The sequence below is a fragment of the Schistocerca cancellata genome, chromosome 1, assembly GCF_023864275.1.
Source record: "Schistocerca cancellata isolate TAMUIC-IGC-003103 chromosome 1, iqSchCanc2.1, whole genome shotgun sequence".
NCBI classification, from domain to species: Eukaryota; Metazoa; Arthropoda; class Insecta; order Orthoptera; family Acrididae; genus Schistocerca; species Schistocerca cancellata.
Window position 1 is genome coordinate 557,489,058 of NC_064626.1, and position 143,809 is coordinate 557,632,866.

General features: G+C 40.7%; 1 long non-coding RNA gene across 1 annotated transcript; it reads right to left on the reverse strand.

The window, feature by feature from the left end:
* Window positions 1-53,008: 53,008 nt before the first annotated feature.
* On the reverse strand, window positions 53,009-119,697 carry LOC126161800 (uncharacterized). Its single transcript, XR_007534960.1, has 3 exons — window positions 119,547-119,697; window positions 74,615-74,727; window positions 53,009-55,086 (listed from the first exon to the last, which is right to left on the reverse strand). It is a non-coding gene; the product is annotated as an uncharacterized LOC126161800 (long non-coding RNA).
* Between the last annotated feature and the right edge of the window lie 24,112 nt (window positions 119,698-143,809).

Consider the following 143,809-nt stretch of genomic DNA (forward strand, 5'->3'; position numbering starts at 1 on the left):
ACAATCCAAAAGATTTACCAGTTACTAAGACAACCAGTAATGAAAGCCTTCATTGTTTAACTCTATTTATTTAGTGTTGGAATATGCCTCAAAGAAAATATTCTTTCCCTTTATATTCATCCTTATACAATTATTAGTGTCACAAAGCACTTACCATCAAGTTTTCCATCATTAATATGTTATGCATGTTCCCTACATTGCCCCATAAATGTAGCCCATGAGATGAAACAATACAAATTTTTTGAACAAATTGTTCGTGTAATGATTCTGGTTTTGTTTGCTATCCATCTAAACACAAAAAACTATTACAGAAGCATCAAAAGATAACACAAAAACAGTGGCCCATGCTTGGAAAACTATAAGTTGATGGACAAAGAACACAGCAGCACTTTATTTGGCATGATTCAATTGGAGGTAGCATGCTTTGCCTTTCTCTGACATTTGAATGGACTTGCCCATCATATATAAGGCTACCAACAGGTTAAAATTGACTCCATACTATGACATAATTTGACATTTTTCACATGTAAAAATCATTGCCAGGGCAAAGACAGTGATAAGTGACAAAAAATACTAGAACTGACTAAGGTTAGAATAGGATCCTGTGTAGTACCAGCCTATGCACTGTTTGTGGTGTGTTATGTGTTTTTTTCCTCTTTTCTTATCAGATATAAGCCCAGCAGTGTTAGCCAAGCAGCATCCAACTGTGCAGACAATGTGGCTAAATACTTCCACCAGGGTGGTGGGGTAGACATGCACATGTGGAACCATCTGGTAAGCAAGCAGCTGCAAACTCTTTAAGCAGATTCTGGGGCAAATGTTTCAGTACAAGAAAAAACAACGTGGTTTCCCCAAAATAAATATGTAGCTTTAAATTGAGCAGTGATGATTGATTGTGAGAATTGCACTGAGAAAGTAAATGAAGTATTTACAGTATTCTTGACTGGCATCAATTAAATTTGTGTACAGCATCTTTTTATGAATGTAATTATATGAAAGAATATAAAAAACACTTTTTCACTAACATGCTTCATGCTGTTACAATTTTTTTGGCTTACTCTCTCTTCTTTTCTATGACAGTATCATAAACATTTAAAACCAAGTCCATAGACTTTCATATGTCATATTTCACTTAGTTATTTATATTTTTAATCAGTATATAAGCACAAGTTTATATCTTTTCTGCCATGGACTTCCATACCTCAGACTGTGGGGGACACTGGGAGAAAATCCTGGACCTTTGGATATGTGGTCTTACACTTATCCATTTAGCCACTAAGTCACACAGCATTTACAAATAGCCCCTAATGTAACCTGTAAAGTATTCTGAGGTATAGAAGCCATTATCCTAAAATAAATGGGCAAAGATGGCATGTAACTAGTGGTAATCAACATCTGACTTAGTTTTTTGTTGGCAACAGAACTTAGCCAATGTAGTGTGCACACTGAAATGCATTAATTATTTTCATTTTTTATAACAAAGAAGGAAATGAGTGCCATAAACTATTTTTCAGTTTTTGTAAAACCACTTGTCAGATATTGTGACCAGCAACCTGATATTTATAGTTTTTTGAAAGAACACTGAAATCCAAATGTGATGCTTTGGCTCCAGAACCCACACCGAATCTTCTTTGAACACACTCAGTGTTACGGAAAATACACATATCACAAACTGCACTCTCATCTTGTGGTAATAACTGAAATTCATTATCTGCTTGATTCTCATTATTTCATGACTGCTTATTTTCACTCAGAAACTACTCTCTTTTCCTGAAACAGCTGGTGACAGGTTACAGGCAAGAACACCGGCTGTACTATCAATCTCTTACTAATCAAAAACTGGTGATCATTTTAGTAGTAATTATATTCAAAACATTAGTGTGAGCTATGTTATTTATAATTTATTTATTTTTATCCATCTTTAAGCATTTTTATGCAATCAATATCATCATAAGGAGTTTGCATATATTGTAAAAATACATTTTGTTGACATTAGAGTACACATACTAATAATAATACAAGATACATAAAATACACACTAGAGAACAATTTCTTAATTTTACAGTACATTGAAAATAATATACAGAAGTATCAAATAAACTATTGAGATACTAAGGTATATACAAAATAGTTTACAGTTAGGAATAATCTCAGGTCATCCTTGGAACAGTTCTGAAAATCCAAAATATTGTAGAAAGTGAACATGATGCACCAGTATAAGTAAAATATTATTTTTTTTATTTTATTTATTTATTTATTTATTTCTTACTCTGTCAATCCAGCTGTGATAAGCTCACAAGGATATAGAGTGTGTCAGTGAATAATTTTATGTCTAGGTATTCATAACTAGATTTTGTTTTCTTTAATCTAGCTGTGGACTTATCTGTCTCATTTCATTTGCCTAGTTTTATGTTGGTGTACAGCTTCCCTTAAGATGTAATTGTTTAAGTTTTTTTTAATCTTTAGTAGGTAACAGCATATACAAAGTGAAGAACTTTCAACACTTTTAAGTCTTTACAAAGGGTCTGCAGGACATTTTAGAATTTATAGCTCCAGAAATACATTTAATAGTTTTTTTCCCCTCTGCAGAATTTCCCCATAAAAGGATACCATATTTCAAGTGGCAGTGAAAGGAGGCATAGTAGGAATTAAATAACAAAGTGTTGTTACATGTTCAATAAAATACTTCTGGGTTTGAGGCTTCATTGTCAACTATAAAATTCCAACATTTCGGCACCTATTGCAGATGCCTTCCTTAGCAGTACACCCTAAGGAAGGCATTCTGCAACAGTCACCAAAACATCAGAATTTTATAGTTTACAATGTGGTCTCAAACCCAGAAGAATTTTAAATTGGCTGTGACAATGTTTGTGGAAGCCTACATTTACATGTTGTCACACATGTCTGTACTGCAGTCAATACAAAGATAGTACATGAAATCTTTCTGCATACGTGGCCTGTTTTCTTGTCACAAGTTAATTTGAAATCAAGCTATGTACCAAGTAGCTTAATAATTGAGAACTCAGTCTCACTGCTTGATAAACTGAAAGTGATGTTCACTGTCTTTTCATAGGTGATGGGTAGCGCATTAGCTTTGAACCATGTACCAGTTTTTGAAAAATGTCTGCTTCTTTTTGTTTAATAACATCTGACAGTCCTGCAGCATATTTTTGTAGTTCAAACAATGCTTCCAATTTTAGTACATGGTTTCTCCACTACTGAATTAGAATTTTCCCTGTGAGTCATCACTTTCTGTACAGTAATATGTCAGTTTCATGTGCAGTTAATTTACACATCCACCGGTTTTAAAATAAAACCAGGTGGCAATTTACTTTCAATGGTGTCATGCAAGTAATATCCAAATAAATTATTTTCCATTAACAAACTGAAGGTAAAGGCACTGCCGTTTCTATGAGAACTACTTCCCCTTGAAAGCGAAAGACTTCTGGGACAGTCTGGATAGGGTCAAAGGAGGGAATTGCTTGGCTCACTCTGCCTCCAGTCTTAGGGTCACTGATCCATCACATGAGTCAAACACTGTGATCTCTAGAATGAGAACACATACAGATAAGGACACTGAAGAAAATAACATGCCTACTTATGTTGATGAATGCAGACGTAGTATATTGTGAAGATTTTTTTTTTTTTTTTTTTTTTTTTTTTTTTTTTTTTTTTTTTTTTGCCTAATTCTGAAGGGCCAGGGACACCCCATCCTCTTATCCTACTAATCCCAAATTTTACACAGTTCATTTCAGAAGGAGTCAAATAAGGTGGAGGGAAACTAGGTTTTAAAAGTGTCACATAAAAACCGCATCAACACATATAGGTGGTGCACATTTTCCAATATGGGCTGATTGCCACATTTCAGGAGATTAATAAATGCAGTAATTTTGTTCAATGACTGAGGCATTGTTGAGCAAAAAGTTATTGAAAACAGCATTATTCATCTATGCATCTATGCAGGAAGGTTCCATATTTTGTATGGTGCAGTATATCATACTGTACTTGCATAGTCACACTTTGGAAACATCAATGCCACCTGGGTGCCAAAGAATCAAATAAAATGCCATAGGATTGTGGCATAACTTGACCATTTAATATTACATGACAGCCAATCATAACTTTCTGGATGCATCACCATTGCATTTCAATAAGTGTTGAGGATTTCAGTTGTTTTATTTATTGTACTTTTAGTTCACTGTAATATGAGGTGAAATCCAAAATTTTCAGAACTGGTGCTGTGATCTGGAAAGTAGGAGTAGTATATCTTTGCACCGCTAGGTGGCAAGAGCTGCATATCTGATGAGTCAGTGTGTGGAGTGCCATTCAGCTGGGAGGACGTGTTGTGTGTCCACAGTGATTTCCATAATACTCTGTATTTGGTGTTCGGCGATTTTACAATGGATCTGCAAACAGAACAGTGGATCTTCGTCAGATCACATCTGATGATCCAACCTTCTTGTCACGGGTTATCACCAGCAAAGAGAGCTGGATTTATGGTTATGACCCAGAGACAAAGCAACAATTGTCCCAGTGGAAGAGCACGGGCTCTCCAAGGCCCAAAAACATGAGACAGGTGAAGAGCAAAGTGAACAGCATGACTGCCATTTTCTTTGATACCAAGGGAATCATGCACAAAGAATTCATCTCACTGATCCAAACAGTGAATTCCATGTACTACTGTGATGTTTTGTGATGGCTCCGTGAAAACGTGGCGATGACGGCCCGAACTTTGGCGTCAAGGGAACTGGCTGCTGCATCACAACAATGTGCCCTGTCACATGTCCTTGCTCACCAGGACCTTTTTGGCAAAAACCAACATGGTGGTTGTATCCAACCCACCGTACTCACCAGATGTGGCACCTTGTGACTTTGCGCTATTCCCAGAACTGAAACTCAAATTGAAAGGCCGTCAGTTCAACACTCTAAAGAGGATTCAAGAAGCATCTCTGGCAGTGATAAACACCCTCAAAGAACAAGACTTCCAGAAAACTTTTGACCAGTGGCAGAAGCACCAGGACCAGTTTGTATGTGTGGATGGGAACTACTTTGAGGGTGATGGTTTTCAATAGATGGCAGCACCAGTCCAAAAAAATTTGGATAGCACCTCATATTTGACTTGTTTTGTTATTTCAAACAGTGTGTGTGTAATCTGCTTTTACCTCTTCATAACTGATCTAGAAACAAGATTTCAAAAGCTGTCACATTACATATCTCTGCCCTCTGTGGAAATGTTGCCATGTCATAATAAATCAAAGTTAGACATCAGCTACTTTTGAAGCCCAAACTTAGCACTACATGTCACGAAAGCAGTACTTAAATTCCCACATACCATAACTGTGAATTATTTCTATAACATTTTATTCATACTCTGTCTACTTTTCTAATGTTTTTTTTCTTTTTCTTTTTTTTCTTTTTTTACTGCACAATCTCTTTTTTCAGTTACACTAATTCAGTACCGTTATCTTAAAAGCTAACAGTATTGATTAAGGTTAATGGCACAGACTTCAGTCTTTTTCATGAGTATATAACCTGTTTTTAGCTCCTTTCACATTTGTATCTACCACATGGCTTTTGAATTCTCTCTAGTTTTTGTTTACAGTCTCCAAACCCTTGCAATTATTAGAGATGAAACAATGGAAAATCTAGGATGGAATATAACAATATTATGAAAAGTAAAGTTGGTACTCACCATATAGTAAAGATATCTGATTCACAGTCTTTTTGTTGTGCCTATCTGCAACTCAGCATCTCCACTGTATGGTGAATAGCAACTTTCCTTTTCATAGTATTGTTGAATTATTAGCTCCTTAATCTTTCATTTAATTTGTCACATTTGAGCTTCATCCAAAACCTAACCATGGAAACCTACTGAACTTAGCTGCTCTAATTTATATTTTTCTATGCTTATGATCTTGAAGTTATACACTCAGTTATTATTTAAATAGTTTGATAGTGGAAGGAGTAAATGCTGCATTACTAGAGAAACCCACTCAATTTTCTTATTGCAGTGTGTTACAGAATTCTCCATGAAAATGACATAAACTATATTTGTACAGCATAACATTCTTAAAGCCTCCTGTAATGGGCACTTGACAGTTATGACTACAACTATAATTCAGTTAATACATAATTATTTGGCTAAAGATATTATTTACATTATATTTGTCAGTTGTTGTGGACACTAGTGCTACATTTTTTACATTCATAACAGACAGATACGACCTCAGGTAAATTTAACCCATTGTCTTCTATCATAAAATAAGAAATTTACTGTTAAATTAAATTATTACTTTTCTTTTATTGACAAAAGTTGTGATATGATAGTAAGTATATTGACTGTGTTGAATATGTCAAAGCAGAGCTTCTGGAAATTTTCAACAGAGAGGGTGTGACTGTCGTGACCTCTTGCACAGTCACGCCACATGCATCATGGTCAACATCTGAATGTTTCTGGTAAGAGGTTACTTGTGCATCTAATTTCCAAATGAATTCAGTGTTACCTGAGAACTGTCTCTCACATGTACAAAACATTCTTGGTTATTTGTTGCATCAAATCTGAGTAAAATCTTGAGGTATTGATGAAATCTGCCATTGCTCTTGTCAGGAGCAAATGACTGTGGTGTTATGGTGGTCATTTATAGCCCACAGACAGCTTGTTATTGGTCAGCATACATCATCATTATGTCATGCCGCCAAGTCTTTCATTGAAACATAAATTTCTTTGAACCTGATGTTTTTTGAGACCTCAGGGTCTGCAGAATTTATAAAATTTCTTGTAACTATGGAAGCTACTAAAATAGTCAGTCCAGCCTCACCTTTACCAGCTGGTGTGCATGGCACCAATGGCACATTAAGAACTGAGGGCCAGAGAAAACAGTACTTGCTAATGCCCCCACAGATAAAAATAGAACTATGTTTGATGAATTAAAATCTTGTCCCTCACTTCTATGTTCTGAGACTCTTTTATTAAAGAAGCAGTAGAAATTAGAAAGTGTGAGAACAGTTCCAACCAGGAGAATGGCTATAATATTAGGGGTGCATGGAAGAGAGCTCCTGACACAGAAGTTACAAAGAGATGCACGGAATTGTCTGCATTCCCACAAGAGCTTTGACACCACCAGAGCAGATACTGACACAATCACTGACAGAATGACATATTTCAACCTATAAAGCTGTATGTGGGCTATAAATTGTCAACACAACAAAAGCATGACAGTCAGTTGCTCCTGATGATGATAATGAGGATGGAGCATTTTATAAAAAGCTCAAGGTTTTACTCAGATTTAATGAGGCAAGAAAACCAAGAATGTTTAACACAAGGATGATGTTGCAAGAAACTTTACTCTCTTATAACTACAAGCGTAGCTAAATGATCAGTGCAGAAACAAAAAACAGCAGCTTAGACAAAACAGAGACTAGCAACCATAATAAATTTGGACTTTCCTGTCAAAACATAAGAAACTATTAAATATGGAAGATGAGCTGCTCACATCACTATGGAAACTGAAAAGTATAAAAGCATTTCTATTAATGTCCCGTGCATAACATAACTATTTTGAGTCTGCCATATATCACTGGTTCACTCACTGAAACCACAACTGTCATTTGAGTGGGGAGTTAAGACAGTACTGAATTAGGTAAACAGACAAGCCCATGTGCTAGCCAGATATTGACAATAAGTAACAAATGGCTCTGAGCACTATGGGACTTAACATCTAAGGTCATCAGACCCCCAGAACTTAAAACTACTTAAACCTAACTAACCTAAGGACATCACACAAATCCATGCCCGAGGCAGGATTCGAACCTGCGACCGTAGCGGTCACGCGGTTCCAGACTGTAGCGCCTAGAACCGCTGGGCCACATCGGCCGGCTGAGATGTTTCAATGACATAGTAAGTGTATTCTGTGCAACGGCCACTATGGCCGGCGAATAAGTAACAATGAAGTCCAAATTACAGTCCAGGAGAAAATCACTCAGTGAAATGTCATCAACAGATACACTAGAGAGCTTCTTGCAAACAAGGGCTGGTTGACAAATGTGACAATTGCTGTCCGTGGCAGCTCTTAAATCTGCTACATGTGTTTTCCACGTGACCTGGTGCCAGCAGATATATCCTAAGCATAGTGACATTGTTAGATGCATGCATAATTACATCAACTGATTCATTAATACATCCCGTAGGATTACAAGATCCCTCCCTCCTTTACAAGGCCCTCCTTCCCTTGTTCTCAAAAATTTTTGTTATGTTAGATTACAATGGAACACTGAACCAGCTTTCTGAGCTTTTAATAAAAACTCAATTTGGTATCTATAAGACTCCTCAACTGAGAAAGCAATGCATGATCTGACAATCTCAGTTTTGATAGAACTAAATTGAACCACCCAGGATGCCCCCATTCATTTACTGTGCTTCAACTGAGAGAATTTCTGTTCTCATAGACTAACACCTTCAGCCTATTACCCACAACCTACCCTCGCATACAAAAGATACCAACCATTTCCTCTGCCACAGCTCCTGCTCCTTTACCACATGGCACCCTGTTCATCACTATTGATGCCACTTTCCTTTGCACTAACATCCCTAATGCCCAAGGCCTTACTGCTGTTGATTACTACCTTTCCCAATGCCCAATGGATTCCAAACCAACAACCTCCTTTCTGTCTGCCATGACCAACTACATCAACACCCACAGTTACTTCTCCTTTGAAGGCATCACCTACAAACAATCCAGGGTATGGCTATGGGCACTCACATGGTACCATCATATGCCAACCTATTCATGGACCATCTGGAGGAATCCTTCCTAAACATTCAGAATCCCAAACCCCTCACCTTGTTCAGATTCACGGATGACATCTACATGATCTGTATCAAATGAGAGGATATCCTATCCACATTCCTCCAGAACCTCAATACCTTCTCCCTCATTCACTTCATATGGTCATACTCACCCCAACAACCACTTTCACAATGTTGACCTCGACCTCAAAGATGCCTTAATCAGTATCTCTGTCCATACCAAACCTGCCAACCACCAGCAGTACCTCCACTTCAACAGCTGCCACCTATTCCATACAGCCTAGCCACCCATGGCCGTCAATCTGCACTGATGAGCAGTCCCTCTTGAAATATACTGATGGGGTCACTGAGGCCTTTACTGACCATAATAGCCCTCCCAAACTTGTACAAAAACAGATCTCCCAAGCCTTATCATTCCCATCAACCCAAAGTCATCACCATCTGGCCACAGAGGAGCATTACCCTCATGACTCAGTACCAATTGGAGCAATTGAATTACATTCTCCAGCAGGGTTTTGACTGTCACTCATCATGCCCTGAAATGAGAAATGTCCTACCCACTATCATTTACACTCCCCCTCCCACAGTGGTATTCTGCTGCCCACTGAACCTACATAATATCCTCATCCATTCCTACACAACCTCTGCTCCAAACCCCTTGCCTCATGGCTCACATCCCTGTAATAGATATAGATCCAAGACCTATCTCATACATCCTCCCACCACCACCTGCTCCAGTCCAGTCACAAACAACACCTATCCCATCAAAGGCAGGGCTAGCTGTAAAACCAGTCATGTGATCTACAAGCTACGTTGCAACCACTATGCTGCATTCTACATGGGCATGACAACCAACAAGCGGTCTATCTGCATGAATGGCCACCAACAAATTGTGGCCAAGAAACAACTGGACCACCCTGTTGCTGAGCACACTGCCTGGCATGATGTTCATTTCAATGAATGCTTCACAACCTGAATGATCTGGATCCTTCGTACTGACACTGGCTTTTCTGAATTGTGCAGGTGGGAACTCTACCTGCAATACATCCTATGTTCCCCTAACCCTCCTGGCCTCAACCTTCATTAGTCATTGTCCTTACCCATCTAGAGCCTTCCCTGTTCCCATTCTAGCACTACATAGCCCTCTATTCCACCAGCGTACCCAATCTTTTCACTCCTTTCCTGTCCCGCTACCCCCACTCTTTCCCCCACCCTCTGTCTAACCTCCTGACTGCACCTAGCTGCCCTGCACCTCTCCATACACACTCCCACTAGCAGCACTTTACTGTCCCCCACCCTGACCCTGCTATCCCTCCCCCTCCCCACACCAGCCTCCTATGTGTGTGTGTGTATGTGTGTGTGTGTGTGTGTGTGTGTGAGAGAGAGAGAGCGAGAGAGAGAGAGAGAGAGAGAGAGAGAGAGAGAGCGAGAGTAGCATTTTGGCAGATTTCTGTTCTTGACCTACATCATACACAATTTACCTGAGATGTTGGGGCTATTCTCAAAAATTGATATTTGCTGATGACACAATTGTACCAATAAAATGCCTGTATACCCCAAACCAGAAACAGCCAAGTGAATAATGGAATAGATTTACTACTAGTTCAAAGCAAATGCCTTAATCCTTCATCTTACAAAGACTCATATGATAAATTCCAAACAAATTAAAGAGAGATACAGGTATCAGGAGCAGAGATCAATGGGTACACAATGGATGGGGCTCCATGAGTCAGGTTCCAATGCATATCTTTCTTTCTCTTTTGGTCATCAGTCTTCTGACTGGTGCGATGCAGCCCACCACGAACTCCTCTCCTGTGCTAACCTCTTCATCTCAGAGTAGCGCTTGCAACATACTTCTTCAATTATTTGCTGAATGTATCCCAATCTCTGTCATCCTCTACAGTTTTTGCCCTCTGCAGCTCCCTCTGGTACCATGGAAGTCATTACCTGATGTCTTAACAGATGTCCTATCATCCTGTCCCTTCTCCATATCAGCGTTATCAACATATTCCTTTCCTCTACAATTCTGCGCAGAACCTCCTCATTCCTTACCTTATCAGTCCACCTAATTCACAACATTTATCTGCAGCATCACATCTCAAATGCTTCAATTCTCTTCTGTTCTGGTTTTCCCACAGCCCATGTTTCACTACCATACAATGCTGTACTCCAGATGAACATTTCAGAAATTTCTTCCTCAAATTAAGGCCAATATTTGATATCAGTAGACTTCTCGTGGCCAGGAATGCCCTTTTTGCCATTTCTGGTCTGCTTTTGATGTCCTGTTTGCTCTGTCTGTCATTGGTTATTTTACTGCCTAGGTAGCAGAATTGCTTAACTTCATCTACTTCGTGACCATCAGTCCAAATAGGTACATAATAAACTGAGATGTCACCAGCATGTGAATAGCATAGATTCACTCAATATTGTTAAAATAATCTCAGACAAAGCTGAAAGCATTTATTCCATACAAGTGTGCTGTAAGAATATCATGTAAAGTTCCGATTCATTTACTCTCTAATGGTAGTTACAATTAATAATAAGAATGAATGGACTGCACATTTCACAGCTGCAATACTAGGAATAAAAATAATTTCCATACAGACCATGCAACCCTATCTAACAAATGATAACAATGTGAAAAAGACTGATTGCTACTCACCTCATAATGGAGGTGTTGAGTGGAAGACAATGAAAAAGATTGCTAGATGTTATTCAGCTTTACTACCCACTATTATAACTATGCCACTCCCATCATGCACTGGTGCTGCTGCTCGCAGTGTGGTTTCAGTTCTCTGAGACTGCAGACGTGTGTGCAAGTTGTGTTTGCATGAGTGTGTGTGTGCGTGTGTATATGTGTGTCTACTGCTGACAAAGGCCTTAATGGCCGAAAGCTATAATTGTGTGAATCTTTTTGTTGAGCCTATCGCGACTCAGCATCTCCGCTATATGGTGAGTAGCAACCTTCCTTCTCTGGTAATGTTACATTCCATCCTGGATTTTCCATTGTTTGATTTCTGTTTCAGTCCATTTTATTTTCAAGTCAGTCAACACCCAGCACCATCAGGTGAATTTCTGTGTCAGTCAGTGTTATGAATAATCTATTGTTAAGTTCTCTCTGTCAGTCAGTTCTCTCTGTCAGTCAGCAGCAAGCTTTCATAGATCACAATTACTGTGTTACTTGTAAGTCCTTGTTTGGCCTCCATTGTGTAAATTACCATGTTAACAGTGTATAAATGAACTACAAAGGACACCCTGAAATTAGTGCCCCTAATTTTTTTTTTTTCCGTGGCCACAATATAATTTGAGTTTATCTCATGTTGTGCATATTATTTAGTCAAGCTCTTAAATAACTCTGATTTGTAGTGTGTAACATGACAATGTGTAATATAACTATGTGAATGCATGGGAAACAGCATGCTCTAAACGAGTTTCATGAATTTGAGGAATTTGTCCAAGCACTGAGTACTCTCTCCTTCTGCTTGACAGTGCCAGACCACACAAAAAGACAGTGACATCTGCAACAGTCTGACACTCTGGGTTCACTATCATCAAACACCCTCCATACAGTCCTTACTTGGCCCCACCTAATTTGCATTTGTTTCCATAACTTAAAGAGCACCCTTGAGGGCTTCACTTTGATAGTGATGACCGCTTTGATAGTGATGAAGCAATGCAAGAAGAGGAGAGGTTGTGGATCCATCAACAAAATCAGACATTCTACACAGTGGTATCAACAAACTGGTCTCTCTTTGGAAGAAATGTTATCATCGACAAGGTGACCATTTTGAGAAATAAATGTGCAGATGTGAAGAATATAGATGAAGAATGTTAATAAAACACATTTTATTTAAAGCCCTTCAAAGAGTTTATCACATTAAAAATTCAGAGGCATTATTTTTCAGTATGCCCTTCTATTTACTGTGTTTACAGTCCTTTGAATGGAACAATCATTTTGTGGAAGCACGTATCTACTGTCACTCATACTTAAGATAACTGATCTGTTGGGTGAATACTAAAACAAGTAATAGTACACTGATCATCATGATGACAGAAAAGTTAAGGAAATAAATATGTGAAAAACATTGACAAGAAGAAGTATCAGGATGATATGCCATGCTTTAAGGCACTAGGGAATAACTTCCATGGAACTTAAGGGAGCTGCAGAGGACAAAAAGTGCAGGAGAAGACAGGCATTGAAATATATCCAACAAACAATTGAGGACATTTGGTGCAAGTACTACTCTAAGATGATGTGGATGGCACAGCAAAGGAATTTTTGGTGGGCTGGCTTGAACAGTAAGAATAAATATGACTTTAAAAAAATCGAAATCCATACATTGTAAAACATTTCGGAATGCATGGTAGAGGGTAGTTCCCATTGTACCCCACATAGTTTTTTTCATTCCATTCACATGTGAAATTTGGGTGAAATAACTTCTTAAATGCCTCTGTTCACACTGCAGTCTTGTCTTTGGTGCACCTATATGATGATACACATGGTGCTATAGTATATTCCTTGCTCCTCACTTAATACTGGTTCTTGAAAATGTGTAAGCAAGGTTTTGTGAGATAGTTGAACCTAATTCCAGGTGCCTGCAGTTCAGTTTTTCAGTACTTATTTAGTCAGTTTCTTGTTCTGTATAATTTATTGTAACAAAGTGGAATGAGACATTTTATATTCACATTACATATTCACATGTAAATATGGCTACATGTTGATCATCTACAGTTTTTTTTATGTGGGGCTCTGCCATACATCAAACAGACTTACAGATTGTGCTTCTCTTGTTTATATACATTCAACATTCCCTGCTAGTCCTATTTGGTATGGGTCCCACACATTTCTGCAGTTGCCACAGACTGCATGAGCATTTTGTAAGAAATCATCTTCTTAGCCTGATAGCATTTTCACAGTCGCCTACCAATGAACTACCCAATGACTGGGCCTACAAAATCCTTCCATTTCATATTCCTATAAATTGTTGTGTATGGGTATTAGTACAAGTTGTCTGAATTCAATTGTGAGTCACTGATACTGTAGTCATAAGCTATTTCATAAAGTTACAATATTACATTTCTGAAAATTTAAAACAAGTTCCCAGTCTTTGCATGACTTTGAAATGTTATCAAGATCTGATTGGATATTGGTGCAGATAACTGCATTATCAGGAAAGAAGTCTGAGGTTGGTGCTATTATTGTCTACAAAGTCATTAAAGTAGAATAATAACAGCAAGAATCCCAACACACCCCCCTGGGGTAGACCTGAAGTTACTTATGCTTGTGCCTGTGACTCTTCATCCATCATTGTCTTCATTCTCATACCAAAAAATACTTTGCATTTCCCTTCCAACAAATCCTCAAAATAGTCACAAATTTCATTTGATACCCCACATGATCATACTGCAGTAATACATACTGGTGAGATAAAGAATAAAATGCTTTTCTGAAGTCAAGAAATATTGCAAATTATCTTGGATGGTGAGTCATTGATAGATGCAGAAGTAATTAGCAAGTGTGACCCAGGGAAGTGTATTGTATCCCCTGTTGTATTTTAATGAGTTGAGGACAATATTAATAGTAACTTCAGCCTTTTGTACATTCTGCAGTTATCTAGAATAAAGTACTATCTGAAAGAAAGTGCACAAATATTCAGTCAGGCCTTACATAAGATTTCAAAGTGGTGCAAAGATTAGCAACTTGCTTTACATATTCAGAAATTTAAAACTGTGCTGTTCAAAAAACAAAAGACCACAACATCCTATGACTACATTATCAGTGAGTCACAGCTAGAATTGCAGCCATTCCCAACTATTGTGCTGTTTTGCAGAGCTGTATTATTTTCAGTCATTATCATGTATACATGTTATTATGAGTACTGATTTTGCTGTTAGCCCCCTTCAGATCTATTATAGCAAATACAAAAAATCTACAATTAACAACTTTATTACAACAAACACAAAAACTTACAATTCACATTTATATAGCCTACATGCAGGTACAGAGTGAAGTTTTTCCCACTGCGCAATACAAAATGTGTCCTTTTGTAAGGTTTCTGTGCAGCACGTACATGTCACAATTCACAAATGCTTCAGATGAGTGTTACTGGCACTTTATATTGTTATAAAGAACTATGTCTAACAATTTTTATGGATATGAAATGGAATGATTAATAATCTCAGGCGTAGGTAAAAATGTGGCACACTGCAGTTCATCGGTAGGATACTAGAGAAACGTAATCAGTCTACAAAGGAGACTGCATACAAAACACTTGTGTGACCCATCCTAGAATATTGCTCAAGTATGTGGGATTCATACCAAATAGGACTACAGGGCATATTGAACAGATGCAAAGACACAGAATTCGAATGGTCAGAACTGAATGGGCAAATGCTTGAACATAGCCCAACTTTAAGTAATGGTTCCAGGGATATATCACAAACCCTTATGTATCAATCCCATAGGGATCACAAAGACAAGATTAGATTAGTTAGTTGGTGAATGATGCAACCAACCACAAATACTTCTTGAATGTTTTATTTTACTGCTGTAACCAGTTTGGGACTACCATGCCCATCTTCAAGTGGCTGACATTTTTCATTACATAGATGTATTGATCAACAGCTTGTCATCTGCTCCACACTGAACAAGAATATTTGAGTATTTAGTGCCACTTTATCAGTTGTTTCATTAATAAAAATATGCTAAAGTGCTTGCAGTATTGCAGAATGGTTGTGTTCAGTCTAGCATACATTCCAGTAGATGGCGGTTCATTTTGTTGTGGTCCATGTGGTTTTCTACCTCAGTGGAGACATTCTTGAATTCCACCATGTGAATTGAGCATTGCACATGTATTATACACTTGGTGTTTTCTTTTATTTTTTCCATAAAGTGTACAACACATACACAATGTACAACACATATTTCAACAATATTATGAAGTGTATCACAGTAAGTACATATAAATAGAGTTAAAAAACCATGGACCACAACAAAATGAACCGCCAACTACTATAACGTATGTAAGTTAACATATACATAATGCAAGCACTTTAGTGTATTTTTATTAATGAAACAATTGATAATATGGCACTAAATACTCAAAATATTCTTGTGCAGTGTGGAGCAGACAGTATGATGTTAGCCAAAACATCTATGTAATGAAAAATGTTACCTGAAGATGGGGCACGATAGCCCAAAACCAGTTATGACAGTAAAATAAAACATTTAAAAACTATTTGTGGTTGGTTGCGTTGTTCACCAGCTATCATTAACAGCCTCGGAGTTCACAAGATCCAACATGGATAAAATAAGATTAGATTCATTAAAGTGTGCACAGGGTCATTTAAGTAACCATTCTTCCTGCACTCCATAAGTGAACAGGACAGTGAAAAGTCCTAATAACTGACACAATGGAGTGTACTTCACTATGGTCTGCAGAGTATAGATATAAATATTTGGGATGCCTCATTACTTTTACCACAGTTATATTGAGTCATTGAGCACAGATGTACTTTATGACTTCCAGCTCTGGCATTAGCCATCTTTAGATCTGTTACAGCAAATATAAAAGAAAATCTTCCGTTAACAACTGCATTACAATGAACATAAAAAATTACAGTTCACATTTGTGTAGCCCCCATGAGTAATGTAGGTGTAATGTACAAACATATCACTACTCGGTACAAAATGTATCTAGTTACAAGATTTTCTATAAAGCATATATGTATTATAATTTAAGCGCTACAACTCTTACTTTGATATTTTTCAAGAGCTGTTCATATATGGATCACAAGCAAAGTGAACATATAAAATGGCAGGTGGACACTGGTAGTTTGTTGAGAGAAGTGACATTGCTGTATCACCTGCACACTGCACAGAAAAGAAGGGGATAGCATGGCTGACATTTGAGGAAAATAGGCATCCCAGATAACACAAGACAGCAGTTGTGCTACAGCACAAATGAAGAAAAAATTGAATAGTTAATAACAAATAAAAAATTGTTTAGCTGTAAATGCCTACATTAACTTTGGACCATAGAGATTGTTTCAGTTAATGTTTCCTTTATTTTAAAGAGAAAAAGTTGGGAAACACACTTGTCACTATTTTACCTTTCTTTTATTTTTATTGTGTCTGTAATCATAAAACATAAATGAATATTCAGGTAATTTTTAATGTGCTTGGACCCACATGAAAAGGATAAATTGCTACTCTCTGTCAACATGGCACATTGATTTGCAGACAGGCACAACAAAAAGACTATTACGCATAGACCTTTTGGCCAAAGCCCTACTCAGAAAAGAAAGGAAGCCACACACACCTTCACACAGCTAGGCACACCTCATGCACACATGACCACTACTATCACTGGCCGCTCTTGCCAGACTGCTAGAGTGGCCTGAGAGAGAAGTCATGCGAGTGTGAGTCATGCCTGCTTGTGTGAATGTGTGTGTGTGTATGTGTATTTTAATTGGTTTGGTGAAGATTTTAGCTGAAAGCTCAGTGTCTATAGTCTTTTCATTGTGTCAGTCTGCAACTCAGTGTGTCATGTTTACAGTCAGTAGCAATCTATCCTTTTCATAATTGATATTCCAACCCAGTCTTTCCATTATTTGATTTTAAAACCTTGTGTTATATTTTAACTATCATTTATTTTAAAAGTATATTATTCACTGTCCCAGACATTATGAAACATGATACCTACTTGTATAGTTATTGTTATCAGTTTATTTATTGTTGTCAATACCATGTATCTGAAGCATTTCTTAATTGTGACCTCGCATGCTGTATAGAAATTTTACAAAAGGATACATTTTGTATTGAGTAGTTGAAAGAATGATTGAAAAAAATTGGAAGGAACGCATAACCTGAGTGAACTTTAACTGGCTGTAATATAGACAGACCTTCAGTATTCAATACATATATTCAGCATTTAACATTCATAAACTTATGTACATCCTTTTCTTGTTACCACTATTGTGCATGGAGATTGATATGACAATACTGGTTCCAGGTCACCCCTCCTTTGCTCATGTGAATTCTTCTTGTTAGCTTCAATTCTCTTGATGCAGGATTTTCGGCACATTGTGGAGAGATGAACGGACTGGTATCATCACCGTGAAAGTACAAATAAACTCTGCTATTTTGATAACACTTTTCACTTATTGAGACGTACAGACTTTTTAACAATATTAACTTAGCGATCGCGTAATACATCCACCCGCTATCACGTATAGACACAGACAGACAGATGAATCTAATGCAAACTGATATTTTTACACCTCATATCTACATCACTCATACAGACTGTACAATGTGAATTGAAGTTCTTTTGTGTTCATTGGAATGCAGTTGTTAATTTATATTTTCTTTCATATTTGCTATAGCAGATCTGAAGATGGCTAACAGTGAAACTGGTAATCATAATGAAGTGCATTTGCATTCAGTGACTGTCTTTTTAAAAAAATACCTCATTATTTTTGAGCTCAGAATATGTTCTAAGGCTCTACAGCAGATAGATGTCAGTGATAATGAATGCTAGTTTTGTGAATCACTTCTTATTGATAAGTACAACTTGCACATTCTGCAACAAGCACATTCTGCAACAATGGTAATAGGCACAGTTCTTTGTTTGAAGAATCTGCTGTATACTACAATTAATAGAGGAGCTAGCTGAGAATCTGCAAAGGAATATTTGAAAATAGAGGTGAGAATTTCTGATTTTGCTGTCCTACGCTAATATCAATTCTATTGTCACCCATGAGTGTCTAGACACCAACATTGGTGAGACTACTTTCTCAGTTTTTGTTTAGGACTGGAAAGAATGAAGTTAGATAATACAGAGGGATGATGAGTATTGTCAGTGATGAGGGCTATCTTCCTTGTGAACTTTGAAGTACTCGTCGTCTTATTATTATTATTATTATTATTATTATTATTATTATGTACTGTAAAGGTGATCTGTATGTATTTTACAATAAATGTGTTCTTCCATGTGCAATGCGCTGTGCATTTGTGTGCATCACTGCCAATTTTGTAAAGAAGATTCACATATTATGGTCCTAGATCACTGATCCATAGTGACAGAAAGCAAGAGTACCACTTAACTACATTACAAGACATGCTGAAAGACCATTCAAAAAGGTGAGAAACTGTAATTACTAAAACTTTTCCCATTTTTGCAGATTGCAAAGATGATTCATAAGTGATATTTACGAAATTGGTGTGAAAGTGATAGATCTGATTGATGTTGACAAAAATAAACATTTAAGTTTTTTTATTATGTGATATATCTGCAGCACATACATAAATGATCAAACATGTCAGATGAGCAAAATATCAAACTGTTGAATAAAGATAATTACCACCACTGGTCACAAAAAATTAGGGAGTTCTCATAAATACAGTAAACAGTGTTGGCTTGCTATCAAGCCTAACATGGGAAATACACACAGAGCAGACAAACGAAAAGCAAATGAAAGGAAGATGAAAATTCTACTAATAACAGATGATCATAATCCAGTTGATAAACAAGACTGCAAAAGAAATATGGAATGTGTTGAAAAATTCCTGTACACATTTAGATTTGCAGGACAGAGTGCTTCCTTTAAATGAATAACCAAAGACTGAAATGAAAATGCATGAATCAGTGTTAGACTGCTGCACCTTGCAAGGCACAATGCACTACTGGGAGAAGCACCTGAGTTCTCCTACCACACATGTTCCTATCTTCTGCCCAAGACTGTAAATGGAAATTGTCACAATGTCACTTTGTCCAAGTAGTATCATAAGGAAACCACAGCACATGGGTTATGTGTCAACAGTACACCTGGTTCATACATGTTTCACCTACACAGCAAGTTTATGTTCAACAACAGAACTTTCCACTATGGAACTGTGGGATCTCAAAGATCAGGTGCTGAAGTAAATTTGTATGGTATTTGCCTGAAGGATTTCAATTTTTGCAGTTTTCTGGCAACCAAGGACTACAGTGAAACTGTTTCAGGTAGGGTCTGTTCATCATCAGCAGTTCAATGTATGGCAAATGATGGTACCCCTTTGGAAAATGGTAGCAAGGGACAGGAAAGATATCAGGTGTACTCAGTATGTATGGGAGCCTCATTCAACATGTTGAAGAGGCTATTCCAGCAGCCACTAAGTGAACAGGGTGCAACCAACTGCAGATTGTGGTCCACGTTGGAACAAATTATGCCTGTCGTCCGGCTCTGATGTCTTGCTTGGGTCATTCCAGCAACTGGCAAAGAAGGTTGAGAAGACCAGCCCTGCTCACGGATTTTCAATGAAGCTCACAATCTGCAGTACTGTGCCCAGAACTGATCATGGGTCTTTGGTTCTGAGTCAAGTGGAATGGCTGAGCCAGAGACTTCGAAGGTTCTGTGACGTCCTGGACTTGTGCCATAGGGTTGAGAACTGTAGGGTCTCCCTAAATGGGTCACATGTGCACTACACATCAGTAGTTTAGGCAACTCTCTACCCAATCCAGATACTGATAGCTGTAGGAAACCCAGAAGTATCAGTGCAAAATTGAAATAAATGCCTCCCACAGGTGAGAGTATTAAAATCCTAATGGTAAACTACTGAAGCATTCACAACAACATGTCAAAGTTTGACATGCTCATGAAAAGCAGTGAAGCTCACATAATACTAGGTACAGAAAGCTGGTTGAAACCTGAAAATGGTAGCAGTGAGATTTTTGGTGAAAATTAAGTGTGTATTGAAAGGATAGACAAATGGGAAATGGAGGTGGTGTATTTGTCACAGTTGACAAGAAACTCAGATCCACCAAGATAGAAATTGAAGCTGCATGTGACATTATTTGGGCAAGACTCAATATCATAGGTGGGCAAAAAAATGATAACTGGGTCTTTCTGTCACCCACCAGACTCATCTCCTGATGTATTCAAAAACTTTAGAGAAAACCTCAGTTTACTTGTGCATAAGTTTCCCAATCATACTGTAATCATTGGTGGCGACTTTAATTATCCAACAATTAATTGGGAAAATTACAGTTTTGTTGCTGGTGGCACGATAAGACATCCTGCAAAACATTACTAAATGTCTTCCCTGAAAGCTACCTAGGACAGATTTATGTAAATGATTTGTCCAATATGATGCCTTGTAAGTCCATACTATATGCAGACGACACCACCTTTCTTACAGCAGATAGGGCCTTGGACATACTCAAGCACAAAAGTGCAGAACAACTCAGAATATCCAGTGTATGGTTCAGAGCAAATGAATTACAAATTAACCACTCTAAAACTGTAAACATTCTATTCAGCCTATGTAACAATGACAACTGTAGTTCCTCAGTTTAGTTTCTTGGTATTCATCTGGAACCAAAATTAACCTGGGAATCTCACACCAATCATGTATGCAAAAAGTTATCCCGAGTCACCTACCTGCTAACTAAGCTCAGGACTTGTGTGACGGATGAGCTACTGCTAAATGCCTATTATGCTTTTTTTCATAGCCACCTCACGTATGCAGTACTGTTATGGGGCAACGCCTCTGGGGCAAAAAGAATTTTTCTTTAGCAGAAAAAGGCCATTAGGTGTATTGCTGGAGTGAGAAACCATGTATCATGTAGAGACTATTTCAAAGAGTTAAAAATACTGACACTTACATCACTGTTTATTCTCAGTTGCTATAGTGATTAGATTTGATTTGATTTTTTATTGGTCCAGTTTTACTCCATGCTACTCTATCCTGTGCAAGCTTCTTCATCTCCCAGTACCTACTGCAACCTACATCCTTCTGAATCTGCTTAGTGTATTCATCTCTTGGTCTCCCCCTATGATTTTTACCCTCCAGGCTGCCCTCAAATACTAAATTTGTGATCCCTTGATGCCTCAGAACATGCCCTACCAACTGATCCCTTCTTCTGGTCAAGTTGTGCCACAAACTTCTCTTCTCCCCAATCCTATTCAATACTTCCTCATCAGTTATGTGATCTACCCATCTAATCTTCAGCATTCTTCTGTAGCACCACATTTCGAAAGCTTCTATTCTCTTCTTGTCCAAACTATTTACCATCCATGTTTCACTTCCATACATGGCTACACTCCATACAAATACTTTCAGAAATGACTTCCTGACACTTAAATCTATACTCGATGTTAACAAATTTCTCTTCTTCAGAAACGCTTTCCTTGCCATTGCCAGTCTACATTTTACATCCTCTCTACTTCGACCATCATCAGTTATTTTGCTCCCCAAATAGCAAAACTCCTTTACTACTTTAAGTGTCTCATTTCCTAATCTAATGCCCTCAGCATCACCCGACTTAATTCGACTACATTCCATTATCCTCACTTTGCTTTTGTTGATGTTCATCTTATATCCTCCCTTCAAGACACCATCCATTCCGTGCAACTGCTCTTCCAAGTCCTTTGCTGTCTCTGACAGAATTACAATGTCATCGGCGAACCTCAAAGTTTTTATTTCTTCTCCATGGATTTTAATACCTACTCCAAATTTTTCTTTTGTTTCCTTTACTGCTTGCTCAATATAGAGATTGAATAACACGGTGAGAGGCTACAACCCTGTCTCACTCCCTTCCCAACCACTGCTTCCCTTTCATGTCCCTCGACTCTTGTAACTGCCATCTGGTTTCTGTACAAATTGTAAATAGCCTTTCGCTCCCTGTATTTTACCCCTGCCACCTTTAGAATTTGAAAGAGAGTATTTCAGTCAACATTGTCAAAAGCTTTCTCTAAGTCTACAAATGCTAGAAACGTAGGTTTGCCTTTCCTTAATCTTTCTTCTAAGATAAGTCGTAAGGTCAGTATTGCCTCACGTGTTCCAGTATTTCTACGGAATACAAACTGACCTTCCCCAAGGTCAGCTTCTACTAGTTTTTCCATTCGTCTGTAAAGAATTCGTGTTAGTACTTTGCAGCTGTGGCTTATTAAACTTATTGTTCAGTAATTTTCACATCTGTCAACACCTGCTTTCTTTGGGATTGGAGTTATTATATTCTTCTTGAAGTCTGAGGGTATTTCGCCTGTTTCATACATCTTGCTCACCAGATGGTAGAGTTTTGTCAGGACTGGCTCTCCCAAGGCCGTCATTAGTTCCAATGGAATGTTGTCTACTCCGGGGGCCTTGTTTCGACTCAGGTCTTTCAGTGCTCTGTCAAACTCTTCATGCAGTATCGTATCTCCCATTTCATCTTCATCTACATCCTCTTCCATTTCCATAATATTGTCCTCAAGTGCATCGCCCTTGTATAGACCCTCTATATACTCCTTCCACCTTTCTGCTTTCCCTTCTTTGCTTAGAACTGGGTTTCCATCTGAGCTCTTGATGTTCATACAAGTGGTTCTCTTATCTCTAAAGGTCTCTTTAATTTTCCTGTAGGCAGTATCTATCTTACCCCTAGTGAGATAAGCCTCTACATCCTTACATTTGTCCTCTAGCCATCCCTACTTAGCCATTTTGCACTTCCTGTCCATCTCATTTTTGAGACGTTTGTATTCCTTTTTGCCTGCTTCATTTATTGCATTTTTATATTTTCTCCTTTCATCAATTAAATTCAATATTTCTTCTGTTACCCAAGGATTTCTACTAGGCCTCGTCTTTTTACCTATTTGATCCTCTGCTGCCTTCACTACTTCATCCCTCAAAGCTACCCATTCTTCTTCTACTGTATTTCTTTCCCCCATTCCTGTCAATTGTTTCCTTATGCTCTCCCTGAAACTCTCTACAACCTCTGGTTCTTTCAGTTTATCCAGGTCCCATCTCCTTAAATTCCCACCTTTTTGCAGTTTCTTCAGTTTTAATCTAGATTGTGGTCAGAGTCCACATCTGCCCCTGGAAATGTCTTACAATTTAAAATCTGGTTCCTAAATCTCGGTCTTACCATTATATAATCTACCTGATACCTTTTTGTATCTCCAGGGTTCTTCCATGTATACAACCTTCTATCATGATTCTTAAACCAAGTGTTAGCTATGATTAAGTTGTGCTCTGTGCAAAATTCTATTAGGCGGCTTCCTCTTTCATTTCTTAGCCCCAACCCATATTCACCTACTACGTTACCTTCTCTCCCTTTTCCTACACTCGAATTCCAGTCACCCATGACTATTAAATTTTCGTCTCCCTTCACTATCTGAATAATTTCTTTGATTTCATCATACATTTCTTCAATTTCTTCATCATCTGCAGAGCTAGTTGGCATATAAACTTGTACTACTGTAGTAGGTGTGGGCTTCGTATCTATCTTGGCCACAATGATGCATTCACTATGCTGTTTGTAGTAGCTTACCCGCATTCCTATTTTCCTATTCATTATTAAACCTACTCCTGCATTACCCCTATTTGACTTTGTGTTTATAACCCTGTAGTCACCTGACCAGAAGTCTTGTTCCTCCTGCCACCGAACTTCACTAATTCCCACTATATCTAACTTTAACCTGTCCATTTCCCTTTTTAAATTTTCTAACCTACCTGCCCGATTAAGGGATCTGACATTCCACGCTCCGATCCGTAGAACGCCAGATTTCTTTCTCCTGATAACGACATCCTCTTGAGTAGTCCCCGCCCGGAGATCCGAATGGGGGACTATTTTACCTCCGGAATATTTTACCCAAGAGGATGCCATCATCATTTAATCATACAGTAAAGCTGCATGCCCTCGGGAAAAATTACGGCCGTAGTTTCCCCTTGCTTTCAGCCGTTCGCAGTACCAGCACAGCAAGGCCGTTTTGGTTATTGTTACAAGGCCAGATCAGTCAATCATCCAGACTGTTGCCCTTGCAACTACTGAAAAGGCTGCTGCCCCTCTTCAGGAACCACACGTTTGTCTGGCCTCTCAACAGATACCCCTCCGTTGTGGTTGTACCTACAGTACGGCTATCTGTATCGCTGAGGCACGCAAGCCTCCCCACCAACGGCAAGGTCCATGGTTCATAGTATTAGCAATTAAAATTAGGTACCTTTGTTACTTATTCAGAAATTCTCTGGCAAAATAGAAATAGTGCTTTATAAGAAATGCCTTTAGTTTAGCTTTAAATATTGGATGAGTAGTATTTTTTATTTCCTCTGGTATCTTATTGTGTAGTATTACACCAATGTTAATTATGCTCCTCTGATAGGAGGTGGTTCTGTGATATTTTTGATGTATATTTGATTCCCTTCTGGTACTATAGTTGTGTACACTTTTGTTCTGTAGCAGTTTGCCTGTTTTCAGGAGGTAGTCCCTAGTGAACAAGATAGTTTCATAAATGAATAAACTTTGAACATTTAGAACACCAAGCTCAGTAAAATGGGATTTACAGGACTCCATCTTTTTAAGGCCACAAATTATTCTTAAAGCTCTTTTTTGCATTGTGAAAACCTTTACAGTGTGAGTTGAGTATCCCCAGAAAATGATCCCATATCGGATTAGTGAGTGGGGTGTGCATAATATGCCTGAAGTACTGTTGTTTTGCTTGTTGTATCCTTTAAAATTCTTAGGCCATAGCACACAGATAATAGTTTTCTACACAAGTTATTTATATGTGTGTCCCACTTTAAGTCTTGCTGAACCCAAAGACCCAAGAATTTTGTGACACTTACATTTTCTAGGGGATAATTTTTTAATTGAACTTGAATAGACATTTGATTAGTTGGAGGAATTAAATTAAAATCGACACACACAGTTTTTTCAGTATTTACAATGAGTTTGCTTTTTGTGAACCACTCAGAAAGTCTTTTCATGCACATAAAGGAAAATGAAGAAAGCTATAAACTGCGCGAGTCTGTACAAAGTCATTACACACGCCAAAGGCAGATGATGGACATCCCAGAGACTAGGCTTTTTAAAAAAAAAAAAAAAAAAAAAAACAGTCACACATACACAGGGATACAATTATTTAACATGCTACCACCTACAGCACACAGTGAATCACTGAATGTCTTCAAAAATGTTACAAAATGGTGGCTTGGACAAAATGCATTCTCTACAATAGAAGAATTTAAAGTATGTTATAAAAAATTATCTAATCGATTAAAACTGCTGTATTACATGACCACCATATTACATGAGCACTTCTGAAAATTTTATTGTATCATGTGGTTGTGCTTTATTTACATAATGTACTTTTACTCAATAGTTAACTGCTGTATGACATGACCACCCTATTACATAAGTTCTTCTGAAAATGTTATTGTACCAAGCTGTTGTGCTTTATTTACATAATGCATTTTCCCCAATGGTTAACATGTATTAAGCCTGTCTCATTTATATTTGTTAAAATGTTTCTTCTTAGCATGTGTATTGTGTTACACATACAGTATCTCCTTTTGTCATTCTGCACGACACATTTATGTTTAATGACTACTAAACATGTGCAGTATAAAACATATTTACTCATTCAGAATGTTAAAAATGTATGACTTATTTTGTAATTATATAATGTATGTAAAATGACGACATCAATTGCATGAAAAATGCTTAAAGATGGATCAATCAAATCAATCAATCAACCACACATGAAGGAAATTATTGCGTCTAATGGCAACAAACAGACCTGACTTCTTTGGGGATGTGCTTGTCAAAACAGGCAGCAGTGACCACGACACAGCTGTGGCAACATTCATTACCAAAGTACATAGGAAAACTTAAAACATATATAAACTAGACAAAAAATCAGTAGTGTCATATCTCAATGAGGAACTTGAAACTTTCAGAATAGGGCAGGAGCATATAGAGGAATTATGGCTCATGTTTAAAAGAATAGTTGTCCATACATAGGATAGATATGTACCCAGTAGAACAGTTCATAATGGGAGGTAATCCCCATGGTATGCAGCCACTGTGAAGAAACTTCTAAAAAAACAGAGATTACTGCATAACAGGTTTAAAACAAAGCATAGGGCTATACATAGAGAGATACTGAATGAAACACATTTGGCTGTCAAAAGAGCAATGCAAGATGCCTTCAATGACTACCACAGCAGAATATTGTCATATGATATTTCACAAAACCCAAATAAATTCTGGTCATTTGTAAAGGCTGTTAGTGGCACCAAAGTTTGTCCAGTCTCTAGAAACTGAGACAGGAACTGAAACTGATGGTAACAAAGCAAAAGCTGAAATGCAAAAATCAGTTTCTAAAAGCTGAAACGCTTAACTCCATTTTCGATTGTTCCTTTACAAAGGAAAATGCAGGAAAAGTGTGCCCCAATTTAATCACTGTACCACTAAAAAGATGAATGAAACAATTATTAGTGTCAATGGTGCTGAGAAACAGCTGAAATCATTAAAACTGAGCAAAGCTACAGGGCCCGATGGAACCCCTGGCAGATTCTATACTGGACTTACAGCTGAGTTAGCCCCTCTTCTAAAGAAAATCTACCATATACATAGCGCCCAGTACTTGGAAAAAAGTATAGGCCACACCTATCTACAAGAAAGGTAGTAGAAGCAATAAACAAAACTACCCTCCTACAACATTGATTTTCGTAGAATTGTAGAACATATGCTTATGCTGAGTTCAGAGGTAATGAGGTATCTTGAACAGAATGACCTGTTCAATACCAACCAGAACAGATTCTGAAAACATAAATTATGTGAAACCCAACTTGAACTTTTCTCACATGACATACTGAAAACTTTGGATCAAGGCAATCACATAGATGCAGTATTTCTTGATTTCTAAAAAGCATTGGACTCAGTACCACACCTAGGCTTACTGTCAACAGTATGATCATATGGGGTATCAAGTGAAATTTGTGACTGGATTGAGGATTTTTTTGTAGGGAGGACACAGCATGTTATCATGGATGGAGAGGTAATAACTTGAGGTGTGCTCCAGAGAATTGTGTTTGGACTCTTCCTGTTCATGTTGTATATTAATAACCTTGCAGACAATATTAGTAGTAACCTTAGACTTTTTGCATATGATGCAGTTACCTTATGTACACACATCAAAGAAACTTTTGCATCACCCCAGTTCCCAGAACTCCTGAAGACAGACGTTGACTGTGGATATTGTATCACAGACACAGTCCCTTTGCCTGTTCAGAGATATCACTAAACCCGCCCAAAGATGTAAACAACCATGCATGAGCAGTGCCTATTAAACGGAGGGAGTCTGACAGCTGATTAGTTCCAGTCATTCCACCATGAAGGAGGACCACAGCTCATGTTGTCTGTAGTTCAACCATGCCTAGACAGTCAACACTGTGGTTTGGGCATCCGCATTGTTACTTCGTGCCAGGAAGTGCTATCAACAAGGGAAGTGTCCAGGCATCTCGGAGTGAACCAAAGCAATGTTGTTTTGACATGGAGGAGACAAAGAGAGACAGGAACAGTTGGTGACATGCCTCACTCAGGCCTTCCAAGGCCTACTACTGCAGTGGATGACTGCTACCTATGGATTATGGCTCGGAGGAACCCTGACAGCAACACCACCATGTTGAATAATGCTTTTCGTGGAGCCACAGAACATTGTGTTATGATTCAAAGTGTGCGCAACAGGCTGCATGATGCGCAACTTCACTCTTGTTGCCCCTGGTGAGGTCCATCTTTGCAGCCATGACACCATGCATCATGGTACAGATGGGCCCCACAACATGCAAATGAACCGGTCAGTATTGGCATCATGTTCTCCTCACCGATGAGTGTCGCATATGCCTTCAACCAGACAATTGTCGGAGATGTGTTTGGAGGCAACCTGGTCAGGCTGAACACCTTAGAAACACTGTCCAGCAAGTGCAGCAAGGTGGAGATCCCTGCTGTTTTGGGGGGGCATTATTAGCGGCCAACGTACGCCACATGTGGTCATGGAAGGCACTGTAACAGCTGTACAATACGTGAATGCCATCCTCCGAAGTCACGCCCCCATCATGCACATCTTGTGAATGAATTCCTTCAGGATAATGACATTGCTCGACTAGGGTGGCCAACATGTTCTTCAGGCATGAACCATATCAAACATGACTCGCATAGATTGAAAAGGGACAATCTGGACCAACAGTGCCTTGATGAGCATGACAAATACAGGCATGCATCAATGCAAGAGGACGTGCTACTGGGTATTAGAGGTACTGGTGTGTACAGCAATCTTGACCACCACCTCTGAAGGTATCACTGTATGGTGGTGTAACATGCAATGTGTGGTTTTCATGAGCAATAAAAAGGGCCATTTGTTATTTTAATAAAAAAGTCAAAAATGAAATCTGACACATTTATTGCATTTCTGTAATCAGTTTTATACTGGTATGGATTAAGTTGACATGCTGTAAGAATTTGCAAAGTTTCTCGCTCTTCTGTTCTAAAACTACAAAGCTTTGGCTGTACTCTTCTGTCGTCCTACCAATGGCCAAATATGCATGTGAGACCTGGAAAATGTACATAAAATCAGCATGAAAACTCATTGTTTTGCACCATTGATGCTTGAAATGAATTTTGAAGTGCTGGAAAGAAGTGGTCTCTGCAGCCTGCCGAGAATCATTGCAGATAAAGACTGAAACTTGTTGGGCATGATCTGTGCATAAAATATGGAAGAATCCTGAAATCAGCTCTTCTGGATACAGAAACAGAGGAAGACCTGGAAACAAACTCTTCCAAAGCTGTCACTGATTACTACCTAAACTCTAAGTATGATCTGAAATCTGAAGACATATAATTGCTATGACAGTATAATGGAGAAGGTGATCAGAATTATAATGGATAATTTAATCAACAGGGATGTTCACTTTAATTTAAGTAAAACACTGTACATGGCATTTGAAACGCATCAGAAATTGAATAGATTCTGCATGGGAAACAAATAAAGAGAATAGTTGAACCAGAAATGAGGAAGGGCAGCAAATGATACATTGGTGACATTGTATGCAGTATTGCAAAACTCATTAATAAGCCTTTTTTACCAATACTGAAAAGATGGAGTTGCTAGGCACAGTAAATGCTTTCATGGCATACCTGAAACTAGCTAATACAAAAATCTGAAGTAATATGAATATGACCACCGCTACCCACCATAAAAACATTAAATTTAAATAAAATCAAGTGGTTATGATAAAATATCAACAAAATTAATCAGTCTGTGTTCTTTTGAGCTTATTAACTAGTTACTGTCATTTATCATTGTAACATTCTATGATTAGTTGAAATATGCTGAAGTTAAGACACTACACAAGAAAGAAGATAAAGGACCACCATCAAATTTAAATATGTTTGCATAAGTCACAATAAATTTTTAATAAATTAGAATAGTATGGTGTTTCAGAAAATGCCATAATCATATACACTATCTGGTCAAAAGTACCCACACAATCCTATGTAATAATGAATTGACCAGTAGCTGTCATTAGAGAGGAGCTCTCTAGCATAAACAGTGGCAGGAAGTGTTATGTTGTCAGCACTGAAGTGTGACAGCTCGGCGACTTACAATGTGGACAAGCTATTGGATATCATATGGGTAACAAATGCAACAGTGATATTTCAACCCTTCTAGAGCTGCAAAAGTTGACTGCTGGTGACATGATTGTGGGGTGGAAATCCAAAGGGGGAACCACAGCTAAATCAAGACAATCAGACTTCTTGAACACACAAACAGGGACCATCAAGCATTGCGGAGGGTGGCTGTAAAAAATTACACAACGTCGGCAGAAAGAATGACATGAGGTCCAACATTCTTCCAGCAGTCCATCTAGCACAATGACAGTGTGTAAGGTTTTAAAATATGTGGGGTACAATGACTGAGCAGTTCCTCATAAGCCACATATTTCTGTAGTCATGCTTAAGTGACACTTGAGACTGTGTAAAGAGCAATGCCACTGGGCAATAGATGACTGAAAATGACTGATCTGGTCCTGGCAATCCAATGGAAAGGTTTAGATTTTCCGAGTGCCTGCTGTAATGTGTAATGTTAACAGTGAAGTACAGAGGAGGTGGTGTTACAGTATGGGGATATTTTCCATGGTTAGTGTGTGGCCCACATATTGGTCATAAGAAAATGCTAAATGTGGTGGAAGAATATGAACACATTTTACTGAATTGTGTACTGCATATAGTAGAGGAACAGTTTGAGGGATGATGATTGTATAAACATGGTTATGCACCCTGTCATAAAGTAATGTCTGTGAGGCAATGGTTTGTGGATGATAACATTCCTGAAAGGGACTGCCATGTCAAGAGTCCCAATCTGTACCCAATGGAACACCTTTGTGATGAGTTAGAATACCAGCTTCATTCCAGACCTCAAAATCCACCAATATCACCTTCTCTGTGTTTCTTTTTTTTTTTTTTTTTTTTTTTTCCCCGGGAAGATCAGGAGTTCTTAAGTTTGTTTTGTCTGCAGAAGATACAAGTATTGCAACAAATTTAACCTCGAGTATAGTTTAGAAAAAGCTGTTCATAAAATTTCCATGGACATTAATAAATGGTTTCTAGTCAGTCCGTGGACACAAAACTTCAAAAAAGTGCACTTTATGACATTCAGACCTTCTTAGAAGTTTACGTTCTGCTTAAGTCTAAAACATAATGACAACCTTTTAGAAGAGGTTGATAATATTACTTTTTTGGAATTATAACGTTATAAAAAATTTGTTATGGAGGAGCATACCACAGAAGTTCTGAAATATGTCAACAAATATTCATGTGCAATGCAGATGCTGTCACTGGTGACATAAAAATTAAAAACTCTTGCGTACTCCACCTGCTTTCATTCCATAATATCATAATGCAAATACGATAAACTATTTGTGATGTCATGTAGAGGGCTGTTCAAGGAACTGGAAATGCTAACAACTGCTTCCCAGTATGGCACATTCATCCCTTAATGAGAGTGTCATAAATAATATATCTTGTTTTCAAACCAACATCTCAGTTAAAGGAATCAATACTTGAAATAAGAATAATTTTCCCTAAAGATATAAAGTCATTTAAACAGGTCTACAAAGGTGTTCATTCTCAGGAGCATAGTTTCACAGCAATCATATGAAATTTAGCTCCTAATAAAGTAAAGTTTAAGTGAAGCTTGAAGGATTTATTGGTAGCCAATTCTTTCTACTTCATTCATAATTTTTTAATAGAGCCAACTGATTTATAAAAATCAGTACCCTGTGTATTATCACTATCAAATAAAGTGACAAAAAATATGAAATATACATCTTAAATGCAACAGTGTAGTCTGTTTAAGTAAGTTTTGGAAACTGTTTTCTTTTTGATGGCGTGTGGCTACAATAGCCTAAGAATTATCTTACAGACTTGGTATTATTTTATATGTGAAAATATAGTTCAGATATGCAGCAGGGAAATTCTGGTAGTGTGCAAATACTTTGCGGGTACAGGTAACCACTCACCAAAAACCAGAAGTGTTGAGTTGTCCTCAGACATATACAAAAAAGGAAGCTTACTACCTTTTGGAGTAATTCTTTTTTGAGCTGAGTACAAATAGACATAGAAAATACACAATGGTACTTCCAGCCAGTGCCATATAGGGTCATAGGCAAGGGTATGCGTGTATGTCCAGTTGGCACCACGTAGAAGCATAAAGAATGAGAGGTGCGGGGGGAGGGGGGGGGGGGGGAGGGCAGGTAGGTGAGTGCGTGGGTGTGTCCTTGAGACCATTGCTCTTACAATCTATGGAAGGAATCTTAACATATTGAGTCTTTTGTAAATAGGTATTATCCATTTTTGTTTGTATGGCATATCCTATATCTCTGAACATCTTCTCCGTATGGATTTATGGAATGAAAAGTATATCTATCTATCTCTCTCTATGCTCCCTGTATATTATTAATATCAAAATAATTAATCTGGCATCCTATCAGGGAAAGACTTCCTATGGAACACTATTTATGACTCAGCAAAAAAACAGTACATATTACAAAAATGTGTGTGTGTGTGTGTGTGTGTGTGTGTGTGTGTGTGTGTGTGTGTGTGTGTATTCCACATCTCCTCCTAAACCACTGGACCTACACTTTACTCTCAGGCAACAATCACTGTGGGGGTGGAAACCATTTACCTATTAAAGGGATGGGAGTGAACAGAAACGTAGCCCATGACGTGAACTCCCAGACTTTATTCACCCGGTTTTTGAGAATGAGAGCACTTAGCAACTTGCAACAAACTTTACACATAATTTCAAATCTTTATGAAATTTTTTCTTGCTAATAACCCCTAAAAAATGATGAAAGGAAAAAGATTATTGCTTACTACTTTTATGCTATTCACACAGTAAAAGTACAACATTAGCATGATGTTTTAACTTTTTACTTCTTTGCTACCATTTGTGTTCACAGCACATTTTGCATACATTATGCACATATACCACTGAAAGTAACTGCATAATCATGTCATTGTACAGTACATAGTTTGGGAGCTATGATGTCAGAAACATGAGATACATGAAAAAGTGCCACATCATGTATGACATTTAAAGTTATTACGTCATTGGTAATAATTCCATTCACCACACTTTTTCAGACAGTATCCACATATGCCACTGAATGTGCCTGAGTTATTGAAAAGTTACAATTCTTTTGACTGTAATATTAAGTGTAATACATTATTGAATCTTATGCTAACGTATGGAAACTGTAATACCCCTTCATAAAAATTGTTCTCTGTATGTATGTAAAAGTCCAATGTATCAATTAACAGTCAGAGATTCCATACATAAATGCTTATGTAATAGAAGAAGGAGTGGCCTTCAAATATTTTAGAGAGCAGCTAGGAGAAGCCTAGCTGTAGACACTTCTCTTCCATCTTCCAGCCATCAGAATGTAAGCATCGTGGGCTTTAACTATAAATGATTTATAATATAAGGAACTCATTTTGACTTACAAACTTGTTTATTTATTAATACACCAGATCACATGTTTATCTCAATGTTTATTGTGTTACAAGTTTTACTTTCCAGCTTTTCTCACAGGGAAGAAGCAACACTGTAATGTGGCACCATTTTTCCATTGGCATGACTTTACTACTAATTTATAATGTTAATTTTTGCTCATCATACAACCACAGTCAGCAGTCATTCAGATAAAAAGTCCAAGATTTTTTAAATCAATCATACAGCATAGAGTGGTCATCAAATCATGATATGCAGTTTACATTTTCTAAAATTCCATCGGTCCACATTCTCTGTTGCGCTGCTTCCAAAACCAATCTGGAACAATTACAAACTTCATTCTGGTAAAGTTTTATCTGAAACATTTGAGTGAGCAGCAGTGGAAGCTGACTCATGGGCAACTGCACCTGTGAAACTATTATATAATGTCTATTGTATAAAGCTGTAACAGTTTTCATTGTTCTGTTCCCTTTTTTTGTGTTCATGGTCAAGCAGTCACTCACAATATTATTGTATGAAAACCAGTGAATGGAAATCTGAAACTGGAAAATAAAACTGAATGAAAAATAAAATAAGCAAGGAAATATACACTGAAATGCCAAAGAAACTGGTATGGGCATGCATATTCAAATACAGAGATATGTAAACAAGCAGAATACAGTGCTGCAGTTGGCAATGTCTATATAAGACAACAAGTGTCTGGCACCATTTTTTGATCAGTTACTGCTGCTACAATGACAGGTTATCAAGATTTAAATCTGTTTGAATGTGGTATTATAGTTGGTACACAAGTGCTGAGACACAGCATCTCCAAGGTAGTGCACAACCATTTCACAAGTGTACCACGAATATCAGGAATCTGGTAAAACATTAAATCTCTAACATCGCTGTGGCCAGAAAAAGATCTGCAAGAATGGGACCGATGACGCCTGAAGAGAATCGTACAGTGTGACAGAAATGCAACCTTTCTGCAAATTGCTGCAGATTTCAATGCTGGGCCATCAACAAGTGTCAACGTGTGAACCATTCAATGAAACATCATCCATATGGGCTTTCAGAGCCAAAGACTCACTAGCGTGCACTTGATGACTGCGTGACACAAAGCTTTCCACTCACCCTGGCCATCAACACCAACATTAGATTGTAGATAACTGGAAACATGTTGCCTAGTCAGACGAGTCTCATTTCAAATTGCATCGAGCAGATGGACGTGTACGGGTATGGAAACAACCTCATGAATCCATGGATCCTGCATGTCAGCAGGGGACTGTTCAAGCTGGTGGGGCTCTGTAATGGTGTTGGGCATGGGCAGTTGGAGTGATATGGGACCCCTGATATATTGCAATTCCAGCAGCACAATGCGACACCCCGCACATCCAGAATTGCTACAGAGTGGCCACCAAACTCGCCAGATATGAACATTATTAAGTATAACTGGGATGCCTTGCAACCTGCTGTTCAGAAGAGATCTCCACCCCTTCAAACTCTTATGGACTTATGGACAGTACTGAAGGATTCATGGTGTCATTTCCCTTCAGTACTACTTCAGATATTAGTTGAGTCCATGACACGTCATTTCTGCATGGTTGTGGGGGCCCTACACGATATTAGGCAGGTGTACCATTTCTTTGGCTCTTCAGTGTAGAAAGAAACTAATAACAATCTGAAACCAAAATTACAGGAATTAAGATCAGAGAAAATTCATTATTACACTTTACTGTTTCAAGAAGTGAGTGCTAGGCTGCAGTCTTATGCCTTTTTATTTAAATAAATTAGCAGTACATCACTTTTCTCACTTAGGCTGTCACATGTTTTCATACAATGCAAACACAACAATACACAGTCTACCTGATCCAAATTGAATGATCTCGTTGCATTTTGCCCTTAATGACATATTGCAATATGAATGCAATCAGTATTGTGGTCATTCAGCAACAGTGTTAAATTTTCCATTGTCAGTTAATCTCATTTATTATAAAAACTCTTAATCCTGAGGTGAAAAAAGTCACAGGATAGCTCCTAATATCATCTTGGACTTTCTTTTGTCAGACATAGTGCAGTAACTCGACATGGCATGGACTCAACAAGTAATTGGAAGTCCCCTGCAGAAAGCCCCTTAATTGTGAAAGTGTTGCCAGTGTATGATTCAGGGCATGAGATGACATCTTGATTATGTCCCATAAATGCTTGATGGGATTCATGTTGAGCAATCTAGTTGGCCAAATGATTCACTCAAATCATCCACAATGTTCTTCAAACCAATTATGGACTATTGTGGCCCCATGACATGATGCATCATTGTTTGGGAATATGAAGTCCACGAATAGCTGCAAATGGTCTCCAAGTAGCTAAACAAAATCATTTACAGTCAATGATTGTTTCAGATGGAGCAGAGGACCCAGTCCATTGCATGTAAACACAGCTCACACCATTATGGTGCCACCACCAGCTTTTACAGTGCCTTGTTGACAACTTAGGTCCATGGCTTCATGGGGGTCTGTGCCACATTTGAACCCTACCATCAGCTCTTGCAAACTGAAATAAGGACTCATCTGACCAGACCACCATTTTTCAGTCATCTAGGGTCGAACCGATAAGGTCAAGAACACAGGAGAGGCCCTGCAGGCAATGCTGTGCTGTTAGCAAAGGTACTCAGTACTCACATTAGTTGTCTGCTGCCATAGCCCATTAATGCCAAATTTCACCATCCTGTCCTAATGGACACATTTGTTGTATGTCCCACACTGATTGCAGTTATTTTATGCATTGTTGCTTGCCTGTTAGCAATGACAGCTCTACCCAAGCACTGCTGCTCTTGGTTGTTAAGTGAAGGCCATCAGCCACTGCGCTGTGCTTGATGAGAAGTAATGCCTGAATTTTGGTACTCTGACTACACACTTCACACTATGGATCTCAGAAAATTGAATTCCCAAATGATTTCAGAAACAGACTGTCCTATGCATATAGCTTTAACTACCATTCCACGTTCAAAGCCTGTTAATTGCCATTGTGTGGCCATAATCAAATCAAAAATCTGTTCACATGAATCAGCACCAGCTCTGCCAATGACTTGCCCTTTTATACCTTATGTACATGATACTACCACCATCCGTATACATGCATACTGCTACCCCATGACTTTTGTCACCTCAGTGTACTGTGATTCATCAGTCCTTCATTATTATGGTCAAAGTTGGTAAAAAACAAAAAAAGTCGAAAATGAATTTCAGTAATTCATCATCAGAAAGTAGCAAGGTTGAAATGAATTTAAACATCAGGAATATTAGTGCTGCTGTGAAAGAAACCAATACACAATCTGAAGGTGAGGCATTTCAGCCAGATGTTCAACCACCCACAAGTAATGAACAGAACTGACCTTGCATTCCTGCCAGCACAAGCCTTTTGTGAACTCAAATTATGATGAATGTGACAAAAGCTTAGGTGAAATGACTGAAATTACATCAATGTTCCATGTAGTAAGGAAAAAAAATCCCAACACATATTTCAAATGTACACAAACAGTTACAATACTCTATGCATGATTTCTCACAATCGCCTTTGGAAACTATGAAAAACTAAATGAACATAATCTACAAAATAATATAAATGACTTCTCTATACAATCATTTTCCACAGGAGAATTGGCAGATGATTGCAAGAATACAGAAAAATTTGAAAACTGTTTGTCTGTCTTGCCATTTGCAGATGATTTGTTCTGTGAAAGTGGAAATGTTGACTAAGTCAGACAGAATGCAAGTGATGGACTATCACAAATCAAATTTCTCAGTGACGTGAACTATGCCACTGCAGTAAAGAAATTTAAAAGAATTTATATTTAAAAAATCCACTGAAATGGCCATACAATCCCACATCACTCATGAATGCAATGCAACATGAATTGAATTTTAACACATTCAGTCCAAGTCCTCACTTAATGTGAGTATCCAAATTTCAGTAATGGTTTAGTAAACAGGAAAGATTATTTTTAAATGAACCATTATAGTAATATTTCATACGGAAATGTATTTTTTTGCAACATGCCTCATGATCTGCAAGCAGTGTTTGCTTTTTCAGTAATTTCATGCTATTATAATGTGCATGATATCAACAAAGCCTAAAACATGCATGACAAAAGGCATAACAGAGGCAACAATAAAAATTATGTAACAAAAAAAGAAAAGAAAAAGAAAAAAAAGCCAAACAATATGCCAAGCTACATTCCACTGCAGTAGACAGTGTTACCAATCTACTGATAATAAAAAACAAACATTACATATAATGAGTGAAGTTGCAATATGACATGTCACAAGCTTCAACAGGGATCATAAAGGGGGCAACACAATGCCATATATTAATTTCAAGAATCAGACTGTACCAAATAGCAATCAGACATACCTTGTGTTCTTATTACGGTACAACAAAAACATGGATCTTCATGACAAGCTAACCAAAGAAAATACAAAATATCATGGCCCTGAGAGTGAAGTAATACAGGCCACAGCACAAGTTATTGTAGGTGGTGTACCAACCACAGTTGTTATAGATACGTGGGCAGTAATATGTGCTGTGTCATACAATTTGTATAAGAGAACGAGGGAATTAGGCTCCATTCCATGTTTTCCTGCCCAGAAATGCCGAATCATGACTGTGGTTGGCATTATGTCATGTGAAGTTAGTGCTGTGTTTCCTCCTAAGTGTTTACCATATCTTGGCTGAAACACCATGAGTATGGAATACTATGTGGCAGCTCTGTCAATTCAATATGGTCTAAGTTACCTTTGATTGTTCTTCAATCAATACAGTCACATTTTAGCTTTTGTTCTGATTGTCCAGCTACTCTCCAGCACGGACATGAGCTACTTATTCTCCTTGCCTTTGTGTCCAGGCAGGGTGATGCTATAACAACATGTTTCACTACTGAATGACAAACACATCTTTAACGATAACCTCCTGTATTATCCCAATTATTTACATCAATCATGAAGATAGATCCAAATATTAATAATTCATTAACTCAAATACATCGATCTGTACATCCAACCACATCAAACTCTACTTTAGATCTAAGGTTTACAGTCTTCATTTGCCTGGAGCATTTACATTGTACATTTGCACTGTATATCTTCTCTGAGATGTTCATGACATCTTCAAGGGGCATTGTCAAGGCACAAATGTGCACATCCAGCAAGTGCTACTGCACTTTCCATGCTGCGCCTTGCCCCGCTGTGTTACATATGTGTCACATATGCACCAACCGCAGAGATCACTGTTAGTCACGCACATGGTGGTTTTTTTTTTTTTTTTTCTACATAAAGTGTTTATGAAATATATGACTATCTTTGGCCAGCGTGACCATCTTCAGTGGAACATAGGTCTCCTTTTACTAAAAACCCATGTCATACTACACTAGGACATAGGTTTTTGTGACAATTAAGCTGGGAATGGAGTGATAGAATGACCTTTTCCACTAACTGATTATTTTGTTACTGACAGCTTGATAAGCATAGATTTTCTGAGAGAGAAAGATGGAATAATTGATTTCTCCTAAGCTAAATGTTTCTTTGTGCACAATAGTGAAAGGTCTGAAGTAAATTTGGACAGACAAAAGTTAAATTATGGCAAATACTGCCAAAACTATTGCAGACAACTCTTAGGCAATCATGACAGCTATAATGTAACCCAGCCCATAAAAAATGAAATATCAGACTTAAAGGAACTTGTAAGTGGTAAAGTAACTGAATCTACAGCAACAGAAAAGGAACAACAAGGTAAGTTATCTGATTTATTACTACACTATTTACGTGTATTTACACAAAAACCAGGTTCACTCCCACGATGTATTTTGCCACAACACATACTGTATATGATGCCCTGGCCAAAGTGAGCAGCAGTGTGAGATGGGATCAGCAAATGCTAGACTGAAGCCTGACTGAACCATCTACATATATCACCATTCTGTAGCCTATTGTTAACGATAACCAAATCTTATTGGAGTATTCAACTTGGTTACATGCACAACCCAGAAATAAAATTAATGTACCTCTACGCACAAGTCCTGAAAATCTTGATGAACAGTTACAAAGATTCCATCGCATCAAGTACCTTACAAGTGTTGATTTAAAAAGTTCATATTGGCAGGTAAAACTAATACTAGAATCTAGAAAATATACCTCCTTTGTTTTTAGCAGTTCGAGTTATCATTTTTGCATCTTACTTTTCAGACTTCATGATAGTTATGGAGTGTTCATTACTGCTTTACACACAGTTCTAGGTCCAGAACTGCTAGAAAGTTTATGCTGTATGCTGGTGATGTTCTCATAATGACAAATACTTGTGAAGAACACCTACACATTCTTGAAAAAACAATACGAGTGGCGTTTGAAAAGTCCATGCAAAAATAAAAACTACTTACGTGTTTGTGGTAAAACTTTTTTATTTTTTGACATAGTCTCTTTTTAGACTTTTAGACTTATACAATTTGTCCAATGCTGTTCTAATTTGTTGATCCCTTCCAAATAATAGGAATTGTCCAAGTCTGCAAAATAGCTGTTAGTTGCTGCAATCACCTCCTCGTTTGAATAAAATCTTTGTCCCACCAGCCATTTCTTCAAATTGGAAACAAACAGTAGTCCGAGGGAGCCAAGTCTGGAGAATAGGGGGGATGTGAAATGAGTTGGAATCCTATTTCCATTAATTTTGTGACCACAACTGCTGAGGTGTCTGCTGGTGCATTGTCGTGATGGGAAAGGGCTTTTTGCGGTCCAATCGCCGGTGTTTTTCTTGCAGCTTGATTTCCAAATGGCCCAATAACAATCAATAATATGCACTTGTAATAGTTTTACCCTTTTCCAGATAGTCGATGAGGATTATCCCTTGTAAGTCCCAAAAGACAGTTGGCATAACGTTTCTGGCCAAAGGAATGGCCTTCTTCTTTTTTTGTGCAGATTCTCCCTTGGTAACCCATTGTTTAGATTGTTCTTTGGTCTCAGGAGCATAGTAATGTATCTATGTTTCATCCACAGTGCCAAAATGATGACTAAAGTCCTGCAGATTCTTCCTGGACATCCTTGCAACACTTCACGATTCTGTTTTTTGTCAAGTGTGAGCAATTGCGGAACCCATCTTGTCGATAGCTTCCTCATGCCCAAATGTTTATGCAAAATATTATGTACCAATTAATTTGAGATGCCCACAGCACTAGCAATCTCACACACCTTAACTCTTCTGCCATCCATCACCATATCATGGATTTTATCAATGATTTCTTGAGTCGTAACTGCCGCAGGGTGTACAGAATGTTCAGCATCACTTGTGCCCATATGGCCACTCCAAAAATTTTGAGACCACTTATAAACTGTTCTAATCAAAGGTGCAGAGTCACCATAATATTGATCAAGCTTCTCTTTAGTCTCCTGAGGCGTTTTGCCTTTCGTAAAGTAATGTTTAGTAACCAGACAAAATTCTTTTTCGTCCATTTTTTGACAATCACTCGACTTCCTTGATTCACACGAATGCCAGACACAAAGAAATAGACCAATATGGCTGAAACTTGGTGTGTGTTCTTTCCAGAGATACTACCAACTAAACATGTCCTTGATACGCATCAGTGGTGCCATCTTTCAGACTTTGCACGTACTTTTCAAACGCCCCTCATAGAGACATTTTATTTAGCAAGAGTAATGACAAATTAACAAAAATCTAAGTTTGCAAGAAAGATCAAATTTTTAGGTCATATAATACCCTCACAAGGAGTACAGCCATGTCCTGATATAATCATCGCAATCAAAAATTTCCCATATCTGCTGAGAACAAGCATTTAAAAGCATTTTTTGGTGTCTGCTCTGTCTTCTGGTGTTTTATTCCTGATCAATTATTAAACAGCACAGCATTATTTTTTGGTTTACTTAAGAAGAACTCTTTATGGTGTTGGACACAAGAGATCACCAATGATTTTAGTACAATAAAAGAAGCATTAGTTAATTCAGATATCTTATGTCACCCTGGTATATCTACATTCCTACAGATGCCTCATATACAGGTTTGGTCTCATCTTTGATTCAAATTTAACTAGAATAGGATAAGCTTTGCAAGCAGAACACTCACTGAATTCAAGCATTCTTATTCAGTAATAAATTAGAAACACTAGCAATCACGTGAGCATTCAAAAACATTTGGTTACTACATTTATGGTAGAAACATAAAAGGTGTATACTGATCACCAAGCTTGGAGACTTTTGATATCATGCAGATTATTACACCTAAGCATACTGCACTGGGCATTGTCTTTACAAGAATACTCATTTAAAGAAATTCACATTGCAGGAAAACAAAACACTGTAGCTGACAATGCAGGAACACTGTAACAAGAAACAGAATACCACATTTTACTTGTGAAAGGCAACCACTATTGACAAAATTATATTGACAAATGGAGAAACATGAAAGAACTACAAGAAGTAGATCCACATTGGCGCAAGGTGAGAACACAGCTGAAACAGGACAATTCAAGCGGATTGGGACAATATTACACCTTACACAATAATGTATTATTGTATATGATACACCCCAATATAGATACTTGTTGTCTTTGCATTCAGTCTGAAAATGTAGATAAAATTGTGTCCTCTGGGTCTTTTGAGGTGGTAAGTCTGAATAAAATCTTCTTGGTCTTCAAGCCATCTCAGTTTGAACAAAATTCTCAAGCTTTCGATGGCCATCTCCGCCATTGTCATCAGGAGTAAAAACACTGACTGCTGGCACTGGCACGGTTTTAAGCTAGGCCATGATTGCAGCCTTTGTCACCAATCAGAGAAGGGCAAAATGACTTGCGCACGAAAGCTGGTTGGGCAGCTCATAGCAGCTCTGGCCCACTACAGGACTGAGTGATGTCAGGTGGTGTGAGGGGCTGGCACCATGTTTGAAACTGCCGCTCCTGTCTCACTACAAGTATCAAGCATTCATTATTGCTTCCTTTCCCGACACCCTACTTAGTGTGTATCTCTTGTCTCTGTTGAAACTATTGCTGTTCATATAATCTCAGCTGCTTCATTTATAACAGAATACTAGTATATTGATGCATGAGCTAAGTTGCCCGTGTTTTCAAATTGTATTTTGTGTCCATTTTCTGACTTCTAAAGGCAAAGTACTTCTCATACTGTGATGAATGTTATGAAATGACAGATGACACAGCCATGAGCTCACCACTGTCTCCAGCAGATATGAATTTCTTCATGGAGCACTTTGAGGAGCAGCATGGTGAAAATACACTGCAGTGGTTTGTCAATCACATGAATGGTGTCCATCCCAGCATTAACAGGAGCGAAAGCTACTGTTCTTGGATGGTTCAGCTGAGCAGAAGGCAGGAGGCCAGTTTGGCAACTCACTGTACAGGAAACCAATGCACACTGACCGATACGTGAATGCTAATAGTTTTCACCACCCAGTACACTAGAAAGCAGTCCTGAACAAGTTGATACACAGATAAAATGTTATTTCTGACAATCATCACATGCAATATGAATTGCAGCACTTGAGACACATGTTCAAAGAGAATAGTTATACTAAGAGAGACATTACAAAACATTTTCAGATGCCACCAAAGAAAAACGCCTTATGAGTTGGCAGAAGAGGCCAAGCGGGCTGCTTTCCTGTCATACTGTGGGACAACAAGCAGCAAGTTAGGATGTGTGCCGCAGAGACATGAATGAGACCAGTATTCTGGCCTGCTCCCAAGATATGAGACATGCTGTGTCCTGTTGAAGATGAAATAGCTCTTTGTGTGCCCAGTGTGTATAGTGTCCCTTGAGAATGTGACAGCATCTATATAGGTCAGACATTTCGCAAAACTGTAGAGCACTGTACTGAGCACAAGGGACATATTTAACAATGGGAAATTGACAAATCTGCCATAGCTAAGCATTTCCCAGAAAACAGACACAAAATACTGTTTGAAAACATGAGAGCCTCATGCGCAAACATGTTGGGATTCTGTTATGAAAGAGGTAGTTGAAAGAGACCTGGCATACACACTTATTTGGGCAGTAGGGTGGGCTTTGGGTGTCAAGAAGAAGCAATGACAAATGCTTGATGCTTGTAGAGAGATGGGAGCAGCAGTTTCAAATGTGGCGCCAGTGCATCATGCCACATGACCTCACTCAGTCCCATGGCAGGCTGGAGCTGCTATGAGCTGCCCAAACAGCTTCTGTGCGTTCATAATTTTGGTCTCTCTGCTTGATGCAAGAGGCTGCAATCAAGGCTATATAAGCAGAAATCCGTGCCAGCTTCGGCAGTCAGTGGTTTTACTCCTGACAGTAATGATGGAGATAGCAATTGAAAGCTCAAGAGTTTTATTCAATTTGACATGGCTTGAAAACCAAGATTTTATTCTGTAGATAAACTTATCTGGTATACACATCATGCCTGGGGGCACTACAGTACTGCAAAGTGTGAAGGCAAACTTAATCTATTTAGCTACTTTCCCAGTATGTGACGAAAAGTACATTGCTTATGAAGAACTTGTATTGTACGTCAGAAAGCAAACTTCATCAACAAATCTAGTAAAACTGAATTGCACTGTATTTTGCCAAGCAAACCACTTGATATCATAGCTGTTGACATTATATGACTTTTTTTTCCAAGTTTGTAAAGCTATATGCTGCTAAGCCCACTATGGCTACATTCCCAAAGCAGGGAAATAAAATCTTGCAAACACACATGCATTCCACACCCAGGTCATTATATACTTACAAATCCTAAAACCAATGTGATTCCAGGTCTTTACTCACACAAAGATTTGAAGAAGTTTCAGCATACATAAAACATACAGAAAACACTACAAAAGGTAGGTACCAGTTATGAGAATATTCATCATACTGATCACTAAACAAAAGTTAGGAAGTACGTTATCACATGCATATATGAAACATAATATATCTGAACTTCTTTGGAATGAGCATTAAATTTTTAACACATGCATATGTATTAGTGGGACAAGATCTAAACTATCTGGGGTTGTATTTATCCATTTGCATCCATATACATGCATTAACTTGAAGATAATATGCAGTAAGAGCAACTCACTTTTATCTATGGTTTTTCTATGTTTATTGTAATGCCAAGTATTTTCACTTGTCTAGGTATAAGGCTGTTTTCTCTGTGTGCAAAAGTGGACCTTGGACTTACACATGGCTCAATATCTTCTATTCTTAGCACATTTGAATACTGCCATTTATTTTGTGAAGAGAGTAAAAGATGGACAGAAACCAATAAAACTGAGTGAATAGTAAAATGCCAGAGAATGATGTCATGTCAACAGGTGAAAATATTTTTGTTGTATGCTGCACTCTGTGCCATGTGCCATCTAACTGCAACATGATGACACACAAATATGTTATGCACTAGCCTACTCTCAAAATAAATATCAGTAGTACAGTTTACTTCCTGTGCTCCTTTTAGATGAGCATTTGTTTGTTTTGTAACTGAATCATTTCTAAAAATAGATGCTTTGCTATTTTGCACTCACTTACTTTAGGCAGTGATGTGCCGTAATGACTTTTCACTGATCTAACTTTTTTGTGTAGATAAGTACATGAAATATATTTAAAAAGAAAGATGATGAGACTTACCAAACAAAAGCACTGGCAGGTCGATAGACACACAAACAAACACAAACATACACACAAAATCTAGCTTTCGCAACCAACGGTTGCCTCGTCAGGAAAGAGGGAAGGAGAAGGAAAGACAAAAGGATATGGGTTTATCCTTTTGTCTTTCCTTCTCCTTCCCTCTTTCCTGACGAGGCAACCGTTGGTTGCGAAAGCTAGATTTTGTGTGTATGTTTGTGTTTGTTTGTGTGTCTATCGACCTGCCAGCGCTTTTGTTTGGTAAGTCTCATCATCTTTCTTTTTAAATATATTTTTCCCACGTGGAATGTTTCCCTCTATTATATTCATAAGTACATGAAATATTGGCTTCATGATATATGAATCCTACACTGTGATTCTAAAGCCATTTCAAAATGCTGGAGCTAGGTTTAAGTGAAGATTGTGAAAACAAATGACTGTTTAACAGAAAAATTTTAGGAGATAAAATAACCAGCCCAAAGTAAATAAGAAATTATATATGAAAGTACCTAGACTTCTGTTATAGTCAAAAACAAAGTGGTGGTACGTATGTGATAAACAGTGACCAACTGTGCACTGGGGTAGAGAATTAGTGCGTTATCCTTAACCCTTATTCCTGGTGGGGTGCTAAGAAAACTTAACATCACATATAAACATGATGTGACACATTCGGTGATCATGGCTGAATTAAGCCACTGGAATGCCAGAAACAAAATGTAATTGTCGCTGGACATCTGTGTGTGTGCATTATTGAACATTCAAATATATATGCTAATACACATGCAAGTGAACAAAATTATAGACACATTGATATTTGTGTGAATTTAACAACTTTTGAACTTTGTATTTAAGCAATGAATTATCCAAAGAAAGACTGAACTTTAAACTTCGTCTGAATTTACATTATTCTTATGCTGTGAGCAATGTCCAACTCTTTCCAGATGACAAAAAATTGAGGAAAAAAATTAATAATTGTACATTCTGACCTTATGTTGTTATCTATTGTTAAGAAATGAATCTAAATTTTTATCTATTGTATATGTATTTATCCATTTATTTTAACTCTTTATGCACCATAGTAGTGCATCCTTTCAAAAAATAGGTGTAATGATACAAATGTTTCACAAATCATGGAGCCTCAGCACTGCTGCATATACGCAAGCCGACACTGGGGTGAGAACCAATAAGGCAACACTATGTGCATGGACTGCGGGTGTACTGATGAGATCAAACCAGCTAGCCTGATACCGCCTGGGTGATGTCACACATCTGATGCCACAACCCTGCATCTGGCATCTGATGTCACTCGTCTGATGGACTCACAGCCAGCACTGCAATGCCTATTGAAACTGACAAGTGTTTGGAATCAATGTTCACCCTCAGAACATTATGCTGTCTATATACCATGTTCACATGTGCAAATAGAGAAGCCTGTGGCAAGGACTTCATAATGTACAGATTGTACACTTATTTATATTTTCCTTATCAAACAAGTGAAAAAATGTACGCATATTTTAACTTTTCTTCCTAGATGTATTAAAGTTGAATTATGACTCACATTCAATGGGCACTGTAATACCCCTTTTTTAAAAAAAAAAATATTTGTATGTGTGTAAGAATCCTGTGTATTGATTAACAGCCAGAGATGTGTAAATGCTTGTGTAACAAAGGCAGGTGTGGCCTTCAAACTTTTTAGAGAGTAGCTAGGAGATGCCTGGCTGTTCACATTTGTCTTTCAGCTTCCAGTCATCAGAATGTAACTATCATGGGCTGTAGCTATGAATGATTTCTAATATAAGGAACTGATTTTGACTTATCAATGTGTTGTATCTTTATTAATACACCAAATCACATGTTTATCTCAAAATTTATTGTGAACAAGTTTTATTTTCCAGCTTCTTTCGCAGAGAAGATGCAACACTTTGATGTAGCACTATTTTGCCACTGGCATGATATTATTACTAATTTAAAATGTTCATTTTTGCTTATCATATGACCAGAGCCTACAGTCACTAAGAGAAGAAGTCAGAGATTTTTTTAAAAAGAATCATACAGCACAGAGTGGTTATCAAATCATGATATGCAATTTACATTTTCTAAAATACCATTGGTCCAGATCCTCCATTGTGCTGCTCCCAAAATCAATCTGGGACACTTCTGGTAAAGTTTTATTTTAAATATTTGAGTGAGCAGGGGAAGAAGCCAACTCACCAATCCTCTTGAGCTACTGTCATGATCGATCAATTAAGATGTATTCAATGGAGGCACATTTCCCGAAAACATGAAGCAAGAACATGGCCACATTCATTGGCAAGTTACTTACTTCTTCCTGTTTAGTTTCTGAAAGTGTGGATACCTACAAAGAAGAGCTTTATACACTCCTGGAAAAGGAAAAAAGAACACATTGACACCGGTGTGTCAGACCCACCATACTTGCTCCGGACACTGCGAGAGGGCTGTACAAGCAATGATCACACGCACGGCACAGCGGACACACCAGGAACCGCGGTGTTGGCCATCGAATGGCGCTAGCTGCGCAGCATTTGTGCACCGCCGCCGTCAGTGTCAGCCAGTTTGCCGTGGCATACGGAGCTCCATCGCAGTCTTTAACACTGGTAGCATGCCGCGACAGCGTGGACGTGAACCGTATGTGCAGTTGACGGACTTTGAGCGAGGGCGTATAGTGGGCATGCGGGAGGCCGGGTGGACGTACCGCCGAATTGCTCAACACGTGGGGCGTGAGGTCTCCACAGTACATCGATGTTGTCGCCAGTGGTCGGCGGAAGGTGCACGTGCCCGTCGACCTGGGACCGGACCGCAGCGACGCACGGATGCACGCCAAGACCGTAGGATCCTACGCAGTGCCGTAGGGGACCGCACTGCCACTTCCCAGCAAATTAGGGACACTGTTGCTCCTGGGGTATCGGCGAGGACCATTCGCAACCGTCTCCATGAAGCTGGGCTACAGTCCCGCACACCGTTAGGCCGTCTTCTGCTCACGCCCCAACATCGTGCAGCCCGTCTCCAGTGGTGTCGCGACAGGCGTGAATGGAGGGACGAATGGAGACGTGTCGTCTTCAGCGATGAGAGTCGCTTCTGCCTTGGTACCAATGATGGTCGTATGCGTGTTTGGCGCCGTGCAGGTGAGCGCCACAATCAGGACTGCATACGACCAAGGCACACAGGGCCAACACCCGGCATCATGGTGTGGGGAGCGATCTCCTACACTGGCCGTACACCACTGGTGATCGTCGAGGGGACACTGAATAGTGCACGGTACATCCAAACTGTCATCAAACCCATCGTTCTACCATTCCTAGACCGGCAAGGGAACTTGCTGTTCCAACAGGACAATGCACGTCCGCATGTATCCCGTGCCACCCAACATGCTCTAGAAGGTGTAAGTCAACTACCCTGGCCAGCAAGATCTCCGGATCTGTCCCCCATTGAGCATGTTTGGGACTGGATGAAGCGTCGTCTCACGCGGTCTGCACGTCCAGCACGAACGCTGGTCCAACTGAGGCGCCAGGTGGAAATGGCATGGCAAGCCGTTCCACAGGACTACATCCAGCATCTCTACGATCCTCTCCATGGGAGAATAGCAGCCTGCATTGCTGCGAAAGGTGGATATACACTGTACTAGTGCCGACATTGTGCATGCTCTGTTGCCTGTGTCTATGTGCCTGTGGTTCTGTCAGTGTGATCATGTGATGTATCTGACCCCAGGAATGTGTCAATAAAGTTTCCCCTTCCTGGGACAATGAATTCACGGTGTTCTTATTTCAATTTCCAGGAGTGTAGAAATTATTTCAAATTTCTATATTCTCCAATGATGTGTTAGGTCACAATTACCATTTAACAAATTTTACATTTCCATAGGTCCATGGTCTGAATCTTCAGGTGTCTTAGTCCCTCTAGCCCAGGGCCAGCAAAATGCTGCACAGTGTGCAGACGTGCGGAAGTGCTGCACATGTGCGCATGTGTGCGACAATGACATCTGTTATTAGACATGTGTCCTAATTGAATGGTGGCGGCTCCACTTCCCTGTATATGTGGTACAAGCAAGAGCGCAACATACCCAGTCTCGTTTACTCCTGGTGACCGTAATCTTAACAGAGAAGTATTGAGAAATGGCAGGTACTGTCAAAAAGCAAAGGACGGGAGATCTATGTTCTCAGTCGTTTAAAAATGACTCGGAACTACAATTCTTTTTTGTAGCCATTGGCGAAAACTCATAGTGTTTGCTGTGCTGACGAATAATAGGCAGCCAATGTAAGTTTTCAATTGAAAGACACTGCAATACATATCACAAAGACGAATGTAGTGTACTCAACAGTGAAGAATGGCAATCAAAATTAAATGTCCATAAGAAAATGGATGAGACACATCAACTCAGTTTTACTGTATGTCAAAGTAACTGATACTTCTTGAACTCTTAGTTTTTTATGTTACATTTATGTCTATTTTACTGTACGCTGTACAATGTACTGTTTTCAATTTTCCAGATTGGCAACCACACTAAATCTTCACTGCGAGCAAGTTTTAAAATCGAATTAAGAATTGCACAATCTGGGAAACCCTTTTCCAAAGGGGAGTTTGTGAAAGGGTGACTAATTGATGCTGCAGAACTTGTGTGTCCCACGAACGTTAGCAGGTTTCAAGAAATCAGTCTGTCCAAACAAACAGTGACAAGACGTATCAGTGCTATGGTCGGCGATGTGCACAGGCAGCTAATAAATAAGGCTAAAGACTTTGTTGCTTTCTCTGTTGTGCTAGATGAAGCAACAGATCTTACAGATACAGCCCAGATTCTGATATACATATGAGGTGTCAATAACACACTTTGTGTAACAGAGGATGTTTTGGACTTAGTACCTTTGAAAGGGACTCCTATAGGTGAGGACTTACTCCAAGCTGTCGAGCAAGCCATTGATGGTGTTGGTATGGACCAGAGTTGGTTAGTCTCAGTGACCACAGATGGAGCACCATCAATGCAAGGCCATCAGAGAGGACTCATAGCAGGTATGCGCTAGGGCGCACAGACGAGACGTTGTATGGAATTCACTGCATTCTGCATCGAGAGCCGCTTTGTGGAAAATCAGTAACGTTAGCAAATGTCATGCAAATTGTTGAGCGTAATGTAAACTATCTGAAGACACATGGGCTGACGCATCGCCAGTTTCAGCAGTTCTTGGAGGAATTAGGAGCAGAGTACGGCAACATACCTTGCTATACCGAAGTACGCTGGCTCAGTCGAGGTAAAATGCTGAAAATATTTTTTGATTTACATTTGGTCTTAGTAACATTCTTACATGAGAAGGGAAAAAGTGAACCTATGTTGGAAGACCCTTGTTGGATATCAGCAGACCTTGCATTTCTCATGGACGTTACGTCTCACATGAACAGCCTAAACGTCAGTTCGCAAGGTGAAAATAATTTAATTTCTGACATGTTGGAAAAGAAAATGCCTTTGAAAGGAAGCTTGCGCTTTGGAAGAGCCAGCTCCAGCTATTGACAGAAAACACTGCACATTTCCCAACTCTTGGACTGGTCCATGAAATAATTGTAAAAATTAAGGAACAATTTTGAGCATGATTTGCAGATGTTACTAGTTTGTCTCCTGTCATTCGCCTCTTTGTTCAACCGTTCTTGTCGTCAGTTGAAGATGCTCCGAATGATCTACAGATGGAACTGATCGACCTACAGTCAATACAAGACTGAAGGACAAGTTCTTTGCAGTGCGAAGTACAAAAGAATTCTACGAAAATTTTTCACAACAAGAATTTCCAAGCCTGCACCGAAAAGCCGCGAGATTTACAGTCATTATGACTACCCTCATAGTGTTGTGATTGATGTTGATTGCAAAAACGAATGTGTGTATTTATGTCCCTGTCTGTACTTGATCGGTTAAATAATGTAGCTTCATTGACAGATCTTGTTATGGGTTCATTTCCTTGCGGGGAACACAAATCTTCTCGAGATAGATTTAAAGATCTCTCTATGTTTTCTTTCTTTCCGTTGTTTAAGTTCTTCGCCTAATTGTTCTCAACCTTTATTAAATAAATTTTCTTCAGAACTCTCGATCATAGATTATGTCCATGTTCGGGTCAACATATGTTTGTGAAAAATTTTTCTCGGTGATGAAAATGAATAAATCAAGGTTTTGATCAAGCATAAGTGATGAAAATCTTCGCAACTGCTTTCGTTTGTCAATGAGCCATGCTTTTATGCCTGATATTAACTATATCATTTCTGATGACCAGTGATAAACGTGTTTGGATTTATTCCTTTCATAATTAAAAATATTGTTTACTAACTGTGCATTATTGTCTTATTCTGCTCCATGTTACATTACTATCAGGAAAATTGGTCATTAAACCAATTGTTCCAATGTATACTTACATTTAGCGTGTTTTTTTTTTTTTTTAATGTGTGAAGGGCTACACTCAGCTGAAGTCGATAAAACATAACATTCATCTAATTGTTGGTTATTATGCAGATTTCAGACAGAACTGATGAAAGATATAGCAATAATGGTTTTGAAATCTGCGCGACTGCTACGGTCACAGGTTCGAATCCTGCTTCAGGCATGGATGTGTGTGGAGTCATGAGGTTAGTTAGGTTTAAGTAGTTCTGAGTTCTAGGGGACTGATGACCTCAGATGTTAAGTCCCAAAGTGCTCAGAGCCATTTGATTTGGTTTTGAAATAACAGGTGATCATCGAGAGGTCTGTGGTTATCATTCTGTTCAAAGGTCAGTGAGACAGAAATTATGTGGGTGTAACTGAGGGCACCGAGAATTAGTTATAGGAAACCTTGCATTAGTTTAATGTTGTTTGAAATCATGAATAAGGTTCAGTGGAAGTCGCTAAGTGCTCTCTCTCTTAAATACTAGATCAAAAACATCACGCGTGTTTACGTGCCGTGAGACGAGCTGCCTTAATAAAAACCCACGGTTGTTAACTGTATTACTTGTCTTACTGGGTTAAACTGTTAACATAAAAGTAGACATCTCAATGAGTAGACTGTGACCTATTTTAAATGTTTAATACGCGAAATACCTTCCCATGATTGGCTTGCAAGCTGTGGAAAGAGCACTAGAATGCGCCGGTACAGAGTATCCCAGCAAGTGGATAAAGCGACATCTGTGCGTAGAAACATGCACTACATGAATGCTGACGGCTGCAGCGTGCACACTGTGACCCGAAAGTTGCACATGTGCAGGAGCACCGCACACGTGCAGAATTTCTGGCCGGCCCTGCTCTAGCCCCTCATTTTCCCAATACTTCTAAATTGTTCACTTACTTCAGACTGCTTGTCTTTCATCTGTATTCTCATAACTTTGTTAATTTTATCTCCTGTTTCTGGGTATGTCTCTGTATTTGCTTGTGATCTACCTCAAGATCTTTACATTTTTCTTCACCTGCATTTCCTCCCTTGTTTGCCCATTTCTGTACCAACAGGAATCCTTTACACATAAAAAAACTTCATTCAGAATTTTTTTTAATATGCTGTATACTTCCTCCGTTTCTCTTGTCATGCTCCTCTTCATCTGCCAATAAGATGGCACTGTATGATTTCCGTCTGTCACAACTACAACTTTCATAAACTTCTTGTCACTAGTCCTTATCCTTGCTGTAAAAGTGTGTATCTTTCAATGATTATAATCTTCATGAGCTACATAAAAAAAATCAGAACAAGCCAATTTTAAAGGTAAATAATCATTTCTTCTTGTTAGTTATTTCAGTGAACAGTCTATTAGTGTACATAAACCTTTATTTTCTCACAATGAACAATATAGAACTTGAAACAATAGAAAATAAATAGTATTTATGAAAAAAAAGTGCAGAACTTGTCCAAGTGGAGAAAGCGATAGACCTTAATACTGTACAGAACACATAGATTAAGGATCTGCCACACAGTGTAACAAATGTAAAATGTCTCCTATAGTGAAATACAACCTGAAAATATCACATCCACAAGGATTATAATTTAAATACATTGCAACATTGTAGTGTAGTAAGATATAAGCTAAAAATTATATGTTTAATACTAGTAATCTCACAAGACTGAGTATTACCATAATGAGGCACTAACATAGGAATCATCATCAAAAACATCAAGTATGTAAGTATTGACATTTCTTATGGAATGATTCAGACATGTAATTTTTGATGGACGGAAACAAAATTAGTAATACTGAAATAGGGCAAAAAATCCAAACACCACGAACGAAAGACATTTAAAAAATCAACATACCATAATGTATTGCTTTCAGAGGAAATACTGCGGACTACTGTACCTAATTTACACAATTTCAAAAAATTACAATAATTTAAATTAATGTTACATTCCTCTAATAGAAGTGAATATACTGTCCCAACTTCTCTCTTTTTGTGGCATAAGATACATTTGTGCTTCATGCATTGTTAAAATATATATTGCATATTTCTCACACATTTTTCCATACCATAGTTAAACATACAGTAGTAAAATAATCCCTGAGAATAAGGCCTCATATGTTTGCTAGATGTGCAGAATTTTTGCAACCAAAAAAATTGAAGCTGAAGGAAGTCTTTCATTTCTACTTTACACCATATGATATGTGACTGAATGGTATGGTGGTTTACAGTAGGCATTGTTATACTATATAAACTGCTGCATTACAAGTATGCCTGTTTAATTTCATTTAAAAAAAAAAAAAAAAAAAAAAAAAAAAACTTTACCATTCATTGATATAATGACACAGTGACTATAAATATTTTGTTCCTCTGAATAGCTGGTGTGGACCTACTTAACATATACTACACATATATTAATCACTTTGGAACTTATAAATCTACAATAGGGAATATTTATCAATATCTGTCAACAACACACACTGAGATAAAAACAAAGACATTTATTTATGAATCTAATATCTACTCGAAATGGCAGGCAGAAATGCTATGGGATGAGTACAAAGATAAGAAAATCTGATACTCTGATGAAACACAATACAAAGCATTGGATACAAAAAAACTAGAAAAATGAGCATTATCACCATACTGCAGCCAGAGTAAATTCTGTGTCACCAATATTGCCATAAACCAATGAGCATTTATTCTTTTACAGACTGGCTAGATAAATTATGAAAAGTAGTACAAATCCTTTGTCATGAAATAACAGACAGCATAAGATTTATATGATTAAATGTTATAAGCACATGAATCAGTAACTTCTAAGTCCACTTAAAAATTTAATATGTGTAACTTTCCAAGCAAAGGTACAAAAAATTAAAATTATAGTGTTTCAAATAATCTCTACAAGTAACACCAAGCCTTCATAAACAATTAAACCACTAGATATGCTACTAAAAGTGAATCCAAATTTTTTTCAACAAGAATTTTCAGTATGACAAATTACAAGGAAAAGGAAACAGAGGAGAAGGGGCAAAGTTAGTACTGTGAAATTCTTCATTTTTCTAAGTAAATATGAAATAATGATGGTAATAATAGTTAACATCAAAAACACTGAAACTAAAAGCTCAAACACATAAAAGAAAAAAAATGTTATGATCCACAGTCATTACTCAAACTGTTTGGAAAATACATACCTATTGCACTGGTGGTTTGCATTATTTTAGACATTTGGTAACATTTAAAAGAGGTAACAATAAAAGAAAGGATAACTGGCAAAAGTTACACTTTGTTAGTACCTAAAAGTTCTTTTGGTAACTTCTTGTATTCACAGATGACAATTTCTGTCCATAGTGCAGAAACTGTTTGTATTGTATGATTACATAAAAATAAATGATACCTCCTTATTGATGCAGAACTGCCACTTCTGAAGGAAACACAGATCAAAATACCTACAAAAATAGAAAACATTAATCATATTTATAAATGATAATATTATAAATAACAGAAAAATACGAAAGACAACCTACAACTGGCAAGTGTACAAATATATTTAGTTTCTATTACTATAATTTGCAGAAAGCACTTTTGTGCAGCAAAAATCTAAGAGACTCATATTATGAGGAGAAATAGATAACAAAAGGTTGCCTTTCAGAAGAAATAAGATCTTTCTATCAATAGCTGACTAACTTTGATGTTGATGCTGAATCTTGTTCTAGAGCCACAGTTTTCTTCTTTTAGAAACGAAGATTAAAATTAAAGTGACGAAAACATGTTAAAGGATCACAAAAATCAGAAAATGTCACAGAGTAGCTACTCCATATTCAAGGGGCTCCAGCAGGTGTAAAGAAAATTATTTTTCTGGTGTTTTTAAAACTGGAATACATGTAACTACATAAAACACTGAATGGATTCAGATGACACTGCAGTTGTTACAATTTCAAGAAGATATGTAAAGACAAATCAATGATAAGACTTTATGTCACTTGTGGTTGAGGTGGCAACCATTACCAGTAAAAACAGCCATTGTGGCATGTGAGAGAAGTGATATACGCGCGCGCGCGCGGTGTGTTTGTGTGTGTGTGTGTGTGTGTGTGTGTGTGTGTGTGAAAAACTTTTTTAGGTAGTTTTAAAAACACCATGATTTTAAAAACATTGTGGAAAGCACCAATTTCGGATTAAGATGCAAAGTGTATTTTATTTGTTCTTGGGACTGCAGGCACATCTTACCTCTTTTATGTTTACTCTTTGTTTTTATGTTTGACAATTCATTGTTTACTTGGGTTTCTGTCAGGTCTCATTTACCTAACTGTGTAAAACAAAACAGTTAAATTCAATATTGCTGACTTATTGTATCATTATTATTGAGTAGTGAAATGCAACTACCAATTGGTGACCCCTGGGATACTGAAGAGCTCAGAGACACCAGAAAATGTGCAAAGGAAGACAGTGATGATGTGTCAAAGCACTGAGTGGGTTCAGATTACACTGCAATCATTATAGCTGCAAGATGATCTGCAAAGACAAACAAATGACTTTCAAGCACAAAGCAGAATGTGAAAAATCATACTGTTATCTCTGCAAATGGCAAGATGGGCTGAAAAATGATAAACAGTTTATTCAATGAGTCTAACACAGTTTCTTATACATGAATGAAAGGGCAGATTCCTCAATCTTTGCCATAAAAAAAAACAAAGTCGTGGTTTGCATTACTGGATGTGGCACTTATGCAAAACAATATCACCACTGACTGCATGAAGTTTGCTGTAGGCATCAATAATTTAGGTGTCCAAGCAGTAGCAATGATCTTGGGCATTATACTAAAGCCACACTCAGAGCAAAACTACTTCCATTTGAGGGAGATGGTAGGCAGCTGAAAGTGCAAATCATTAGACCAACGTATGCAACAGATGTTACAGAGTGAGTGTACTGGTGATATTTATTTATTTATTTATTTGTCCATATAAATCTCTTTTTCAGTACATATATTGTACACAGGATATTGGACAGAAAACCTTTTTAGCTACTGGTTTTTCAAATGCCAAACATACATTTTATGAATTTTTATGACAAATTGGATCTATACAGTTAATAATTATAAATTTTTGAAATACTGTATATTTATAACTTATTTCTACAATTAAAGATACAAATTACATTTTTTCTTGCATAAGATACTGTGAGATTGAATAGTAGCAGTTTTCCAGAAGGTAGGATGTCACAGACTTTTTAAAGCTTTATAGTTCAGGAAGAGATTTTATATGTCTTGGTAGTCTGTTGTAAAGTTTTGTTCCTGCATGATATACACCTTTTTGGCACAATGTGGTGTTGCAATGATTAACTTGTATGTCACTGCCTGACCTGGTACTGTAATCATGGACACTTTTGTTTTGAGGAAAAAGGTTTTCTTTTCTCAGTATGCTTTTTATGACACCTGTGACTATTTCCAGTATATAAATGCAGGGAAGCGGTAGGATGTTTAGATCTTTAAAGAAAGGTTTGCATGATTTTCTGCTGCTCACTTGTTTCATTATTCTTATAATTGCCTTTTGTTTCCTGAAAACCATTATGGCCTGATGTACATTTCCCCAGAAAATGATACCGTACTTCATTATTGAATGTACACGAGTGAAGTATACAGCCCTAACTGTTTCTGCACTAGTACTGTTGCAGAATATTCTTACTACATAGCTCATTTTTGCTAGTTTTGAATTTAGGGCTGTGATATGAGTGCTCCATTTAAGATTTTCCTGGATATGAATTCCAAGAAATTTAGTTTCATTGATAGCACTACTGTTTTGGTTATCTATACATATTACAGGTTGTGCCAGGTTTTTATTTTGACCAGTGTGGAAATTCATGAGTACCGTTTTTTGGGGATTAATTATTAGCCTGTTTCTGGTAAACCATTCAGACACTCCTTTTGTAATATCTTTTGCAGATGCAGAAAGATTTTCTTTTTTATTCCCTTCAATCAATAGACTGCCATTGGAATTTTGACTACATATTAGGAGCATCGGTGGAGAAGAGGTAATATATAACAAGGCACTATGTCATGTATGGTTGAGGAATGTACACGATAACAGATCAAGCAAGAACTATGCCAGTGCTTCAGGCAACCAACTACATCAGCTTAGGGGAGGCAGCCACTATTCAGAAGGAGCAGGTGTGGCACGTCATGAAATTCCAAAAGAGTATCACATTGCAAGTAAAGGCACAGTGTTACAGATTGGCTCAGAAATTAATGGCAGCTCAATCATACATACAGAGAATTGTTTACACTTTCTCACATTATCATGCCAGTTACATGTAAGGGACAAAAAGCTAGTTGTTGCTATCTGGTCGACTGGGGTTCTGCTGAGGCATGCTACCAGTCAGTCAGGATGAGAATGCATTGGTAGTTTTAGAGCAGCGAACTTGCCTGTAACAATACACTATGTAATCAAAAGTATCTGTACACCCCAAAAAACATATTTTTTCATATTAGGTGCACTGTGCTGCTTAGCAACCTCAATACTCATTAGACATTGTGAGAGAACAGAATGGGGGGCTCTGCGGAACTCACGGACTTTGAATGTGGTCAGGTGATTGGGTGCCACTTGTGTCATACATCTGTATGCGAGATTTCCACAATCCTAAACATCCCTAGGTCCACTGTTTCCGATGTGATAGTGGAGTGGAAATGTGAAGCGACATGTACAGCACAAAAATGTACAGGCCGACCTCGTCTGTTGAGTGACAGACACCACAGACAGTTGAAGAGGGTCATTATGTGTAGTAGGCAGACATCTATCCAGACCATCACACAGGAATTTCAAACTGCATCAGGATCCACTGCAAGTACTATGACAGTTAGGTGGGAGGTGAGAAAACTTGGATTTCATGGTCGAGCAGCTGCTCATAAGCCACACATCATGCCAGTAAATGCCAAACGATGCTTCGCTTGGTGTAAGGAGTGTAAACATTGGATGATTGAACAGTGGAAAAACGTTGTGTGGAGTGACGAATCGTGGTACACAATGTGGCAATCTGATGGCAGGGTGTGGGTATGGCGAATGCATGGTGAACGTCATCTGCCAGCGTGCGTAGTGCCAACAGTAAAATTCGGAGTTGGTAGTGTTATGGTGTAGTCATGTTTTTCATGGAGGGGGCTTGCAGCCCTTGTTGTTTTGTGTGGCACTATCACAGCACAGGCCTACATTGATGTTTTAAGCACCTCCTTGCTTCCCACTGTTGAAGAGCAATTCAGGGATGGCGACTGCATCTTTCAACACAATTGAGCACCTGTTCATAATGCACAGCCTGTGGAGGAGTGGTTATGTGACAATAACATCCCTGTAATGGAATGGCCTGCACAGAGTCCTGACCTGATACACTTTTGGAATGTTTTAGAACACCGACATTGTGCCAGGCCTCACCGAATGACATTGATACATCTCCTCAGTGCAATACTCTGTGAGGAATGGGCTGCCATTCCCCAAGAAACCTTCCAGCATATGATTGAACATATGCCTGCAAGAGTGGAAGCTGTCATCAAGGCTAAGGATGGGCCAACACCATATTGTATGACAGCATTACCGATGGAAGGCACCACGAACTTATAAGTCATTTTCAGCCAGGTGTCCAGATATTTTTGATATGGTACTTGCAAAGAGGAGGTGGAACTGGGTTTCAGTAGGAAGATCAAGAGGAAGTTTGTACTCACAAATGTGGTAGAATCAACATTAGGAGTGGACTTAATTAGTCAACAAAGGCTGCAAATTGATCTCAGTATGGCACAGGTTACAATGGGTGGTGAAATCATTACAGGTGCAATAGGAATAGGTGCTCCAATCAAAATGCCACTTGGCCAGGCCAGGCTCTCAATGGTTGAGAAGATTAAAACCTGGCCATTTTGCTGCACCAAATACCGAGTTTGAAGAGTAGCTGCAAGATGGCGTCATATGCCAGTCAGGCAGCCTGTTGACATCACCATTGCATTTGATAAAAAAGAAAGACGATACATCAATGCCCCATGGAGATTACTGAACATTAACTCTTTAGCTGCTACATACATCCTTTCTCCATTCTGTGATGAGGCACCTTAGAGATGACATTTTCGGAGATATGAAATACTTATTATCCGATTTTTCAAAAACTACTAAAAACAAAAAAATTATTTTTTTCATGTCTTACAGTCTGATTTATTCACTTGGTAAAGAACTAAATTTCTTTTTGTTATCTGTCATACTTACTGTACTGCATCAAATTAAGTAAAACATTGTACGAAATTTTAGAGTTTGAAAAAGTAATAATGATTTGCGTAAACTTTATGTATGGTTGGGTTTTGCTTATATATTGCAATGAATGAAATGTAGATAAGATACTGAAATTTCATTTAAAACTGAGATGAGAATGATATCTCATTTTGTTCTCGAGTTATAGGATTTTAGATCTGAAGGATGGGTGTGTGCGTAATGTGACCATTCACATCTGTACAAATCACGAGTCATGTGATAATAACAATCATCATATCACATAAGCAATTCTTGACATCAAAATGAGGCCTTTTTGCAAATGATAACTCGCAATGAATCACATATGTTGTTTGATAAATACTCAAAATTTTGTTCACCGAGATGTTGAAGTAACTCATCTGCAGCAGTCAGAGGTTGGTGATTCAGGATGCATTCAGATGTCCATAGCACTGTAGCAAAACCTAAGTGGCATCCATGTACATGGCAACAGCACCTGGGGAATGGCATAGCATGGCATCGCGTTTTCGCTGTCCAGCTCACATCACTGCACATCAGGGATGGCAATTGAGTCAACACTGTTTCTTGAGATGTCCACGCTACACAGTGTGCAACCCCATCATACGACCAGCTACTACCCAACAACCACTGAGATGGCACAGTGCTGGCATAGACCATTAAAGGCTGCACTTACATGCCATGGAAACAGTTGTCCCCTGCACTACTGCTGTTCTTATTAAGCCTTCACACAGCACAAGCCAGAGTTGGGGCATCAACACAGAGATGATTTTCAGAGAAACATTATGCCTACCACTGAAATTTTTCCCAACATGTCAGCTGCCAGTGAAGACACAACTGCCATACCTGATACAGCAAATCAAAGTCCAAATATTCAAACTACAAGCTTCACCAGCACCATTCCATGGTGAACAGGAAACTTTTGTACAGAGAGATCTTCAAACATGCTCTCACATAATGTTAAGAATGATGCAGTGCGACCAACAAGGGTGTTCAGAGTTTTAACGTATAATGATCACATGCTGCAGGTAATGTATGAAGATAAGTCACCGACAGCGTCACTTGGAAGAGTAAAAGCAGCATTTTAGCTAACACCAGGCATGCATATAGAACATCAGGAAACTGAGGACTACACATCAGTGACTTCAAGTCCAACTGGTGGTGGGGCTGTCTGGGCATTAGCCTAACAATTAAAATTTCTCAAACGACTTTGTGTTAATAAAGAAGCAAATTTTAGTCCTGGTTACCTTACAATGGCTCATTCACTCACTCTATTACATGTCCTCACTTTCCTTTGAACAACTACTTGGATGGCACTTACCATATACATATTCAAAACAAATCTACTCATATCACCAAGAACATATAATGAATGCTGTTTTTGCACAACTACATCATTCCTTCCAAAGATCTGGCATAAAACAGACTTGGTTTACATTTTAAGATATTTCTTATTCAGGACTGTTGCTGAAAGTTAATGATAAATCATGCTATGAATCATTGTTACATCCATGTTTTGTGCAATTACTGCTAGTTTCCACAAGCACACTACAATTTTGAAACCCCAAAATGAAGTTCTGTGCTACACCTCACTTTAAACATGAATTGGCAGTTACCTCTGTCTCGCTACTCACGACAAATTCACAAATCTTGATGTTTCCCAATGGTTAAGATCAGGAACTGCTGTGATGGTTGTGTAAATTATTAACAAATTATGGTTTAAGGGTTTTGGGTATTCTTCCTTTTCATTTAATATTTGATACATTTTCTTTTTTCTTTATAATTAATTTCACTAGTGACTAAAAATGTCTTAATTACAAATCTTGTAGTAAATATTAATAACTGTTGAATACAACTTTCTGTGAAAATACAACCAAAATTAGACTTCTGGTGGTGGATATCGAAAAGGTATGCAATAATAAATAAATAAATGAATAATCCAAGTCATTTGGGAAATTCATTTGCCTATCCTGTTACTGTTCCTCGCTGATTATCTTATTAAATCTCCTATTCTTAAAATTTCAGTACAGAAAAAAATACAAATAAAAAAATAGCAGAATGCATCAGAGAATCAAAAACAGGTTCTCTGCTCCCCAGTCAGGTGCCTTGACCACTATGCCTGTGGTGCTTTTCTTTAACAGTATATACCTTAAGGGCCCAAAATGGCAGTCACTTATAGAAAAATCTTCACTTGCTTGGTTTTTAATTATCTATTGATCCTGTCAATTTTGAGTTAGATTTGTGTCATGAACTTTAAGCATGGTTTTCTCACAACCTGAGACTCTCTTATTATATGCAGTACTATAACATTTAAGAAAAGTTGTAAGAAAATCCAGGAGCAACAAATTTTGTCAGAAATTGACAGATCAGATAATATAATAAAATCAGTAGTACAGAATGTCATTAACAGAGACACAGGAAAAGTATCAATAGAAGATAATGCTAGTTTTGTAAATGAGAGGAAGCATTGTAAAAGGAAGTCCATTTGAAACAGATATTTTTAATAACTGCTTTTTAAAAATAGATGAGAAAATTGGAGCATATAGCTCAGAAGGGAAAGCAAAACAGTGCACTGATGAAACAAAACAGAGGACATTTGGTTAGTTAAAAATTTATCTCCCATCCCCATCTGCAGTAAGGGAAATCATCATGACTCCAGAAATTAAAAGATCATATTGGATGAATAATATCTCCAATAAGACACTAAAGAGTTTTGGCCCTATAATATGTAATGTTCTTAGTCGTGTATGTAATGCATCATTAACTCAGGGTGTTTTCCAAGAAAGATTGAAATAAGCCATTGATAGAGATCTTTATAAAAAGGGTTACTCCACAGACAGCAATAACTACTGCCAGTATCGGTTCTCATATCATTTTCTAAAATTTTTGGTAAGGTAATGTATTCCAAGGTTGTCAGCCACCTGTGTGGTAATGGGATACTTAACCAATCACAATTTGGATTTGAGAAGGGCCATTCTAATGAATCAGCTGTTTATTACATTTGCTGAGTACATAATAAAATCTCTGAATCATAAAATATCGCCAATAGGGATCTCCTGTGACTTATGAAAGGCATTTGATTGTGTCACTCATAATAATCTTTTGGAGAAGTTAAGTTTTTGTGGAATATGTAGTTCATGAAATGATTGTTTTAGTTCTTGTTTAAGAAACAGAATGCAGAAAGATACCCTAGGTTGTTTGAGTAATACAGAAAGGGATGCCACAATCTGCATGCAGAAAAATTATTTTGGGAGTCATGTTCTTTCTTTATGTTAGTGATCTGCCATTTTACTTGACGCAGGGGCAGAAATAGTGCAGTGTGCAGGTGATACAAAGCATTGCTGTGAAACTGGGCAAAGAAGCATCAAGTGAAAAAGTAGAAGTAATGTTTCAGTGAAAGTTACTATATGGTTTGGCATTAATGGGCTAGCTTTAAACACAGTACTGTACTGTCAGAAATATCCTCCCTCCTATCAACCTAGCGTACTAATAAGAAATAATAAACATGGCTGGAAAAACAATATACTAAACTGGCTACTTTTATCATAAGAATAACTGCCAAAACTAGGAATACAGAAGTCAGTAAGTTAACATACTTTGTAAATTTACATTCATTAATGTCTTGTGGGATAATATTCTGGGAAATTCCTCACTTAGCCAAAAAGTGTTCACTGCACAAAAGAAAGTAATTAGAATAATTATGTGTGGAGTTAACACACATACATCTTGCAGATATCACTTTAAGCAGCTGGGAATATTAACCAAATTCTCACAGTTCATTTATTCACTTATGGAATTTGTTATTAGCAAACCACTGAAATTTGAACCGAGATATTCACAAGTACAACACTAGAAACTAAAATGATATGCATTACCCTTTAATGAATCTAGCTTTGGCACAGAAAGAGATGACAACTCCTTCTATACCACAGAGAGATTGTTGACTAGAGATAATTAGCCATTAAAAATTGCAAATGACTAGCATGTAGCCACATAAATAATAGTTTTTCTTGACTCGTATATAGGTATTCTATGTTTGTTCTGTTGACACATGCCACATCTTAATGTTTATCATGAATTTGACCTAAGGAACAAGTAGCTCACTAACTAGCCAACAATTGCACTGTTGTCAGATCTGGATTTTATCCAGCTTTCTGTGCCTAGTACCACACACTGAGAGCCAAAACATTATGAGCACCTACTTAATGCTTGTTTGTCCACCTTTGGAATGAAATACATCACTGCTTCTGCATATCAGGAATCCAACAGTCTGTTGGTAGGTTTCTGGAGGTATATGGCATTAGCATAGGTCAAGTAATTCGCATAAATAAAGGGGCGCTTATTTGCATACACAATGAAGAGTCCAATAGCGAGCCAGATGGGTTCCATAACATTTACGTCAGGGAAATCTGGTCACCGAGACATCAATGTCAATTCACTATAATGCTCCTCAAACCACTGTAGAATGATTCTGGCTCTGAGACACAGACTGATAAAAGAGGACGTTGTTGTCGGGGAAGACATCAAGCATGAAGGGATGCAGGTGGTTCGCAGCTGTCAGTAGGTCTTTGATTACTACCATAAGTCCTTTGCCACCAGCCACGGAGACCACAGTGTGCTGCGCGTTTGAGCAATTGTTCGTCTCAAAGACGACATTTGTGGCGACGACCATCGGCCTAGTGTAGCAAAAATGTAATTCCCATGAAGACTGACATGTTTCCATTGATTGACAGTTGGATCCCAATGGTTCCATGCCCAATGAAATCATAATTGATGATGTCATTGAGTCAGCATGTGAGCACATAGGGGTGGTCTGCTGTGGAGCTCCATGTTCAACAACGTACAATGAACTGTGTAATCCAAAACATTTGTGTATGCACCAGCATTGTGCTCTTTCAGTAGATATGCCACAGATCACCATCTACCATACTTTACAGAACAGACAAGCCTCTGAATCCCATGCTCTGTGAAGAGTCATTTACGTCCAACCACTTAAGTGTCTAGTGGTAGTTTCATTGCCCTTCTACCTCTTTCTATAGATGCTCATGACAGTAGCACATGAACTTCCAACCTGCTTTGCCACTTTCGAGGTACTCTCTGCTCCACTTACATACTTTTGTTACCTACAATGCCACCAGACAGCATCCGACATCACTGTGGGCAGTGGTCATAATGTTTTGGCTTATCAGTGAATGGGCTCCAACGCCTTTCACGACTTCTTTAAAATGGGGGGGGGGGGGGGGGGGGGAGCAACACAGAGTAAACTTCCTGGGTAGGGGGTAGCACCCTCTGGTTTGTAATGGACCCCTGGCACATTTCAGTGGACCATACAGTTCTCCCCCCAATGGAGAAGGACCGAGCGGGGTGGTGCAGTGGTTAGACACTGGACTCGCATTCGGGAGGACGACGGTTCAATCCCACGTCCGGCCATCCTGATTTAGGTTTTCCGTGATTTCCCTAAATCACTCCAGGCAAATGCTGGGATGGTTCCTCTGAAAGGGCACGGCCGACTTCCTTCCCAATCCTTCCCTAATCCGATGAGACCGATGACCACGCTGTCTGGTCCCCTTCCCCAAACGAACCAACCAACCAATGGAGAAGGCGTAGGAAGTCACAGAATCTTCGAAGTCTGTGCTTCAAGTAATCTACTTAGCTCAGAACTAGAGGACCACTATCACTTCTGAGGACAATGATGTGGACTGTGAGCTTTGTTGAAATTCTGTGAGCAAGTCTGGTCTTCTCAAATCTTCTCTACCAGTCACTGGAATCAACCGATTGCGATCTAGATGTGCAGATTACAGGCATCGTTTGTCCTAACATCTGTCACAATCTGCAACTGGCTGTAACCTGTTCTCTCAATAGCTATCTGAACAGCTTCCACAATGTGTTTAAAGAGGCCCCAGGCATATACACTGAGTAGACAAGATCATTACATCCACCCCTTCTAGCTACTTCCCTAAGAGGTACCATTATTCGCTATAACGTTCCAAATTCTGATGATTAACAGACCTTTACCTTTTTGTAACTGCCGGCCCAACACTTGTGAGTTGTTAAAAAAACATGTATACTGTTAATTACAACTGTTGATGTAGTATGAATTTTGTGTGAGATTTTCAAATGTTATTTGTACATATACACCTTTACCCAATTACCATAGTTTTATGCATTAAAATTCTTCTACTAAGGTGTACAGCAGATATGATTTCAGCCTGTCTTAAAAAGTAAATGCATTGTAAAGCTATTGTAGATCTGTCAACTTACTGTTGTGCCTTCATGGTATTCTAGAGTGAACACATTTTGTCCTTATTATACACTTTCCTTATTATACACTTGTGTGTGATAGACAATTCCTCCTTCAGTCGAGAGCTACACTTCCTCCCTCGCCCAGCCTCCCTAAAAAAAGTCTGTCATTTTCTATAATGGAAATGTTGCACTGCTTAAACATTTAAGAAAATTTATAATGTGTTACTTCATTATCAGGTTCTTATCAGTGTAAATACCTAAGAGTTTAGGTTATTTTGTTTCATTTATTGATTTTTTTTATTTCATCCAATGATCATAACACAAAAGTTTCAGAGCTTAGATGTTTAAGAAGATCTGTGAGGAAAGACTTTTCTTCAGGTTGTTCTCAGTGCAAATACAAAGAATTTAGAATATTTACACTACTGACCATTAAAATTGCTACACCAAGAAGAAATGCAGATGATAAAAGGGGATTCATTGGCCAAATATATCATACTAGAACTGACATGTGATTACATTTTCACGCAATTTGGGTGCATAGATCCTGAGAAATCAGTACCCAGAACAACCACCTGTGGCCATAATAACGGCCTTGATATGCCTGCGCATTGAGTCAACCAGAGCTTGGATGGCGTGTACAGGTACAGCTGCCCATGCAGCTTCAACACGATACCACAGTTCATCGAGAGTAGTGACTAGCGTATTGTGACGAGCCAGTTGCTCAGCCACCTTTGACCAGACGTTTTCAGTTGGTGAGAGATCTGGAGAATGTGCTGGCCAGGGCAGCAGTCGAATATTTTCTGTATCCAGAAATGCCCGCACAGGACCTGCAACATGCGGTCGTGCATTATCCTGCTGAAATGTAGGGTTTTGCAGGGATCGACTGAAGAGTAGAGCCACGGGTCGTAACACATCTGAAATGTAACATCCACTGTTCAAAGTGCCGTCAATGCGAACAAGAGGTGACTGAGACATGCAAGCAATGGCACCCCATACCATCATGCCAGGTGATACGCCAGTATGGCGATGACAAATACACGCTTCCAAAGTGCGTTTACGGTGACGTTGCCAAACACGGATGCGACCATCATGATGCTGTAAACAGAACCTGGACTCCTGCGAAAAAATGACGTTTTGCCATTTGTGCACCCAGGTTCGTCATTGAGTACACCATCGCAGGCGCTCCTGTCTGTGATGCAGTGTCAAGGGTAACCGCAGCCATGGTCTCCGAGCTGATAGTCCATGCTGCTGCAAACGTCATCGAAATGTTCATGCAGATGGTTGTTGTCTTGTAAACGTCCCCATCTGTTGATTCAGGGATCGAGATGTGGCTGCACGATCCGTTACAGCCATGCGGATAAGATGCCTGTCATCTCGATTGTTAGTGATAAGGGGCCGTTGGGATCCAGCACGGTGTTCCGTATTACCCTCCTGAACCCACCGATTCCATATTCTGCTAACAGTCATTGGATCTCGACCAACGCGAGCAGCAATGTTCGGATACGAGAAACCACACTCGCGATAGGCTACAATCCGACCTTTCTCAAAGTCGGAAACGTGATGGTACGCATTTCTTCTCCCTACACGAGGCATCACATCAACTTTTCACCAGGCAACACCGATCAACTGCTACATGAGAAATCGGTTGGAAACTTTCCTCATGTCAGCATGTTATAGGTGTCGCCACCGGCGCCAACGTTGTGTGAATGCTCTGAAAAGCTAATCATTTGCATATCACAGCATCTTCTTCTTGTTGGTTAAATTTCGCGTCTGTAGCACGTCATCTTCGTGGTGTAGCCATTTTAATGGCCAGTAGTGTAGTTAATTTATTGACTTCAGCTATCTCATATACAGTAAGACTCCTGCTCAGGGTCTTATCAATATAAATACCTAAGAATTTAGATTATTTTGCTGCATTTATTGTCTTTGGCTAACTTGAATACTTTCCAAGAACACCTCTGATACAGAATCTGCACATTTAGATTAAAGCAAATAATTCGACAAAGATAAACCAAACCAATATTGGTAAGGTCCAAACGAATGTCCTAAGGTTTGTTATGCCAAAGAATCTCTTGTTGTGCCTGTCCTAAACTCAAGACTTTTTTTGGATGACACAGTTTAGAAATTTGGAAGCAACGTAAGAAGAGAGTTGTAGATAATGCAAAATAACTTACTTCTTAAGATATATTGAGAGCCAACAATCTCAAAAAACGAATAAGTTAACAGATCTGACTAGAAATCTACTCTGCAGGAATCAGCATGGGTTTCGAAAAAGACGGTCGTGTGAAACCCATTCGCACTATTCGTCCACGAGACTCAGAGGGCTATAGACACGGGTTCACAGGTAGATGCCGTGTTTCTTGACTTCCGCAAGGCGTTCGATACACCTCCTCACAGTCGTTTAATGAACAAAGTAAGAGCATATGGACTATCAGACCAATTGTGTGATTGGATTGAAGAGTTCCTAGATAACAGAACGCAGCATGTCATTCTCAATGGAGGGAAGTCTTCCGAAGTAAGAGTAATTTCAGGTGTGCCGCAGGGGAGTGTCGTAGGACCGTTGCTATTCACAATATACATAAATGACCTTGTGGATGACATCGGAAGTCCACTGAGGCTTTTTGCAGATGATGCTGTGGTATATCGAGAGGTTGTAATAATGGAAAATTGTACTAAAATGCATGAGGATCTGCAACGAATTGGCGCATGGTGCAGGGAATGGCAGTTGAATCTCAATGTAGACAAGTGTAATGTGCTTCGAATACACAGAAAGAAAGATCCCTTATCACTTAGCTACAAAATAGCAGGTCAGCAACTGGAGTACGCATTAAGAGTGATTTAAAATGGAATGATCATATAAAGTTGATCGTCGGTAAAGCAGGTGCCAGACTGAGATTCATTGGAAGAATCCTAAGGAAATGCAATACGAAAACGAAGGAAGTAGGTTACAGTACGCTTGTTCGCCAACTGCTTGAATACTGGGATCTGTACCAGATAGGGTTGATAGAAGATATAGAGAAGATCCAACGGAGAGCGACGCGCTTCGTTACAGGATCATTTAGTAATCGCGAAAGCGTTACGGAGATGATAGATAAACTCCAGTGGAAGACTCTGCAGGAGAGACGCTCAGTAGCTCGGTACGGGCTTTTGTCAAAGTTTCGAGAACATACCTTCACCGAAGAGTGAAGCAGTATATTTCTCCCTCCTACGTATATCTCGCGAAGAGACCATGGGGACAAAATCAGAGAGATTAGAGCCCACACAGATGCATACCGACAATCCTTCTTTCCACAAACAATACGAGACTGGAATAGAAGGGAGAACCGATAGAGGTACCCAGGGTACCCTCCGCCACACACCGTCAGGTGGCTTGCGGAGTATGGATGTAGATGTAGATGTAGATCTCTGTCATTGTCAGGTAGTAGAATGACTTCAGTATAGCAAACCAGAAATGGATGTCTAAGCCGCTCTACATACTACCTAACAAACTGTTTTACTTCACATATTTAAATGCAAATATTCTGAAAGGATCCAAGCCCTATGGCAACAAATGTTTTAACAAAGTGTTCCCAAGAAATCAGCAACTGCGTATCATTACCATCACCAACAGACGCAAACTGTGTTGCTTTTCAAAGTCTGTTCAATTGCATGAGGAGTATATTTGGTTTCCATTCCTAAGTAGCTGCCATAAACCTTCAATAAACCTAAAAGCCGCTTGATACTTGATACAGCTCCACTTTGAGTGTAGAGCTATGCCTAAAGAATACAGAAGAATGGGAAGAAAATTTTTGCTGTCGCTAGCAACAATATGCAATGTGGGGTTCCAGTGGGAGTTTGTGAACTTGAAATTTCATATTAACAGTGACCAATGAAAGAGGCAGTGCTCACTGCACGTAAGGTAGTTACAGTTTCATCCTGTTTGTCATGGAAAGAGCTTTAAACTCCATTGCTACATGTGATATACATTGACACATGGTTACAAAAATATTTTCAAGGCTTACTTGCTGTTTTCCTACAAGAATTGTTTGTATCAACTCTACGAAAATGGTTGAAATGGATCTGAGCACTATGGGATTTAACAGCTGAGGTCATCAGTCCCTAGACTTAGAACTATTTAAACCTAACTAACCTAAGGACATCACACACATCCATGCCCGAGGCATGATTCGAACCTGGGACCATAGCGGTCGCGCGGTTCCAGGCTGAAGCGCCTAGAACCGCTCGGCCACACCGGCCGGCCTATCAACTTTAAGAGAGCTCATTTGTGTTACGTAGTTACAAGGCAATGAACAATAAAATATTCCAGATACAGACCAGCAGTTTGATGTTAAGATGGAGCTATCCATATCTGCAATGTCCTTAGCGAAATTTTTTCACGAACAGTCGGTTACTATTCTCTGTGAACCCTGGTTGACTGGAACTATACCTGTGAATATAAGGCTTTCATAAAGCTACTACATGAAGAAGACCTCTTGCCGAAACCCAGACGAAAATTTGAAATGTGCTTCTGTCTTTTCTGTCTATATACATGTGAGAAAATTACTTTGACAACCATTTGAAATTTATGTCTAGGTTATGTTGAGAAGTCTGCTTCATGGTTTGGTTTTTATAGCGAATTGTAGCTCCCTCTGAATATGGATGGATGAGCCAGGTTGCAGGAACATACAGGCATATCATCTACATTAATGAATAGGATGGAATTTATACTTGATGCAGTTCACTTCAAATGTGGATAAATGGAAGTTATGTGTATGGGTGAGGTAAACATTCAGGTAATGTGCAAATATGATACTGATGGTATGCTGCTTGACTCAGATATGGTGATTAATTATCTAAGTATAATTCTGTCAAACAATGTGAAATAGAACAAATACATAAAAGTCGTTTGTAGGTAAAGCAAATAACCTACTATGATTTACTGTGAGATTTCTGGAAAAATGTTGTACATCCATAAAGGACACTGTGTCCATTACAGAGCACTGCTTCACTGTTTATGTTTCCCATCAGGTAGGAATAAAAAAGGATGCACCGAATTAGCTCAGAGGTATACTGCAAGACATGTTACTAGTCAGTTTGAACGAACATGTTCACGAAAACAGACCAGAATCTTTGGAGAGATAAAGTTGTTCTTTACAGAGAGCATTACTGTGGAGCAATTACCGTATTTTGACAGATGGCAGACTAATTCTACAGACTCCCTTGTTCAAAACACAGGGGATCGGAGGTAGTGCAGAGGCATAGAGGCAATCATTTTTTCTCTTGCCCCATTTTCGAATGGAACAGGAACGATAATGACTACAATTTGTACACTGTATCCTCCATCATTCTGTGTGTAGAGGATTGCAAAGTGTGTATATAGATTGATTACGATCATGTCCATTAAAGCACTGATGTGTTCAAACTAACTTTGATAACTGTACGCCTGGTTCTTGAACAAAAGTAACAATCATAATACAAAGTCATTACTTCTGAATAATTGCTGAAAGAAGGCAACACTAAGGTATGTTAATGGTAAGTCCAATACAATTAGTAACAGGAAGCTACGCACAATGTGTCTGTTTGTACTGTAGGTTCACTCACATTGTAGTACAGTATCGGCACATTTATACTATTATTATTATTATTATTATTGGTGTTTGCGGACCCATTGTCTCCAGCCTGTACATCTGACATTCTCCTGTATAGCATGAATGGTAGCTATGACAGTGAAATGGAACATTGTGTTTGTATTGTTATCGGTAGGGTTGGGAAAATTTCTCAAAAACGAAAACGGCGACTTTTATGATAAATCGTGAAACTTGAAATTTAGCCACATAAAAGTGTTATAGGTAAATCTGAGGACAGCTGCTTACTAATATTCGTAACTGACAGTAATTCAGTGTTAAAAATGCATTTCGACAGCGTGTATAATCTCAAAATGACAGTTCACGTGCAGTGTAACGAACGTCGTTGTGGCAATAAGAAGAGCACCAAAATTGGCAATAAAGTAACACCAAATTTGGCAAAAAATAACACGGAAATTGCAAAAAACCGAATTTGGCAGAAAAATGTCAATGAATTTGGCATAAAGTAACTCTGCCTTTTGACCAAAACACACCGAATTCGGCAAAAAACAACACAAAATACTGAATCTGGCACCAAAATACATCTGAATTTGATAGAAAATGCATTGAATTTGGTGAAAACCAACGTTGACTTAGGGAAAAAAGACACCTAATGTGGCAAAAATAACACTAAAACTGTAAAAAAACGAATTTGGCAAACATTAACAATGAGTTAGGCATAAAATAATAATGAATCTGGCTAAAAATAACAACGAATTTAACAATAAAATAAAACTATTTTTTCCTGTCCCCTAGTCACTGGAGAAGAAAAAGGATCAGAAAGAAAACACGAAGTCTAAGTCCGATTTTTAAATGCAGCATATCTATGTTGGTGAACACTATAAAAAAAATGTCAATTTTTTTTAAAAAAAACGTACACCTTTCTCTAGAATTTTATGTATAAAACATACGTAAATGTAAGCCACGTTATTTGGTCGTAAGTGTGCGAAAGTGCAGTGCCACGCCTCTTCACACAGCATTCTTCTATCGCCCTTCTTTGCATTTCGCTTTGTAAAATTTAAATGTGTATATTTTGTAATGGAAGCCATCAAACATATATTCAGGGCAGTGGAAATTAAAATGTCTTGTGGTGCCTCTCCTCCTCCCAGTCGGGCGATTTGACATCCTAGCCCTTAAAAAAATCGCACAATACTGGGTGGGATTATTTGTGACTGGGAAAATAAGAACTCTTCAGAAAATTTGCACTCTTTACTGCCTATTAGCTAATTACTTTCTCTTTTGTGTGACATAAAATTAAATATAGAAAACATAAAACCAGTGAAGACAAGAGACAAGCAAGACAAAACACATTTCGTCAATCCTTAGGTCCCAGCATTTCTTCTCTCTATATTGCTACAGCTTTACATGTTGTGTTTTCCTTTCTGCGAAATAATTTACCTCATCAAAGTTCGCCAAACGTTTTGCTACATCAAAAATTAAAAAATACTAATCTAATACGAATCTAATGTAATATTAATCTAATACTGAAAAAGCTGTTAATACAAATAGTATCCACAACTGGTGTGGTTTCTCGATTTGATTAATACGTCTATTTTGCCACAGTCTGTTAGATAGAACGAAATAGGTCTTTCTAATATTGCAGCAAGACTATTTTGGCACAAATAGGCATTTTCATCTACCTCATGTACATAAATAACACAACAGAGTAGAATTCATTAAATACCAATATCAAATGCCCAGCACAAGCAAAAAGTTTTATATTACGTAAGTAGTTTCACTTTTCATTCATATGCATGAGATCCAGCCTGCCATTAGTCGACTGATCACCGGGAAAAAATTTAGAATTTACTGTGGAAAATGATACTAGCTTGTGATCAGAACTTGCATTCCAATTTCTCATCTCTACATATCTCCACATATATTCATAGATTAAAAAAGATTGGAAGAAATTTACATCTGTAAAATTTTTATGAAATACAGGTGATAATAAGCTCCAATGGAGATAACATACAATGTCTGTTGCAAATTAAGCACCATAATATTTACTATGAAACAGATTGCACATTATGCTAATAAGCAACTCCTATGTATAGTATACCTTCCACTATTTGAACCAAACTTACAATATCGTATTACTGTCTGGGGAAACTCCAACACCAATAACAAAAAAATAATTTTTCTATTGCAGAAAAAAAACCATTAGGGCGATTCTGAATAAAAAAAAACATATTCACGTAAAACTACCTTCCATAATATAAAAATATTGACTTTTCCATTGATTTGCATACACAGAACAATAGTTTTATTAATCAAAGGCAATACATTACTAGAAAAAAATGCAGACGTTCATGTACATGACACAAGAAATAAAGTCTAGCTGAAAACTATGCCTCAAAGAATGAGAGCTGCTGTAGAAGGTCGTCAGTACTCTGGTGCACGATTTATAAAGCATCTTCCCAAGAGTCAACAGGACAGTAGGTGTGAAAGAGTATTCAAGAGACTTCTAAAGGATTATTGAATGGAAAAAGAATTTTATGGTGTAGAGGAGTATATATGTAGAGTGAGGAAAGCTAGTAATACTTGTATGTATGTATTGTAATCAGTTGAAATATTGTAGTATCATATACTGCATGTAAATAGGTTGATAGTATGTTGTTTCATACTGCAAATGTATGTTGAATATTTTAAGTTATTATGTTAAGTTGACCTGTCCTCTGTTACAAGTACACACCCTGTACATAATGTAATCAAATGGGACCAAATAAAAAAATGAATCAATCAAGATGTCATCAAAGTACTGATGTAAATCATTTGGATGTCATACAACCAATTAAATAAAAAGTTTGAAGTATTCTAATGCATACAAGATAATGACAGTCTTTAAATACGACTTAAAAATGTCAACATATTAAATAACTTACCATCATTTTGAGTCTGGAGAAAAATCTCTAAATGAAGTATCATCTGACACAAAGTCAGATGATGTTACAGGCCCATCAGGAAAGTATTTTTCCAATATTTGGAGTGGATGAAACTATAAAAAAAATGAATACTGTAAATCTTTGCTTATTCACCAGAAACAGACAAAACATAATGTGAAAACTGTGACCAAAACATATATCAAACCCACACAGTTAAACTACTGAATATTTCACTTTATCATCAAGGTCTCATGTCAGATTCACACTTCCAGCCATTAGCATTGCAAAATCAGGAAGGATAACAAATAATAAAGTACTGCAAAACGATAAAGATATCAAACAATAAATTTTTAGTTATTGTACAATAAAGTATAGCACATGACTAAATTTTTAGGTGATTTGGAGATATACAGGATGTGAAGTACAGCTGTTTTCAATGGATGATAAATTGGAGAACATGATGGCCAGGACAACAGTGATTTAGGTCAGGATAGCATTGGAAAAATACCATTTTTTTTCAAAGATAACATCATGGCGGGCTCCAATGTACAGCACAGCCCCTGGTTTTTCATGTCAGAAGTATAACACCTGCTACTCAGATTATTGGTTACATAGAACACAAGTGATTGTGCTGTGTATCCAATGGCATCCCATACCATCATGGCATGTGCTGAGCTCCCGTGACATTGACAAATGCAATCTGGCAACATTCATTATAGCGGAAGTTTCCATACATGGATACATCTATCATGATACTGCAGGTAGAACTGGGACTCATCTGAAAAGATGTCATGGAGCCACTCCTGCGCCCTGAGCCGTCACTGAGCACCACTATTGGCCATGCCTTGTCCGCTGCCCCATCGTCTGAAGCCACGACAATGATCACCAGTTGACTGTCCATCATGCTCCCGATGTCACTCCAGTTTTCGTGTGGTTCCTTCTCTTGCTGCAAACAAATCCATTTCTTAACTCAGAATGTGTGAAATGGCTCTAAGACCCTGCACAGCCAAATGAACAATACCTCAGTCCTCTTGGGAATTCTGGCCACTGAAATCCTGCAATGCATTGAATGTGGTCCTACATAGCCTATTGATGTCACATTCGCATCACAGTTGGGGGAACCCAATGAATGTGAGCAGAAATAGCATGGAACAATAACTCAGCTTTGACAGGCCACGACCATGTTACTATTGAATTGTGACATATACTGGTAGATGTTTCTCCCTTTCATCCAACTTGTAACATGAACTTCTCACAAACAAAAAGCATACAAATGTGATTCCTGAATGAGAAACCTGCTGTGTTTTCTTTCTTCATATGCAGAAATTAGAAGCTGTTACTCCTACCTACTTCACGTGGTTGCACTGAAATGCTAATTCAAACATCTTGCATATACAAAAATTTAGTAGACTTCACGCAAATTTGACGTTTGTTACATATTGCCTCATTGTGTAACTATTTTAATGATCATCAATCTTTCAGTGTATGAGGGTGTGCTGAAAAGCAATGTTCCCAGTTTTTATGAGAAAACTCTCAAATCTTTTTAAATGAAACAAACGTTATTAACATTCAACGTCTTTATTCTTCACGTCTATGTATTTATTTGTCAACATAGTCATCCTGGTGAGGAACACATTGCTCCCAACGGAAGATTAGTTTCTTGATACCGTCACTGTAGAACGTTTGACTTTGTTGACAGAGTCACAACTTCAACTCTGTTTGCACTGCTTCATCACTATCAAAATGAAGTCGTCGAAGGTGTTCTTTAAGTTCTGAAAACAGACGAAAAATGATGAGGCCAAGTCGGGACTTTTTGGAGAATTATCAGTGACAATGAATCCAAGTAATCGAGACTGTTCTAGACGTTGCAGCGCTTGTGTGGTGTCTGGCATTACCAAGCTGAAGGAGAGTTTGCCCCATGTGCAGAAGTTTTCTGCGGTTAAAAACTCGGCTGCAGCACGTTGTTTCTCACACACTGGCATAGTTATGTTACACACCGCCATGTTACACAATACATTTCGGAGCCCTGTGGTGGCAGAGGGTTGCACATTGCATCAGTAGAGAAAGAAATTCGATTGAGTAATGTGCATTACACCTAACACCTCAATCGATATTGAGAACAAAATAAAAAGTTCGGAGGCTATACTTTTCAGCATGCTCTCGTAATAATACTGAAGAAGAAATTAACTGCTGTAATATATGAAATTACTTGTTCACAAAAGTCAGATATTTTATGAGAAATGAGAACTGTGGCCACTGTCTCAGGGACAGTATTATTTAGTAGTCTGCAGTCACCATATTTCCTCAGAAATGCACTGCTGAACAGAAAGCATTGAGCATCCAAAAGACATGAACAGCTGTCTGTGTGGCTTCATATACATACACACCACTGGCGGATATATGAATTACTTAAATTATAAGAGTTGCTGTATGGCAACCAGTATCCATTAGTGTCATTTGTGTCTAGCGTTGTTACCACCCATGGTATGGTATGTAAGGACCATGAACAGCAACAGATGTTGAGTGATCATTGTGAATGACATGGAGAGACATGCTCATATGATTCGGAGTTATCAGCAACTGACAGGTTGAACAGGCCTCACTGCGGGTCTCAATTTGAACGGCTAGTGAAATCGTGCAGTATCCAGATTTCTGGGGCATTCAGATGTGACCATGGACTGATGTCAGACCGCATGGAAAATAAGGGCAGGCATACTCGTCATCAAGGTTCTGGTTGACCACCTCAAGATGGAATTGCCATATTGTTACTAAGCGAATCATTGTCTCGTTTCTCTGTAACCTATACAAACTGTTTTATAGAATGATTCTGAACCACATATCTGTATATGCGGACCACACCATTATCAAACAACAGGCAGGATTCGCCCAGGAAAATCATGCTGTGGCCAGATCATCAACCTAACACAGAATACTGTGAATAGATAGGAGAGAGAGCAGACTACAAGTGTGGCATTCATGGACCTAACAGCGGCGAATGACAACATGCACAAAAAAAGCGAGGGAGAATCCAGAAGAATGGTCTTCCTCAAGGCAGTGTGTTAGTATCAATGTTGTACAATACCTACACCAATGACCAACCTGTCGGAACAGACACATGATCTTTCATATATGCTGAAAACACAGCAGCTGCAGCCCAAGGAACAAAGTTCAGGGAGGTAGAAGTGAAACTGACTAGAGCCCTTGAAGATCTGGCAGAATACCATGACAATAACCACCAAGAGCCTAATCCATCCAAACCAAAGGTCTGTGCGTTTCAATTGAGGAACAGACAAGCCAGGAGAAAACTGTAAATAACTTGGAGGGGAAAGCAACTACAACACTTGGACACCCTACGTACCTTGCTCGACCACACACTTACTTTCAAAGATTACTGCGAGAAAATGAAGTTCAAAGTCTGCAGCAGAAACAAAATTATACGCAAGCTCACTAACAGCACATGGGGGGGGGGGGGGGGGCTCAACCAAATGTTCTACATACGTCTGCTCTAGCTCTATGTTTTTCTGCAGCAGAATATTCTGCACAAGTCTGGCAGAACTCTGTACACACCAGGTATGATATCACCATTCTTAACGAGACAGGCTGCATTATAACTGGTTGCCTACAACCAACTCCAGTTGACAAAATCTACCATCTTGTAGTCATGGCACCCCCGGATGCCAGATGAAGAACAGCGAAAGAGGTTGAGAAGAAGAAAAAGAAAAGTATTCCAGGCATTCCATGTTTGGAAGCGAACCATTATGTCCCACGCTGAAGTCGAGAAAGAGCTTTCTCCAACCAACTGAAGCCATTACATCATCACCTTCCGCTCGCTGAATGGAACTGCGGTTAAATAGGGCAACTGGAAATATAAAAAAAACCTACAGGAAGAACCCCTTGTTAGTTTCTAACTACCCTACCACACATGGAAAACTTTGAAATAATGTGAACTGGAGTGATGTTGTTGTTGTTGTTGTGGTCTTCAGTCCCGAGACTGGTTTGATGCAGCTCTCCATGCTACTCTATCCTGTGCAAGCTTCTTCATCTCCCAGTACTTACTGCAACCTACATCCTTCTGAATCTGCTTAGTGTATTCATCTCTTGGTCTCCTTCTACGATTTTTACCCCCCACGCTGCCCTCCAATGCTAAATTTATGATCCCTTGATGCCTCAGAACATGTCCCACCAACCGGCCCCTTCTTCATGTCAAGTTGTGACACAAACTCCTCTTCTCCCCAATTCTATTCAATACCTCCTCATTAGTTATGTGATCCACTCATCTAATCTTCAGCATTCTTCTGTAGCACCACATTTCGAAAGCTTCTATTCTCTTCTTGTCCAAACTAGTTATCGTCCATGTTTCACTTCCATACATGGCTACACTCCATACAAATACTTTCAGAAACGACTTCCTGACACTTAAATCTATACTCGATGTTAACAAATTCCTCTTCTTGAGAAACGCTTTCCTTGCCATTGCCAGTCTACATTTTATATCCTCTCTACTTCGACCATCATCGGTTATTTTACTCCCTAAATAGCAAAACTCCTTTACTACTTTAAGTGTCTCATTTCCTAATCTAATTCCCTCAGCATCACCCGACTTAATTTGACTACATTCCATTATCCTCGTTTTGCTTTTGTTGATGTTCATCTTATATCCTCCTTTCAAGACACTGTCCATTCCGTTCAACTGCTCTTCCAAGTCCTTTGCTGTCTCTGACAGAATTACAACGACATCGGCGAACCTCAAAGTTTTTACTTCTTCTCCATGAATTTTAATACCTACTCCGAATTTTTCTTTTGTTTCCTTTACTGCTTGCTCAATATACAGATTGAATAACATCGGGGAGAGGCTACAACCCTGTCTTACTCCTTTCCCAACCACTGCTTCCCTTTCATGCCCCTCGACTCTTATAACTGCCATCTGGTTTCTGTACAAACTGTAAATAGCCTTTCGCTCCCTGTATTTTACCCCTGCCACCTTCAGAATTTGAAAGAGAGTATTCCAGTCAACATTGTCAAAAGCTTTCTCTAAGTCTACAAATGCTAGAAACGTAGGTTTGCCTTTTCTTAATCTTTCTTCTAAGATAAGTCGTAAGGTTAGTATTGCCTCTCGTGTTCCAACATTTCTACGGAATCCAAACTGATCTTCCCCGAGGTCGGCTTCTACCAGTTTTTCCATTCGTCTGTAAAGAATTCGCGTTAGTATTTTGCAGCTGTGACTTATTAAACTGATAGTTCGGCAATTTTCACATCTGTCAACACCTGCTTTCTTTGGGATTGGAATTATTATATTCTTCTTGAAGTCTGAGGGTATTTCGCCTGTCTCATACATCGTGCTCACCAGATGGTAGAGTTTTGTCATGACTGGCTCTCCCGAGGCCATCAGTAGTTCAAATGGAATGTTGTCTACTCCCGGGGCCTTGTTTCGACTCAGGTCTTTCAGTGCTCTGTCAAACTCTTCACGCAGTATCTTATCTCCCATTTCGTCTTCATCTACATCCTCTTCCATTTCCATAATATTGTCCTCAAGTACATCACCCTTGTATAAACCCTCTATATACTCCTTCCACCTTTCTGCCTTCCCTTCTTTGCTTAGAACTGGGTTGCCATCTGAGCTCTTGATATTCATACAAGTGGTTCTCTTATCTCCAAAGGTCTCTTTAATTTTCCTGTAGGCAGTATCTATCTTACCCCTAGTGAGACAAGCCTCTACATCCTTACATTTGTCCTCTAGCCATCCCTGCTTAGCCATTTTGCACTTCCTGTCGATATCATTTTTGAGACGTTTGTATTCCTTTTTGCCTGCTTCATTTACTGCTTTTTTATATTTTCTCCTTTCATCAATTAAATTCAATATTTCTTCTGTTACCCAAGGATTTCTATTAGCCCTCCCCTTTTTTTTACCTACTTGATCCTCTGCTGCCTTCACTACTTCATCCCTCAGAGCTACCCATTCTTCTTCTACTGTATTTCTTTCCCCCATTCCTGTCAATTGTTCCCTTATGCTCTCCCTCAAACTCTCTACAACCTCTGGTTCTTTCAGTTTATCCAGGTCCCATCTCCTTAAATTCCCACCTTTTTGCAGTTTCTTCAGTTTCAATCTGCAGTTCATAACCAATAGATTGTGGTCAGAATCCACATCTGCCCCAGGAAATGTCTTACAATTTAGAACCTGGTTCCTAAATCTCTGTCTTACCATTATGTAATCTATCTTTTATGATTCTTGAACCAAGTGTTGGCTATGATTAAGTTATGCTCTGTGCAAAATTCTACAAGGCGGCTTCCTCTTTCATTCCTTCCCCCCAATCCATATTCACCTACTATGTTTCCTTCTCTCCCTTTTCCTACTGACGAATTCCAGTCACCCATGACTATTAAATTTTCGTCTCCCTTCACTACCTGAATAATTTCTTTTATCTCGTCATACATTTCATCTATTTCTTCATCATCTGCAGAGGTAGTTGGCATATAAACTTGTACTACTGTAGTAGGCATGGGCTTTGTGTCTATCTTTGCCACAATAATGCGTTCACTATGCTGTTTGTAGTAGCTAACCCGCACTCCTATTTTTTTATTCATTATTAAACCTACTCCTGCATTACCCCTATTTGATTTTGTATTTATAACCCTGTAATCACCTGACCAAAAGTCTTGTTCCTCCTGCCACCGAACTTCACTAATTCCCACTATATCTAACTTTAACCTATCCATTTCCCTTTTTAAATTTTCTAACCTACCTGCCCGATTAAGGGATCTGACATTCCACGCTCCGATCCGTAGAACGCCAGTTTTCTTTCTCCTGATAACGACGTCCTCCTGAGTAGTCCCCGCCCGGAGATCCGAATGGGGGACTATTTTACCTCCGGAATATTTTACCCAAGAGGACGCCATCATCATTTAATCATACAGTAGAGCTGCATGTCCTCGGGAAAAATTACGGCTGTAGTTTCCCTTTGCTTTCAGCCGTTCGCAGTACCAGCACAGCAAGGCCGTTTTGGTTAATGTTACAAGGCCAGATCAGTCAATCATCCAGACTGTTGCCCCTGCAACTACTGAAAAGGCTGCTGCCCCTCTTCAGGAACCACATGTTTGTCTGGCCTCTCAACAGATACCCCTCCGTTGTGGTTGCACCTACGGTACGGCCATCTGTATCGCTGAGGCACGCAAGCCTCCCCACCAACGGCAAGGTCCATGGTTCATGGGGGGTGGTGCAAACAAAACTTGAAGTGGTGGGGCTACATTACTGGAGATGCAACATGAAAATTTCGAGAACTTCAAGATAGTGAACACCTTCTGGTCTGCCTGAAGCCTGCACACTGGAGGGCCTGGTTTCAGCAAATATCCCAGCAATCAAGACAGCTGAATTTTGGGCCACAAAATCATTTTGACATATACAAGGTCTAATGCATATATTGTAGATATTGTGTCATATTGTATATTTTTACCTTGTAATTAACTGTATTGTACCACCCTGTATACGAAAACATAATAATCGCACATCATAACCCCTCCACATCTGAGCCTACCATTCGATAACAAGTAATGGACACCCAGCAACACTCTGTGTCATGCCACACCATTGTCAGATACTAACAGCAGCCGGGCTACACTATCATTTTCCCATACATAGGTTATGATTAAGATCATAGGATAAACGATTGCATTTGAAGTGGTGTCATGGCTGAAAAACATGGAACAACTGACGAATGGCATCATATTGTATTTAGCGATAAATTGTGATTCTGTACTACTGTGGATGGCCATCACACGAAAGTATGGTCTGGACCTTGGGAGAAATCTCATTCTTCGAATGTTTTAGAGAAGCACAGAGGTGTTACTCCTGGCACAATGGTGTGGAGAGCCTTTGGGTGTGACTTATTGTCATGGCTGGTGGTAGTTCAGGGAGCTCTGATTGCACAACAGTACATCATGGACATCTTCCATCCTCACGTGTTACTCTCATGTGACAGTATCATCGTGCAGTTTTCATTAAGGTAATGAAGGTACACACACAGCACATGTCTCCACGAACAGCCTGTGTGATGTTGAGGTACTCTTGTGGCCAGCAAGCTCCCCAGATCTGTCCCCAATAAACATGTAGTGTTTGGGACCAGTTTGGACGTCTATTCGGTTGCAGTGCCAGTATCCAGGATGTATAGAACCAGTTACAACTGTTGTAGGCCAGTTTCCTCAGCTTAGGATACGATGGCTCTTGATGCCCTTCCCAACCAAAGCATACATCCACGTCAAAGTGATTCAATGTCATATGGTCAATGGGCTTATACTGCCAAGTTCTTTGTAAATTTGGCTATTCTGTAATCACTGAAATAGCCCAACCTGTGAAATTTCAATTTGTTTCCTCCTCCCCTTTTATGTGCTTCACTTTTTTTCCAGACAATATAGCTCAGAGGAGAAACTGTTTCTAAAACCCAAACTGATAATATGTGGAAAGTTCTCCATTGCTCCTCAGGAAGCTACATTTACTCATGATTCTGTTAACAAGCAAAATTTTCTTGCACATTCTTAGTTTTGGAATGGTGTACTACTTATGTTGCACATTTGATACTCTCTGCATTCAGTTCAATGGACACTTTGCGGTACTCAGTTACTTTTTTTCTTCTATTTTTTTTTGTTTCTGTTACAGCTACCTATCCGTCATACAATGCACGCTTCAGTGCTTCTTTGAGGTACAGTTTGGGCATAGAGGAAAGAGGATGCATCCCTTCCAGGTACTCTTTTTTATCAGAGCACTTCTCTCTTGGTCTTCCATCCTCATTGATCCCCTCTTGGTTATTATGTATTGTATGTTATCCATATTTCTCTGCAGTGTATACCTGTTTGTTGAAAGATTTCAAACGTCTCTCTTCTTTTTATACTGCCAAACCTTTTTTTGAAAAATCCTATGAACGTGTCTTCATATTTCTTAAGTTTTATTTTGTTGCCAAACATAATATCAGAATTGCCTCTCTGGTGTCTTTTCTTTTCTTTTCTTAAAGCCAAACTCAGCACCATGTCATAGGTCTTCAATTTCTTTTCCATTCTTCTGATACTAGTCTTGTTGGCAATTCGATACCATCCCTGAGAATTTCAGTATCCCGCTTCCTTATATGATGTCTTTCCTGCGATTTGCATGTACTTCAGCCTGCTCTTCATCAACACTAAATTGTAATCTGCTCCTGGGCACATCCTATAATCGAATATCTGAGTTTGGAATCTCTGACTCATCATGATGTAATTCAACTGCTGTCTTCCCCATCTACAGACCTCTCTCAGGTATGCCTCCTCCTCTTGTACTTTCTGACCAATGTATTTGCCATCACTAGCAGAAACTGACTGCATAACTCACGGAGCTTTTTTCTTCTGTCATTGCTATTGTTGAGCCCATTTTTTCATATAGCTCTGTTTTCTTATCCTCCCCCAACTGTAGCGTTCCAATTGGCCATGGTTATTAGATTTTCATCTCTCTTCCCATACCGAATTATCCATTCCGTAATCTCTCTATCTCATTACTTTCTGCTTGTGACATTGGCGTCTATAACAGAATTATACTCGATTCCAATGAGAATAATCCTACCATTAATTTTTTCACAGTAGCTCATTCTTTGCCCTCCTTCCTATTCATAACGAATCATATTCCCATTTTATCATACTCTGCAACTGTTGATGTTAGCCTATATTTATCTGACGAGAAATCTTTATCTTCTAACCATTCCACTTCAATGGTCCCTCCTACATTTAGATTCAGTCTCTGCAGTTACCGTTTCAAATGTTCTAGCCTCTCTACCATATTCGCACATCTGGTATTCCACACACAGACTCATACATCACTCTTTCGTTCGTTTTTAAATCTCTTTCTCATGATGACCTACTCTTTGGAAGTTTCCTCCCTGGGATCCAAATTGGGGTTTAATCCAGACTCTTTTTACACTGGAGCGATCATGAGGCATTTTCATTTGTAGGCAACATGTCATCTGTCCAGACTTCATGTATCTAATGCAGTGCTTTTCTCTGATTTATGTATGTTCATGTCACCAATCACTGCTGATTCTTCCACTCCTAGGGGCAGTTGCCCACATGAAGGGGAACAGGTACTCCTTCAACTTCTGTCGTCTCCTCTGCCCTTTTCTGACAAGCCCACTGACAGAACGGTGGTGATACCTTAGAATGGACTCCTCTGAGATCAAATTTGTAACTACAATTTCTTGATTGGTACCCACAGGTGGTACTTGATATGTCTCAGAATTCCCAATGTTTATTATTAACAGAGTTCCAAAGACTGCTTTCTGCTACCCAGATGCAGATCATCCATCTCAGTAATTTCTTGTAGTCTATCAGCAGTCAGTTATCTGCTGGTTTCATGTATGGTGTTACCCAGTATTCGAGACTTGCCATGCCACAGAAGCTAGTTAAAAAAAATTGACCCATTAAAGGGGACAGATAATGAAACAAGAAGCACCTTACTAGTGGGGCAACAGGATTATCACTCCACTTTGTTCGTGTGGGTTGCAGACATTCAGGGGCAAACTTGATTAATTTATGACCCAATCTCCTTAACCTGTTGTTCTGCTAAGTGATTTATGACCCCCTGGAGGTTGATTTACGACCCCATGTGGATAATCTGTCCTTCTGAGAAAACCCCTACCCTCTCCACCCACTCCACCTCCCCAACCCCTCGGGAAAACCCCCTCAACAATACAAGCACACTCGTGATATCAAAGTAATTGACTAATTCATTAAATTGGTCAATTAATTAACCCCTCCCCCTCTGGTAAACCCCCCAGGCTTCCCATTCTCTACCACTTTCCACTTCCCTTCCCACATATGGAAATTGGTGCGCCTGTGGTGAAGAGGTAGGATCTCACTATACAAAATTCAATTACATAGCCCAGAGTATATTGTTTATTTATAAAATTCAGTCTGCAGGGGTTGGGTCTCTATTGCTCATCATTCGCTGCTGTTTTGGAAGGTGCAAGTCTTGTAAAATACATTAAAATAAGCAATTAAATAGATCACTTTTTACTGATCGCACAAGAAATACTGCCTTGAAATTGACATCAACATAACTCACCACCTGTAATTACAATGTTAAAAATCTTTCGCATCGACCTCAGGGCATTACGCAACTGCAGCCCTACCACTTCGTCGGACTGCACCATGCACCAGTGTCCAAGAGACTAGACTATACCCAGCAACAGCTTCTGGCTGCCATTCCACCAGCTGGACTGTGCAGCATGCACTTTTCTCTCTCTCTCAGTCAAGTGGTTGCTTCCTATTTTTGTGAACCAACATATGCAAAAACACAAAGACCAAGATATCCCATCCACCCCTCCTCCCTTCCACCCCTCCCCTGCCGCCCTCCACACTCATGCAGACCTGGCATTGGCAGTCGGTGCATCCCCACTTCTATGGAAAGCTGTAGCAGATGAAACAAAGACATTCGAGAAGAGGTAGGTAGCATCTGTCACATGCCACACTAACACAACCTTCGTCCTGAAAAAAGTAGTCGATAACTGGTAAACTCCAGTTGTGGATGTCTTGGAAATATTCCCCCACTCTATCAGATTGATTGACTAACTAACCAAATCGATTGTGTGCTGCCAACTTTTTCCTTGCATCCTATAGGTGGATAACAGGACTGGTACATTTGCCAGGATTCTAACTCACAACTGCCCAGTTTGCAAACCCTTTCGAATGTTTACACTCTTGCCTCCTATTGGTGGATATGGGCACAGTTAGGTCGTTTGGTAGAAAGTACTTTATGTTGGAGGTAGCTGATGATTTCAAATCTTAGTTCAGTTGCATGCTATGTGCTTTAACACTCTGCAGAAGAGTTGGATATATGTGTGTGTGCTCTCAGTACCACTATTGGAAACAATAAATTGATCAGTTGGGAATCTGACATTGTCATTGGGTTTTTAAAGCACTACAGAATTCCTAAATTGATTCTCTCCACTACATTCAGAAAGAATAGGACGAAGGGCTTTTTGCTTGATAGGAAAGAGACAATAGCATATACCACTGCAAGACAGAGTCCGCTGCAATGTACTGAGAAGCACTAAACACGACACAAAAACCATGATCCAGTTGGTGGTAGCAGTTGTCATGGATAGATGTCGGAGATCAGTGTCAATAGAGAATTTTATGGTGTGACTGTGTTTTCAAAGCACTACAGAATTCCTGAATTGGTTCTGTCCACTATATTCGGAAGGAGGAGGAAGGACCTACTGTGTGATAAGACAGAGACAACATCAAATACTGCTGAAAGACAGAGTCCACTGCGATGTATTGAGAAGCAATAAACACGACACACTTAAATCACGATCCAATCCGTAACAGTAGTCGTCATGACTAGATGTCGGAGATCGTGGAAACACTCATACGTGCCACATATTCACGTCCCAGCGTCCATCTGCAGCGCACCCATCCCTTTGTACACCGCCAGTGCCAGCGCTCAGAGGTCAGAGAAAACTGCCGCCACAGTCATGAACATGTGCCTATGCCCGAGTGCACTACCCAGGCCGCCACAGTCATGAACATGTGCCTATGTCCGAGTGCACTACCCAGGCCGTGGAGGACATCTGGAAATGATTGGAGTGGTAGGAATTCAGATGTTGTCAATAAGTACAGTGCCAACATTTGGCAGTGATCGACATTGAATCGCTCAATCTTCCATGTAGAACACACACGATCGTGTACACAGACCAATGTATACTGAGCATTAGTTAGCTATTCAGCTATCGAGAGGGCGCCGCCGCCGGAACTCGCGCCCGCATTGCGGATAAGAACCGACTAGCCGGCTAGCTGGAACTTTTCTTTGTACCCACAGCTCGTAAGAGCCTTAAACCAGAAATTCCCATTCCTTCTGGCTATCGGTTATCTCTGCCACACGCCTGAACTCTAGGCAGAGCTGTCCTCGGAAACCAATCACATATTTATCAGTGTAATTACAATTAAATATTAAGGTCGTAGCGCCAATCTGGTGACATGCAATAATGAGCGAAGTATCAGAAATACCTCCTCCTGACGGCTGTGCCTCTGGGACGAATCTCACGCTGAAATATCATTATCTATATCCTCCTTATGACTGGTTATCATTTTCGTTCCCTGGTAAGGCTATCGATCCACTGAAATTGCTGTTTTCCACGTCAGATCCGTACCTCCCTTAAGACCACACATAATCATTTTGTTTGCACATGACAGAACACTGAGCACAGTAACTTTACATCTCAAAATGTACTTCATAAACCTGCTGATCACAGCGAATCTACCACGAGTCCTCTACTAAGTAAAACACTTTGCCAATAATTGAATGCTTGTGACACCAAAGAATATTGAGTGAAAATCCGAGATCGATGGACATGCTACATTTGTCATCCTTGCGAGTGGTACCAGTGGATCCTAGTACGGGAGAAATAATCGTCTTATAAGCGACCAACTATTAAAAACACAATCACAACGACCATTTTGATGACACGCTGCATCAAAGGCGGTCTTGGTTCCACAGGCACACGCAGGTATCGCTAACGATTTCCGACTTAAAAACTATATATTCTTTATAAATCGAGGTAAGGTATTGCTTCCAAATGAAGTGGTCTGCCACACAAATACCATGACATTCAATAAAGATACTGATCGTCGGGTGTGTATTAACAGAGTGAAAGTGCGGGTGCACATGGCCAGCAGTGTAAGTTTCCAATAACATCGCATTTATCACCGAATTTAGAAACATGATCAGCTAAGGAACATGATATTAAGCCGACATTTGGAACCCCCTCATGTCGCTGCTACATATCTCCCACGCTGACAAACAGTATTTGTAACGCATTCTTTCTCAATAGCTTGTAGACACTGTAACAGAGGTTCTACGATACATTCTCTGGGTATTAGGCTGGGAGGATGATGGTTGATTGTGAATGATCACATACAGTAGATATACAGCAGATGGAATGCTATGTGAGGACGCTAGCTTGGAGTCATAAATGTACAAAATCCTTTGACCAATAAGCTGGCTTTTCTGATCTATAGTGTTACGCTTTCTGGTGGAAATGCTGTCTGCGATTTGGAATAAAGTCTCTCCATTCAACCACATACTCGCATTGGATCCTATGGAGAGTATTTAATGATGACAGCCACTGGTGATCACATTCATGGCACTCTCATATCTCGAAACGAGGCACCTTTCCGAACCTACTTGCTAAGGTCCCCATGCGGCATAACTCTAGCATGGTTTTGGGCGGCACTTTGCATGTTGTAACTGTTCCTCAGTCTTTGAAATGCCTTCCCAGTAGTGATCGATTCAATATTCTTTGGTGTCACAAGCATTCAATTATTGGCAAAGTGTTTTACTTAGTAGAGGACGTGTGGTAGATTCGCTGTGATCAGCGGGTTTATAAAGTACATTTTGAGATGTAACTGAGAGAGAATCGGAGACTGCTATATCTACGACATTTTGCGTCCCATGGAGAAACAAGGGGAGCTGAGTTAATGCGACAGGACTGTATTCTGCAGCTGCAGTGCATCTGCTCTGTCTTCCATGTGTCTGTGTCTGTGCATATGTCATGGACGGCTCGCATGACCCAGAGTAGACTTGAGTTAATGTTCAAGTGTGGACCCACCACGTAGTACATCCAGAGCAATGTTCAGATGCACAGCCTCAATATGGCACGTCTGGGATAGGGTTTGAAGGTGGTTCGCTGTGCATCATATCCAGAGTGATGTTCAGAGGCGCATCCACATTATGCTACTTCCAAGATACGGTTCGAAGATGGATCCACCATGCGTTACATGGAGATGTGTTCTGTCTCCAAAGGTGGATCAACCAGCGAAAGGACTCGTTCATGGGAGCTATCCACGACACATGCACAGACAAAGACATACAGAAAACAGAGAAAATGCTCTGCAGCTGTACAATATGTGGTTGGAAGTGACTGGATGCAGCTGGCCTTTGTGGCCGAGCGGTTCTAGGCGCTACAGTCTGGAACCGCGCGACCGTTACAGTCGCAGCTTCGAATCCTGCCTCGGGCATGGATGTGTGTGATGTCCTTAGGTTAGTTACGTTTAAGTAGTTCTAAGTTCTAAGGGACTGATGGCCTTAGATGTTAGGTCCCATAGTTCTCAGAGCCATTTGAGCCATTTTTGGCTGAATGCAATCGAGTACAGTGCTACACTATACTATACTGTCCGAAGACAGAAACAGTGCATTTGCACTCGGTGTTGCCATGAAACATGAACATTGCCGTTGGTAGGGAGGCTTGTGTGCCTCAGCGATACAGATAGCCGTACCGTAGGTGCAACCACAATGGAGGGGTATCTGTTGAGAAGCCAGACAAACGTGTGGTTCCTGAAAAGGGGCAGCAGACTTTTCAGTAGTTGCAGGGGCAACCGTCTGGATGATTGCCTGATCTGGCCTTGTAACATTAAACATAACGGCCTTGCTGTGCTGGAACTGCGAACAGCTGAAAGCAAGGGGAAACTACAGGTGTAATTTTTCCCGAGGTCATGCAGCTTTATTGTATGGTTAAATGGTGATGGCGTCCTCTTGGGTAAAATATTGCAGAGATAAAATAGTCCCCCATTCGGATCTCCGGGTGGGGACTACTCAGGAGGACGTCGTTATCAGGAGAAACACAACTGGCGTTCTACGGATCGGAGCGTGGAATGTCAGATCCCTCAATCGGGCAGGAAGGTTAGAAAATTTAAAAAGGGAAATGGATAGGTTAAAGCTAGATATAGTGGGAATTAGTGAAGTTAGGTGTCAGCAGGAACAAGAATTGTGGTCAGGTGAATACAGGGTTATCAATAAAAAACCAAATACGGGTAATGCAGGAGTAGGTTTAATAATGAATAAAAAAACAGGAGTGTGGGTAAGCTACTATGAACAGGATAGTGAATGCATTATTATAGCCAAAATAGACACGAAGCCTACGCCTACCACAGTAGTAAAAGTTTATATGCCAACTAGTTCCACAGATGATGAAGAGATTGAAGAAATGTATGATGCGATTAAAGAAATTATTCAGATAGTTAAGGGAAATAAAAATTTAATAGTCATAGGAGACTGGAATTCGATAGTAGGGAAGGGAAGAGAAAGAAAATTAGTAGGTGAATATCGACTGGGGTAAGGAATGAGCCGGCCGAAGTGGCCGTGCGGTTAAAGGCGCTGCAGTCTGGAACCGCAAGACCGCTACGGTCGCAGGTTCGAATCCTGCCTCGGGCATGGATGTTTGTGATGTCCTTAGGTTAGTTAGGTTTAACTAGTTCTAAGTTCTAGGGGACTAATGACCTCAGCAGTTGAGTCCCATAGTGCTCAGAGCCATTTGAACCATTTTTGTAAGGAATGAAAGAGGAAGCCGCCTGGTAGAATTTTGCGCAGAGCATAACTTAATCATAGCTAACACTTGGTTCAAGAATCATGAAAGAAGGCTGTATAGGGACAGAGATTTAGGAACCAGGTTTCAAATTGTAGAACATTTCCAGGGGCAGAGGTGGACTCTGACCACAACTTATTGGTTATGAACTGTAGATTAAAACTGAAGAAACTGCAAAAAGGTAGGAATTTAAAGAGATGGGACCTAGATAAACTGAAAGAACCAGAGGTCGTAGAGTGCCGACCAGCTGGCCAGTCGGTTTTTGTCGGCAGCAGTGGGAAGAAGTTCCAGTGGCGGCCCTCGCGACGCTCTCTGGACAGCTGAATAGTGAACTAATACTCAATATGTATAGGGCTGTCGCATGTGTTGCATGTATTCTCTGTAGAAAATTGAACGAATCAATATCGATCACCGCCCAGTGTTGGCACTGGATGTATTGACAACATCCGAATTCCTACCACTCCAATCATCTCTGGATGCCCTCCATGTCTGGGGTGGTGTAATCCGGCATACATGCACGTCCACAACTGCAGCTGCTGTCATTGTGGCAATTTTCACTGACCTCTGAGCATTCCCAATGGCAGTGTACGAGGCGACGGGCACACTGTGTCACTACGTGAAGACAATTTGGGGGGGGGGGGGCGGGGGGGGGGGTGAGTGGGTTGTATGTACAAGTATTTTACGCGATCTCAGACATCCAGCCATGACAACTACTAGGATTGTGGTTCAGTGCTTCTCAATAAACTGCAATACAATACACTCTGTCTTGTAATGGTTATTAAGATTTTGAAATTTGTGGTAAGGTTCTATGGGACTTAACTGCTGAGGTAATCGGTCCCTAGGCTTTCACACTAATTAAACCAACTTAAGCTAAGGACAACACACACACTCATGCCCGAGGCAGGACTCGATCCTCCGACGGAGGGAGCCGCGCGAGTCGAGACAAGCCGCCCTAGATCGCGCGGCTACTCCATGCGGCGCGAACGGTTATTGTTGTTGTTACTATCCTATCACACGGTACACCCTTTCCTCCTCCTTCTTCGTCCTATCGAAGCTGAGGGAACGAACTTAGGAATTCTACAGTTCTTTATTAAATACACTTAGGACACCTGAAGCAGTGGGTAATCCCACAACCATGGTGGTATAAACTCGAGCAGAAATTTGAAATTCCAGGTATCATTTTATATAGTACTGCTTCCAATCAAGGTGTCAAATCCCCAATTGGCCAATTTATTGTTTCTAATAGTGGTACTGAGAGAAAAAACATCAATCCAACCCCTCCACATATTGTTTAAGTACATATCACGCAGCTGAGCTGAAATTTGAAATTCTCAGCTATATTCAACGTGATGGACCTCCTAACAAATGATCTAACTGTACCCTAACTGTACCATTACCCGCCAACATCAGACGCAAAGCAAAAAAAAAAAAAAAAAAAAGATCAGGAAGGGCTTGAAAACCAGGCAGTTGCGGGATCGAATCCCAGCACACACACCGGTTCTAGTATCCACCAATAGGATGCAAGGAAAAACTGCCCTCACGCAAAGTGTATAGATTTAATTAATTAATTAATCTGACAGAGTGAGGGAATATTTCCGAGACATACACTGCTGGGGATTTAAGGTACCCACCACTTCGTTCGGGACAAAGGAATGATTAGTGTGGCACAATACAAACGCTCGTTGGGCATGAAATAGCAACCTGAGCGAGAGAGAGAGACGGGGGGGGGGGGGGGGGAAGAGAGAGTCAGAGAGAGAGAGAGAGTGAGAGAGAGAGAGAGAGAGAGAGAGAGAGAGAGAGAGTGAGAGAGAGAGAGCATATGTTTCGAGAGGAAATTCACAGGTATCGACATCAAAGAGTTGCGCCACCTGATTCTGTGTCTGGTGGTAAACAAGGACTGAAGGGGAGAAGAGTTCAAATGGCTCTGAGCACTATGGATGGAACTTAACATCTGAGATCATCAGTCCCCTAGAACTTAGAACTACTTAAACCTAACTAACCTAAGGACATCACACACATCCATGCCCGAGGCAGGATTCGAACCTGCGACCGTAGCGATCGCGCGGTTCCAGACTGAAGCACCTAAACCCGCTCGGTCACAGTGACCGACCGAAGGGGAAGAGAGAACGGAATTGGAGCGAGGAGAGATTGGAGGGTTGCTGTCAAAATGGCCTTTGCCGATAGTATTGGAAACTAATTCAGTCAGTATCTGCACAGCAGGGCGATCATATTGAGCAGCTGCTTCCACTGACCTGGTATGGAAGGTGTGTGTTTGGGAGCAGTTTGTAGAGGTGCTGGAACCAGAAGTAGCCACTTGAGATTGCAAAGGACACTACCTTGGACAAACGGGACAGCGGTTGTGGGCTGACCTGGCTGCTAGACAGTTAAAAAAAAAAGAGCTCAGTATTCTGAGACACTATGGACTGCTGGTTTGGATATGTTGGTCCGAATTACCCAAGCAATGGCACGCAACAGCGTGTGGGCAGTTGAGAGAGAGAGAGAGAGAGACTTATCAATATCAAAGGGTTGCCAAAACGTGAAGCTTCCGGTCTGCGCGCCGCATGAGCCGGGTCGCTGACAGTGGTCGCAGGACCTGAGCGGCTGTCGTGCGGTCTCTTGGCACACAGGCGCATGGTGCAGCCCAGCGAAGCAATCGGGACGCGTTATGTTGTCATAAATTTTGTGACGGTATTCCTTGCACAATGGGCAAAAGCGATCTATTTAATTACTTCTTTTTGATGTATTTACAAGACCTGGATCATCCAATAAAGCAGAGAATGATGAGCAAGGGAGATCTAACCCCTACAAACTGAATTCTACAAATAAACAGTACATCCTTTGCTACGTAACTGAATTTCCTGTCATGAGATCCCTCCTCTCAAACACAGACTGAGTCCTTTTTGCCGCAAGTTTCCAGATGGGGGAAGGGAGGGAAAACGGAGGTGGGAGGGGAGGGCTGGGGCGATTTCCAAGGAAAGTAAGGGATTAATTAATTTATCGACTTAAAGAATATTAGAAAACATGTTGAGATGAAACAGTCCTTAACGCTTGTAAATTAAACTTCGTTGCAATACATGACACTTCAGAAGTCTTATCACACTCATTAAATGACATGATGAGTTGTTACTAGTGATCCGAATTTGAACCAAACAAAGATTGCGTGTTTGATCGAGACTTGACTAGGCATAAAGAGACGTAAAACATCGACGTGTTCAGCAGTATTAGTTTACAAGGCCGAATGTTCGAACCTGGTAATAAATAACGATACGTTTAGCACCGCAGCGGGAACCCCATGAAGCTTATATTGCACCTGAGAAGTACCCACGAAAGGTATGTAATAAAGTGCAACGCACAAGTTTGAAACGCCATGAAGTAAAGTTGTGCTGATGGACGGGGAGTAGAATCCAGTACCAATATGGAGCACAATCAAATGTCAGATTTTAATATGTTCAACAATAGCGTGATATTGGAACAGGAAACGATGATATAAATGATTTTTGCTTGACAGGGATTCGAACCCGGCACTTTTCACTACTGTCTTATAGCTACAAATAGACATGAAATAGATATTGTTTCTTCACAGTAGCGAGATTTGCACACGTTCAGCTAGAGGTAACGCGACGAATAGTTCTGTGGTGCATGGGACTCCAACCCCACACATATCGTCGTTGTTGATACCACAGGAAGAGGTGTCAACTATCAAATTCCCTCTCACTAGTACTTAGCAACGTGCCGTTTGCAGACACCTGGAGCTACCGTGAGGGAACAACTGCCGGGCTCTGTGACCGAGCGGTTTAGGCGCTTCAATATGGAACCGCGCGACCGGTACGGTCGCAGATTCGTATCCTGCCTCGGCCATGGATGTGTGTAATGACCTTAGGTTAGTTAGGTTTAAGTAGTTCTAAGTTCTAGGGGACTGATGACCTCAAACTATGGCCTATATAAGTCCATGAAATGTAGTGTTATTGATGTACATCCAGACATCTAGTGGTACAAAGAAGGTGTTTTGTGTTACGAAATGCTTCACAGAGAAGTGTCCTTCGTAGTTGACACTTGTTGCCAACAAACGAGATGCCTTGTAGTCGCAGAGCAACAAATCCCATAGTGCTCAGAGCCATTTTTTTAAGGAAACAATTAAATGGTGGGACAATATCATCTCGATGGGTTCAAATCCAGAGAAATATTGTAATCGAAGCTCGAATCCCACCCCAGTGCCAATAATTTCAATATCTCAGTGTCACTTAAAATAAGAAAGACAGGTCCTATGACCTTAAATGATGGTTCGTGAACTAAAATAACACTACTAGTGTAAGAAAGCTTACTAGAGGCAAAGTATCTGCTGACACCAACTTCCGCCTCTGACAGCCATAACCAATCCAAATCTATTGCAGTCAGTAGCGAATGGACATCTTTACTTTTGTTTCGGAACCAAGGCACAGTCCTGCGGTCTTTACTTAGCCGTTACTGGAAGTGAAGAGGGTACGTTTGTGGCTATTAAAAACTGATATCCCCGTTGTGAAAAACCTATTCGTCAGTGTCATGCAGTGCGAACCCAAAGCCATGATATCAAATCCATCATTTTCCTTTCCTTTTTAAGCCGTATTCTGTCCAACTTCTATGAGCATCAGTCTCACAGAAGGTCAAAGACAGTTTCGTTCATTTTCTAACTAGCCAGTAATAGAAAAATGTTATGGAAACACGTTCGTGAACGCGCTCGAGGGCGACTGTCATGGTAAGATCAATTTCAGCCAGAATCCGCTTGATAGAGACCGACATGCGCCCAAGTGATCGCGACGCATTGGGCGTACAGTCTATGATCTACAGCAGACTTTTTTGCACTCGAATTAGCAAGTATAACATTATGTAACGTTATGTATAATATCCCCCCATGAACCATGGACCTTGCCGTTGGTGGGGAGGCTTGCGTGCCTCAGCGATACAGATGGCCGTACCGTAGGTGCAATCACAACGGAGGGGTATCTGTTGAGAGGCCAGACAAACATGTGGTTCCTGAAGAGGGGCAGCAGCCTTTTCAGTAGTTGCAGGGGCAACAGTTTGGATGACTGACTGATCTGGCCTTGTAACATTAACCAAAACGGACTTGCTGTGCTGGTACTGCGAACGGCTGAAAGCAAGGGGAAACTACAGCCGTAATTTTTCCCGAGGACATGCAGCTCTACTGTATGATTAAATGATGATGGCGTCCTCTTGGGTAAAATATTCCGGAGGTAAAATAGTCCCCCATTCGGATCTCCGGGCGGGGACTACTCAGGAGGACGTCGTTATCAGGAGAAAGAAAACTGGCGTTCTACGGATCGGAGCGTGGAATGTCAGATCCCTTAATCGGGCAGGTAGGTTAGAAAATTTAAAAAGGGAAATGGATAGGTTAAAGTTAGATATAGTGGGAATTAGTGAAGTTCGGTGGCAGGAGGAACAAGACTTTTGGTCAGGTGATTACAGGGTTATAAATACAAAATCAAATAGGGGTAATGCAGGAGTAGGTTTAATAATGAATAAAAAAATAGGAGTGCGGGTAAGCTACTACAAACAGCATAGTGAACGCATTATTGTGGCCAAGATAGACACAAAGCCCATGCCTACTACAGTAGTACACGTTTATATGCCAACTACCTCTGCAGATGATGAAGAAATACATGAAATGTATGACGAGATAAAAGAAATTATTCAGGTAGTGAAGGGAGACGAAAATTTAATAGTCATGGGTGACTGGAATTCGTCAGTAGGAAAAGGGAGAGAAGGAAACATAGTAGGTGAATATGGATTGGGGGGAAGGAATGAAAGAGGAAGCCGCCTTGTAGAATTTTGCACAGAGCATAACTTAATCATAGCCAACACTTGGTTCAAGAATCATAAAAGAAGGTTGTATACCTGGAAGAATCCTGGAGATACTAAAAGGTATCAGATAGATTATATAATGGTAAGACAGAGATTTAGGAACCAGGTTTTAAATTGTAAGACATTTCCTGGGGCAGATGTGGATTCTGACCACAATCTATTGGTTATGAACTGCAGATTGAAACTGAAGAAACTGCAAAAAGGTGGGAATTTAAGGAGATGGGACCTGGATAAACTGAAAGAACCAGAGGTTGTAGAGAGTTTCAGGGAGAGCATAAGGGAACAATTGACAGGAATGTGGGAAAGAAATACAGTAGAAGAAGAATGGGTAGCTCTGAGGGATGAAGTAGTGAAGGCAGCAGAGGATCAAGTAGGTAAAAAGACGAGGGCTAATAGAAATCCTCGGGTAACAGAAGAAATATTGAATTTAATTGATGAAAGGAGAAAATATAAAAATGCAGTAAATGAAGCAGGCAAAAAGGAATACAAACGTCTCAAAAATGATATCGACAGGAAGTGCAAAATGGTTAAGCAGGGATGGCTAGAGGACAAATGTAAGGATGTAGAGGCTTGTCTCACTAGGGGTAAGATAGATACTGCCTACAGGAAAATTAAAGAGACCTTTGGAGATAAGAGAACCACTTGTATGAATATCAAGAGCTCAGATGGCAACCCAGTTCTAAGCAAAGAAGGGAAGGCAGAAAGGTGGAAGGAGTATATAGAGGGTTTATACAAGGGCGATGTACTTGAGGACAATATTATGGAAATGGAAGAGGATGTAGATGAAGACGAAATGGGAGATAAGATACTGCGTGAAGAGTTTGACAGAGCACTGAAAGACCTGAGTCGAAACAAGGCCCCGGGAGTAGACAACATTCCATTTGAACTACTGATGGCCTCGGGAGAGCCAGTCATGACAAAACTCTACCATCTGGTGAGCACGATGTATGAGACAGGCGAAATACCCTCAGACTTCAAGAAGAATATAATAATTCCAATCCCAAAGAAAGCAGGTGTTGGCAAATGTGAAAATTACCGAACTATCAGTTTAATAAGTCACAGCTGCAAAATACTAACACGAATTCTTTACAGACGAATGGAAAAACTGGTAGAAGCCGACCTCGGGGAAGATCAGTTTGGATTCCGTAGAAATGTTGGAACACGTGAGGCAATACTGACCTTACGACTTATCTTAGAAGAAAGATTAAGAAAAGGCAAACCTACGTTTCTAGCATTTGTAGACTTAGAGAAAGCTTTTGACAATGTTAACTGGAATACTCTCTTTCAAATTCTGAAGGTGGCAGGGGTAAAATACAGGGAGCGAAAGGCTATTTACAGTTTGTACAGAAACCAGATGGCAGTTATAAGAGTCGAGGGGCATGAAAGGGAAGCAGTGGTTGGGAAAGGAGTAAGACAGGGTTGTAGCATCTCCCCGATGTTATTCAATCTGTATATTGAGCAAGCAGAAAAGGAGACAAAAGAAAAATTCGGAGTAGGTATTAAAATTCATGGAGAAGAAGTAAAAACTTTGAGGTTCGCCGATGACATTGTAATTCTGTCAGAGACAGCAAAGGACTTGGAAGAGCATTTGAAAGGAATGGACAGTGTCTTGAAAGGATTATATAAGATGAACATCAACAAAAGTAAAACGAGGATAATGGAATGTAGTCAAATTAAGTCGGGTGATGCTGAGGGAATTAGATTAGGAAATGAGACACTTAAAGTAGTAAAGGAGTTTTGCTATTTAGGGAGTAAAATAACCGATGATGGTCGAAGTAGAGAGGATATAAAATGTAGACTAGCAATGGCAAGGAAAGCGTTTCTGAAGAAGAGGAATTTGTTAACATCGAGTATAGATTTAAGTGTCAGGAAGTCGTTTCTGAAAGTATTTGTATGGAGTGTAGCCATGTATGGAAGTGAAACATGGACGATAACTAGTTTGGACAAGAAGAGAATAGAAGCTTTCGAAATGTGGTGCTACAGAAGAATGCTGAAGATAAGGTGGGTAGATCACGTAACTAATGAGGAGGTATTGAATAGGATTGGGGAGAAGAGAAGTTTGTGGCACAACTTGACTAGAAGAAGGGATCGGTTGGTAGGACATGTTTTGAGGCATCAAGGGATCACAAATTTAGCATTGGAGGGCAGTGTGGAGGGTAAAAATCGTAGAGGGCGACCAAGAGATGAATACACTAAGCAGATTCAGAAGATTGTAGGTTGCAGTAGGTACTGGGAGATGAATAAGCTTGCACAGGATAGAGTAGCATGGAGAGCTGCATCAAACCAGTCTCAGGACTGAAGACCACAACAACAACATGTATAATATAATACTGTTTCATCATGCTCCGTAGCGATTTTTATACGGCATGTTATTATACGCGTTTTTAACTACGGTCTCTTTTTTTTTTCAAGTTTGTAGTATAGCTCGTGCCATGACAATTTGAACGTTTCTCATTTCTGATGTTACGAGGATCGTCGTTTATGCATTAGAAAATCGAGTCTAAAACAGACATTGTGTTCCATTTATGTTTAATAAGAGGTTGAAAGCAGTGGAGACAATTCGAAACACCTGTGTCCTGTATGGATGGAGTAGTACCGAGAAAGTCAAGTTGTACCGTTTCAAACACAATCGTTTTGACATAAATCGCGAGTTTCAGGAAGACAAACAGGCACTGATGAACGTTTCTGCGATTTACTACTATGGTTAGTGTATCTGATAACTGGCAAGTGTGACGACCAATTAACCTCCGTGTGACACTTGCCTTCAGTAGTCATACTGAAGCTGAAAGAAAGGAAGGAGGATTACGGTACAACGTATGGTCGAAAACCAGATTAGACGCGAAGCAGAATTTTGAACTAGTAAGGATGGGGAAGGGTTCTAGGCGCTCAGTCCGGAACCGCGCGACTGCTACAGTCGCAGGGTCGAATCCTGCCTCGGGCATGGATGTGTGTGATGTCCTTAGGTTAGTTAGGTTTAAGTAGTTCTAAGTTCTAGGGGACTGATGACCACAGATGTTAAGTCCCATAGTGCTCAGAGCCATTTGAACCATTTTTTGATGGGGAAGGAAGTCGTCTGAGCCCTTTCAAAGGATTGATCCTACCACTTTCTATAATATATTTAAGGAGGTCTCCGCAAACTTAAATCAGTGCTGCCTGTTGGCGATTTGAAGTACCGTATGTTAACTGCATAAGGAGAAAATGGTGGGTAAGCCATAACAAACATTATCTCAAACGACGGTCTAAATACGTCCATGAAATGTAGTGTTATTGATATACATCTAGACATCTAGTGGCACAAAGAAGGCTGTTTGTGTTACGAACTGCTTCACAGGGAAGTGTCCTTCGTCGTTGATACTTGTTGGCAACAAACGAGATGCCTTCCAGTCTCAGAGTAACAAATGCGACCTGGAAGACAGCACCTAGAAGCTTGATTGGAAAACATACCCACCGCACATCTTCTAGTCTAGCACCCGCATGTGTGTACCTTTGTCGCCCCTTGTCGATCAGCCACCAAGAAAGTTAGTTTTTCTTTTCTTTTCTTTGTTTTTGTTTGTTTTGTTTTGCAAGGGATCTAAACATGGCCTGCGCATCTTCAGGCGGTTCTCGATAACAGGTGAACTATATTGTTGACAATTTCTCTGATATTTGTGTCTATTTTGTTCAACAACCTAGCGGGAAACATTATTAATGCGCACTACACTAATACAACTGGTGTGTGTCATCATAATGCCATACAGAGATTGGCTATCTTAATTAAATGTGAAGTCTCTTGTCATACTCAAGTAGCTTTACCGGACTACAATGATAATACGTCAATGTGGCTGTGAATGTAGTTGCTGAACGAAACACAGTTAACAGTGTAATCAGTGACAAGATTTCATTAACCAATTTATGTATTTTCAGAATCAGTTTCGCAATATTTTATGTTCCTAACCTCTAGATGTGCCAACTGCCTTGCCGCAGTGGCAACACCGGTTCCCGTCAGATCACCGAAGTTAAGCGCTGTGGGGCTGGGCTAGCGCTTGCACGGGTGACCATCCGGTCTGTCGAGCGCTGTTGGCAAGCGGGGTGCACTCAGCCCTTGTGAGGCAAACTGAGGAGCTACCTGACTGAGAAGTAGCGTCTCCGGTCTCGTAAGCCGACATACGGCCTTGAGAACGGTGTGCTGACCACATGTCCATCCATATCCGCATCCAGTGACGCCTGTGGGCTGGGGATGACACGGCGGCCGGTCGGCGCCGTTAGGCCTTCCAAGGCCTTTTCCGACGGAGTTTCGTTTTAGTTTTTACCTCTAGATGCGCTGGTAACTGAACGTAACGGGACGTCTTCTTTATGACAAAATTTCTAAAGATGTCGTCCTGAATTCGATATACCTGTTTGTAGCTCTGTCACAGAGGAGGTAAAATGTTACTCTCGCACCACTTCTGAACTGAGAGCTACTGTCTCTTACTCTTTACAGTGCGTCAACATTTTCATGGAGCAAGAGACCAACTGCAGCGTTCATTGCCTCCTCATTACCCTGTGATGGCTGATACAGATAATTCGCATAGCGGACAACGCGACTAGTTATAGTTGCTACATGAAAGTAATCTCCCATGTCTGTACACGTATACTTGATGAATCGATGGTACACCAAACTGGACGTCACTCAGAATTTTTTATTGGTGCACCTCGAATTCATCAAGCGAATCTTACAAGATAATTATTTGTCATTCCAGGAAGTAACAAAACTATCACAGAGTCACCAGACATGTTCTGCTATGTTTCATGACCCTATCATAGCGGGTGTATTATGGTTCTGCAGGCAATGTCTTTCTTGAGTGGGCTAACAATTTAAGGGGAGGTTTACAATCTTTTGGTTCAAAAAATCGATTTTTTTTAAATTGCATGTTTGGATCCATAAAAGTGTTTATAATCCATCCCTGAAACGGTTTTTCCGAATAAGGAACGGAAATGTTTGTTATTCGCGGTTGAACAACAAAATGCACCTGCCTGAAATCGGCCTTTTTCACGCACCAGTTTTCTTTTTTCTTTCGGAGGACGAGTTACTGTACCGGTGTTTGGGAGGAAACACACAAGATTCAAATGAAAGTTTGAACACATGTGTTTGGAAGTTAGACCCCAAGCATTTGCATTCTGGTGCGCAGACCGTGGAGATTGCGACTTTCCTTTCAGTGAGCAGGTTCAACAAAGGGTATTCAGCAATTCTATAACCCATGACAACGATGGAAGTCACCCTGGGACACAATTCGACGCAGTTCGCCAAGTATTCGGGCGACCAGCGGTCTCAAGCGGCCGAAAACCGATTGTCACCGACCGTACGAGCGGCTCTGGAGCAGCGCAGGATGGCCTAAATCGAGCAGAGCGCCCTGCATGAGGAAGAGGAAGGACTAGTTTGTGAACCTGCAATAGCAGATTGTACGTACGTTGCAGAATATTGCATTTATATGTAGTCAAAACTTCAAACGCGTTTTTCTCGAAATGACACTTTTTTTTTTATCGCGCGGTATGGTAACTTCAAATCTACTGAACCTATTGGTATGATTCTTTGTTTCCGACGAAGCTAACTAAATTGTTTAGGAGTTGTACCACTTTTATCCAATCCATCAACTACAGATATTTTTACTTGGCCGATGAATTCTAAAAATCGATGGAAAAACCCTATTTTTTTCAAATGGCCGCCATTTTGCTTCCTATGGTCCAAATAACTTAAGCGAGGTACAACTCCTAAACAATCTTATATACTTCGCTAACGTCAACTCAGTTCTGATTTCAGACAAGTCGGCTGACCTGTGACTAACCGCGCGTGGAGGTCCACATCGAAATTTTGTTTCGTTCCGACGGCACTTTGGCCTTTACTCTTCTACACTTCCGGTCGAAAAAATTCCAGTTTGTAGAGGAAATATCAATAAACATTCTGACCAAATTTTACATTGATATCTATAACACATCTAGAGAAAAAAATTCTCAAAGAACATGTTTTTTTCCGTTTTTCGGGCATAAGATAGTAAACCTCCCCTTAAGAGTGCATCTTGTGCATCAATGATGCAGCAGCTTCATTACTTTTCCTACGACTTCATGAGGAGTGTTCTAGTATTCATGGTGAGGGAAAAGAACGGAAAGTCGCACAGACCGCCGCAATACATATGAAAGAAAATAAACTTAATCCACTGAGTTAGCGAACCATTTCATTGATATCGACATGTAGTAAGTCGTGTGAACAAATGCTTTATTCCACTGTTATGAAACACCCCGAAATATTGACATCAAACCAGCAAGGATTTGGAAAGCACCACTCTTGTGAGACACAACTGGCACTTTATTTGCACCTTGTACTGCGTACAGAGGCTCTGAAATTGATTCCGTATTTATAGAGTTCCAAAAAGGGTTTTAATATCATTCCTCATATGCTTTCCTATAGACTATCGTCTCAGTTGTGCGACTGGATTTGTGATTTCCTGTGTGAAAGGTCACTGTTCGTAGTAACTAACGGCCCTTCTGCTATTTCTAATATACTTAAACTATTTAGCGGACATCCGGAACATTTCTCTTAGAGTTATGGAAGGTAATGCTGGTGTATAGTAATCTCTTTAGATAAGCAAAGCGAATAACAAAATGATGCTGAGAATATATCTTCACAGTGCAGAAGGTTAGACTGAGGCGACCTTGTAACGGCTAAGGTGTACGTTCAATTCCCATGGGAATACCAGTTTTTAACTGCCACAGGACTGTGCTATGGTCCCAAATCAACATTAAACACGTCCATTCGCTACTGACTGCAATAGATTTGGATTAGTTATGGCTGTCAGAGGCGGAAGTCGCTGTTTGCAGAAACTCTGTCTCTAGTAAGCTTTCTTACACTAGTAACGTTATTTTAGTTCGCGGACCAATCCTCATATAAGGTCATAGGACTTGCCTTTCTTATTTAAAGTGACATTGAGATTTTGAAATTATTGGCACTGGACTGGGATTCGAGCTGCGATTCCAATATTTCTCACGATTTGAATCCTTCGAGATGATGTTGTTGTTGTGGTCTTCAGTCCTGAGACTGGTTTATGCAGCTCTCCATGCTAATCTATCCTGTGCAAGCTTATTCATCTCCCAGTACCTACTGCAACCTACAACCTTCTGAATCTGCTTAGTGTATTCATCTCTTGGTCTCCCTCTACGATTTTTACCCTCCACGCTGTCCTCCAATACTAAATTGGTGATCCCTCGATGTCTTAGAACACGTCCTACCAACCGATCCCTTCTTCTAGTCAAGTTGTGCCACAAGCTCCTCTTCTCCCCAATTCTATTCAATACCTCCTCATTAGTTATGTGATCTACCCATATAATCTTCAGCATTCTTCTGTAGCACCACATTTCGAAAGCTTCTCTTCTCTTCTTGTCTAAACTATTTATCGTCCACGTTTCACTTCCATACATGGCTACAAACCATACAAATACTTTCACAAATGACTTCCTGACATTTAAATCTATACTCGATGTTAACAAATTTCTCTTCTTCAGAAACGCTTTCCTTGCCATTGCCAGTCTACATTTTATATCCTCAATACTTCGACCATCGTCAGCTATTTTGCTCCCCAAATAGCAAAACTCCTTTACTACTTTAAGTGACTAATTTTCAAATCTAATTCCCTCAGCATCACCCGACTTAATTCAACTACATTCCATGATCCTCGTTTTGCTTTTGTTGATGTTCATCTTGTATCCTCCTTTCAAGACCCTGTCCATTCCGTTCAGCAGCTCTTCCAAGTCCTTTGCTGTCTCTGACAGAATTACAATGTCATCGGCGAACCTCAAAGTTGTTATTTCTTCTCCGTGGATTTTAATAAAAACTGCGAACTTTTCTTTTGTTTCCTTTATTGCTTGCTCAATATACAGATTGAATAACATCGGGAATAGGCTACAACCCTGTTTCGCTCCCTTCCCAACCACTGCTTCCCTTTCATACCCCTCGACTCTTGTAACTGCCATCTTCTTTCTGTACAAATTGTAAATAGCCTTTCGCTCCCTGTATTTTACCCCTGCCACCTTCAGAATTTGAAAGAGAGCACTCCAATCAACATTGTCGAAAACTTTCTCTAAGTCTACAAATGCTAGAAACGTAGGTTTGCCTTTCCTTAACCTTTCTTCTAAGGTAAGTCGTAGGGTCAATATTGCCTCACGTGTTCCAACATCTCTACGGAATCCCAACTGATCTTCTCCGAGGTCGGCTTCTACCAGTTTTTCCATTTGTCTGTAAAGAATTCGTGTTAATATTGTCCTCAAGAACATCGCGCTTGTATAGACCCGCTACACACTCCTTCCACCTTTCTGCTTTCCCTTCTTTGCTTAGAATTGCGTTTCCATCAAGGCTCTTGATATTCATGCAAGTGGTTCTCTTTTCTCCAAAGGTCTCTTTAATTTTACTGTAGGCAGTATCTACACTCCTGGAAATTGAAATAAGAACACCGTGAATTCATTGTCCCAGGAAGGGGAAACTTTATTGACACATTCCTGGGGTCAGATACATCACATGATCACACTGACAGAACCACAGGCACATAGACACAGGCAACAGAGCATGCACAATGTCGGCACTAGTACAGTGTATATCCACCTTTCGCAGCAATGCAGGCTGCTATTCTCCCATGGAGACGATCGTAGAGATGCTGGATGTAGTCCTGTGGAACGGCTTGCCATGCCATTTCCACCTGGCGCCTCAGTTGGACCAGCGTTCGTGCTGGACGTGCAGACCGCGTGAGGCGACGCTTCATCCAGTCCCAAACATGCTAAATGGGGGACAGATCCGGAGATCTTGCTGGCCAGGGTAGTTGACTTACACCTTCTAGAGCACGTTGGGTGGCACGGGATACATGCGGACGTGCATTGTCCTGTTGGAACAGCAAGTTCCCTTGCCGGTCTAGGAATGGTAGAACGATGGGTTCGATGACGGTTTGGATGTACCGTGCACTATTCAGTGTCCCCTCGACGATCACCAGTGGTGTACGGCCAGTGTAGGAGATCGCTCCCCACACCATGATGCCGGGTGTTGGCCCTGTGTGTCTCGGTCGTATGCAGTCCTGATTGTGGCGCTCACCTGCACGGCGCCAAACACGCATACGACCATCATTGGCACCAAGGCAGAAGCGACTCTCATCGCTGAAGACGACACGTCTCCATTCGTCCCTCCATTCACGCCTGTCGCGACACCACTGGAGGCGGGCTGCACGATGTTGGGGCGTGAGCGGAAGACGGCCTAACGGTGTGCGGGACCGTAGCCCAGCTTCATGGAGACGGTTGCGAATGGTCCTCGCCGATACCCCAGGAGCAACAGTGTCCCTAATTTGCTGGGAAGTGGCGGTGCGGTCCCCTACGGCACTGCGTAGGATCCTACGGTCTTGGCGTGCATCCGTGCGTCGCTGCGGTCCGGTCCCAGGTCGACGGGCACGTGCACCTTCCGCCGACCACTGGCGACAACATCGATGTACTGTGGAGGCCTCACGCCCCACGTGTTGAGCAATTCGGCGGTACGTCCACCCGGCCTCCCGCATGCCCACTATACGCCCTCGCTCAAAGTCCGTCAACTGCACATACGGTTCACGTCCACGCTGTCGCGGCATGCTACCAGTGTTAAAGACTGCGATGGAGCTCCGTATGCCACGGCAAACTGGCTGACACTGACGGCGGCGGTGTACAATTGCTGCGCAGCTAGCGCCATTCGATGGCCAACACCGCGGTTCCTGGTGTGTCCGCTGTGCCGTGCGTGTGATCATTGCTTGTACAGCCCTCTCGCAGTGTCCGGAGCAAGTATGGTGGGTCTGACACACCGGTGTCAATGTGTTCTTTTTTCCATTTCCAGGAGTGTATCTTACCCCCAGTGAGATAAGCCTCTACATCCTTACATTTGTCCTCTAGCCATCCCTGCTTAGCCATTTTGCACTTCCTGTTGATCTCATTTTTGAGACGTTTGTATTCCTTTTTGCCTGCTTCATTCACTGCATTTTTATATTTTCTCCTTTCATCAATTAAATTCAATATTACTTCTGTTACCGAAGGGTTTCTACTAGCCCTCGTCTTTGTACCTATTTGATCCTCTGCTGCCTTCACTATTTCATCCCTCAAAGCTACCCATTCTTCTTCTACTGTATTTCTTTCCGTCATTCCTGTCAATTGTTCCCTTATGCTCTCCCTGAAGCTCCTTACAACCACTGGTTCTTCCAGTTTATCCAGGTCCCATCTCCTTAAATTCCCACCTTTTTGCAGTTTCTTCACTTTTAATTTACAGTTCATAACCAATAGATTGTGGTCAGAGTCCACATCTGCCCCTGGAAATGTCTTACAATTTATAACCTGGTTCCTAAATCTCTCTCTTACCATTATATAATCTAAATCTCTCTCTTACCATTATATAATCTATCTGATACCTTTTAGTATCTCCAGGGTTCTTCCATGTATACAACCTTCTTTCATGATTCTTGAACCAAGTGTTAGCTATGATGCAGTTCTGCTCTCTGCAAAATTCTACCAGGCGGCTTCCTCTTTCATTTCTTAGCCCCAATCCATATTCACCTACTTTGTTTCCTTCTCTCCCTTTTCCTACTCTCGAATTCCAGTCACCCATGACTATTAAAGTTTCATCTCCCCTCACTACCTGAATAATTGTCCCAGTATTTAGTCGTTTCTTCACGATGACTCCAGGTATCTACAAACGTCACGTTGTTAACTATTAGTGAGAGGGAATTTGATAGTTGACACCTCTTCGTGTGGTGTCAACAACGATGATATGTGTAGGGTTGAAGCCCCATGCACCACAGAACTATTCGTCGCGTTACCTCGAGCCGAACATGTGCACATCTCGCTACTGTGAAGAAACAATAACTATTTCATGCCTATTTGTAGCTATAAGACAGTAGTGAAAAGTGCCAGGTTCGAATCCTGTCAGGCAAAAATAATTTGTATCGTCGTTTCAGGTTCCAGTACCACGCTATTGGTGAACATATTTAAAATCTGACATTTGATTGTGCTTCATATAGGTACTGGGTTCTACTCCCATCCATCAACACAACTTTACTTCATGGCATTTCACACTTGTGCGTTGCACTTTATTACATACCTTTCGTGGTTACTTCGCAGGTGCAATATAAGCTTCATGGGGTTCCCGCTGTGGTGCTAAATGTATCGTTATTTATTACCAGGTTCGAACATTCGGCCTTTGTAAATTGATACTGCTGAACACGTCTATGTTTTACGTCTCTTTACGTCTAGTCAAGTCTCGATCAAACACGCAAGCTTTGTTTGGTTCAAATTCGGATCACTAGTAACAACTCATCGTGCGATTTAATGAGTGTGATAAGACTTCTGAAGTGTCACTTATTGTAATGTAGTTTAATTTACTTACAAGTGTTAAGGGCTGTCTCATTTTTAATAACATGTTTTCTAATATTTGTTGTATCACAGTATTAGTTCACATCTGAGCTTACTGCCATAACTAGCGGTATACCCTAGTGGTCTTTTGTGGTAACCATTGTCTATAGTCAAATGATTCTATAACCTGTGCCAGGCACTTAAATGTGATTTGCAGAGTATCTGTGTTAAGTATCCATGTAGATTGTACCCAACAATGTTTCGGCACTTAGAGTACCTGCGACACAGCTGTGCTGCGTTGGTTGAATACAGCAGTGGCTCACTTTTTATGTTAGCAGGATCAACCACAAACAGAGATGTAATAATTTCTATGTTGCAAGTGGACGGTTCGAACCCTGGTGGTGGGAAATATTTTCACAGTCAGTATTTGGCCTGCAGAGGGAGGAGAGGTAGTGCATAAAGTTCCCATCATCAGACTTTGTGCCAGCGTCCTGTTTAAATACCACAGCTTATGTAGTGACTCTATGTGACACTGTTGATGATGATCCATCCATTGGATGGGGATGTTAAGGTTGGTGGCACCCTTGGTGCTATTTGCGAGAAGTAGGCTATGTGCTGGAACTGGGTTTCAACCTACCCTTCTCTCTTCGTTGCCTTTGTCATCGTCATCGTCATCTTCATCATCATCATTACCCAACACAAACATTACACTCCACTCCACACACACACACACACACACACACACACACACACACACACGCACACACACACATAAACACATAATGTACATAGATGTAGTATTACAAATATTGTATTGGAACATGTTACAAATAAATAAACAAACAAAAGTACGAGTGGAATTTAAATGATGATTAAGTAGCCCCGATATTGGTAGGAACGAAGGACATTTCATAAATAATGCACAGGCTGGCTTTAGTGCGAACTGCTTGATGCAGCAACAATAAAAATACGTCAGATGTAGTTCGGGACTTGAGGAAGAAGCACGTGTTGTTGTTTTTTCACTGTGCGTTCTAATATAAAATTGGCGAGAGGTAGACATGGACCCTGCAATACTGTGACTGTTGAGGACCAGAGGACGTACATGAAGACCGAAATTTTACGTGGCAAAACCGCGACAGATATCCACAGGGCGTTAAGTGAAACCGAGCGAGGTGGCGCAGTGATAAGCACACTGTACCCGGCTTCTCGAGGACGACGGTTCAAACCCGCGTCCAGCCATCGTGATTTAGGTCGTCCGCGGTTTCCCCAAACCGGTTCAGGCAAATGCTGATATGGTTCCTTTGAAAGGGTGCGGCCGATTTCCTTCCCCATCCTTCCATAATCCGAGCTAGTGCTCCGTCTCTGCTGACCTAGTTGTCGGCGGGACGTTAAACATTACTCTCCTCCTCCCCCCTGCCGTTAAGTGAAGTTTGTGATGAATTATAGTTTCACGTTGAGTTAATCGTTTTCGTTGTGGTCGTGCGAGAATAGACCATAATCAAGACAAAGAAGGCCAAAAACGCCAACAGCTGAACGAAGTGTGAAACTTGCGCTTTATCTGAAAACAACCTTGAGCAGTTAAACAGAGAACCGACTTGTGGCGATAACGTATTAGACCTTCTAGTGACAAACAGACCCGAACTATTTGAAACAGTTAACGCAGAACAGGGAATCATCGATCATAAAGCGGTTACTGCATCGATGATTTCAGCCATAAATAGAAATATTAAAAAAGCTAGGAAGATTTTTCTGTTCAGTAAAAGTGACAAAAAGCAGATTTCAGAGTACCTGATGGCTCAAAACAAAAGTTTTGTCTCAAGTACAGATAGTGTTGAGGATCAGTGGACAAAGTTCAAAACCATCGTACAATATGCGTTAGGTGAGTATGTGCCAAGCAAGATCGTAAGAGATGGAAAAGAGCCACCGTGGTACAACAACCGAGTTAGAAAACTGCTGCGGAAGCAAAGGGAACTTCACAGCAAACATAAACATAGCCAAATCCTTGCAGACAAACAAAAATTACGCGAAGCGAAATGTAATGTGAGGAGGGCTATGCGAGAGGCGTTCAATGAATTCGAAAGTAAAGTTCTATGTACTGGCTTGGCAGAAAATCCTAAGAAATTTTGGTCTTATGTCAAAGCGGTAGGTGGATCAAAACAAAATGTCCAGACACTCTGTGACCAAAATGGTACTGAAACAAGAGGATGACAGACTAAAGGCCGAAATACTAAATGTCTTTTTCCAAAGCTGTTTCACAGAGGAAGACTGCACTGTAGTTCCTTCTCTAGATTGTCGCACAGATGACAAAATGGTAGATATCGAAATAGACGACAGAGGGATAGAGAAACAATTAAAATCGCTCAAAAGAGGAAAGGCCGCTGGACCTGATGGGATACCAGTTCGATTTTACACAGAATACGCAAAGGAACTTGCCCCCCTTCTTACAGCGGTGTACCGTAGGTCTCTAGAAGAGCGTAGCGTTCCAAAGGATTGGAAAAGGGCACAGGTCAACCCAGTTTTCAAGATGGGACGTCGAACAGATGTGCAGAACTATGGATCTGTATCTCTAACGTCGATCAGTTGTAGAATTTTGGAACACGTATTATGTTCGAGTATAATGATTTTTCTGGAGACTAGAAATCTGTAGTAGTCAGCATGGCTTTCGAAAAAGACGATCGTGTGAAACCCAGCTCGCGCTATTCGTCCACGAGACTCACAGGGCCATAGACACGGGTTCCCAGGTAGATGCCGTGTTTCTTGACTTCCGCAAGGCGTTCGATACACTTCCCCACAGTCGTTTAATGAACAAAGTAAGAGCATATGGACTATCAGACCAATTGTGTGATTGGATTGAAGAGTTCCTAGATAACAGAACGCAGCATGTCATTCTCAAGGGAGAGAAGTTTTCCGAAGTAAGAGTAATTTCAGGTGTTCCGCAGGGGAGTCACAATATACATAAATGACCTTGTGGATGACATCGGAAGTCCACTGAGGCTTTTTGCAGATGATGCTGTGGTATATCGAGAGGTTGTAATAATGGAAAATTGTACTAAAATGCATGAGGATCTGCAACGAATTGGCGCATGGTGCAGGGAATGGCAGTTGAATCTCAATGTAGACATGTGTAATGAGCTGCGAATACACAGAAAGAAAGATCCCTTATCATTTAGCTACAATATAGCAGGTCAGCAACTGGAAGCAGTTAATTCCATAAATTATCTGGGAGTATGCATTAAGAGTGATTTAAAATGGAATGATCATATAAAGCTGATCGTCAGTAAAGCAGATGCCAGACTGAGATTCATTGGAAGAATCCTAAGGATATGCAATCCGAAAACAAAGGAATTAGGTTACAGTACGCTTGTTCGCCAATTGCTTGAATACTGGGATCTGTACCAGATAGGGTTGATAGAAGAGATAGAGAAGATCCAACGGAGAGCAGCGCGCTTCGTTACAGGATCATTTAGTAATCGCGCAAGCGTTACGGAGATGATAGATAAACTCCAGTGGAAGACTGTGCAGGAGAGACGCTCAGTATATCGTTACGGGCTTTTGTTGAAGTTTCTAGAACATACCTTCACCGAGGAGTCAAGCAGTACATTGCTCCCTCCTACGTATATCTCGCGAAGAGACCATGAGGATAAAATCAGAGAGATTAGAGCCCACACAGAGGCATACCGACAATCCTTCTTTCCACGAACAATACGAGACTGGAATAGAAGGGAGAACCGATAGAGGTTCTCAAGGTACCCTCCGCCACACACCGTCAGGTGCCTTGCGGAGTATGGATGTAGATGTAGATGTAGACGCTCTTGAAGGAGATCGCAAAAAAATGGTTCAAATGGCTCTGAGCACTATGGGACTTAACTTCTGAGGTCATCAGTCTCCTAGAACTTATAACTACTTAAACCTAACTAACCTAAGGACATCACACACATCCATGCCCGAGGCAGGATTCGAACCTGCGACCGTCGCGGTCGCGCGGTTCCAGACTGTAGCGCCTAGAACTGCTCGGCCACTCCGGCCGGCGAAGGAGATCGCAGTGAGACTTGTGAGGAACTCTCTGAAGCCACGGGAATCCCCCCAACATCAGTATTCTGACAAATGATTTAAAGAACAGGAACATTTCTGCAAGATAGGTCCCTCACTGTTTGACTGCCGAAGACAAGCAGAAATGCCGGGGCATAGGAACCCTGCTCAAACAGCGATTTGACCCTGAAGGTCGAGGATTATTGTGTCAAATTGTCGCTACTGATAACACGTGGATTAGAACCTTTGAACCGGAGTTGAAATCACAGTCCAATAAGTAGAAAGCTTCAGGTTCTCCAAGTCCAAAAAAATTTCGCTGTGGTCAAACAAAGCTCAAGCAAATTATGATTTCTGCTTATGATCACCAAGGAATTACATTTTGCGGCGTGCAGTTGCAGCTGTAGCGGTTATAAAGCCAAGTACTGACAAACTTATTTGTGCACTGTTATATTGTTATTACATTTAATAGTTTTCGGTGATGTTTCGTGATGTTTGTGGCGAAACGACGATTCAATAAACTTTTGGAAACGTTCGGTTGCTGTGTTTTTTAGAGCTTTCTGTGCGTTGAAGTCATTTAGTAAATTTCGTGATTTAGTTTTCAGCTGACGTTTCTTATTGTTTCTAATGAAATATTTCAGTAAAATTTTCATTCAGTGTTTTAACCTCGTTGAGTATTCCAGTGGCCGCTTGAATTTTTGGTTTTAGCTAATAATTTTGTGTAGTTTTCTTGGTATTGGTATTAGCTGTGGTGTAGTAGTATTAATACAAGTAGTTGTTTTCTTAGTAGACAGAGAATTTCGAGATCACTATTGTTAGTTCCATAAATAGTTCTGCTGGTATAACTGAACTTGGGTAACGTAGACGTACAGTTTTTTTTATAGTAACCGTAAAATTTTACCATGAGTGAGAAGTGTGCGCTCTGTCGTAGGTTTGTGAGTAGTGGGTTACAGTGTGGGATTTGTTCAAAGTATTTTCATTGGGGGAAAATGCAGTGGGTAAGCCAGTGGGCATTCTAGCGAGATCATCTCCTGGGAATGTAGAATCTGTAGTAGAAATAAGTTGATAGAGGAGCAGGAGTGTAAAATCTGTGCCTTTCAGGTGCAGAGGAGGAGGGTGAAGGGTGATGGGGAATGGGAACTGGCAGTTGGCAAGAAGGCAGCTACGAGGAGGAGGTATTCAGACGGTTATAGTTTGGGTATATGCAATAGATTTGACCAACTGTCCGAGATGAGTGGAGAAGGGCCTCTTGTAGCTGTAGACGTAGGGAACATGCAGCAGTCCTCAGCTGTTAGGAGGCCTAGGGCAGCTGCAAAGTCTAACAGAAAGAAGAAGGTTCTGCTGCTAGGTAGTTCGCACGGTAGAGGTGTGGGCCAGCAGTTGCAAGAAGTGTTGGGGAGTGAGCGCCAGGTCACCAGCATTGTGAGGCATAGTGCAGGGTTGGCTCAGTTGACTGACAGCATAGGGGAGTTATGTACGAATTTTACGAAGGAAGATCAGGTAGTGATATTGGTTGCAGCAGGGAACAGTCTTGATATGGACGGGGAATATTATGTTGGTGGTGACCTGATAAAGATAGCTACTCAAACTGGTGGCACTAATGTGCATTTCGTGCAACTGTTTCAGCGTCATGATCGGCCTCATCTTAATGCGGCTGTTAGGTGCGTTAACATGGGGCTGGAGAGAGCGCCGATGGCAGAGGGCATGGGTCACATTTCAGTGGTGTCAGTCGAGTCTATCAGTAGATCGTGTTTCACTAGGCATTGCCTGCACACAAACGGCTGTGGGAAGGGGAGGCTGGCAAAGGTTATAGGTGACAGTGTAGTGGGTGCTGGTGGTGTCACTCATGGAAAAATTCCTGCAGTTGTTGGTGTTAGAGGTGCACGTTTTTTGATTGAAGTCAACTGATAGATATACCTGCTTAAAGGAAGTCACTCTAACTAGGGGCTCACCTTCAGAGGACGTAATGTTTCCAAGGAATTAGCTTACTTCATGAAAATGAAAGAGGTACTAGATATAAAGTTAATGAACTGCTTATAGATGCTGACTCTGAAAATATTGGTATATCGGAGCACCACTTAAAAAGTTTGACAATTGAGAGGCTTCCTTTACCATGGTACAGATTATCTGCTTGTTTTTCAAGGAGTTCGTTGCAGAGTGGCGGAGTGGTCATGTACGTAAAAAACAATATTCCATTTGAGTCCATAGACGTATCCCGGCACTGCATTGACAGATACTTGAATGTTGTGCAGGGGCCGTTGAATTTAATGAAACTAAAATTCTAGTTTTTGTTGTTTAAAGGTCCCCTAACACTGACTTCAGAGCATTTCTGCTCAAGTTAGAGAGGGTTCTTGATTCACTTTATAGGAAGTACCAGAAATTAGTTATATGTGGTGATTTCAATATTAATTATGTACATGATTGTAAAAAAAAAAGGATGTTCGTAGATCTCCTAAATTCATATGATCTGATGCAGACAGTGTTTTTTCCAACTGCAGAACAGTAGCGGAGCTATAGACAGTATTTTTATTAATTCTTCATTACTAGGTGGGCGTTCTGTTAGTAAAAGGGTGAATGGCCTTTCAGACCATGATGCACAAATTTTACCACTAAAAGCTTTTGTACTCAAACAAATGTCACATATAATTACAAACTATATAGGAAAGTTAATCCGACGGCAATAGAGAGGTTTTTAATACTCATCAAGGAACAAGAGTGGCAGGATGTTTATAGTGCCGATAACATAGAAGACAAACATAATGTTTTCCTTAACACGTCTTATTCTCTTTGAGAGTTGCTTTCGATTACAACGTTCTAAACGGGATACTAGTAGTACCGGGTGGCTCACTAGTGCGATAAGGATATCATGTAGAACAAAGCGGGATTTATATCAAAATGTTAGAAGTAGTCACAATCAAGCTACAGTTGCCCATTACAAACAGTATTGTAATGTGCTTAAAAGCCCGCAGCTCGTGGTCGTGCGGTAGCATTCTCGCTTCCCGAGCCCCGGTTCCCGGGTTCGATTCCCGGCGGGGTCAGGGATTTTCTCTGCCTCGTGATGGCTGGGTGTTGTGTGATGTCCTTAGGTTAGTTAGGTTTAAGTAGTTCTGAGTTCTAGGGGACTGATGACCATAGATGTTAAGTCCCATAGTGCTCAGAGCCATTTGAACCATTTTTTTTGTGCTTAAAAGGCAAAGAGTATGTGGTGCGCAAATAGAATAGCTAATTCACAGGATAAAATTAAAACCATATGGTCAGTTGTGAAGGGAGTGTCGTCAGCAGCACAAGGTCGACGATATAGTCAGTTCGTAGTAAAAATATTTCTGTTACTGATAAATCAGATACATGTACAGTATTTAACAATCATTTTCTGAGCATTACTAATGAATTAAATAAAAATTTAGTTTCTACAAGGAATCAAATAATTTTCTTGGCAAACGCCTCTCTGAGATTGGTGTCTGAAATACTTGAAATACTCCTCTGTGATACAGACCAAGGGCAGATTGAGTCAATAATTAAATCACTGAAGACTAAGCACTTTCATAGTTATGATGGCGTGCCTAGCAGAATATTAAAGTACTGTGTTGCATAGTATTTAGCCATATTTGTAATTTTTCCTTTAGGAATGGTCAGTTTCCAGAACGATTAACGTACTCAGTAGTAAAGCTGCTTTATAAAAAGGGAGGAAGGCATATTGTAGACAATTTTAGACCTATTTATATGCCATTAGTGTTTGCTGAAGTTATTGAAAAGGCTATGCATGTAAGGATAATAGATCATTTTATATCACACGATTTGCTATCAAATGTACAGTTCGGCTTGAGAAGTCGTTTACCAACTGAAAATACTATATTCTCTTTTCACTGTGAGGTAGTGGATGGGTTAAACAAAAGGTTTCGAACGCTAGGCACATTTTTGATTTAACTAAGGCATCTGTTAGTGTTGATCACAAAATATTGCACCAGAAGTTGGATCATTGCAGAATACGGGGAGTAGCTCACAATTGGTTCACTTCTTATTTTAGCACCAGACAGCAGAAGGCCATTATTTACAATGTTGAGAAAGCTGTGATGTGGGGTCTGAGTGGGGTACAGTCAAGTGTGGGGTGTCCCAGGGATCAGTGTTGGGGCCACTCCTGTTCCTTATTTATATAAATGATATGCCCTCTAGTATTAATGGTAACTCTAAAATATTCCTGTTCGCTGATGACACTAGCATGGTAGTAAAGGATGTTGTGTGCAACACTGGCTCCGTTTCAAACAGTGCAATTGATGACATAAGTTCATAGCTTGTAGAAAATAAACTAACGCTAAATCACAGTAAGATTTACTTTTTACATTTTCTAATGCGTAATTCAATAAAACCCGACGTTTTAATTTCACAAAATGGGCATATGATTACTGAAAGTAAACAGTTCAACTTTCTAGGTGTTCAGATGGATAGTAAACTGTCGAGGAAAGCCCACGTTCAGAATCTTGTTGAAAGAGTTAATGCTGACAGTTTTACTATTCTAAAGGTATCTGAAGTAAGTTATCGTTCGACACACAAATTAGTCTACTTCGCTTATTTTCATTCGCTTATGTCGTATGATATTATATTTTGGGGTAACTCTTCCGATTCTTAAAAGATAATTTTGACTCAGAAACGCCCGGTTCGGGCAATAAGTTGTATAAGATCACGAACATTTTGTCAACCCCTTTCACGAGTATGGGTATTTTGACATTGGTCTCCCATTACATATATTCCTTACTGTCATTTCTTGTTAACAACATTGGCTTATTACCAAGAATAGGCAACTTTTACTTAGTTAATACCCTGCAGAAATCAAATCTGCATTTGGATCGGACTTCCTTAACTTTTGTGCAGAAAGGTGTGCAGGATACTGCTGCATCCATTTTCAATAAGCTGCCATAAGAATTCAAAAATCTTAGCAGTAACCCACGCGCTTTCAAATCGAAACCGAAGAGTTTCCCCATGGAACACTCTTTCTTTTCTGTCGAGGAGTTCCTTGATAAATTAAGCTGATTCTTGTTGTATTGTTGATTGCGTTTACTTAAACTTATGGACTGAATTTTTCGGGTTTATAAACACTTTATTTTTATCTGTAATTACATTTATATTGTTATTTGATATACTAACACCTCCCATGACCTTGGAGATTTGCTCCCCAATTTGGTCCTATGCAAATTGACGTGTAAATAAATAAATAAAATTATGACAGAGTCCCGTGTGGAACAGTGTCACAGCAGTGTATTATCGTAACTTCGTGCAATACCTACACAGAAAAAATGCGCAAAACCCGACCTCAGTTGCTCGAGGCTGGGCCACTCATTCTCGACGACAATTCTCGTCTGCATATCGGAACGTTGTAGCCCAAAAACTGAGCGGAAACGGATGGCAAGTGTTGCTACATCCTCCCTACAGCCAAGACATGAGTCCACCAGACGTCGACTTGTTCTCGAAATGGAAAAAAGCCTACGAGTGGGCGTCGATATATTTCAGTGGAAAAGCTTTCTACGACCGTTACGAGAGAGATTCGACAGATGCAGACAAATGGTGTCCTGGATGGAATAATACACTACTGGTCATTAAAATTGCTACACCAAGAAGAAATGCAGACGATAAAAGGATATTCATTGGACAAATACATTATAATAGAACTGACATGTGATTACATTTTCACGCAATTTGGGTGCATAGATCCAGAGAAATCAGTACCCAGAACAACCACCTCTGACCGTAATAACGGCCTTGATACGGGTGGGCATTGAGTCAAAAAGAGCTTGGATGGGGTGTACAGGTACAGCTGCCCATGCAGCTTCAACACGATACCACACTTCATCAAGAGTAGTGACTGGCGTATTGTGACGAGCCAGTTGCTCGGCCACAATTGACCAGACGTTTCGAATTGGTGAGAGATCTGGAGAATGTGCTGGCCAGGGCAGCAGTGGAACATTTTCTGTATCCAGAAAGGCCCGTACAGGACCTGCAACATGCGGTCGTGCATTATCCTGCTGAAATGTAGGGTTTCGCAGGGATCGAACGAAGGGTAGAGCCACGGGTCGTAACACATCTGAAATGTAACATCCACTGTTCAAAGTGCCGTCAATGCGAACAAGAGGTGACCGAGACGTGTAACCAATGGCACCCCATACCATCCCACCGGGAGATACGCCAGTATGGTGATGACCAATACATGCTTCCAATGTGCGTTGACGACGATGTCGCTAAACACGGATGCAACCATCATGATGCTGTAAACGGAACCTGGATTCATCCGAAAAATTGGCGTTTTGCCATTCGTGCACCTAGGTTCGTCGTCGAGTACACCAGCGCAGGCGCTCCTGTCTGTGATGCAGCGTTAAGGTAACCGCAGCCATGGTCTCCCAGCTGATAGTCCTTGCTGCTGCAAACGTCGTCGAACTGTTCGTGCAGATGGTTGTTGTCTTGCAAACGTCCCCATCTGTTGACTCGGGGATCGAGACGTGGCTGCACGACCCGTTACAGCCATGCGGATAAGATGTCTGTCATCTCGACTGCTAGTGATACGAGGCCATTGGGATCCAGCACGGCGTTCCGTATTACCCTCCTGAACTCACAGATTCCATATTCCGCTAACAGTCATTGCATCTCGACCAACGCGAGCAGCAATGTCGCCATGCGATAAACCGTAATCGCGATAGGCTGCAATCCGACCTTTATCAAAGTCGGAAACATGATGATACGCATTTCTCCTCCTTACACGAGGCATCAGAACAACGTTTCACCAGGCAACGCCGGTCAACTGCTGTTTGTGTGTGAGAACTCGGTTGGAAACTTTCCTCATGTCAGCACGTGGTAGGTGTCGCCACCGGCGCCAACCTTGTGTGAATGCTCTGAAAAGCTAATCATTTGCATATCGCAGCATCTTCTTCCTGTCGGTTAAATTTCGCGTCTGTAGCACGTCATCTTCGTGGTGTAGCAATTTTAATGGCGAGTAGTGTAGAACTTCCGAGACGTTGGGATTCAGTCATAGGGAAGCAGTGAGACTATACTGAAGGACTCTAAAGAGTTATTGACAAAAAAGTCGAAGTAAAAAAAAAATAGTGTGCATTATTTATAAAATGTCCCTCGTAATTTTGTGATAGGGGTTACGTTGCAGCTCCAACAGGTGTGATAGCAGAGAGTTAGCAAAAAAATATCAGGAAATTACATGTGTCACGAAAATACGTTCCTTTGTCTTACTTACGTTAAGCTGGTGCGTATTTGACTGTGTCAATGTTAAGAAAGCAATGAATGTAAGAAAAATTTGATTGCCAGTAAGCAGAGTGAGGCGGTGCTCGGTGTACCTTCTTGGATCTGGCGTCGACGAAGGAGAAGTCCTTGAAGAAGGGCTGCTGCTGGAGGGCGAGCAGCGAGCGCAGGCGGGCGCGCGGCTCCGGCTCCAGCAGGCGGATGAGCAGGGCGCGCGCGCCGTGGCTGAGCGCGCAGCCCGGCGGCAGGGAGCCCGGGGCGCGCGAGCCGCCGCCTGCGCGCGACGACGAGGGGCCCGCGACGCCGGGGCCGGCCTCCGCCAGCGGCGCCGCCAGCTCGCAGTCCGGCGTGCGCGACAGCCCGGGCGCCGGGTACTGCGGACACAGCGCGGGGCGCGCACTCACAACACGCTCCTGATTCAGGCAAGTCAGAAACGTAACGCTCGTTCCGAAAGCCCGCTGCAGAATAATTTCCAATCCTACTCTGTTCACTTGAACAGTTTTCACTTTGATCTCACTTCAATTTTTACAACGAAATCACTCGGTTATTGGATTTACAAAGAAATTAGTGAAGGCATCCGTATTCAAATACAGAGACATGTAAACAGGCAGAGTACGGCGCTGCAGTCGGCAACGCCTATATAAGACAACAAGTGTCTGGCGCACTTGTCACACCGGCTACTGCTGGTACAATGGCAAGTTATCAAGCTTTAAGTGAGTTTGAACGTAGTGTTGTAATCGCCGCCGCGAGCAATAGGACACAGCATCTCCGAGATACCGAGGAAGTGGGGATTTACCCGAACGGCCATTACACGAGTATACCATAAATAACAGGAATCCGGTAAAACATCAAATCTCCGACATCGCTGCGGCCGGAAAAAGATCGTGCGAGAACGGGACCAACAACGACTGAAGAGAATCCTTAAACTAGACAGAAGTGCAAGTCTTCCTCAAATTACTCCAGATTTCAATGCTGCGCCACCAACACGTGTTAGCGTGTGAACCATTCAACGAAACATCATCGATATAGGCTTCCAGAGCCGAAGGCCCACTCGTGTACGCTTAATGATTGCACGACACAAAGCTTCACGCCTCGCCTGGGCCCGTCAACACCGACATTGGACTGTTGATAACTCAAAACATGTTGCCTGGTCGGACGAGTCTCGTTTCAAATTGTATCGAGCGTACTTACGTGTACGGGTATGGAGACAACATCATGAATCCATGGACTCTGCATCTCAACAGCGGACTGTTCAAGCTGATAGAGGCTCTGTAGTAAAGTGGGGCGTGTGCAGTTGGACTGATATGGGGCCACTGATATGTCTAGATACGACTGGACAGGTGACACGTACGTAAACATTCTGCCTGATCATCTACATCCGTTCATGTCAATTGTATATTCAGACGACCTGGGCAATTCCAGCAGGACTATGTGACACCCCACACGTTCAGGATTGCTACACAGTGGCTCCAGGACCACTCTTCTGAGTTCAAACATTTCCGATGGCTTCCAAACTCTCCAGATGTGGACATTGCTGAGCGCATCTGGGATGCCTTGAAACGTGTTTTTCATAAGAGATACCCATCCTCCCGTAATCCTGCGGATATATGAGCAGCCGAGCAGGATTCATGGTGTAATTCCCCTCCAGCACTACTTCAGATATTATTGGAATCCATGCCAGGTCGTGTTGCGGCATTTCTGCGTGCTTGCGGGGGCCATACATGGTATTAGGCAGCTGTGTATATGGTACGTTAAATTCACCCAAAGCAGTCCGATACAATTCTAACTGTTGAGAAGATCTACTTTCAAGTTTTCCGACCGTCATTAATTCCCCTAGTCAAGGTCTAGCTATCGAAGAGCCTCGCTTGTCCTGTGCGTGCCGTGGGTTCGATTCCTGACTTCTCTAAATTTTTAAACTAAAGTGCGTGTTCTAACAGCATTTCGGAGGAGTGTAAAATATATATAGATAAATAAATTTAATTTGAATCCTTTTTTAATTTAAACAATCTTTGTTGACAATTTGTCATAAAAGATCGATAATTAAGAATTTATATTTCCAGAGAAAAGAACATTTTTGTGCGCGATGCGTAATCAGAAATAAGAAGATGGGAATTTGTCATGCAAAATGACAATTAGATACGTAACAATTACCACACATTTGATAAATTTCGTATCTACACTAGTTTATCGCCCTCTGCTTCGCCCGGGTAGACTACATGGAATGCACAGTGCTTTTTCGTTTCTCTTTAATCCATTTTTTACGTTTTCACAAATTGCAACATCTTCTTTTGCTTAACCGAGAAGTGAAATACCGGTTTTCATCCACTTACCTTTTTTAGCTAACGTCATTTTTCTGAAAAATATGCACCCCATATTTCACCCCCTAAGGGGTCGAATTTCCAAAAATAGTGACACAAGTTTTTTGTACATTTCTAATAGAGAAACCAAACACAAATTTTCATAGATTTAGCATTGAAATTGCATTCATAATGAAATAATTTCATACAACTTTTCCTCCCATTCTTCATTCCCTTAGGCAGCTGAATTTCCGAAAACAGTGAACCACGTATTTCTTTTTCTTTTTTTGTTTCTAACTGAGACGTCATATAAAAATTTTCATAGATGCAGCTTTAAAATGCTTTAGTAATTCTTTAATAATGGCTTATTTCCAAAAAAAACTTTTACCCACTATTTTACCCTTTAATGGCTGAATTTCCAAAAAGGTTGAGACAAGTATCTTTTTACTGCTGACTGAAAAACCAAGTACCAATTTTCGTAGTTCTCTCTTCATAACTGCATTAATAGAGATATATTTTCAAAAAGCCTTTCATCCCATATTTCCAAAAACAGTGATAAACGTATTTTTTATTTCTAACCAAGGAACCACATGCAAATTTTCATAGTTCTAGCTTTGAAAATACATCCATAACGAAATATTTCATGATGCATTTCGTACCCTATTTAGGTCCCGTAGGGGGTAGAATTTCTGAAAATACTCAAAGACGTATTTTTTTTAATTTCTAACCAAGAAGTCAAATACCAGTTTTTATATATGTAGATTTAAACCTGATTTAGTAGTTATTTAATAATTATTTATTTTCAAACAAAATTTCACCCACTATTTTACCCCCATAACGGTTAAATTTCCCAAAATACTGAAACATGTATTTCTTTATTTCTGACCGAGAAACCAAATACCAATTTTCGTAGTCTACCTTCGAAATTGCCTTAATAACGACATTTTCCAAAAAAAAATATTTCATATTCTATTTCGAAAAACTCCTTCTTAAACGACGCCTTCACCGTGAGATTGGCAGCGCCTCCAAATTTCAAGTTGGGCTGTTAGATGACGAGTCAGTGAGTGAGTCAGTCGTCCGGGACATGACCTCTTATGCACGTAATTCACCTGAATGAAAAACAAACAAAAAAAAAGATCGAAATCAGCTCGAACCAGCGATTACCAGTCTGGAACGCTACCGGTACGCCTTTTTGCATCTTTGTGGGGAAATGCTTGTAGAAGATATACCTTAGTTTAAAAGTTTGTATCACCCGGAAATCGAACCCAGACTGCCCACATCACAAGCAAACTTTCTACCAGTAAATCACATATACCTTTGAAAATTGTACCTTGATTTGGGAAATTAAAGACGCTCGAAAATCTTCAAAGTCCATTTCCTCGAGAATTTTTGAAAGTTGCATCGAACTGCTTTCGTTGGTTGATATTTGAGCTCTGCACTTCACGTACCATAAATACAGTGTAATAAATAAGAAAAAACGAGTGCTATGTGCTCTCGCTGTTAGTTCTTTCCAAAGAAGAATTTTTTTCACGTTTTTCTGAAGAAAGGGTTTGAGCCTTGTGAGAAGAGTATCATTTTTTTCGAAAAAAACATTTAAATTTTTCCAAACAAGAGTTTTCATTTGTAGTTTTTTCCGAAGAACAGTCTAGTTTTCTTTGAAGAAAAGTTTTTTACCCGAGGAATTTTTAGTTTTTGTTCTCAAGAACAGTCTAATTTTCTCGGAAGTTGAGTTTTAGTTGTTGCGAAGAAGTATTCATTTTTCAAGAAGAGTTCTTTTTTTGTCGAAGAACAGCTGTGATTTTTACGAAGAACACTTAATTTTTTTTAGTGAAGAACTTAATTTCTTTTGAAGAAGAGTTTTATTTCCTCGAAGAAGAGTTTTAAATTTGACTACCAAGAGTTTTGGTTTTCCCAAGAAGGGCTTTAATAAGTCATACAATATATATTAGTTTGCAGAAAAAGACTAATTATATTCTCGAAGAAGAGTATTTCTGCATTTCAGTTAACAGCTGTCCTATTTATGGAAGAAAGGTTCTAGGCGCTACAGTCTGGAACTGCGCGACCGCTACGGTCGCAGGTTCGAATCCTGTCTCGGGCATGGATGTGTGTGATGTCCTAAGGACATGTCCTAAGGACCTGCGACCGTAGTGGTCGCGCGGTTCCAGACTGTAGCGCCTAGAACCGCTCGGCGACCCCGGCCGGCAATCCAGTTTATACCCCATACAAACTAGAATGGGGTATAAACTAGAATGTGGTACGGACATTTCGGCACGATCAGTCGAAGTACAAGTCTGCAAAAATGGTGGGAAATGGGTTTCATGGAAAGATAGCTGCTGCAAGTCATTTGCAATCCTGTTATGATTAGGCTTCCAATGAGCAAATATCCGGTCTTTTGGTACCATGATTTCACGAATCAGATTTACAGTCGCAATAACAATAAACCAGAACATTCGTTTAATCAACAAATTGACTTCAGAAAATAACATCTCTACGATGTTCTCTCAGATATAGTTTTGATTATAACAGTTACAGAGCACTCTTTTGCCCTTCAGTTATACTGGGTGTATGAAAGCAATACCGACAAACTTCGAAGGGTTTTAGAGGGTGTTTTGGAAAAAGAATTAAAGGTGGGAACCCCTGCCTGGAATTGCCATCCAACGATGCCACAGAACGTCAATTTTGCGGTGTTAGGTCACTCCTTTGACAGCAAAAGTGCGTTAATGAGCTATCATATTGGTTTTTCGACGCTGGAGATCCTTACTAGGACTGTTTGGACCGTTTTACAATTGTAGTAGTGTCAAGAATTGGGTCATTTCGACATCTAGCGAGAAACTTTCAGCAGTTGAGCAGCGTTGTTTGCTCCGTGTTCTGAAACCAATAACCATACCTCTGCGGTGGTCTTTTACAGTGTAATTCATTTGGTTTGTTGCCGCAATTACCTTTGTTCTGCAATCTGCACATCTGTGGAAAGAAGGCATAATGCGGTGTGTTGAAAGGTAAATACCATTCACAGACTAGGCCTTAGGCGGCTGACTGCTGACCTGTGCTAATCTTTCCAGCTGTTACTGTTAACAGATGAATACTAGTGACGACGATACTTCTTTATTTCAACCACTTTCTCATTTGGCCTCGCGAAGTTGACTGGATACGTTCAAGACATCCCTACCTCAGAAAACCCTGAGGTGATACCTTTCGCACCAAAGGCAGCGACGCTGACCATTCGCCTATTGAGGTTGGTTTAACACGGAATGTGTGTCGCATTTATAATGCACTGGTAAATGCGCTCTTCGCTGTCAGATGTCGAGTGTGCCCTGTCTTGAGTTTTCTTTCTGGCAGGGTTACTAGTAAGTAATTAGTGACACATATTAGGTTACTTGTAACTGTTGAGAATGTAAGACAGTGCATGTTGCGTAGCTATACACTATGTCATGATCATGGTGGTCAAATGGTTCAAATGGCTCTAAGCACTATAGGACTTAACATCTGAGGTCATCACTCCCAAAGACTTAGAACTACTTAAACCTAACTAACCTAAGGATATCACACACCTCCATGCTCGAGGCAGAATTCGAACCTGCGACCGTAGCAGCAGCGCGGTTCCGGACTGAAGCGCCTAGATCAGCTCGACCACAGCGGCCGGCCATGGTGGTTATATTTTGGGCAACTTCTCTACGCAGTTAACTCTCTAATGATATGTTCTGTAATCTACGGCAGCAGCGTTGTTTCACTGATGCTCGCTTAGTAAGTTTTCGTGTCGTCAACTCATAGTACCATGGATCAGTTGTATAACTACGACGCACTTTCCATATTGGAGGTGTCTGCTGTGGTGTGCAGCTATTCTTGGTGCAGTACAGTCAAAAGGTAATATGGATAAGCTACCAGACAAATGATTTCGTATGAGCCACTGGAGAACGAAGAGTCTCTTAGGTCAAAACAATCAACAAATAAAGTTGATCTCCCCGTGGACACATTCCAATTCACTTCCCCAACTGGCCTTTCAAATTTAGGTTACCCGTGGTTTCCCTACATCGCTTGAGACGCATGCCAGTATAATTTCTTGGAAAAGGATTCGGCCTATATTCTTCCTTAATCCGAACTTGCCTTCCTTACCTGACGACCAAGCTGAGTGCACTTCTCTCTCTCTCTCTCTCTCTCTCTCTCTCTCTCTCTCTCTCTTTTCTTTCTGGCAGTAAAGTTCGAAAATCACAGGAGGAAACATCAGTCAGGCCTGGAGGCATGATCAGTCAGGTCACTTTGTAGCGTACACAATCACAGAAAAATACGAATCGCGACACAACTTCCAAACATACCTACTAGTCGAAATCGGCAAGTGCAGTAGAGTTCCGGTATATATTTCAAAAAACTCCAACGCAAAAGTTCCCCTGTCCACATTTCAAAATGGATAACGATGTAAAAAGAAAGCAGACGAAAAAAAATAATGAGCTAATAATCTAACGGCAGATTATTGTATTGTTTTTAATTTGATTTTTATTTTATTTTAACCTGTTTTTGTTTCATTGCGAGAAATATTTTAACTACTAGCTTGATACTAAAACAGAAAAAGAAGATAATCCGATGAGTAGACCAGCTCGTATAGCTTAACGTGCAGCGAGCTAAGTTTCGAGACAGGGAGACAGGCCACTCGCGGATCTAATCCACGGGGAGGATTAAAGCCCGTTGGTATGGAGCATCGGACAAGCTGGGTGCACTTTTAAGGCAATTTTAGACGTTAGTTTAAACAAACGCTGGGCTGCTCCCAATCAAGGCCTCAGAAAACACAATACACAAACAGTTAAAATGATATCACGCAAAACATACTTTATTTGGTTCAGAGACAGGTTGAGCACACGACTTCCCTCCGTTACGGAAACTGACGGCTGTGGCGGCACGAAGGCCATCTGTCAACCAACATAAAATATAATAACTTTGCATAGCCACGTGGGGTGGCCGCGAGGGGTGTGTGTGTGCGTTGTTCTTAGCATAAGATAGTTTAAGTTAATTTAAGTAGTGTGTAAGTGTAGCGACCGATGACACCTCAGCAATTTGGTCCCTTAGGAATTCACCCACATTTGAACTTTTCGTAACTATGTAAACAGTGGGTCCTGAACGACAGGCTACACGCCAAGAACGAGAAAGAGAGAGATACAGGTGTGGAGGGGGGAGGGGAAGGGGAATCCCATACCTACACGCACTGTGAAGACGAAGCTAAAGGCTGAACCACATACAAAAGACAAGCTTCATAACTGTTGAAAGAGGTTTTTTCTACAGAGAGCGTTTGCTGATAAGGACACCCCAGGCGAATGCGTCAAGGTCTACAGAAAGTGTATTTAAGGCCTGGGTAATTATGAAGACGAACCTCAGGATAATTAAGAAGAAGAAGACAATGAAGGTACATAAATGACGCTAATTAAGAGTGACAACGAACACATCTGTCCGTTTCTCAGTCGTCGCTCGCTGTAAACTATGTTATTCAGGAAGACTACAGTGATCCAATCTTTGGTAAATTCCACAGTGGACACATCCTAGACGACTGCATATCGTTTGCCAAGGAAATGCCACCAACGTCGACGCGTTTGGCAATTAAATGTTCTGAAACTTAAGCAATTTCCAAGTACGTGACTCATAAGAATGAGGTATTCAAGACCTCGTACGGCCGAAATATGCATTTCCGATCGCTGGTTCCCCTCCTCTCCAAAGCTGAGGCTTAGGATAAACTGGTAGAAATCGACCTCGAGGGAAACCAGTTTGGGTTCCGGAGAAGTGTGAGAACAAGCGAGGCAGCACTGGCCTTACGATTTATCCTAGAAGACGGGTAGAAGAAAGATAGAATTACAAAACGCCTTCCGCGATGTTGAATGGAATTCTGAAGGTAGCAATGATAAAATACAGCAAGTGAAACGTAATTTAAAACTTTTACATGAAACAGACTGTTATTATGAGAGTAGAAGTACATTAAAGGGAAGCAGTAGTTGATAAAGGAGTGAGACAAGTTTGTAGCCTACCCCCGCTCCCCTCCCCTCCCCAGTGTTATTCAGTCTGTTAAAAGGCATCCTGCTGTAGACCATAAGCCGCATTTACAATACTCTGCTTGATAGTTGCCATATAAAAACTGACACTTGCTAAGCAACATCTGCCAACTGCTACGGAACAATTGATAATTGCACGGAATCCTGGGTCAATGACAATAAAAGGAAATGTAGAGGGCAGAACGTGTTAACTGCAGCAAAATCTGCACAAAAACTCTGTGCACATTCGACAGTTGACGCAGTGTGTCCAAAAGAGTCATCTCGGATTAAAAACGGCCGCTGAAAGTGGATATGCTATGCGAAAGCATGACGGTGGTCATATACGGAATATCGTAGTGGAAGACGATCGATGTGTAGTCCCAATGGCGAAAACAGACAGCCGGCCGTAGTGGCCGAGCGGTTCTAGGCGATAAAGTCTGGAACCACGCGACCGCTACGGTCGCAGGTTCGAATCCTGCCTCGGGCATGGATGTGCGTGATGTCCTTAGCTTAGTTAGGTTTAAGATGTTCTAAGTTCTAGGGGACTGATGACCTCAGCAATTAAGTCCCATAGTGCTCAGAGCCATTTGAAAACGGACAGACATCGCTGCAGATTTTGCAACCGCTACCGGTACACGTGTCTCTGCCAGAACCATTTCGCGACTATAAAACTAGACAGGTTTGTACGCTCGAAAACCTGTTAAATGCATCACACATCAACCATGCCACCGTAGAGACAGAGTTCGTTGGTGTGGGGAGCATGCAGCAACAGAGGTCCAGAGTGATGTTCTCCGACGAATCCCGCTTCACTGTGGGAACTGATTTTGGCCAGTAGTTAGTGTGGAGTGTGAGCGACGTACAAGTTCCACGCCACAGAATGTTTATGAACGGTGCGGCCTAGCTGTTATGGTGTGGGTGGGCAGTACGCACAATGGTCGAACTCCGCTGCATATATTTGAGCGAGGAACCGTTACAGCACAGCGGTATTGCAGGGAGGTTATTCTGAATCATGTCTGTCTGTTTAGCGGTGCAGTAGATACCGACTCTCTGGTTTATGGACGACCGCTAATGTGTCGGACACACAGGAAAGTGAAGAAGTTGAACGTATGAAAAGGCCTGCTTACTCCCTGGACCTAAACCGTATGGAATCCTCTTGGCAGACGTGTTTCTCGGAGAACACCTCCTTCCCGAACCATGCAAGAACTGAAAACCGCCTTGAGAGAGGAGTGGGACAGTCTCCCCGAAGGGCGAATAAATATCTGCAATAAGAAGTCCAACCGTGTTTAGATTCTGAGGTCGCTTCCAATATAGCTGACAGTGTCAGGTAATCATCATTCCCAAAGGACACCTCAACGGTTTGGTGGTCACCATGAATGACAGGTGCCAAAAGTGCAGTATTGTACGAGGATGGCATATTTCATACTGAGAGTCAGAATAATCGGAAGAATCTTAAGGAAATGTAACTCATCCACGAAAGAAGTAGCTTATAAGGCGCTTCTTCGCCAGATTCTTGAGTACTGATCATCTGTCTGGGATCCCTATCAGGTAGGGCTGATAGAGGAGACAGAGAAGATCCAACGAAGAGCGGCGCGTTTCGCCACGGGATCGTTTAGCTGGCGAGAGAGCATTACGGAGATGCCAAACAAACTCCACTGGCAGACGCTACAAGAGAGACGTTCTGCATCACGGAGAGATTTACTACTGAAATTTCAGGACAGCGCTTTTCAGGAGGAGCCAGACAACATATTACTTCCCCCCACATACATCTCGCGTATTGACCTCGAGGAGAAAATTTTAGAAATTAGAGCCAATACAGAGACTTACCGACAATCATTCTTCCCACGCACTATTCGCGAGTGGAATAGGGTTGGAGGGATCAGATAGTGGTACCCTCCGCAACACATCATTAGTTGGCTTCGGAGTAAGATGTAGATGTAGATGCAGATGTAGATATTGACCTTTACGTTGGGAGTCCGGACAGTGCCAAAAATAAATGTTATTTACGTCTGTTATTCTTCTTTCCCATGTGGTGAAATCTGTACCATTGTTCCTTACCAGCCGTCAAGCAGGGTATGTAATTGCCAAGCCGGTATTCGACCATATAGCCGTCAGTGGCGTATACGTTTTGTGGACATCCATGTCAAACGATGTGTTTGTCAATTATAAAATATCCAGGGTGCCAAAACTCGTGTGTGTATAGAAAACATAGAATCCCGTGGATAATTAAGATCTAATTTTAACTATGCCTGTGTGATCACAATAGGACCCATCATCCGTCCCACCCTTGCAGTACACAATGTCCGTCCCCGGTAACTGAGTGGTCAGCGCGACGGAATGTCAATCCTAAGGGCCCGGGTTCGATTCCCGGTTGGGTCGGAGGTTTTCTCCACTCAGGGACTAGGTGTTCTGTTGTCGTAATCATCATCCATCATCATTTCATCCTCATCGACGCGCAAGTCGCTGAAGTGGCGTCATATCGAAAGACTTGCACCCGGCGAACGGTCTACCAGGCGGGAGGCCCTAGTCACACGACATTTACATTTATCTTACTACACATATCTTCCTGCGTACACATTACACTTGTGGAACACTAAACGGCCACATTTCCTGGTCGCATTCAGTCGTGTCCAAAGGAATCAGAAATGTCCAATACGAATCAGCGTTTCAGAAATGTAACGTGTACGCAGGAAGATCTGTGTACTGCAGAGATGGGGACAGATGATGGGTCCTATCGTGATCACACAGACGTGGTTACAATTAGATTTTAAATACCCACGGGGTTCCATCTTTGCTAGATCCACATCCATTTTGACACCATAGAGATTTTATAATTCACAATCACGTCGTTTTATACGGACGTGCGCAATATCTGCCTCTAAGCCCTAATTACGGTCTCGCGATTAAATATTTTACATGCGGCTTGTGGTGTACAGCAACATGTCTTGTTAACAAAGAGTTACAAGCTGCGGGGCATGAAGCATACAAGTTATTGAAACTGTCCATTGACCAAATAGTAAAAGCAATTAAGCATAAATTTGGAAAGGGAATTAAAATTCATTAAGAAGAAATATAACCTTTGAACTCTGGCTGTGAGAGAGTAACTACGTCAAAGGAGGAAAACGGCTTGATATATCATTTAAACAGAATGGATACTGCCTTCAAACGAGGCTATAGGATGCAGTAAAATTAAATTAAGGCGATTCTCAGAGAATGATATTAGAAAACGAGGCACTAAAAGTAGTAGATGCGTTTCCCTATTTCGGCAGTAAGATAAATGATGATGGGCGAAGTAGAGAGGATATAAAGACTGCCGATGGGAAAGAAGACAAGAAATTTGCAAACGTAGAATACAGACTAAAGTGTTAGGAAGTCTTTTCTAAAGATATTAGTGTGGAATGTAGCCTTGTATCGAAGTAAAACGTGAATGATGAACACTTTCGACAAGAAGAGCACAGAATCTTTTGACATTGGTGATGCAGAAGAATACTACAGATTATATGGGTAGATCATGTAACTAATGAGGTAAACCGGAAACATGGATTACTTCAGCTGCGGTTGCCCTCAACAAAAAGGAACTAATGAGGAGGTGCTGCATGGAATTGGTGAGAAAAGAAATTTGTGGCACAACTTGACTAAAAGGAGGGATCGATTGATAGGAAACATTCTGAGACATCAACGGATCACCAATTTAGTAGTAGGGGAACACCAACTACCAAACTACCACTGAGTAGCAGAAGAGACAAATGCTGCCCAATAATGCCTCCTGTGAAGAAGACGCCGCCTCCTGGTTTCAACCTCCCTCGCAGACAATGGTCGACACTAAACAGAATCCGAAACAACCATGGGAACTTTGCAACCTCCCACTTCAGGTGGAACATAACTTCAACGCCTGAGTGTGACTGTGGTGCTACACAACACGAGATTCAGCACATCATCACCGAATGTAGGACAAGAAAATATAATGGCAGTGCTAGTGACTTTGCTCTCGCGACTCCACAAACTATAGGCTACGTTTGTAATCTAGACATACAAGTGTAAATTTCAATCATGATAGATGTTGTACCTCCAGCCATACGCTAAATAAATAAGTAGGGGGAAAAGTGGGTGATAAAAATTGTAGAGGGAGACCACGAGGTGAATATAGTAAGCACGTTCAAAAGGGTGTATATTGCGGTAGTTACACAGAGATGAAGAGGTTTCGACAGGACAGAGTAGCATGGAGAGCTGCATCAAGCCAATATTCGGACTGAAAACTCTAGCAACAATAACAACAACAACGTGGGAGGAAGCAATACCTTCTCCGGCTTTTCTTGGAACGTAAGCTCTCGAAATAATGAACAGCAAACCTTTCTTCGAAGCGCAATGCCCCTCTTGCAGCGTTTGCCAGTAGAGTTTGTACTGACGCGAATTGGGGAGAAAAGATGTTTATGGCATAACTTGACTGAAAGAAGGGATCAGTCGATAAGACATATCCTGATGCGTCGAGGCCAATCAGTTTGGCAATGAAGAGAAATGTGTGTGTGTGTGTGTGTGTGTGTGTGTGTGTGAGAGAGAGAGAGAGAGAGAGAGAGAGAGAGTGGGTGTGTGAGTGGCTGGGTGGGTGGGTTGGGGCTTGGTTAGAACTGTAGAGGAAAAGCAAAGATTGACTCCAGTAGGCAGGTTCGCAGGTTCAAGTGTGTTGTGGACTGGCAAGACAGCCAATCCACTATGACAGGAAGCCGAAAGGCACGCGTTTAAGCTCACGCAGGCTGGCGTGAGGTCTGGAACAGTTAAGGAAGTTAGACTTTAGCAAAAAAGGTCGTAGATGTTCGAATACTTAACTTTAATCCATAATTGGTGAACATAGCTCTTGACGGTACATGTTTTACAGCATCAATAGTAACTGGTAATGGCGCCTTGCTAGGTCGTAGCAAATGACGTAGCTGAAGGCTATGCTAACTATCGTCTCGGCAAATGAGAGCGTAATTTGTCAGTGAACCATCGCTAGCAAAGTCGGCTGTATTACTGGGGCGAATGCTAGGAAGTGTCTCTAGACCTGCCGTGTGGCGGCGCTCGGTCTGCAATCACTGATAGTGGCGACACGCGGGTCCGACGTATACTAACGGACCGCGGCCGATTTAAAGGCTACCACCTAGCAAGTGTGGTGTCTGGCGGTGACACCACACAAGTGGGTGTAGGTTGTAGAAAAAAAATGGCTCTGAGCACTATGGGACTCAACTTCTGAGATCATTAGTCCCCTAGAACTTAGAACTACTTAAACCTAACTAACCTAAAGACATCACACACATCCATGCCCGAGGCAGGATTCGAACCTGCGACCGTAGCGGTCTCGCGGATCCAGACTGTATCGCCTAAAACCGCACGGCCACTCCGGCCGGCATAGGTTGTAGATATGTAGCATCGAAGAGAGCGGCTGCTTGAAACGACCACAACCACAACAACAACCACGACAACGAGAACGTCGTCTGTATACAGGATGTTACAAAAACGTACGGCCAAACTTTCAGGAAACATTCCTCACACACAAATAAAGAAAAGATGTTATGTGGACATGTGTCTGGAAACGCTTAATTTCCATGTTAGAGCTCATTTTAGTTTCGTCGTCCACCAACGCTCAGTGGAGCACGTTATCATGATTTCATACGGGATACTCTACCTGTGCCGCTAGAACATGTGCCTTTACAAGTACGACACAACATGTGGTTCATGCACGATGGAGCTCCTGCACATTTCAGTCGAAGTGTTCGTACGCTTCTCAACAACAGATTCGGTGACCGATGGATTGGTAGAGGCGGATCAATTCCATGGCCTCCACGCTCTCCTGACCTCAACCCTCCTGACTTTCATTTATGGGGGCATTTGAAAGCTCTTGTCTACGCAACCCCGGTACCAAATGTAGAGACTCTTCGTGCTCGTATTGTGGACGGCTGTGATACAATACGCCATTCTCCAGGGCTGCATCAGCGCATCAGGGATTCCATGCGACGGAGGATGGATGCATGTATCCTCGCTAACGGAGGACATTTTGAACATTTCCTGTAGCAAAGTGTTTGAAGTCACGCTGGTACGTTCCGTTGCTGTGTGTTTCCATTCCATGATTAATGTGATTTGAAGAGAAGTAATAAAATGAGCTCTAACATGGAAAGTAAGCGTTTCCGGACACATGTCCACATAACATATTTTCTTTCTTTGTGTGTGAGGAATGTTTCCTGAAAGTTTGATCGTACCTTTTTGTAACACCCTGTATTTTTGATCCTAGTCTTGAGACCACCTGTAGTTATCGCACTGGAGAAGTTGCCAAACGAGTGGTTAATTCCCTTTCGACGAGCGCGCATACTGCTATTTCCGTCAGTCACGCGTTATTTGCGGAGCTCGGCGACCCCGTTAGCCTAGCGGCCACGTCCAAATGGGAGCCGCCGGACTTCTGCGGTCCGGCGCCGCCGTAGCGCGCGCTACCCTGCAGAGAGGCTGCGGCTGGCGTCCGGTGCGTGCCGCGCGCAGGCACCGGCGCCGTGCCGTTAGCCCGCGGCAAAAAGCTCAGCGCGGCCCGGCCCTGCCGCGCTGTGTCAACAACCTCTGCAGCCATTTCCCTTATTTAGCGCCGAGGCGGCTAGTCCGATCCATCTGGGAACCGGTGCGCTCGCCGCTTCTTACTCGGCCGGGACACGCGACCGCCATTCGTCGGGCCGAGGCCGCAGTCGTCAGCGGCAGTGGCCGCGCCGCGCCGACCCAGCCGCCAGCTGCTCGCCCCCACTCACCGCTCGTGTCGCTTCCGTGTCAATTGCAAGCGAACTAACCGGAATGCCGGAGATTTGCGGAGAGGCAGTTTCCAACCGCACGGCCTAAGGAAGCGACGTCAAAACAAACGCCCGTATACAGAGTGTACCGTAATTATCCGTTCAGCGGTGTGGCCTGGAATTCTAACACTAGTGCTGTGTGGGGTGTAGTACTCCCCATGCAGTTCTTTTTTTTTTTACTTTTTTGAATATTTTCACATCGAAATTAGTGGTTTAATGAACTGTAAGCTACTACTATGAATTAACAATACTGTATATTATTAATATACAGTGACAATAATAAAATGGAATTTTATTTAATAATAATTAATGACATACAAATTTGTAGTCATACGCTTCTCTCATCCAATGAACACATTCACTGACAAAAGTTTCATACGGTTAGTCACAAACTGGTTTAGAACGTCTCTAATTGAACCTCCTTCGTGGCTGCTCGAGTATCTGCCCAGATGTCTTCCAAATTTGCATTTTAGGCTCCTGCTAAGTACAGGGGATCAGTGACGTCATTTCGTGCTTCGCTACAGGTTTCAGTGTCTTTCTTTTTGTGAATACTGCTCTCTCTGACTGTATGTGCAATTAATTTGTAAACAAATCAATTTCGTTCAATAATATTAGGAAATATAAAGATATTTAATCACGCTAATGGTGTAGCACACTGTTTGGTATCACTGACGACGCCTGGAAGACGGGTAATAATATTGTCGATCTTGTTCTAACATTAGGTCGCAGAACTTCTTTTCTCCATCTAGTCGTTCCATCTTTTCCCAGATAATAATTATCACTGACTTCACCTTCATCGTTTTCACCTTCTTCTTGCTCTGATGATATGTACCGATCACTAACAATAACAGATCCTCTTCATCTCCACGGCCGCAATTAATTGGTCCCTCCGCAAGTACGGCATCAATCAGTACTCGCAGTTTGTCCCCTTCTCGCTCATAACAATCCATATACTCTATAACAATATTTGCTATTAATTATACGGTCGTATGTCACATCTTATGCAAATATGTACAAATATACAGTGAAATAGCTTCCTTTACTTCTTCTTATTGGACGAGAGAGGTGTCCAGCATGCTCAAACTTGTTTCAACAGTATCTCACGAAATCCTGTTCACAACTAAAGTTACAAAAACCCTCTTGTACCACTGTACTGACATCTCGTAGCAGCTACCAGGAACCACAAAGCAATATAACATGCCATCTAGGAATTAACTATGGAAATTCGTCATACGGGGAGCACCGCACTCCTACGCGCCGCTGCCGAGATAATGGCGTAAGGACGTACTGTTGCAAGTATACGATACGAGAAGCAACAAAGTGTCAGCAAACGTAGGCCCGCAAACGAACAGTTTGCGAGCTAATTGCGACTCTGTTCTTACCAGCAACCACTGACTTGATATGTGTGGACGTAGCACCAGTTAGGAAAAGGTAACAAGACTGTACAATATTAAGAAAAGCATTTACAGATACTCTGGCAGAATTGCGGATTTTGGAATGAACGCGACAACAGTTACATGATTGTACTCCTAGTTAAAGGAGGAGTTCAGAGTGTCGTCTTTGTGTCTGTCGCCCCTTCAAGCATGCCTGGATCATTTCGAAATTACTGACAAGTCTCATCTACGCCAGTCCGGTTAACGGGTTTGAAGAATTGAAGCATACACCTTTTAAGTGCCCCAACCCAAATATGCATGGGGTTCAGATCCTCCTCGTCTAATCCATCAATCACCATATCACCACATTAGGTGTCGTCTCACCACAGTAGCAAAATATTTCTAGGGTACCATCATGTATTTAATACATCCTACGGCGTTCTTCTGAGGGGACATCCTCAAGGAGTCCTGCAAAATGAAGCCACAGAAACTGAAGGTAAATTCGTCCATTGAGCACGTTTGGGTAACACATACGGCCCAGTAGGACGATCACCTAGTACCTCTAAGCACACATTCAATGAGGAACGTCGCTGATGTGGAGACTCATGCATAGCACATGCGTTAGAGCCCAAATGACTCCAAAAGCGAGAATTGTGATAATGAAACACACCACCACGAGTGAACCCTGTTTCATCTGCAAATAAAATGTTATTGTCAAACTTAGGTTTGCCCACGGCTTGTTGTTGCATCCAATGACAGAACGTTAGTCTAGGACCAATGTTCGCCTCACTAGGACACTGGGCTCGTTGGAGGTGGTGCGGGTGTATTGCACTGCGATGCATTATTCTCCAAACACTACTGTCGCTCATTCCAGGAATTTCTGTGGCAAGTTTGCTTGTGTAGATTCGTGGAGAGTGTTCGACTGTTTCCAGCACCACATCTTCAAGCACAGGTGTCATTCGTGCAAACCTATCCGCTCCCGCAACATGTGCAAATTTCACATTTTGTCGGAGGCACTGATGCAACCTTGCAAACGTTCGACTCTTGGCGCAGCTTCGGGCAGGGTACGCTTCTTGGCACGGAGTGCAGTCTCCCGTGCATTGCCGTTAGCCCTACAATAAAAGAAATACATATCCCCATAGTTCTCCTTACTGTAATGTTCCATGTTACCACCAACACTCGTACAACACAACTGCCGTTCTGCAAACGGCTGACATGAGTAGTACTCTCACTGTGTACTGTACTATATCGTGTCCGTTTTGTTTACAACTCCACATTTCTAAAATGTAAACAAAAACCGCACCACAGACCGGCATGAGGTGTTTACGTAGAGTCAAAAAATGGTACAAATGGCTCTGAGCACTATGCGACTTAACTTCTGAGGTCATCAGTCGCCTATAACTTAGAACTAATTAAACCTAACTAACCTAAGGACATCAGACACGTCCATACCCGAGGCAGGATTCGAACCTGCGACCGTAGCGGTCGCTCGGCTCCAGACTGTAGCGCCGAGAACCGCACGGCCACTCCGGCCGGCTTACATAGAGTCAAGTCAGTAGTGGCTGGTAACCACAAAATTGCCATTATCTCACAAACGGTTCCTTACAAACGTTTACTGACACTTTGTTGTTACTACACTGAAGAGCCGAAGAAACTGGTACACCTGTCTAATATCGTGTAGGGCCCCAGCGAGCACGCAGAACTTCAGCAACACGACGTGGCATGAACTCTACTATGTCTGAAATAGTGCTGGAGGGAACTGACACTATGAATTCTAAGAGCTGTCCATAAATCCGTAAGAGTACGAGTGGGTGGAGATCTCTTCTGAACAGCACGTTGCAAGGCATCTCAGACATGTTCAATAATGTTCATGCCTGAGATGTTTAGTGGCTAGCAGAAGTGTTTAAACTAAGAAGAGTGTTCCTGGAGCCACTCAGTAGCAACTCTGGACGTGAAGGGTATCGCATTGTCCTCCTGGAATTTCCCAAGTCGTCGGAATGCGCAATGGACATGAATGCATGCAGGTGATCAGACAGGATGCTTATGTACGTGTCATCTGTCAGAGTCGTATCAGGGGTCCCATATCACTCCAACTGCACACGCCCCACACCATTACAGAGCCTCCACCAACTTGAACCATCCCCCTCCTGACATGCAGGGTCCACGGATTCATGAGGTTGTCTCCATACCAGTACACGTGCGTCCGCTCGATACAATTTGAAACGAGACTCGTCCGATCAGGCAACATGTTTCCAATCATTAACAATCCAACGTCGGTGTTGACGGGCCCAGCATTGAAATCTGGAGTGATTTGCGGAAGGGTTGCGCTTCTGTCACGCTGAACTATTCTCTTCAGTCGTCGTTGGTCCCGTTCTCGCAGGCTTTTTTTCCGGCCGCAGCAATGTCGGAGATTTAATGTTTTAGCGGATTCCTGATATTCACGGTACACTCTTGACATGGTCGTAGAGAAAAGTTCCCACTTCATCGCTACCTCGGAGATGCTGTGAGCCGACTGTAACACCACGTTCAAACTCAAATATTGATAACCAGCCATCGCAGTAGCAGTAACTTATTTAACAACTGCGCCAGACGCTTGTTGTCTTATATAGGCGTTACCGACCGCAAAGCCGAATTCTGCCTGTTTACATATCTCTGTATTTGAATACGCATGCCTATACCAATTTCTATGGCGTTTCAGTCTAATACCGTAAACTTTCAACTCTATGCCATTAATTATTAAATTCAGTCTCTACTCTTAGGTTCCTACCTAACAACCATCTTGGAAATCGCCACTTTTATGGTTCAAATGGCTCTGAGCACTATGGGACGTAACATCTGAGGTCATCAGTCCCCTAGAACTTATAACTACTTAAACCTAACTAACCTAAGGACATCACACACACCCATGCCCGAGGCAGGATTCAAACCTGCGACCGTTGCGGTCGCGCTTTTCCAGACTGTAGCGCTTAGAACCGCTCGGCCAACCCGGCTGGCTCGCCACTTTTAGAAACGAATCAAAAACGTTTTTGAAAGGAGCATTCTTCACATCGTTTGAACGCGCGGGTGGTTCCATACTCATGATCGCACTAGGAACTTCGGAAGCAAAGCAAGCACAGGAATTTCTGATCCATGTTTATCACGCATGAGTGAGCTCGCAAGTCGGTGCTGCGTGTAGCTTAAACAATTCTACTTGCAGCCGCTCAGCGCTGCATATTGTTACGTAATCTTACTTGCCCGCAAATCTCCACTTTCCGCGTTCGCATATTTCCGGACACACACTTAACAGTCGCGTTCAGACACACATCCTTCTGTTCCTCACCTTGGTGCTATCTCGGAGATGTTGTATCTCGTCGTCATGGGCGCCCACAGGTGTTCATGTCGGTTGGGGCAAACCGCTTCTCCAGAAACTTAATTCCATATTCTGAGGATCCTGCTATGTGCTCATCATTTTTTACTATTAGTTTCTACAGAGCACTTACAGTACGTGGTCAATGTTATAAACAAGTACATAAGTTAACATTACAATTAGGGGTCTATAGTAACACTTGTCTTTACATTCTCAGGTTTCACATTTTCCCGTCATTTACATTAGTTTCTGTTGGTATCATCGTAAGCACTTTTGTCTCAATTAACTGTTTTCATCCCATTAAAAATACTGTATGGATAACAATTCCTATATTTTGCATTTCTGAACCACTAACACAAGCTTCAACACCGATTTCACTTGCAACAATCATTCATAATCCAGTTGGGTTATACTGCCCATCTTGGAGTATGCGCGTTCCTTGCGGGTCTACACTGCTTCTGTCATTATGACTGCTTCAGACAAGGTACATAAGCTGCTAGTGCTACAGAACGTAGCCTTGCGGCAAGCGTTGCACGCCCTGTACTTCAATAGGGTTTCTGAGTTGCACGGCGCACACTTTTAGTAGTTCCGTCATTCACTCGATCGGAAGCTTTATTTTATTATAGTTTATCAGTAATGCCCAGATCTTGCTGGCATTAGTCGTTATTTCCTTATGAAATATGCATTGTTAAGGAATACTAAAATCTCGAATATTCTGACTATAGAAACGTAAATTTAATTTTCCATTTTTCGTCTTATAGGCGCTGTGCTGTATTTAATTTTTCAAGGATGATGTTTTTTTAAGATTTTACTCCAGTTTTTTACATGTTCTTGTTTAACGTCCATTTATGACAAAAAATTCATTCTCTCGAAGCAGGCAAGAAAGAACAATGCACGTCTCTATGAAAATAGCAAAAAAAGTAGCTCGATAATGTACTTAGGCATCTGGAATATAAACTGATGTTTCATCTGATTAGCCGGCCGGAGTGACCGAGCGGTTCTAGGCGCTACAGTCTGGAACCGCGCGACCGCTACTTTGAGCATGGCAGGGTGTGCTCCTGTCGAAATATCGGCGGTGTCGACGACGTCACCCGGCAGCAAACCTGTAAGTTATTTGAACGTTACGGAGATGCTTCGGGAACTCAAATAGAAATCCCTGGAGGGAAGGCGACGTTGTTCTCGTGGATCACTATTGAGAAAATTTAGAGAACGAGCACTTGAAGGTGACTGCCGAACGATTCTATTGCCGCCAACATACATTGCTCTTAAGGACCACCAAGATACGATACGAGAAATTAGGGTTCATACGTGGAATATAGACAGTCGTTCTTCCCTCGCTCTGCCTGCGACCGGAACGGGAAAGGAAATGACTAGTAGTTGTAACGGGTACCCTCCGTCACGCGTCATACCGTGGACTGTCGGATATTTATGTAACGTAGATGTAGAAAGTTATGGAAAATTCAAAGAGTACTCTCCAGTTGTTTCAGCAAATCCTGAAAGATTTTTCCGACTACAAGCACGTATTGTCCGACAACAGACATTCCATCACTTTCGAGAATCCCTAAATGCTAACTGTCATTCATTGCAATACCTCTAAGATGGTTTTACAATAATTGTTGTGTACCTTGTAAGAATGTGATTTCTTAAAGAAAAATATATCGCTTTTAAATTAATTATCCATTCTGTAAATTCAGTTCCAACTTCCTACGAAGTTCTTCATTACATTTATTTCGTATCATTTTACGTCATTTTTTAGATGTTTTCATGTCATTTTCGAAGTATTTTAGATAATAAAAATACGGACCCTGGGGTTACATGTCTTCTTTCATATTCACAAACTGTCACTAGAAGCCTCCTCCCGCACATCTTCAAAGAATGATATTTCTTAAGGACAAAATTCCCGATTTTAAATTAATCATCCGTTCAGTAAGTTCAGTTCCGGATCACGCGGCCAAGGTTTTGGGTATATAACAAAAATGTAATACATCATTACTAGGATCATTCGATACGATACTTGCTACAAAGTGCACCGAACAAGAGGGCGATACAAACACTGGACATGGGACGGCAGTACAGATCGAACCCGACCCGTAGCCTGAGCACTCTCGTCCACTAATTGTATCTGGCAGGCCGCTTGAATATGAGCGCGCAACGGCCTGATTGGCTAACTTCGATGGTAATTAACTCGGAAACGGATCAACGCACCGAATTTTTTGTTAACAATTACTTACCGTACAGCGTACCCTGCAACACCCTTACTAGCTTTTCAGACTGTTTCTGACCTCCCTGTAAGTTTTGAGGAGCCGTTCGCATGGTTGACGGCGTATCTGAACACGGACGTCAACTTGGTGTAACAAGAAACGTTATTCTCATCAGCAGGCGAGATGTTTCCACTGGTCCACGGAACGTAATAGAAGATGTCGTTCGGTCAACATAGAAATACATAGGTGTCGTCTGTTGTGGATTCCCATGTTCAATATTGTACGCTGAGCGTTGACAGCGAGACACTTGTGGCTGCACCTTGTCATTTACTCTTGGTTTCAGCGTCATCAACCACTTTACATCTGCTTACGACAATAGCATCCAAACAGCCGATCAACTCCGCCGTTTGTGAGGTGCTCATTCAACTACATCTACATATCATACACTCTCCGCAAGCCACAGAACTGTCGGTGGCCTGAGGATATCCTGCACCACTAATGGTCATTTCCTTTAATGTTCCACAGAGCGAGGGAGAAACGACTATCTGTAAGCCACCGTGTGAGCCCTAATTTCTCCTATCTTCGTGGTCCTTGTGCCAAATATACGTTTGCGGTATTAGAATCATTCTGCAGTCAGCCTCAAATGCCGATTCTCTCAATTTTCTCAATAGTGTTCCTCGACAAGAACGTCGCCTTTCCTCCAGTAACACCCATTGATTCCCGATGCATCTACGTAGTACCTGCATATTGTTCGAACCTGCCGGTAACAAATCTAGCAGTCCGCCTCTGAATTGCTCCGATGGCTTCCTTTAATCCAAATGGTGCGGATTCCAAACACAGGAACAGTACTCGACAACGGGTCGCATTAGTGTCCTATACGCGGTCTCCTTTACTGATGAACCACACGTTCCTAAAACTCTCCCAATAAACCGAAGTCCACCATTCTGCTTCCCTGCTACATTCCATTTCATATTGCTTTTCAACGCTAGGCCCAGATATTTAATCGATTTGACTGTCAAGCAGCACACTACTAATACTGTATTCGAACATTATGGTTTTTTTTTCCTATTCATCCTCATTAACTTACATTTTTCTGCATGTAGAACAAGCGACCATTCACCAAATCAACTAGAAATTGATTCCCTGGCACCAGGTCAAAGCCGCTTACGTAACTGGATTTCCCTAAATGTTGGTTCGTATCGTCGCTAGAATCATTGCCCATTCGTCTCTGCTCCGCTTACACGCTATCCTTATTCGTCAGTGCCCGCAACGCCACCAGGCGGCATTCAGTCTCACGCTTAATTTTGGCTCATTAACATATGTCGCTCTTCACTCATGAACTTCTTTTTCAGTATTAACGCACTAATTTCAAGCTTTTTCATGACGACATTTATACTTTCTTAAGTTGTCACTAACACCGTAATTCCGAGGGCAGAACTTAACAAAACCACCTGTAACGGGGGACTGCCACCTAAAGGTTCTTACACATTCGGATAAGTGTACGAGGCGTATTTTTTAAGTAAGTACCGTTTTGAAATTAAAAAAAGACGTGCTAAGATATCTCAATAATTTTATTTTTACATGAAAGCCTGTACCTTAATCTACGTACTGACGTCATTACAGTTTGATTCTTCTTTGTTTACGTTGTGTACTGAGTGTTTAAGATGCCTCCGATAATAGTGAATCCCGCCGACTGTGAAGTACGGGCTGTTATAAGATTTCTTAGTGCTAAAGCCCTAGCTGGCCGGTGTGGCCGTGCGGTTCTAGGCGCTTCAGTCTGGAACCGCGTGACCGCTTCGGTCGCAGGTTCGAATCCTGCCTCGGGCATGGATGTGTGTGATGTCCTTAGGTTAGTTAGGTTTACGTAGCTGTAAGTTCTAGGGGACTGATGACCGCAGGTGTTAAGTCCCATAGTGCTCAGAGCCATTTGAACCATTTTTTTTGCTAAAGACCTAAAAGCGATCGATATTCATCGTGAGATCTGTGCAGTTTACGGAGAAAACATTATGAGTGATGGAATGGTAAGAAAGTGGATGAGAGCATTTAAAGGTGGTCGCACAAATGTGCATGATGAACGACGGAGTGGGCGTCCTTCGCTCGTTAATGAAAGTTTGGTGCAGGAAGTGGACAATAAGGTGAGAGAAAACAGACGCTTTACGATTTCCTCCTTGCGGGATGACTTTCCTAATGTTTCTCGTAGTGTTTTGTATGGCATTGCGACCGAGCACTTGAATTACCGAAAATTGTGCGCACGTTGGGTACCGAAATGTTGACGGATGTGCACAAAACCAAACGTTTAGACAGTGCATTGACTTTCCTTGAGCGGTACCACAACGACG